At 42.7% G+C, this 124,557-nt stretch overlaps 4 protein-coding genes across 13 annotated transcripts; 2 read left to right on the top strand and 2 right to left on the bottom strand.

Annotated features, from left to right (window-relative positions):
- Nucleotides 1–558: 558 nt before the first annotated feature.
- On the top strand, nt 559–18,241 carry AQP11 (aquaporin 11). The gene is made up of 4 exons (XM_008495201.2): nt 559–994; nt 1,083–1,731; nt 7,374–7,490; nt 16,617–18,241. The coding sequence occupies exons 2-4, from the start codon at nt 1,137–1,139 to the stop codon at nt 16,667–16,669; spliced, it is 765 nt and encodes a 254-aa protein (XP_008493423.1). The 5' UTR covers nt 559–994; nt 1,083–1,136; the 3' UTR covers nt 16,670–18,241.
- Nucleotides 18,242–20,929: 2,688 nt separating this feature from the next.
- CLNS1A (chloride nucleotide-sensitive channel 1A) lies at nt 20,930–34,131 on the bottom strand. Its single transcript, XM_030455434.1, has 7 exons — nt 33,964–34,131; nt 31,318–31,454; nt 29,038–29,151; nt 27,031–27,141; nt 26,090–26,263; nt 23,740–23,824; nt 20,930–21,562 (listed from the first exon to the last, which is right to left on the bottom strand). Exons 1-6 carry the CDS (start codon nt 34,116–34,118, stop codon nt 23,757–23,759), a joined length of 759 nt encoding a protein of 252 aa, XP_030311294.1. The 5' UTR covers nt 34,119–34,131; the 3' UTR covers nt 20,930–21,562; nt 23,740–23,756.
- Nucleotides 34,132–40,197: 6,066 nt separating this feature from the next.
- Nucleotides 40,198–108,682, bottom strand: RSF1 (remodeling and spacing factor 1). The gene is made up of 17 exons (XM_030469526.1): nt 108,613–108,682; nt 107,303–107,508; nt 82,372–82,463; nt 77,430–77,522; nt 76,597–76,802; nt 74,445–74,602; nt 68,228–70,413; nt 65,656–65,853; nt 64,431–64,535; nt 62,650–62,729; nt 57,219–57,273; nt 55,814–55,923; nt 52,080–52,147; nt 50,835–51,042; nt 49,326–49,549; nt 47,522–47,713; nt 40,198–44,725 (listed from the first exon to the last, which is right to left on the bottom strand). Exons 2-17 carry the CDS (start codon nt 107,499–107,501, stop codon nt 44,142–44,144), a joined length of 4,758 nt encoding a protein of 1,585 aa, XP_030325386.1. The 5' UTR covers nt 107,502–107,508; nt 108,613–108,682; the 3' UTR covers nt 40,198–44,141.
- On the top strand, nt 107,832–118,392 carry AAMDC (adipogenesis associated Mth938 domain containing). Of its 10 annotated transcripts, none has more exons than XM_030469533.1 (5): nt 107,843–107,944; nt 109,567–109,626; nt 112,974–113,124; nt 116,955–117,050; nt 117,746–118,392. In XM_030469533.1, exons 3-5 carry the CDS (start codon nt 112,993–112,995, stop codon nt 117,884–117,886), a joined length of 369 nt encoding a protein of 122 aa, XP_030325393.1. In that variant the 5' UTR covers nt 107,843–107,944; nt 109,567–109,626; nt 112,974–112,992; the 3' UTR covers nt 117,887–118,392. The 10 variants fall into 10 exon arrangements, with proteins under 10 accessions (XP_030325394.1, XP_030325392.1, XP_030325390.1 ...); XM_030469531.1 differs by having other exon boundaries at nt 107,844–107,944; nt 109,527–109,626; XM_030469528.1 differs by having other exon boundaries at nt 107,844–107,949; nt 109,527–109,626.
- Nucleotides 118,393–124,557: the final 6,165 nt, after the last annotated feature.

The following is a 124,557-nucleotide window of genomic DNA, read 5'->3' as shown; positions in this document are numbered from 1 at the left end:
TTCCCTTATCTTTCTTCTCTCCCTTTTCCCTCTCCTGCACCTTTTCCCTCTCCTCTCCCCTCCCCTCCCCTCCCTTTTCCCTCTCCTCTCCTTTTTCCTTCTCCTCTCCCTTTCCCTTCTCCTCTCCCTTTTCCTTCTCCTCTCCTCTCCTCTCTCCCTTTTCTTTCTCCTCACCCTTTTCCCTCTCCTCTCTTTTCCCTTTTCCCTCTCCTCTCCCTTTCCCTTCTCCTCTCCCTTTTCCTTCTCCTCTCCTCTCTCCCTTTTCTTTCTCCTCACCCTTTTCCCTCTCCTCTTTTCCCTCTCCTCTCTCTTTTCCCTTTTCCCTCCCCCCTCCCTTTTCCTTCTCCTCTCCCTTTTCCTTCTCCTCTCCCTTTTCCCTCCTCTCTCCCTTTTCCCTTTCCCTTTTCCCTCTCCTTCTCCTCTCCTCACCTCACCCTTTTCCCTCTCTTCTCTCCCTTTTCCCTCTCCTCTCCTCCCTATTCCCCCCGCACCACGCGCATGCGCTCTCCCTCACCCCTCTCGCTGTGCCCGCGGCCGCCCCGGGACGCGCTGAGGCTGGGGAGGCGGTGCTGGTCCCGGTGCCGGGGGGGGGGTAACACCACCTCAGCCCAGCGCGGGGGCACCGCTTGTTCTGGTTTTGGTTTTGGTTCTGGTTCCGCTCGCTCTCCCCGGCCTGCGGAGGGGCTGCGCTACCGACCCGACTCAGAAATTGGCTCTCGGCTCCCGCTCCTCTGTGGGCGGGAGCGGGGCGGGGGCCTCCCCCCCCCTTCCCCTCCTCCGTCTCCACCGCGGGCTGAGGGGAAGCTCCGTCCGCCCCGGCGCGGCGGGGCTGAGGGAAGGCAGAGCGTCTTCTTCGGGAGAGACCTTCCTTCTCCTAACGCCTTCCGAGGAGGGGAGAGGAAGGAAGAGAAGGGGAGAAGAGGGGAGAAGGATCCCGCTGCCCTCAGCCCTGTCCGGCTGGGCTCCCCTGCCCTTTGCTCCCGTGCAGCGCAGGGTGAGTCCGGCTGCAGGTGGGGACTGAAGCAGCCTCCAAGGGGAAAGGGTGGACATTTCCCCTCTCCCGCTTTTCTTTTTCCCTTTAGGTCGGTGTCTCTGGACCAAAAGGTGAACTCCTTTCGGCCTGTGGAACTCTCGCCATGGCTGTCGGTGGTGTCGGGACCTCGCTGCTGCTGATGGGCGGCATCGTGGTGGCCGTGGGGCTGTGCCGGAGGTTCACCCGCCGCCGGCTGCGCTCCCACCACCGCCTTTACACTTTCCTCTTGGAGATGTTCAGCACCTTCCAGATCTGCGCCTGCACGAACGAGCTCTGCCTGCTGGGCAATGTGGAACCCAAGCCTCACACCGCCCTCACCTTCACCTACGGTTTCACCGTCCTGCACGGCCTGAGCCTGCCCGGCAGCACATGCAACCCCTGCGGCACCTTGCAGCCCATGTGGGGCGGTGGGGTACCCGTCAGGATGGGTGGACTGAAGATCGGAGCTCAGTTCCTGGCTGCGGTGCTGGCCAGGATCTTTATGCACTTTATCTGGAGCCTGGGGATGGCGGAGCCACATTTTGGAGCGCTCTCGCAGGGCTGCAGCAACCCCATGCAGACTACGGAGGTGCAGGCGTTCTGCATAGAACTGCTCTTTTCTGTCGTTTTCCAGCTGACCATCCTGCGAATGGAGAGAGTTAATCCCAAATATAAAGTCCACTTGATTGCTCTTCTCATCACCATGCTCGTGTATGCAGGTGAGTCTGTTCTTTTTTTTCTCTCTTCCTGCTATAAAGTTGTAATGGAAGGTTGGGGTTTTTTTTTATTATTTCTATAATCTTAAAAATGTTAAGATGCAAATATTTTAATTTTTTTAGAGTACAAAAAAATCGCATCAGGGGAAGTCTTTGGTCCTACATTTATAGATCTCATTTGCAGTGTATGTAGAGTTTGCCAGGTCAGATCCCAGGCAGGTGTGGGGCTAAGGATGAAATCAGGTATTTAAAATTATGTCGTATCTATAAGTAAATTGCATTAAGAGTTTCACAGAACGCTGTTCAAATGTCTCGCTGAAGGACTGTTTCTAATCTGACTGTCGAGCGTGAGAGATTCCATACAATGTGCTCTGATTTCCAAGTGGCATTGGGAGGGAGCACCACGGGCTGCATCAGAGGAAAACTGCTGATTGTGCAACACCAGGGTACAGGCTAGAAATATGGAAATTCTGCATTTAAATAAAGCATAATTCATACCAGTGCAGTTCACTGAGCTACCTTAAATCCTTATATCAGAAGCAGGAATGAGTTTTTTTGCAGGATCCGTGCAGAAGTGATTAAATAATACCTTAAAAAACAACAAACTAGGTGTTTGTTGTGTCATTTACAAGAGTCTTCTGTCTCTGTAATGCCCTGCAGGGCTGTGCCCCTTGTCCCTGCTGGACTGTCACCTCATGGGTGACCAGAGCTGGGTCAATGTCACCTGCACAGCCTCTCTGGAGTAGTGGGAAGGCAGAGGTGAGGGGAGTCAGCCTGAACTTCTTTATGCTGAGTGTTGATGCTCCCTCTTGACCCCAGTGGAGGGCCACAGTTATATCACTTGGGGACTGCCCTGCAGGGAGTGGGTTGTACTGGGAAGGTGAGTCTGTAGTTTGGGATACAGGGAGGTGGAAGAGAGATGGTGGTGGAACTCCTTGCTTGTGCTACAGCCCCCACCAAAGAGAGAATCATCTAGGAAATGATCAAATCCATGTATGAGAGAGCAAAATCACTTATTTGCAAACATCTGGGATGTCCTTGACATCTCATCCAAAAGGTGAAACTATTATACTATCTAATAGCATTTAGTAGAATAAAGTACAGTTGAAATTTCAGATGAATTCATGAAAAAAAACCCTTCACTCACTATGTTTAGCTGAAATTAGCTAATGCCTGGAAGATTAAAGGAAATCCATAGGGAATTTTGAGAATTAAATTAGCAATTTGAACTACTTTCTAAAATTAATTTTTAAAGGCTGAGGTGTCAGTGCATTTTAGCACGTGAAATATATTTCTGAATTGCTTAGTAAAAAATTGGCCAAAGATTATCCTCCCCCTTCTACAAGCATAGAAAGCTGGATTCCTGATTTTTAGCATTTCTCTCCTGAGTGGCAAATAGTCATATTAATGTGTGCCACATTGCCTTTCTCTTTGTTGCTTCACAGAAAGAATTAAGGCTGGTCTCATACCTTTTTCTAGCAGGAAAAGGGTTTTTACCAAGTCCCCTTCCTTGTCCTAAACTTGAAATTTTTTTCTCTATCCAGTGCAATGGATCTGCAGGTACTTACAGGAAACACCAGACCTGCAGCACCCAGGTCCTTTCCACATGCACAGCTTTTGCTGTGTTGTGTGCAGAACACCTGGATATTTCTTTTAATGTCTGTAAAAATACATCTGCATTCCTGAGAACAGATCCTGAACCTCGTTTTTTCCCCTACTTGGTGGAAAATGCAGTTCTTTTGTGTTCACTTTACTCAGGTTTGCATCTGCTGTGCACTCAGCTTTGAAAGCAAAGGTGAGAAGTGCCATCCTCTCCCCTGAAGCAGTCATGAGCCGGGTGTTAATGTGCACTCCTAAGATGTGGATTGAAGCCTCTTGAAGTAGAGGAGGGTGTAAAACCCAAGTTGAGTGTGGGAGCAGGCTGCAGCTATCCATTTCTTTCTGTGATGAAGGCACAGGCTTACTCTGTAAAGGATTTCAGTGGAGGGTTAGGTAGATAGATGTAGGACACCTCAGAGGTTCTCAGACCATCCTTGCTGACTCCCTTTGCCCACATTTCTACCCAAACCTTCTCCAGGATATCATCCTTTCTCCTGCCCTCTCCATTTTTGAGGGCTGCTGATCAGGACCCTCCTCCCACAGCTCCCTGACAGCATTCCAAGTAGCTGAGGCAACACCAAAGGACCTGGTAGGAGGCCACAACTTGTCTGGTTCACAGAAACATCTGCATCTTGTGTCCACACCTCCAGTCTGAGCAACAGTCCTTGATACACACTGTAGGAAGAGTGACTTCCAGATTCAGTGTTATGGGTGCTGGCCTGCAGCAAAAGTTAATAAAATCATAGAGTGGTTAAGGTTGGAAGGGACCTTAAAAATCAAGATCCAAGGGCAGGGACACCTCCCACGGGAGTTCTGCAGTTCTGGAGGTTTGACAGACTGAAGCCAGGCAGGTGCTTAACTTGGATGGATCATTCTGAGGAAACCTGAAATGTTTTAGAAAGAACTGGAGTGCTTCTTCAATGGGACTTTCTTCCTTACCCAGCACCAAAGGGCTGGACAACCAGCCCAAATTTAGGCAAAGCAATGCTGATTTAGACAAACAGGCAACACTCTTTTTTTTTCTACAAAAATAGCAAATAGTTTAGAATATTGTATGAATGATGGTTTTTTTTCAAGCTTTGACAGATAAAATGTTCAAGCTAGGGGTTAAGCAAAGTGCATTCAATTCACAAAACAGAATTCATGCTAATGGTTTTTCACAGCCTGATTTTAAAAACCAGCTCAAATGTGCCTTCAGAATCCAAGATTATTACAGTTTTGGATGGACCAGAAATTTTAGAAAATACAACTCCTACCTAGTATATCATATTTCATTCCAGTCATTGTCTTTTAAGAGGAGTGATTGCAGTTTTAAAAAGACTGTAAGAAACTGTAAGGAATCTCTCTTAATCCACATCAGCTTTGGTTTGGGTAGAAGGCCAGCCCATGGCTTACACCTGTCTAAATGTATTGATACACATGTAGTGCTCAAAAACTTTAAATTGTATGTAGTATAATTAGTACTCAGAAGTACTAAGGAGTACTTGAGTAACCCATGCAACTTACTGCAATAAATAACATAAGATTATACTGTAAGTATTTTCAAAATTACAGCCTTTAGTTTTTCTTCTACATTTGCATAGTTAAAAACTTTTATTTTTTACAGGTAGATTTGCATAGACCAAATTTTTATAATAGTGCATACTATACACAAAAGCTCCAATACTGCATTCACTGTTTCTTCTACTGAATAGAAGGAAAAAGAGAATATGATGTCTTTGAATAGTAAGGGAATGTTTCAGAAGCTAAGAATGCAGACCAGACACATGTTGGTACAGACTATTTTTGGATGTTTCCTTTGGGAAAAATATTTATTTAGGGGAGGAAAAAAATACACCTTTTGAGGGCTTTTTCATTTGCAGGCAATTTAAGTCGGAGTTCCATGAAATCTGCTTAGATGTTTCTGAGCCTAACATATCAAGGTAAAAAATGACAGGCATAGTTTTAATTCCAATTTCTTTCTAATTTGGTTTTGCCTTTAAAGTTAAAATCTCTTTCTCCCACATGGTGTAGAGCAGACATTAACTTCACCTTTTTATTTGTACAACAGCAGACGTTAAACTTCTTTTGCCATGACATCATTTATCTTTTCTGGTCCACAGACACAGTTGTTTAATAAATATTTTTAAGTGTGACTGTACCAGTGGCCTTGGCCCATGGCTGATAGTTTTTAGTAATGAATACTGAAGAAATACAGCAGTTACAACTCTGTCTAATGCTTAACATCCAGAAACATCAACAGCATCACAAAAGCAAACTTCTGCTCTCAGATGTGTGTTTGTGACTATAAAAGCAGAAACAGTGAAATAATAAACAGATCAAAGCAAAGTGAATGAGTGTAGAGGGCCCTCCTGGCAACAGGAGTTGTTGTTAATGTGTTTGTGCAGAGTTACAGACTGCACAGTGACTCTGAGTTGCTGTGGAGAAAAAAATACAAAATCAGAGTAAATTGAGTAGGTCTACAAAGATTAAAACCTCTCCACACTGTAACAACAGTGTGAAAGGGCAACTAAGCTGGTGAAGGGACTTAAGCACATATCCTGTGAGGAGAGGCTGAGGGAGCTGGGGGTGTTGAGGCTGGAGAAGAGGAGGCTCAGGGGAGACCTCATCACTCTCTCCAACTCCCTGAAAGGAGGTTGGAGCCAGGGGGGGGGTTGGTCTCTTTTCCCAGGCAACTCTCAGCAAGACAAGAGGCCATGGTCTTAAGTTGTGCCAGGGGAGGTTTAGGTTGGAGATTTTAGAAAGATTTTCTTTCTGGAGAGGGTGATCAGACACTGGAATGGGCTGCCCAGGGAAGGGGTGGATTCTCCATCCCTGGAGATATTTAAAAAGAGACTGGATGTGGCACTGAGTGCCATGGGCTGGGAACTGCAGCAGTAGTGGTTCAAGGGTTGGACTTGATGATCTCTGAGGTCCCTTCCAACCCAGCCAATTCTATGATTCTATGAAAGAAATAATAAGTGCACAGAAAGAGGAATACAGGAGAAGGACAGAGACCTCCCTGAAAGTTTGGGTGAATGATTGCATGCTTATAACAAATGAGGGTTACAGCACTGTGGAATTTGTACAAAGGATGAGGGCAAAGCTCATGCTAGCTTACTTGGGAAACTCAGGAATAACCTTTCATCAACTAATTAGGCACAATTATATAATATTGGATGGCAACACATTAATAGGTAAAGCAGATATGGGTAGTTGCTGACTCAGCACAGAAATACAGATAATTCTGTTGTAATGCTTTTTCTGCAGGATTGCAGTGAGAGGAACAGCACATGTCAGAATTAAGACCACTTACCTCCAAGTCTATCTGCAGTTTAATTTCAGTTTAGTCTCCACAATGTAATATGTTCAGATCAAGCTGCTTAGAGAGTGTTTAAAGAACTTCACTGATATCTGAAGTCAAAGACAAGGAAAGATGCTTGGCTTCTAAAGAAGTTTCCTTTTTCAAGACAGTGTTTGCTTTTATTTTCTTCAAACAAGGTATAGAATGATAGTGAAGCCTTTTCCCTCAGTTACTACCATATTGTAATCTTAATGTTGTATAACTTGGTAATAGTGTTCTAACAAGAAAGTGCAGAGGTGAGTGGTAACAAGAACAGTGTGTGGCAGTTTTTCCATTATCTTGCAAATGTGCAACATGTGACATGGGGATGTAATAAAAGCTCAGTATTTTTTTTACTGGTGTTTGTGTAATTTCTGTCTCTTCTAGAAGTTGATACAGACTGTTAGTAGAAAAACTTAAGAGTTTTATCAGCAGAAACATTCAACATTAGCCAAACTCATCTCCTCAAATAGTATTTGCTAGAAAGAGATAAAGGAAGTTGCAGCCTACACTTCATATTTTAAAGCATTTTATGAAACAGTTAAACTGTTTAACACATCACTGGATAACTTGTGAAGAGTTTATCTGTTAAAAATGTTTTTGCTCATTCATTTTATTGCAGGGTGTGCATGTTTGTAGCATTGTACAAATGCATTTCAGTATGAATTTAAAATAAATATTAGGAAAGATGGTTTGATTTCATATTGTTTATATTTTATTGCAGGTGGTAATCTCACAGGAGCAATATTTAACCCAGCACTGGCTTTTTCATTACATGCAAATTGTTTCTATGACAATTTCTTAAGTTATGCACTAGTATATTGGATAGCACCATCCTTGGGTAAGTTCCTAATATTTTATGTATTTGAGAAACTGTTATTTGGAAAATGGTTCAAAAACCAGGAAATAGGTGTTCTTTATTTGATAGTCTGCCTGGTTTTTGCTTTAAATAAAATGCAGGAAATAGTCAATTACAACTTATGTTTAGAAGTCATGGAGAATCACCATTTTGGTTTGGAAATGTAGGCTGTCCATATTAAACTGGTTTAATGCTTTTTGCAGAGCACCTGTAACACTCTGCTGTGAATCAAGCATCTAATACTGAGCTCTGAACATCAGTTTTATTCACAAAACAGTATTTACTGGTTTGATCAGTTTATTTTAATAAACAACCACGTTAGGTTATATAATTGTTTCATTTAGATGTTTACATTCAAAATCTAAGTATTTTGGGGATAATTTAAGCAAGAAAATGTACCTACTAAAAAACCACATCAGCCCAGTTCTAAATGGAAAAATTTAGGTTAGAGTTAACCAGTTAGTTACAAACCAACAGCTCTTTGCTCTGGAGCATGATCCCTTCAAAGCTGTTTGGGATTTTTTGCCATGGTATTAAAATCCAGCCTGTTTCAGGTATGGAGCAAATTCTCACACTGAAGAAAGTCCCAGCTGGAGATTTTAGCAGAATATTAAAAACAAGATGAGGCTCCCCAGTTAAATTAAAAAAGAGACAAATATTATTATTATTATATCTTTTTTATCTTCATAGTGTCTAAACTTCAAAGCTCCCATGCCGTGTTTTTTCCCCCCAGTGACTGTTGGAAACTATTTGTTCTTAGTTTAAGAATAATGAATACTAGTAACTATTCTTTTTTTCTAACTTAAATTATGGTTTTAGTTTGGAAGCTATGGATTTTAACTTCTAGTTATGTGCAGATGAAAATGCTCCACATTGTACTTCGTGCTGTTGGTTGTTTACAGTCAGTCCCCACAAATCTTGAGCTTTCTGCTTAGAGGGTATATAAAGCAGCACTCTGCTAATCCTGAGTTCTTTCCTCGCTGTTAATCCTATTAGTAGGTACAAGAGTGATGAAGGTGCAACAGCATGTGTAATGTACACAGGAAACATCTCAGAGGGCTCCAGTTCTAACATGTTCTGCTGGCATTGGCTCTCAGTCAAAAATGGAGTCAGAATGTTCAGTGTAACTAAAATTCACTTTAATACAATTTTGTTAAATTTGATATCCAAACAGGATGACTAACAATGATCTTTATCATAGCCCTTGCACTGTTCCAGTTAGCAGACAATGAAATATTTTAGACAGTTGGACTTGGTGATCTTAGAGGTCTTTTCCAGCCTTTATGATTCTTGGGCAAAGCTGATGAAATACCAGTGATGTTTCTCAGAATTTGTCAGCCCGCAGCTTGGACAGGAGCACCCTGTGCTGGGTTAGGAACTGGCTGGAGGGCCGGGCCCAGAGAGTGGTGCTGAACGGGGCTGCATCAAAATGGCGGCCGGTCACTAGTGGTGTCCCCCAGGGATCAGTGTTGGGCCCAGTTCTGTTCAATATCTTCATTGATGATTTAGATGAGGGGATTGAGTCCATCATCAGCAAATTCACAGATGACACTAAGCTGGGGGGAGTGTGGATCAGCTGGAAGGCAGGAGGGCTCTGCAGAGGGACCTGGACAGACTGGAGAGCTGGGCTGATCCCAATGGGATGAGGTTTAACACGGCCAAGTGCCGGGTCCTGCACTTTGGCCACAACAACCCCATGGGGAGCTCCAGGCTGGGCACAGAGTGGTTGGAGAGCAGCCAGGCAGAAAGGGACCTGGGAGTCTGGATTGACAGGAAGCTGAACATGAGCCAGCAGTGTGCCCAGGTGGCCAAGAAGGCCAATGGCATCCTGGCCTGGATCAGGAACAGCGTGGCCAGCAGGTCCAGGGAAGGGATTCTGCCCCTGTACTCAGTGCTGGTGAGGCCACACCTCGAGTCCTGTGTCCAGTTCTGGGCCCCTCAGCTCAGGAAGGAGATTGAGGTGCTGCAGCAGGTCCAAAGGAGGGCAACCAGGCTGGTTAAAGGACTCAAGCACAGACCCTATGAGGAGAGGCTGAGGGAGCTGGGGGTGTTGAGGCTGGAGAAGAGGAGGCTCAGGGGAGAGCTCATCACTCTCTGCAACTCCCTGAAAGGAGGTTGGAGCCAGGGGGGGGTTGGTCTCTTTTCCCAGGCAACTCTCAGCAAGACAAGAGGCCATGGTCTCAAGTTGTGCCAGGGGAGGTTTAGGTTGGAGATTAGAAAGAATTTCTTTCTGGAGAGGGTGATCAGACATTGGAATGGGCTGCCCAGGGAAGGGGTGGATTCTCCATGTCTGGAGCTATTTCCAAAGAGCCTGGATGTGGCACTCAGTGCCATGGGCTGGGAACTGCAGCAGTAGTGGTTCAAGGGTTGGACTTGATGATCTCTGAGGTCCCTTCCAACCCAGCCAATTCTATGATTCTATGGTTTAACTTTCTGGTAAATTAACTGATTTAAACCTGATAACTGTTTTGAGATTTTTCCAGGTTGCAGCTACTTGGGGTTTAATATTTTGGCAAGTGATCTAAAGAAACAGGAGGCATTCTGAAACATTATGTCCTCCTTATTTATCAAGATGCATCCTTTAGAACTGCTTTGCCTTCAGGTGATTTCAGCTTGAGGAAAAAAATCAGCAGATGTTAAGAAACATGGAGCCATGACTTGAGCAATTTTGAATGTGATTAGGGAGTACCATTCCATCTCTGTGACAATTCAGGAGCAGCTGGTTATTGTTAGTTAACATATAGGGAAGGCACACAGAATGCTGTCTCTTAATTCATGAGGGAAAGAAACTCCAGACAAAGCAGTTGTAAAGATGTGAGTAGTCAGGACACCTCACTTGCTGTGCAGTTTCTCTAATGTAGCCAAATATTTTGTTACAGATCTCAGGTCTGTGGATCACCTGAAGGGCTGAGTAGTCTGTTGCTAATAAAAATATCCCATTACAAGGCCAAGGAGCTTCACAGATACTCATAGACCTTATCTTATAAACCAAAAGTTGTGAAAATGTCAGCAGTCTGAGATGGGAGTATTGAGGAGGAGATATTGGAAAACCAATCTGATGAATTCAGGAGTGCAGATTTATATATCTAACAGGAAATTAATTTTTTCTGAAACTTTTCAAAAATAAGAAAGTAATAGGAGTAGAATTTTTTTGTTCCAACATTGGAACAAAGGATGAGGCATCTAGGAAAACAGCCTGGTTTGATGATAATAAAATTAATGTGAAATGAACCTCCAAGCAGAATTATAAAAGTAGATGATGAGAGAAAGGATATATTAAATTTAGTTGTAAAAATTACTTTTAGAATCCACATGTCAGCAGAAAAACTGTTTCAGACTTCCTAGAAACTGTCAGAGCCATAGCAAGAAGCTAATTTGATGTCTCACTTTCCCAGGATCAGCATCTTAGGTGGTTCAACTACTTCCCTCTTATTTGAGGAATACTTTAGTGATTTAAAAACCCTAAACTAAGTGGGGTTATGTTATGATTTGCTGTAATAACTACCACATGCATAACCATGGACTCACATACCATAAAGCTCCAAATTGCCAGTGCAAAGTGCAATATGATCTCATTTATGGGCATTGCACACACCCATGAGGAACCTGAGACCATTCAGTATGTCACAGCTACCCTGATCTAGCCATAAGCCATTTAACTGTGAACTTTAAATCATTTTTATTTGAGAGAACAAGAAAAAGATTGATTATCCCCCTTCACAGGAGGAGCAGGAAGTGGCAGTTTTCTTTTAGGATAAATTCATCTCCTGGTGGTCTATGGTCTTTCCTGAGCATAATCTTAGAAATGGCTCCACTGATGTCTTGGTGAAGGTGATAGAAATAGAAATAGAGATGTCAGGAAATGTTTGTGACTTGGGATAAGGATGCCTAAATTCTGCACCCTGAACACAGAAGCAGTAACAGTGGAACAAAGATCCTGTTGTACTGCCAGAGGAATTCATGTTGCTTGTCCAGTAATGATGGGGACTGAGCTAATGCTTCTTTTTTAGTACCAGATAGATGAGAGCTATGAATGGAAGAGTTGGTGACAAGATCCTGGATGTGAGGGCAATACAAGGGGATGCTCTTTCCTGGACAGGTGCCAGCATTCTGCTAGATTTCTAAGACAGTGTTAAAAGAATCAATGCCCACTTCTTTGGATCAGTTTTACCAGAAAGACTCTAACACTGTTCACAGAATGGTTTGGGTTGGAAGGGGCCTTAAAGATCATCAAGATCCAACCCTCTTGCATGAGCAGGGACATCTCCCACAGCCCAGGTTTCATAAGGCCTCAAAGAAGAGGCCTTCTTCCTTAGAAGACAATGTTTTTTCACCATCAGGATAGAAGTAAGTGAAACTTTCACCTTTCTGCTCACAGGAGAGGATATTCAGAGGTTTCCATCACACTTAAGCATGGAGCTTAGCAAAGAAACATGAACTGCAAGTGAATTGCTATGAGCAACATCTCAGGGACTTGGCAGCATGGAAAAGCTTCAGCAACTAGCAGAAATCCTCTGCTCCCAGATCCTGGTCCTCCTAGGGGGTTTTAACTCTGCAGACATCATCTGACAGGGCAAACCTCTTATGCAGTGAGTGCAATCCAAGAGGTTCCCAGAAAACTGTCACTAATCCAATCTAATTCAAACACTAAAGAACCAGTGAGTGGTAATCCTGCACTTAACCTGCTCACCAGCAGGGAAGAACTGGAGATGAACACGGCCCCTTGGGTTGGAATCCTCACAAGAGTTCAGGGTCCAGAGGAAGACTGGGAAAGTAAATAAATAGCAGAGCTGTTCAGACTTTGGACTTCAGAAGAAGAAAATTCTGATTATTTAGGCAATTGCTAGGTCAGTAGTCATTCTCTTGGAAGCTGCCACACATGGTACAAGTGTCCCATGTTTCCATGTCCCTGTTTTAATTTTTCAAATACTGAGAGCTCAGTAACATTGCAGGAACAACGTGTCAAGTAGTCAGACAGAGAATTTTGACAGAAAGCCTTTCCCTGCTGGCTAGACAAGAAGCTTCCCTATGAAGAAAGAAGAGGACATAAGAGACAGAACCAGTGGCAGGCAGCAAAGAAGGAATAAAAGCTTTCCACATGTATTTAGGAGCAAATCAGGAATGTCAAAGCTCAGCTGGAACCAAGACAGGTTTACAAATATACAAATCACCAAAAAAGTCCAGATCCAAGTCCACTGGTGGATGGGGGAGACACCCTAGTGATGGGTGCCATGGAAAAGGCTGAGGTACTTCTTTTTACTTTTTTTTTTCCTTTCAGTGTTCTCAAGTGTTTGCTCCTCAAACCTCTGTGTAAAACAGTAGAGTTTGTAAAAGAGGCAACAGTGAGGGCACAACAGGGCAGGAACCACAGAGAACCTGGCTAAATGTAAATGTGTTGGCTCTACTGGGATTCATCTAAAAAATCAGGCAGAGTTGACCAGGTATTGTTGTCTATTACTAATGGAAAGTTACAGCTTTTACTGTTTACAGAAAGTTACAGTTGGAAGAGCTTCCTCACAAATGTAATTGTGCTAATACTATGCTTGCTTTTAAGGAAGAGAAGACAAGAACTATGAGCTAGTTGGTCTTACATCAGTCAGTGTGAAGATGGGGGGAATATCTCCTCTTGGAATCCATTTTCATACACTTAAAAACCATTGAGGTGATGTCAGGGTTTAACACTGTCCCAGCAATTAAACCAATTAACAGATGCTCTCTATTAATTCCCCTCCCAGATAAGGAAAGGAGAGAGAATAAGGGCGAGAGACTGATGGGTTGGAAACTAAACTACACAACTTTAATGAAACAGTAATGATAAAAAGGAAAAAAAAATTACTAAATCTATACAAATAGACAGGAAAATTGATCCCAGGTTCCTCTTCCCTTTCCCCCAGTAACTCTCACATCACCACCCAGGCTGCAGGGCAGCCCTGGGAAAATCCAGGCTGGAATCCTGGAGTCAGCAGCAGTTGGGAGCTGGAGGCAGGAACACACAGATTCAGGCTGGGATGGATCAGGAGCAGAGGCAGAGGAATGGATGGGATCCTCCCAGGATGCCTAAGCAAAGAGGGACAGGGGAAGAAGGGGAAGCAGGAAGGGGTTTGACCGTGGGGATCCCTCCAATTTATCCTGAGGATGAGGTGGATGGGATGGAATCCTCTGTTTGGTCAAGTCTGGCATCTATCTCGTCCATTCCTCCCCAAAGGAGGGCTGCAGGTGGGATCTCTTTACTCCTTCTGGAGGGTAAAATGTTCCTCAGAGCTGAGCAGTGTCCCTGGTTCTGCACACCAGGCTCTGGCTGTAACTATAAACATCAAGTGTTATCAGTCCCAGCAGCAGCCACTGCCTGAGAAACTTGCTGTTCATTTCAGCAGTGCAGCTGCTTACAAGAGACTGAGCTGAAAGCAGAAGTCCAAGACAGAAAATCACCTTTATCCTGCCCCAAACCAGGGCAGGTGATCAGGAACAGTCAGCAGAGATTTATTGAGGGCAATCCATGCCTGACCAGCTGATGAAAGGAGTAGTGATGGGAATGAGGGAGGGGATGTAGTGTACCCACAGCCCTCTTGGTTCAAAGTCAAAGAAGTAGGGCTCACACAAAAAGACTGTTAAATGGGAAACTGGCCAAACCACTGACCTGAAAAATTACTGATCAATGGGTTGACCTCTGGTTGATGGCCCAGAACATGCAGAGTATTCTGGTGCCAGTATTTGTGTTGATATTTTTCAGTATATTCACCAGTGACCTGAATGTGAGTTTGTTCACAAGTTTTTTTTTTCTCTCTGCACACAATACAAGCCACATAATTTGAAGAATTAGGGGGCAGCAGAAGTGGGGACATTATTTTGTCTTCCTCTACTCAATACTTGTGAGGTGGCATCAGGAACATGTCTGGTCTGGAGTCCTCCAGTTCAAGAGGAACATGAAAAAAACTGAAGGGTCCCTTCATTAGAAGGCCACCAAGCTGGTGGCACCTGATCTGTGAGGGAACTGGACTTGTTTAGGCTGGCAAAGATGAGGTGAAAGGGTGTTTTAAGAGCTGTGAGTAGTTACTTGAAGAGTAGTAACAAGGATCAGGTTATTCTCATGGGCAGACAGTGTCACAACAGCAAATTGTGGCAGGAGAGTTCAGATTGGACTCCAGGTGAACCTTCTGCAGGGTGCAGTAACACTGACACAAGTTACCTGGAGAAGTACTACAGGCTCCATCCCTGGGAGTTTTTAGAACACTCGTGGGCAATAGTCCTGCACTGAGTGGGATGCTGGGCTGGAGACAATCCCCCTCTAGTAAGGACTTTTTGTGATCTAAGGAGCTTCCTAAAATACACGCTGTGTGTGAGGAACAGTCAAACCAGAACCCTCTTCATTTCTCTAACAGAATATACTAACTTTTTCCATGTGGAAAAAAACCCCAAAAAACCACAAGTGATCTTAATGTACTGTATTTAGGTACCTTTCTCATGAAGAGCCTACAATCTACCATTTTTCAGCTGCAGAATAAACTCCAAGCTAGAATCATAGAATCACAGAATCACAGAATTGGCTGGGTTGGAAGGGACCTCAGAGATCATCAAGTCCAACCCTTGATCCACTACTGCTGCAGTTCCCAGCCCATGGCACTCAGTGCCACATCCAGTCTCTTTTGAAATATCTCCAGACACGGAGAATCCACCCCTTCCCTGGGCAGCCCATTCCAATGCCTGATCACTCTCTGTAAAGAAATTCTTTCTAATATCCAACCTAAACCTCCCCTGGCACAACTTGAGACCATGGCCTCTTGTCTTGCTGAGAGTTGCCTGGGAAAAGAGACCAACCCCCCCCTGGCTCCAACCTCCTTTCAGGGAGTTGTAGAGAGTGATGAGGTCTCCCCTGAGCCTCCTCTTCTCCAGGCTGAACAACCCCAGCTCTCTCGGCCTCTCCTCATAGGGTCTGTGCTTGAGTCCCTTCACCAGCCCAGTTGCCCTCCTTTGGACCTGCTCCAGCATCTCAAGCTCCTTCCTGAACTGAGGGGCCCAGAACTGGACACAGGACTCGAGGTGTGGCCTCACCAGGGCTGAGTATAGGGGCAGAATCACTTCCTTGGACCTGCTGGCCACGCTGTTCCTGATACAGGCCAGGATGCCATTGGCTTTCTTGGCCACCTGGGCACTGCTGGCTCATGTTCAGCTTCCTGGCAATCCAGACTCCCAGGTCCCTTTCTGCCTGGCTGCTCTCCAACCACTCTGTGCCCAGCCTGGAGCTCCCCATGGGGTTGTTGTGGCCAAAGTGCAGGACCCAGCACTTGGCCGTGTTAAACCTCATCCCATTGGGATCATCCCAACTCTCCAGTCTGTCCAGGTCCTTCTGCAGAGCCCTCCTGCCTTCCAGTTGATCGACACTTCCCCCCAGCTTAGTGTCGTCTGCTGTGAGTGATGATGGACTCAATCCCCTCATCTAAATCATCAATGAAGATATTGAACAGAACCAAGCCCAACACTGATCCCTGGGGGACACCACTAGTGACCGGCTGCCAACTGGATGATCTTAAACCCAACAAAACAAACAGCTCAGGATCCTATTCCCCCACTTGCAGCACCCAAACTCAATGCAGTTACAAAAATAAAGCATTGCTGGCAGTCCCACCTCATGCTGCTGACTGAGGAGCAGGGGTTCAGCTGCTGGTTCAGGGATTTTTGCATCCAGCTACAAAGCAAGGAGGTCCCTACAGCAACAGGAATGTTGGGATTCACTTGGTCAAACTGCTCTGCTGTTGGGCTTGGCTTACACCAAACAGAATGAAAACATTAAATATCCAAAGAAAACCAGGATTGTTAACTCATAAGAATCACTTGCATGATCTGTTGAAGCATTCTTTGTGAAAAAGATTGTGTTTGTGAAAAAAGTAATGACAAAGGTTGTACTGTATGGTCTTGAAGGTCTCTTCCAACCAAAGACATCCTGTGATTCTGTGATCTTTCAACAGAAAATTCCAGTTTTCTGCAATCCCTGCTGTATTGCATGTTAGACACTCAGATACTTCAATGTGATGTTTATTTTCACTACCAGAGCTGTGTCCTTCTCAAAGACTGTTGAAATGAAAAGTCCTTTCTCCAATTCCTTTTTTTCAGGCACAATACTTGTGGCTTTTATATGGGATGCAATCCTTCCTCGAATATCCTGAGACCACCCATCCTGAACTCTAGCACTACTACATCACAGAATATTCCCACCCTCTGCAGACAGGAAGCTTTCAGAAAACTCTGGACATTGACTTCCAAGTCACCTTTCAGTTGTATTTTTCAGATTTCATGTTTGAAATATCAGACTCACCACTTTGTATTCAAATCCTTCTTTTGTAATAGCCCACTGGGATTTCGTGCCAACATTTTCAGTTAAGACACATGAATGTGAAGGACTGTTAAAAACACTGAAACTTTTGTCACTTTAGCCATAAGTGCCATTTCCTGACCTTTCTTACAGCAGCATCTCAAACTAATTTTAGAGAAACACCCAATCCTCTCAAGGTTTGACTTTATTGGATTTCTTCCCATACAAGGCACCTGCAAAAAAAAAAAAAAAGCTGAAGATTTCATTCTTGTCAGTCACCTCATCATATTCCTACTCACAGTAAATGTTTCTCAGAGAAGAAGAAAAGGCCACACTACTCCCTACAAAAGCCTCTAATCTAGAGGTTCCCTACACCAAAAGTAAAAAGTCTGTAGGACCAAGATTGTTTTAATAATAGCCAAGTGCAGGTAAGTAACCCCTTGCTTCCTTTCAGGAAGGCTGTGCCACATCCTGTCCCTCTTACTCTGCTGAATGTTTATCTTGGTTGGAAAGAGTGGTAGTAAAATACCATAAAATTCTGTTGATGCAGACATAAAGGGGCATTTTAGGCAAAAAAACCCCAAACAACCTACTTCATCTGAGATTACTACTACCTCTTCATATAATCAAGTAATACAGTGTATATAGGGATGAACTGTATGGAACCTGACTTGTCCTCAATGTGATGTAACTCTTATCAGATTCTTTGCTTCAGATAAGTGAATTTGCAAAATAAGTGAATAAATAAAAGGGCTAAAACCACAGGACAGTGACCTACCCAAACTGGCACAGCCTTTACAGCCTCAGCTGAGGGGGACAGCACCAACAGGTAACATCCTCTGAAGTCCTGTTTCTAGAGTGAGGTTTCATCTTCTGGATTTTTATTTATGCCTAAATGTATTTATCAAATTTAAGACTGAATTCAGTTTTTCACTTCATAGTTAACAGCTTTGAAAGAGGAGATGGTTCACAAGGTCCCTCATTACCCAAGCCACCTTGCAGACCATTTTCTAAGAGGGAGAGAATGAGACACTTTGGGTATTTTTTCACAGTAAAATTATGAATCAAATCTTAAACAGCCACTTCTGCCACTTTGAAAGACTTTGGGGAGTAAAGATTTTCACCTGATTTTGTACTTGTTGCAATAAAAGCTTCTCCTTTTAATTTTTCATGCTATATTTAAGATTATACCGCAGAGTTAAATCAGCTGTTCAGACACACTTTTCATAGGGGAGAATCTTAATCCATGACCCTGTAATTCACTCATTAAAATAAAATTTTTAGAAAAAACAGCTTGGTAATGTACTGAAGAGAAGAACAACTGCTTTGTCTTGCAGCAGCACTTGGATACTTGTGTGTAGCCCTACTAAAGGAAACTGATCTTCAGTAAAACTCTTCATGGCAAGGACCATGCATCCCCACCCTGGGAGCCTGATGAGAGATCCCATCCCTGAGCTCTGCATCCTCCACTGATTTATAAATATCATCCAGAGGGGACTGCTAGAGCAGCAACTTCTGAAAAACAGGTACTGTAATCCCATGTACTGCTCAAACCCAAATATTTTGGAACCCTTCTCCCTGTCATGTTCTTGCTTTACAGTTTTTTATCCCTTTTACTTATTTTTAAAGTGATCCATATCTTATAGATCTATTTTATTTTCTCCCTGGGACTTGGCTTTTACTGCTGCACTCAAGCCCAGTTTTTAGCCTCAATTCCTATGGAATGGGCCTTACATAATGAATTTATTTGCATGTCTCCATCCATGGGGGTGGATGGAAACCAACCACAGGGAAAAGGACTCAAAAATAAAGAGCATCAAAACAGGTGACCAGGGAAAAGAGAAAGCAGATACAAACCTACAAGGTTCCTAAGATTAGAGGCCCTATTTCCATGTCATTTTTGACAGCCTGCAAAAGCAAAGTCCATAAAGCAAAGAGGTCAGATCTGACTTCTCTGTGTCTGCAGTCATAGAGAAGAATATATAGGTTTTTAAATACCTGTACAAAGCTGGGTGATTAATAAGTAGTTGCTCTATTTTAGGGCCACTAGAATATAACAAAGTAAAAATAACTAAGAAATAGACAAACCTTTAATTGACTAAATTAGGGCCCCAAAAAAGAAAAAAAAAACCACAAGAAGTAGAAGGAAGAATGAAATATAAAGCTAAGCTAGGAACTAAGAGTTTAACTACTCTTGGTAGTACAGAAAAAATTAATATTTTACATTCAAAGTAATGAATGCTTATCAAGTGCATCCAGAGCATTTTCACACAGCTTAAATACAAAGTTTTATTGAGAACAAAACTTGTCAGCCCCCACAAGACACTTCTCAGTGCTGCCTTCAGGGCTCATCCAGGTTTGTTTCCACCTGGCAGGAATTAATCTTGCTCTAGTGATTAGAAGGGAAAAGGACTCAAAAATAAACTTTAAAGAACATCAAAACAGGTGACCAGGGAAAAGAGAAAGCACAGATACAAACCTACAGACAACCAAGGTTCCTAGATTAGAGGCCCTATTTCCATGTCATTTTTGACAGCCTGCAAAAGCAAAGTCCATAAAGCAAAGAGGTCAGATCTGACTTCTCTATGTCTACAGTCATAGAGAAGAATATATAGGTTTTTAAATACCTGTACAAAGCTGGGTGATTAATAAGTAGTTGCTCTATTTTAGGGCCACTAGAATATAACAAAGTAAAAATAACTAAGAAATAGACAAACCTTAAATTGACTAAATTAGGGCCCCAAAAAAAGAAAAAAACCAAGAAGTAGAGGAAAGAATGAAATATAAAGCTAAGCTAGGAACTAAGAGTTTAACTACTCTTGGTAGTACAGAAAAAAATGAAGATTTTACATTCAAACTAATGAAAGCTTATCAGGTGCATCCAGAGCATTTTCACACAGCTTAAATACAAAGTTTTATTGAGAACAAAACTTGTCAGCCCCCACAAGACACTTCTCAGTGCTGCCTTCAGGGCTCATCCAGGTTTGTTTCCACCTAGCAGGAATTAATCTTGCTCTAGTGATTAGAAGCATGTTAAGATGTCTGCTCCTGGAGCTCTGCATCCTTCCAACACTAATTCTCCTTTCTGGAGCTTCCTACTTCTCAGCCATTTGTGAGGAGACTGAGAGGAGCTGTGTTTAATCCAGCTCCCTCTAAGGTAACTGTGCCCAGCTGCCAGGACAGGGCACAGCCTGCAGTTTGATGTGAAAACCAAACAGACAGCACTCCAACAAGTGAGATACACACCAGCACATCAAAATGAAAACCCAAGGGCTGTTTTAACCACTAATTTGGAATTATATGAGCTTTGTTTTCTAAACTACAGTATTGGTGGGAGTTTTAGTGCATCTGTGCTATCCTGAAACCTCAGACAGTGAAGATTCTCCAAATCCCAGTGCAAAAACAAAGCATCCCTCTGTACCTTCCTTTTTCACTCTGTATCCCTAACAAAACCATGTATTTACATAAATAATTATACATTTCTCTACAGAGGGGCTAGGAAAGACCTCTTCTAGTAGAATGTCTTGTTGCTTAACATCCTCAATATTTCATTTATTCAGGAGTTCACAAGAGTCCTAAATCCTCACTAATTTGACTGGAATTCCTAATGAATATTCAACAGAGTGCTTATAATTTTACATACCTTGAAGCCAAACTCTATCCCAGCAGGGCAGGACCACTCAGTAACAACTCCAAGAGTGTAGGGCTGGTAAAGAAAGCTCTTCATATCCCCACATAATTATATTGAAAGAATGCAAATGGTAACTTCAAATGAAATATTTTAGTATCAGACTTTCATTTGAATAGTAGAGGAAAATAAAAAAATAAAACCAAACCCAAACAACTTGGATTTGCTGACACTGCCCCAGACCACCATGCAGAGAAATTAAACAGTAAAAGCTCCAGCAGGACCCAAACCTGAAGTTTGGTTCCTAAATTTGAGACAGATGCACTCTGCAAATGCTCTGCCCTTTTGTTCTCACATCAAAGTAAATAATGAAAGTGGCTCCACTGGATTTTTTTGTTAGAGAAGAGAGTGCTAAAACTCCAGGGACATCAGCTCAGAGTTGTCATAGGCTTGCTGAAGGAAAGGACTGAGAACTGCAACACAGAGTTGGTTGTGAGATACAAAAAAAAAAATCTTAGTTTATTTAACAATGTTGTTAACATTTAATACAAAGACAAAAGCCAGTTCTCCTTTAAGGACTGTACAGACCTTATTCCATCTCCTGTACCACCCAAGCTCTCCTCTCAGAGATATGAAAGGGACAGCACTGAACTAATAAAGCCACTTATACTTGAGAGGCATGAAATTTAGCTTTGATTTTAATTCTTGGCCAACCTGATTTCCTTTTAGTCAAACTCTGTAACATTTCTATTTCCATTTTACTCCTCCAACACAATGAACAGGTACAAAAATATGGAAAATTCTAGGACAATCTAAAATTCTGTTCTACTTACAGGTTTATTTCTGATAGTCCCAGAATTCCTACAAAGGCTTCTTTGAAATGACCCCTGATTACCCCCATTCAAGTGTTAGATGCAAGAGGTTTTATTGGTTTTTTTGTTTTGCTTTTTTAGATAACCTCATCGTGGTCACAAATGTCAAATCCTGTTTTAAACATCTATAAAAGCATTTATAGACCTAGATGGCTAAGCTTAGGTCATGAAAAGAAATGTTAAGTCCCGATAGTCACTGCAATGCCTTCAGTTTTACAGCTTATTCTGGAAGTGCCACAAGTGGAATCTGAAAGACACAAGTTTACATCATTGGCATTAAAATTAAAGCTTATTTACAGGCTAGCAGCTCCCCACTGCCTGCAAACCTGGTTTTCAGAAGGGCTGAACATCTTTTGCCTTTGACAGCAGCTGTAAACTCGGGTCAGCCCAGGACAGGGTGTGCTGACAGCCCCATAGTTACACCCTGCACAGACACACCAGTTGCTTCAGAACAATCACTGCAGCCTCGTGATGTGACACAAAACACTGCCTGTTACAAGACCAGTGGAAATGTCCCACGTGGGCTGCCAGGAAATCTTCCAGGAGCTTCAGCAGGAAACTGTCACATCTCGTTTGGGTAACGAGCAGTGATGAGCAACACCAGCAACCCACAAGGGCAAAGCTTCAGAGGCAGGGCAGCACCTTGCTCTTTAAAAGATCACCCACAAAATAGTCCTGGAGATTATTTTTTGCATTCCAGAAGGTCTAAGGAGGAGGGGGAATGGTTTTCAAGCTGCTCCACAGAGTACAGAGGAAATCCCAGTGTGCTCCCTCTCTGCCCCTATTTTTGAGAGTCCCACAAAGCCACCCTCAAATTTAAATTTCTTGGCAGGGTGATGAGCACAGACCTGCAAGTGCTCATTTTGTCAGGTCACACCTTCATCTGTGTCTCCCACAGCCACTTGCTGTTCTGTGGAGAACACAGGGTAAGCAGAGGGAAGAATTCTCCTGACCAAAACTACTTCTTACAGTAGGGTGTATTTTGTGCTTGGCTAGAAGAACAGGCAACACCACTCCCACCAGCATGTTCAGGTTAGAGATCACCTACCAGCCACCAACTTTCATTAATCCTGCTGAACATCAAAGCAGGACAATAAGCTTTCAAATCTGAATTTTCAACAGCATCATTTATTTTTTTTTTAATAAACCATGGAATGAAATAATCTTGGAGACAGAGTCACCAGAACCAAGCTCTCCATTCACTAGGAGGCAATTCACCTACAGCTCAGTTTTCCTCAATTTTAAAATGTCTCCTTGATCAAAGAAGGTAACTGACCACTGGCAAGGCAACCAGTACCTTGTTTTGGTTTTTTTTGGAAGGACTCCTCTCTGAAACTGCAACTGAAAAAAACTTTGAGCTCTGACACCAAGCAGTAAATACTAATTCAGGATGAGCAGCAGTGGTTTGGATCAGTAAGTGAACACAGGGCTACTCAAGAGACTTTCTGCAGGAGTATTGGCAGAAAACAAGAAAAAAAAACAATGGAGGAAGAGGAGGAAGGGCTCCACAACAGCCCTTCTCAGGGACTGCATCTTTCTCAGTGACACCATGATCCCTACCCAACCACTTCTGACCCATTTCCAAACTTTTTTAAGCATTTCCTCACCTGCTCCCTCTATTCACCCACAAACTTTTGGCTGTCTGCCCCAGACTTTTGGGCAGGAGTCCTCCTGCTCTTGCTCTAAGGGTTAGGTTGGCAGCCTCAATCCTGAGTGAAGCAGAACTGGGACAACACCAGAGCTCAAGCAGCATGAGCAAACTGGGCACAAGCAAGCACTGCTGGAGCAAGGGGGGGGAATCCCAGTGCAACACCACAAACACAGCCCCAGCAGAGGCTGCTGCTCCCCTTCCCCCCCGCAAGGGCCAGCAAGGAGAAGTTGGAACACCTTGAAATGCCACTGAGTGGGGAGAAGCAGTGTAGGTGGTGTAGTTACAACCACCTCAGCAGGGTGTTGTCTCCAAACTGTGCACTTCTGACAGAATCCCACCCAGAATGCTTGGTAATTTTTCCAGGAACTGTTCCTGTGAAGGCAGAGCTGGAGCTGCTCTGCCCCTTTGAGAGACCTGGGAAATCTTCCACACTAAGGGTGAAATAATGGATCCTAAGGACAGGAACTTCCCAGTAATGGCTCCAGCATTCATCTATCAGCATTTAGGAGCCTTTGAGATGGGACAATTCTGAAATCTACTACAGGGCTGACCTGTCTTCCAGACAGGCACATCCACACAGAGCAGGATGGTTGACACCTTCAGGGAATTTTGGATGGATAATTGAACTGCCTGCTCCTTCCCTACATCACCATCATCCTGCTCCCACAAGGAACTTCCCAGAGGAGATCTGGGATCATCTGTATTATACAAATGACAGAGCTGGGAAGGCTCTGCAAGCTGGCAAAGCATGGGTGCTGGGAGGCAGAACTTACAGCAGCAGATGTCCTCCTCAGTGATCAACTTCTGCATCTTCAAACTGCCCTGCAACTACTGGTGCTATGTCCACTTCCATCCCATCTGAAAAACAACAGCCAGTGCTATGTCACATGGTGGGCTGGCAGGCAGGTGACATCACAGGAACAACAGGGAGTGTCCCCTGAGATGGCCAGAGCAGAAAACTTCTCTGCTGAGCTTCTAAAAGCAGCCTAAGGGAACACTGATGTGCTCACACCTTTGTGGTTTTGTTCCAGCTCTGTCATCACTGACAGACATCACTGCTTCCTACAACCTTGTCTCACCCTACCTTAAAAAAAAAACTTAAAAAGAAGATTTAAACTACTTCATTTTTAAAATGAAGTTTTGGTCTTAGAAATGGTGTGATTCCTTTTTAGCATGATGGCTTTAATGATGCTCCAAAAGAAGGAGGCTGGTCCTGCTCTGAAACTGCATTCAGCCATCAAGTTGGAAAAAAGGGACAATTGCTCAGTGCTGAAATGTAAAAAAATAAATCCTGAAACTGGGATTAGGAGGGGGACATTAATAATTGTAGTAGACTAAGATTAGGGTGGCAAATAAAAGTGATGAAGACAGCTTTGAGATACATGACATACTTGCTGTTCAAATAATTTTAATTTTCAAACCTCTGGGGTTCCGAAACCTCAAAAAAATTTCAAATGGAGAGCTCTGCTGAAAAATGAGGCTATCACCTCAGATTCTCTTTACATTACATAGTTTTTTTCAAAACTGTGGAACAAAGAGAACATGTAAACAACTAAAAAAATAAAGATTAGAAAATCACCCATGTGTATAAGAACAGATTAGTTATTATTCTGTTGACTCTCCTAGATAAGCTGATAAAAACACAACAGCTGCATCATGGTTTTTCTGGGACCTGTGCAAACTGCATGAAGATCAACAAGGCCAAATGCAAGGTCCTGCACATGGGCCAGGGCAATCCCAAGCACAAAAACAGAGATTGGACAAAGAATGGATTGAGAGCAGCCATGAGGAGAAGGACTTGGGGGTGTTGGTTGATGAAAAGCTCACCCAAGCCAGAAATGTGAGTGAGCAGCCCAGAAACCAACCATGTCCTGAGCTGCTTCAGCAGCAGCATGGCCAGAGGGCAAGGGAGGGGATTCTCCCCCTCTGCTCTGCTGAGACCCCACCTGGAGTCCTGGGTTCAGTTCTGGAGTTCCCAACACAAGAAGGACATGGAGCTGTTTTAGGGAGCTCACAAAGATACTCAGAGGGTTGGAGCAGCTCTGGAGCCAGGCTGAGAGAGTTGGGGTTGTTCAGGCTGGTGAAGGAAAAACTCTGGGGGTGACCTTAGAGCAACCTCAAGAAGCTGGGGAGGGACTTGGAGTGACAGGGGGAGGGGGAATGGTTTCAAGCTGCAAGAGGGGAGACTGAGCTTGGATATTCAGAAGAAATTCTCTGCTGTGAGGGTGCTGAGCCCCTGTCCCAGGTTGCCCAAGGAAGCTGTGGCTGCCCCATCCCTGGCAGTGTCTCAGCCCAGGTTGGATGGGGCTTGGAGCAACCTGGGCTGTGGGAGGGGTCCCTGCCCATGCAGGGGGGTGGAACTGGATGATGTTTCAGGTCCTTTTCAACCCAAACCATTCTGTGATTCTATGGTTCTTCATCCTTCAAAAATGTCAAATGGCACTGAAACACCATGAAAAAGAAAAAAAAGGTAAAAACCCCACAATGCTACTAAACTACTTCCCTGTTCTTCTCCCAGGTAACATACTGTAACAAACATACAATCTGAGATTGTTCTCTTTTCTTCAGGGAAAAAAAAAATCAAAACACCACCAAAAACCCCTTACTTATTGAATATGTTCGAACAATCACTAAGATTAAGGGACTACATCTTTCAAAAAGCAAGTTTTTTTCAGTGTATGTCAACTATTCTGAATTCACAATGCACTCTGCAGAGAGAATTACTAACCTATGATTTAGAGCATTTTAAGGAAAAAAATACTATTACCCATTTAGAGTGAAAATTGCTTCCTGATCCCAGCGTAGACTGACAAGTTTAATTTTCTTTTTTTTCCCAAATCCTAAATCAACTTCACCCTACCACTCTTCCAACAAATCATACCAGTAAGGGTCAAGACCTCTTAACACCCTTAACTCATTATTTAACTCATTAATCAATGCAAAGCAGACAACATGATGCCCAGGACCACAAGCATGTTGATAATCTGCAGCTGTGAACCAGGATAAACCCACTGATAATGCTCACAGTGCAGGAAAACATCACCGTCATTGTGGATTAGCCTGGCTGGAGAAATAATACCAAATATTCTTTAGTAAGGATTAAAAAAAAACAGCTTTTCTTACCTTCATACTCTCTTATAGAGTCCTCTGTTCTCACTCCAGCCATGTTGTACTGGCTGCTGACAGACTGGGCTAACATGCCTTCTAACCTCTCCAGGGTGGCCTGGCCCTCTGCAGTTAAATGTGACAATCCTTCTTCATAAGTGTAAAAAGTGGGGATGTCACCTTGTCCCAGCTCTGCAAAGACAGATTTGTGTTGATCAGACCTAAGTTTAAGAGCTGGCATCAAGCAGCAAGGTGGAGGAGCAGGACAATAGCTACAGAAATTATACCTAAAGGGAACCTACAGGAAGGCTGGAGAGAGACTTTTCCTAAGTGTTCAGTGACAGGAAAAGGGGAAATGGTTTTAAAGTGAAGGAGAACAGGTTTAGACTTGATCTTAGGAAGCTCTTCAGGACAAGGGTGGTGAGACTGGAACAGATTGCCCAGAGAAGTTGTGGCTGCCCCCTCCCTAGAGGTGTTTAAGGAATGGATGAATGAGGTTTTAAGCAGCCTTGCCTATTTTAGAGGCATCCCTGCCCAGAGCAGGCAGGTTGATGATCTCTGAGGTCCCTCCTAACCCAAACCTTTCTATGATTGCATGGAATTATGCTCCAATTAACTGACTGAGACAAAAAGAGTGCTTAGATCAGTCACAGAACACAACTAGGGATGTGAGCTGACCATGCCACAGTGTGACTTAGGAAAAGGAAAGGCTGATGTTTGTGTCTTCAGGCTTTTGAGAACAGTGTTTTTGCTGAACTCCAGTGACTTGTGGCAGCTTAGCTACAGATTTTCTACAGACTTCTGAGTTTCTACACTCTGCCTGTGGCAAAAAGAATGCTTTGGTGAGATGAGTAATAAACAAGCTTAGCAGTCCAAACCATTTTAAGGCAGATAGCTTAGGAGAAGTTCCAGGTATCCAAGTGAAGAAGAAGAGAAACAAAGAAACAAGAGCTACAAACCATGGGCCTCAACATCGTACTCGTCCCCCTCGTAATCGTTGTCTGAATCCTCATCATCTGGGTCAGGGTGCAGAGCTTGGCATTCACACATGGCTGAAAACATGGCTTCCACTGCAGGAACACAAATGAACACAAAACTCCCTTGTTTCTCCATCAAAACCCCACAAGAGCAGGCAAGAAATCTTGGGCTGAACAATCAAAGAGACTGAGGGTATTGCTTGAACAGATCCATGTTTGAAAATGTCACATTAGGAAGAAATTCTTTCTTGTGAGAGTTGGTGAGACACTGGAACAGATTACCCAAGGAAAAGTTGAGCAACCTGATCTAGTGGGAGATGACAAGGGGATGTGTGTCCAGTTCTGGAGTCCCCAGCATCAGAAGGACACAGAGCTCCTAGAAGGTGTCCAGAGGAGCCACTGAAATGCTCAGAGGGCTGAGCACCTCCCTGGGAAGCCAGGCTGAGGGATTGGGGTTGTTCAGCCTGGAGAAGAGGAGGCTCCCAGGGGAGCTCTGAGCAACCTTCCAATATCTGAAGGGGCTCCAAGAAAGCTGGGGGAGAGCTTTTTGCCTGAGTGTGGAATGAGAGGAAAAGGAGAAGTGGCTTAAAACTTAAAAATTTGAGATTTAGGTTAGATAATAGGAAGAAATCCTCTCCTGTGAGGGTGCTGAGCCCCTGTCCCAGGTTGCCCAAGGAAGCTGTGGCTGCCCCATCCCTGGCAGTGTCTCAGCCCAGGTTGGATGGGGCTTGGAGCAACCTGGGCTGTGGGAGGGGTCCCTGCCCATGCAGGGGGGTTGGAACTGGGTGATCTTTAAGGTCCTTTTCAACCCAAACCATTCTGTGGTTCTATGGTTCTTCATCCTTCAAAAATGTCAGATGGCACTGAAACACCATGAAAAAAAAAAAGGCAAAAAACCACAACGCTACTGAACTACTTCCCTGTTCTTCTCCCAGGTAACACTGTTCAGAGAAGCAGCATGCAGAAAGGGTAAAACTGGAGCTTGTTTTTTTTATCCTCAGGAAAAAAAAAAAATCAAAACACCACCAAAAATCCCTTACTTATTAAATATGTTTGAACAATCACTAAGATTAAGGGACTACATCTTTCAAAAAGCAAGTTTTTTTCCAGTGTATGTCAATTATTCTGAATTCACAATGAACTCTGCAGAGAGAATTACTAACCTATAATTTAGAGTATTTTAAGGAAAAAAATACTATTACCCATTTAGAGTGGAAATTGCTTCCTGATCCCAGTGTAGACTGACCAGTTTAATTTTCTTTTTTTTTTTCCCAAATCCTAAATCAACTTCACCCTACCACTCTTCCAACAATTCATACCAGGAAGAATCAAGACCTCCAAACCATTCTGTGATTCTCTGATTCAACAAGCCAGCAGCCGTGCAAGAAACAAAGCAGATTTCCTACATCCAGCCTGCTGCTTTGTCTCCTTAAAAAGCACTTTTCCAGTATTTTCCAGGTTTATCTCTGGACAGTTCAGTCTGTGGTCACTCACTACAGGATTCCTTGCAGCAGATAAACACAAGATTCTTAAACCTTGGATCCAACTCTAAGCTCCACACTGGAAAGGGTTCAACTGCTTTCCATCAGCATTGTCTGGAAATCAGCACGTTCCAAATGAAATTATCATTGACTCAAATGTAATTTATAATTAAAAAGATGTTTCCCATACAAGTTCTCTGCAAATGTACATAGATAAGATTATGTGTCATCCTTTTATACTTACAAGTCTCTACTTTAAAGCATTGGAATCTACCAATTGGATTATCCCCCCACAAGTTTGCATGCTGTCTCCAGGCACCTGACTGAATAATTCAAGCAGCTGCTTGGAATATTCCAGTTTCCAGCAAGATAAAATAATTTGCTTTCTTCTTTTCAGCACAAAGTAAACCAAGCAATTAGAGGAGGACACTGAGGGATCATGTCCCTGACATCTCTACACCCCAGTGCCAGGACCTGAAGCTAGGACAGGATTTCCCTCTTCACTCACAGGCTGATTTGTCACTGGGTACAAATCTGAATTCTGCAATTGGTTCAGCATCATCATCACTGTCCTCCTCCTCTTCCTCCCCTTCAGCCACAGGAGCCTCTTTTGTCTCCTCTCCTGTAAGAAAAAATGAAAGATTTAAGAGAAACACATCCTAAAAAGCAGTATTTTTGTTTATTCTTTCAGAAAGACACGTGTCATCAAATCAGAAACCTGGACACAACCTGTCAGAGGCACAAACCAACCCATTCCCATCCACTTCATGGATGTGTGAGGCCCTCTCATGGTCTCTAAAACATCTGCAGCCCAGACAAAAACCTCCCTATTTATAATTTTAGGATTTCAGGTTTCTGCAGTGGTCACATGGTGAATCCACACACCTCAAAATTGTTATTAAAAGATTGAAAATTGATTGTTATTAAACCCCCCAGTTCACAGACATCACAATTCAGTTGCTTTATATATGTATTTCTTTAAATTACATTGATTTTACACATTCCTAACACTACTGTCCTGAAATCCCCTCACTTCCAGTGTGGCCCCTCACTTTCTGTGAGTTAAAGAAATTCTCTACTCCATTTCCCACATTCCCAGCCAGCCAGCAAGATGTCAGAGGTAGAACCTGCACCCCAGGAGCAATGACAACCAGGAGCAAAGCTCTGCTTCCCAAGTTCCCAATTTTACTTTTTCTGAACACAAAACGCACACAGAAGATGGCTGCAGCTCATCACTTGGTGGCTGGGAAAGCTGCACTGACAGCTTCAAAAGTGCACAATTATCTTCCAGAATAAAAAGCAGGATACAGTGAAAGCTGTTCCACTGAGAGAGGCTTTTATCACACACACAAAAGTGGCACCACCAAGAAGATGAAGAAGCCAAGAAGCTGCCAGGCAGCTGCTCCAAAAAAACCTGATGTCCAAGGGAACTTCCCAATCCTTTTCCAACTGACACCCCAGGGGCACAGCTTGACACTGCTGAGACATTGAGTTGCAATGAAGGAAACCTCTGACATTTTTCTGGATAAAAGGGTGAGGATAAGGCACATGCACACACAGGGAGAGCAAGAAAAACATTCAGAGGAAGAACAAAATGTTCCCTGCCCAAATGAAGACTCCTGCAGGCAGAGAAGTGGAGAGGTTTGGGTTTGATGCTACTCAGTGATTAAAATCCCTGGCAAAGGGGAGATTTGAAAATGAAACAACTCTACTTGCTGTAGGAGATTAACTGTAGCCAGAGTTCAGACATGAAAGAAAACAAATAAACAAACAAAAAATCCCCAAGCAAAACTCCCCAAAATCAGTCTATGAATTTATAGGTAAGAAACATCCCAGGATATCTGGGTTTTCAAACACCATGATCAGAACAGATTAAAAGCTGAAAAGAAGATTTTTCTTCAGACAAGGCTCAGTTGTTACTTCAGAATAAACACAGTAAAAGGAAAATGAGGAAGAGCAACTAAGAGGTAAAATACACATCCTCTTATTATTTGTAGTGAGACTGGCAGAGAACATGTTAGAGAAGGAAAAAAAGAGGAGTATTAAGAGCTCCAAAACACCTCCTCAAAGGTTTGTCAGTACTTTCAGTAAATAGACCATTTGAGGAAAAATTAAATGCCAGTTTTTAACCTTTATACACAGTAAGCATGGAGGGGAAAGGAAACCTGCTCAAGCCTTAAGACTCCCAGCTCTTAAATAGAGGTGGCAGTTTATGACACAAAATATCAAAAGATCTGACAGAAGAGATGAATTAATACAAATATATAGAAAATATTCATGCAACAATGAAAAAAACTTTTTTTTCCTCAAGGTGAAAGCAGGAATGTCACAAGATTTGCTTCTGTGGGAAATCTACAAAGATCCATTAAGCCTGAAAATATCAGAAATTGTCTCTTTTTTAAGCAAAAGCTGTGGTAGAAGGAAAGGGAAAGCTTCCAGGCTCCTGTGAAACAAGAGGAATTCACAGAGCCTGGAAAGGGCAGTGCCAGTACCATAAATTCAATAAAGAAAAGCAATACCTAAGCTGGAAAGACAGGGAGACTGCAGAGGAACTAAAATGAGTGTAAGAGAGCAGAGAACTGATCCTCAGCAGCTCCAGCTGTGTGCAGCCAGACACTAAGAGCAGAACAGCACAGAAGTGACTCTGAACTCTACTTCTGGAGCTCCAGAGAAAGAAAAATAAATAAATTTTTAAAAAAAGCACCTGTTTGACTGAAACAGATAATTTTTAAAAGTAAAATTTCCTGCACTTTAAGCAGCAGCAGCAATGTTGTCATTCCAGGCATACCTTCAAATTTGGCATTGACCATGACATAGAGGTGCTCACAGGGGTAGGCAGTCAGGTCCCTGGAGACTGCATGCAGACTGATGGTGGGATAATCCAAGGAGAAGCCAACTCCAGAGTTTTCCAGCCAAGACAGACGACTAACAGGGAAGAGAGGGGAAAAAAAAATTAAAAAAAAAAATGGAGAGATGGGTTAGAAACTACCAGAGGAATTTAAGGGACCTAAGGAAAGGGAAAGCAACCCTCAGAAAATACTAGTTCTGGATAAGGTGTACACCAGGTGTAGCAGCTGGTGCTGGTTCTGCCCCAACAGGTCCTTGTGACAGAGTAACTGATGGCTGAGGTAAGAGAAACCTTTACTTAAAGAAAAAAAAAATGAAGCTGAGCACCCTAAACCATATTTCAGCTTTATTACATGTGCATAAAACCATTCATTTCTCCCCCTAACTTTTAATTTTCTTCTCTCTGTAGATACCAACCACCCCAAAGATAACTGCAGAGGTTCCAGATCCATAATTCTGTTGATTGTCTGTGGTTTCTAAAGACAAAGAAAGTCACTACTGTCATTTCTAGAGGACTGCAGAGCTGGTGTGGGTATAACCTGCATGCAGACAAACAACCAGTCCTGCGAGCAGCAGAGCTGACACTGCCAGGTTCTGGTTGTTCTGGTTTCCTACTCCTCACAACTTCTCTGCCACAACCTCTCCTTTCCCCCAACATTTCCACCTTCATTCCTCAGCACCAGAGGCAGCTGCTGAGCTGTCACCTCCTTCATATCAGAAGGGTCAATGTCTTTCTAGCAGCCAAGAAATCAAATTCCTGCAAGTTTTGGCTGTTCCTGATCAATGAATTCACAAAGGGAACAGAAACACTGAGGGGCTGAGAGAGAGGAACCTCCATGATGCTTGAAACTCAGCATCAAATCAACCCTGTCCTGGAGGCATCAGAAGGAGCCCAGAGGAGAAGTCAAGGGAGAGGATTCTCCCCCTCTGCTCTGCTCCCACCTGGAGTCCTGTGTCCAGTTCTGGAGTCCCCAGCATCAGAAGGACACAGAGCTCCTGGAAGGTGCCCAGAGGAGCCACTGAAATGCTCAGAGGGCTGAGCACCTCCCTGGGAAGCCAGGCTGAGGGATTGGGGTTGTTCAGCCTGGAGAAGAGGAGGCTCCCAGGGGAGCTCAGAGCAACCTTCCAATATCTGAAGGGGTTCCAAGAAAGCTGGGGGAGGGCTTTGGACACAGGGGGGTAGGGAGAGGAGAAGGGAAATGGGTTAAAACTTGGAGAGAAAGGGGAGATTGAGGTTGGAGATGGGGAAGAAATTCTGGAATTTGAGGGTGGGGAGAGCCTGGCACAGGTTGAGAGAGTTGGGGGTGTTCAGTCTGGAGGAGAGAGGAGAGGAAGAGAGGAGAAAAGAGAGAAGAGGAAAGAAGGAGAAGGAGAAGGAGAAGGAGAAGGAGAAGGAGAAGGAGAAGGAGAAGGAGAAGGAGAAGGAGAAGGAGAAGGAGAAGGAGAAGGAGAAGGAGAAGGAGAAGGAGAAGGAGAAGGAGAAGGAGAAGGAGAAGGAGAAGGAGAAGGAGAAGGTTCTGGGGAGACCTTGGAGCAGCTTCCAGTGCCTGAAGGGGCTCCAGGAAAGCTGGGGAGGGACTTTGGACAAGGGCCTGGAGGAATGGGATGAGGGAGAATATTTTCAAGCTTCAGAAGGGAAGATTTAGATGAAATATTAGGAAGAAAGTGTTTGCTGTGAGGGTGCTGAGCCCCTGTCCCAGGTTGCCCAAGGAAGCTGTGGCTGCCCCATCCCTGGCAGTGTCTCAGCCCAGGTTGGATGGGGCTTGGAGCAACCTGGGCTGTGGGAGGGGTCCCTGCACATGCAGGGGGGTTGGAACTGGATGATGTTTCAGGTCCGTTCCAACCCAAACCATTCTGTGATTCTCTGACTCAACGACCCAGCAGCCATGCAAGAAACAAAGCAGATTTCCTACATCCAGCCTGCTGCTCTTTTTGTTCTCAGAACATTGTCCTACTACAGAAATACATCATATTGAATACACTTTTCCACAGTTCAAGAAAATCATGTTTCCTGAATCAAGGAGCTGCCTTCTGCAACTGCACGGTACAGGGAGAATTTAAAAGACATTATAAAGAGCTAAGATAACACCCACCAGAACAACCAAACTGACTGCTGCCCTGAGAAAACACAGCGTCCAGGTGACACATGACATAAGAGATTCGAACCACCACGGGAGTTCCTAACAACAAAACCCAACAGCCCCTCCCACTCCCCTGACGATGGCAGAGAGTTGCCGGGTGTTCAGCGCTCTGCCGTTCCCTCTTGAGCTCTTTAGAAGACCATTCCAAGTAAAAACAGCAGCAAACCCCCCCTCACAGCCATCTTTGAGGACCACCCCTCCATTCAGCTCCTTCCATTCCAGCCCCACTCCCCTCAGGGGAGATCCCCACCAGAGAAGGGACCCTCAAAGCCTGGTCTCCCTCAGATACCATCAGCGAGTCCTCTCACGTCGGTATCCCCGATCCCCACCGGGCAGCCTCCCCCTCATCCCCTCAGAGCATCCCCCACACCCTGAGGCCTACGCGAGTCCCGACACCACCACCCCCCCCCCCTACACACCCACACCTCGGTTCCGACTTCCCTCACCTCTCAGCGATGTAAAGCGTGCCCGAACCCAAGGTACGCCCCGCCAGCACCGCTTCGGTGTCGGGCTGCTGGTGGCGAACGCCTTCGGCCGGCGGCGGGAACCGCTTGAGGAAACTCATGGCGCCGACGCCGCCACCGCCGCCTTCTTCCACCATCGCCCCGACACCGGAAGCGGAAGTGGCCGAGCTGCCGGGCCGCTCTAGCCGCTCGTCTCGATGGTGCGGGCGGGTAGCCTGTGCTCACCCCGCCGCCATCTTGGGTCCCTTCCCGCCCTTGGGGCGCGGCGCTCGGCGGACCCTGCGGGGCCTGAGGGAAGGGAGAGAGGGGGGGGAACGGAGCTGTGAGGTACCACAAGGCATTAAAAGTGATTTTTCACCTCATCACCGACCCGCGGGGGCAGGGGACAGCGTCTCATCCCTACGGGTGAGTTGTGGTGCAGCCTTCATAGAATCATAGAATCGACTGGGTTGGAAGGGACCTCAGAGATCATCAAGGCTCTTGCCAGACGACTTTCAACAAGACGAGAGGGCATGGTCTCAAGTTGTGCCAGGGGAAGTTTAGGTTGGATATTAGAAAGAATTTCTTTATGGAGAGAGTGATCAGGCATTGGAATGGGCTGCCCAGGGAAGGGGTGGATTCTCCGTGTCTGGAGATATTTCCAAAGAGACTGGATGTGGCACTGAGTGCCATGGGCTGGGAACTGCAGCAGTAGTGGATCAAGGGTTGGACTTGATGATCTCTGAGGTCCCTTCCAACCCAGCCAATTCTATGATTCTGTGATTCTATGAAGTCCAACCCTTGATCCACTACTGCTGCAGTTCCCAGCCCATGGCACTCAGTGCCACATCCAGTCTCTTTTGAAATATCTCCAGACACGGAGAATCCACCCCTTCCCTGGGCAGCCCATTCCAATGCCTGATCACTCTCTCCATAAAGAAATTCTTTCTAATATCCAACCTAAACTTCCCCTGGCACAACTTGAGACCATGGCCTCTTGTCTTGCTGAGAGTTGCCTGGGAAAAGAGACCAACCCCCCCCGGCTCCAACCTCCTTTCAGGGAGTTGTAGAGAGTGATGAGGTCTCCCCTGAGCCTCCTCTTCTCCAGCCTCAACACCCCCAGCTCCCTCAGCCTCTCCTCACAGCATCTGTGCTTAAGTCCCTTCACCAGCCCAGTTGCCTCCTTTGGACCTGCTCCAGGACCTCAAGCTCCTTCCTGAGCTGAGGGGCCCAGAACTGGACACAGGACTCAAGCTGTGGCCTCACCAGAGCTGAGTACAGGGGCAGAATCCCTTCCCTGGACCTGCTGGCCACGCTGTTCGTTCCTGATCCAGGCCAGGATGCCATTGGCCTTCTTGGCCACCTGGGCACACTGCTGGCTCCTGTTCCGCTTCCTGTCAATCCAGACTCCCAGGTCCCTTTCTGCCACTCTCTGCCCAGCCTGGAGCTCCCCATGGGGTTCTTGTGTTGAACCTCATTCCCTTGGGATCATCTCAACTCTCCAGTCTGTCCAGGTCCCTCTGCAGAGCCCTCCTGCCTTCCAGCTGATCCACACTCCCCCCAGCTTAGTGTCATCTGTGAATTTGCTGATGATGGACTCAATCCCCTCATCTAAATCATCAATGAAGATATTGATATTGATAAGATACTTCATCCCCCAGTGCTGAGGGTTGTATCTACCAAGTTCAGGGAGGGCAGGCAGACATTTCCTGCAAGTTCCCAAAGGAAGCAGAGTGGCTCTGTGGGAAAACCCTTTTCCTCTGCTGAAAGAGCTCAAAGAAGTCAGTCAGGATCCAACCCCACCCCAAGGGTGACAAACAGAACTGTGACAAACACTGTTGAGGGGCAAGGGAGAGGAGCAGCTGCCTCCACAGGCTCAAGAGCCATTTTGGGACACAAGGTTAAGACCCACCACCAGAAAGAAACTGTTTCTGCTGTGAGGTGGGCAGCTCAGACCTGAACACCTGAGGTCTGCCAAAAATGTAAAGTTTTGGTCTTTCATTTGGGTGGATTTCACAGCATCTCCTCATCGCTGCAGGAGCTCAACTGCAACCACAGCTGCAGGCAGAGAAAGCACAGTAAGACTTGAGTGATGCCCATGGGGAGAAGCCACCCTCTTCTTCAGTTTATTTCTGACATTTTTTTCCTGTAAAAGCCCAAAAACGTTACAGATGCCACTGCCATAGCCACGTGTCAGTTCATCTCCATCTTCAGGGTTTCTCTGCAGGCTTCCATCTCATGGTTTTACACATCTCAGCCTAAATTAATGACCCTTGCTCCTCTCCCATTAGCACCAGCAGGAAACCACAGGGCTGTCTGCTGGAACAGCCTGGCTGGGTGTGCTGCCAGCTGCAAGAATGACTCTTGCAAAGAAATACAGGTGAGAACCAGGCAGATTTTCTGCCTACCTGTAAGAACTCACCACTAATTCAGCAATCCCTCAACTCCAGCAGCAAATGAAATGGGTGTTGTAGCACTGGGCAAGCCCTGAACCCTGTTGAAGCTGCTGGTTTCTGTCAAGTGACTGCAACATCACTATGAAAATAGAAAAGTTATGTGGAAGATGGAATGTAGGCAGAAAATCATCACAACTAAAAAATTCAATCCATCATTATGGATTTAATTAAATTTATGGATTTAATTAAATCCATGGTGTTCCCCACCATCAGCCAGAGCTGGTCTAAGAAAGAAAAACTTTGTTGATTGAGCTGCCACCAGAAAATCAACATAAAACAAGAGTTCTCCATTCCTCTGGCAGGCAGTGGAACTGTCACAGGCTGGAACTATGCACAGCAGCCACTACTCAGTGCTTATTTAAAAATAAAAAAAAGTGAAATACATGTGCATATCTGGTGACTATTAAAAAGCACTCGTTTTCTTCAATACATATTATACTTTGTACATCAAGTTATTTAAATTTTTTGTTTTATTATGACAATTTACATGTCATATTTATATGAAAGAAATGACAGTATTTATTATAACAAAAACATTATGAAAGAAAAGTTACACAATTAGGCCTGCAAGCTATAAAATGGCTTCAGGCCCAGCTTATACACAAAAAGTTCTGACCAGACTGTAGTGAGAGACAACGCTGAACAATTCATTAACAAAAATATTGGCACCAGCCTTAACATTATTTTTTTTTTTTTACTTCATTTACAAGGAATACAGTATTTAAACAGTTGTGTACTGCAAATCTAAAAACATTAGCTGTTAATAAACTGCAGTTAACCCTTTGAGCACTGAGGCCACCGTGACTTCCATTTAAAAGAGTCTGAATGCATCATGTTTTACATGCACATGATATTCCTGGTGGGAGGGGGAAACGACAGGATAAGTACCACCCAATTTATGTGCAACAAGAACAAAACTTCCAGTTTTTTCAGCTTATCTCCCACCCCCTCCCTCCCCCCCACACACACAGTGTGTCCCCTCAGTCCTTTCCCTTTGATATTGTAGCAAGTCATGAGCCAAGAGACTGAAAAACCAAGGTTGAGGACTCAAGAAACACAAGGGTTAAACTCTATGTGGAGAGCCCAGCTTGTGGAACTTTACTGTGTTAACTCCTTAGGAAATCAAACCAAACCAAACAGAAATGAGGCCAGCTGGGAACCAGCCTCTTTTTAAGGAACTCAAGGTTTCTTTGCAAATATAAAAACAGCACAGGGGAGTAAAGACAAAACTGTTTCGTGTCAGTAAAACCTCAGGTTTAAGAAATCCATCTGGCAGGTTTGGTCTCATTCTCAGAGTACTTGGAGGATAAACCACTCTGCTAGTGAGGAACCTCTTGTGTTACACTGAATATTCCCCATTTTGTCTCATGTACAGGACCTGTGCCTGTGTGAGAGCCCTCGTGCACACTCAGAACAGCTTTGGCACCAGTCCCAGACCAGCTCCTGGCTGCTGCAGGAGGAACCCAGGTAGGAACTGGCAACCACCTGTGAAACCCAGGTAGGAACTGGGAACCCCATCACTATCAGCAACACATCATTTCAGTGTGAGCCAGGGGGAGGAGTACCACTGCAGTGAATACAGCATAGGAATAAAATACTGTACAAGATTTTAGAGTCCATGTAATGAGTTATGAGATGGAGAACTAAACAAGGCTTCTAGCTTTATGACTGGATCTCCTTTTCCACCACTAACTTGAGTAGCAGGTTAGTATCTATTAAGGACTTTCAACTGCTCTAACTAACAGATGGTGCACTGGAAACTGGGGCTATCATATGTTTTAGTAGAAGGATTTTATCCCCATAGAATCATTTAAGTCAAGTTCTGACAGACTGAGGTGTGTGGGACACAGGAACAAACAACAAAGCAAACTGTGTGGGTTCCAACCCACCTTCCCAGAGGCAAACATTGTGATACAATATGCTATGGACTGATCCTGATTTTCTCCACATCCACGTGTACTGATGGAATATGGTAAGGCAGGAGACTTCAGGTAGATTTTCCTGTTCCTTTGAAGGTCAGGAGAAAAAAAAAAAAAGATATGGGGATGATTCTCCTTAATGGAGACCTTCCACTGGAAATACTCATTAAAGAGTGAGTCAGAAGTTGTTTTTAGACCTCTTACAAATGGGATGGGCTTGCATACACATTTTTCCATTCCACTTCCCTCTGTCCATTCCCCATCTCCTGCTGTTACCTGACCGAGCGTTCAAACAGCAAGAGAAACCAACTCTGTCTGCACCTGGGGAACCAGTGAGACTGACTGTACACAAAGTGCTGCAAAGTGCACAAAGTAACCACCCGAGCAAACAGAGCAACTCCACCCTTTGGTTCTCCTTAGTAACCTTTGGGGTTCCATGTAGCAACAGCAGGCAGATGTGCAGACACCCCCCTTCATGAGGCATATGTGCCCACTAAGTGCTGTGTCCTCCCCTCTCCTGCTCCTCAGCTCAGGTGTGGGGTGCCAGCATTTACAAAATGATAGTCAAAAATCCAAGTTGTAGGACTTCCTTTTAATTGCAAGTTAAATCTGGAGTCTTTACACCACATAATCAATTATAAAAAACTTATCTACTTTAGAGTGTTCTATTCTTTCCCCCAGAAGCTGTACACAATCCTTTTTTAAGTGTCATACTAAGCAATATACATCTTTTGCAATATACAAAATAAGTTAAATTACTCTGAAGTGTTGAGGCAACCAATTCCCAAGCACACGTTCTTGCTGTTTGGAACTCTCTCAGTTAGTTAAACCTAAGCCAAAGTAAGAGCCTGGTAAGTGATGCAGGTTTTTCAGAAGTGACAAGTTAATCTTCAATAGCCCAATTTTTCAACAGATAAATATTTCTGAAGCTAGAACTCTCTGCTAGGTCTCAGATTGGGCACCCAACTCTAAAGCACCAAAAATTAAGTCATATACAACGTTTCTAACATGATTATATACTGGGAAAAAAAAAAAGATATAAGTTCTGTTGGACATTTTATTTTCTGCCTTCCAACATTTTAAGTGAGATTTACTCCCTACCCCAACTCTTATGGAAGAAAAGACTCCCAGGAAACGTGGGCTTGATCCTGCAAATCCTTACTCCAGATAATATCCTGAAATACTTGAGGAATTGCAGAATTGTGCTACTTCAAGTGAATTGCTGGTTTCCCCTACCATACTGAACACATTGGTTTTTTTCAGAATGTTCCTATTTTGGCTGAAGATATTTGATCTTATAAATATACATATATTTAAGGATTTTATATACCAGTGAATCAGAAGCATACATTAAACATAAATACATATCTAGGGGGTGTGCTGCACATTACATCCATAACATAAGCCTGTGAATAGTAGTCACTGCACATGGAGCAGAACCAAGTTCCTTTATATTGCCATTTTGGTGTAGATGATACAAATCTCTTTGTCAGACCAGTTCTGGGGGCTAGAATTACTGCCACGATTTATTTAAATTACTGTGTACAAAGTGAATTAAAAAAAGCAGATGCCATAAAAATTCCTCATTTACTTATCACAAAAGATGTCTGTGAAAATATGGAACTTGAGACAATTATCTGAAAGATTAGACCAGGCTTTTCTATTGAAGAGCATTGAAAACCAAGTTGTAAGTGCAGGAAAACAGAGGTATCAAATGGACACCCTGACAATGAGCTATTAAAATCATTAAACAGCTGAAGCATCTGGATACCAATGTAGTTCAAATGATAGATATGAAGACAAATCAGAGCAAGTCTACCCCTACCATACAATTTTAGTTTTGTGAACATGCTTTTTTTTTCCCCTTGGGGCTCCTCAAGGTCTTTCACCAAGAGTTCAGATACAGCAATCAGAAAACAGAAGGGAACAGAAAACAGCCCCAAGTCATTAGCTCCTGCTGTATGAAGAGTAACTGAGACACTTGAATCCAAGGTGATCCACTTCATAAATGAGAAACTTAGGAAAAAAAAGCATCTCTTTCTCTCAAGTGGTGTTAGAACAGAGCAATCTTTTCATTAAAAAAAAAATCTGGAAGATGCAGTAATTTTATAATGTAATTCAACATGTACAAACTATCAAAGACTTGATTGTTCAGCACTAATCTTCCTACAAGATTTCAACACTAAGGGATTTTTTTTTTTTTTTGGTAGTTTGGTGATGTCACTTTCCATTTTAAAATCAAGAATATACCCCAGTTTACCAGGCTCAATTACTAGCAGGCAGCAGCTGTGATGAATCTGAGTTCTTAATTCTACCACCCTCCTAATTAAGATTAGTGCACCACGTTTATTAATTACAGAGCAGACCTCCTGTGCTCTTTGTGTTGCCAACAGTCACATGAGCCACGTGCAAGAACAGCAAAAAGCCATCCTTTATCTTGGTGACACAAAACACAAAATCTTGGTCCACTTCTCCACTCAATTTACAGGTTCTTCCCCTTACCAATGCTACTGAAATTGCACACAGAAATCACTTTGCATGGTTCTTAATCAGTTACACTCTGAAGAGTTTGCAGTTAAAAAAGGCAAACAACCTGTGTGGAATAAACAAGAGTTTGTTGGATAAATATTACTGTCAGCCAGCAGCTGCTTGCTCTTGATACTTTTAAATCCATTATGATTTAAAAAAAAAAAATCCCTGCCCTATTTTCAGTCTGTTTTCCATCATTTTGAGCATTCTGTTAGCTCAAATCCACACCTGAAATCACTCTTCAAAGACATTTAACTTCTGATCTCACAATGAATACAGAAGAGTCAGGACATTTCCACACTGGAATCACATGAACCCTGTGCAGCAGTCAGCTGGCCTCACATCAGAAAGTGGCATCATTCCAAACAGGAGACTGTGTATTTTCCACCAAGCAGGGAGCCTTAGAAAGGAGAGAAATACAGATTTGAAAATGTTAAGGCTTCCATTTTATGCCTTTTCCTCTTGCACAGCATTCTTACTGCTCTACTGGGGGACTCAGGATCTTGGGGGATGAAGCTGTGTCAGATACTAGAGGTGGCTTCTTAACAAGACACAGAAGTTGTTGTACAGAAGTGATGTATAAAGAGTAAAACTTGGTAACAAGTTCTCACTCTGCATTCCTACAACTCAACATTTCTGAGTGAGCTTCAATGGTCCAGTTCTGCTTCCTGGTCACTCCTGCTTTCACATCACTCACTAACTCAGCACTCATTTTTCCTGGTTGGTATTTTCAGTATTGTAACTCCTTTTTTATTTTCCTACATTCACAACTCCATGCCCATGAAGCATTTAACATCTGGGGTTGACTCTATGTCCTGGTTTCAGCCACCACACTCCACAAGCAAGAATGTTTGCTACAGCACTGATACAAAAAGGCTCCATCAGGCAGCAAAAAAGATTATGGCACAGCCAAAACAAGAAAGAAACCATTTGTTGCACAATGTTGCTGTACTTTAATCAGACAGTTTGCACTGCAAATATTGAAAATGCTCAGTAATTATGAACATAGGAAAGTGGAAGCCTTATGTTCTTGTTTGCAAACACCAGTGTATTAGAAATGTAGAGGCACTACATTTATGCATCTCCTAGGCAAAGAAAAAACACCAGAGTAGCTTAAAATGGTACAGGTGCCTTTTAAGAACTCATTCTACATTCCTGTGGCTTTTCACTTTTTGTTATCTATTAAGGTTGATAAGGAGGAAAAATATTTCTTTAATGAAATTAAGCTCTCATTAAGAAGGAGAATGATTTCTCATTTCTTTAAAAACCCCAAGCTTGCTTAGCACAGCAGATAATGAGTGAGTTCCATCTTTTTGTGGCTCTGATGATTCTAGTTTTTGGTAGCAGGGAATGTGCACTGCTAGAACCCACATGAGCAGGAGCAGAGAGATAGAACTCGTGGAGAAAGAGGTGGGGAAACAAAACCAAGACTCTCAAGGCCAGAAGGTAGATAATTTTTTTATCTGGGTTTTCTAGAGAGGTATTTGGTAATGGCCTAATGCCAGTTTTATTACAAGGAAACAGAAGTGCTTAATGACTGATTAGTAAATACAATATAATGGAAGGGAACTGGGTGGGGCAGGAAAGGAGAACTCACTCCTCAGTGGCAGCAGCAGTTTTGGTGCAGCCATTGCCGGCAATGGACATAAACACCAGTCAAAAATCCAAATCTCAGAGCAAAAGGATTCATAGATGTGACCTTTTTGTATTTCAATGTCTGGCAGATCTGTTTGAGCTCTCTGTGTGCTACAACACATGGAAATGCTACGGCCTGCATCTTAATTCAGAGTGAAGAGAAAACTGTATGCTACCCAAACCAAATTTCAGCTCTATTTATGTGCCCCACGTTATGGGTTGTTGGGTTGGTTTTTTTTTTTCAACTTTTGTTGGCTTTTTTTTCCTTTAATAAAAGCACATATCACTTCATGCTCACTCTAAAGTTGATGAGATGTCTTGGAGTCAAGCATTTTCTCTCAGAAATACTGCCTTCTTGAAACCAGTTGGTCACATGATAATTATTAAAATGTATTTTAAGAAAATCCTAACGGCCAAAGGCCAACACTACATTCAAAACCTGCTAATACATCCAGGCAGATAAGTAAAATCAAAACAAAAACACACACAAACCCCAAACAGAAAAACCTCCAAAAGGAAAACTGTTCCATTTGTTTACTTCAATTTGAAGTAGATATTAAGGACACGAATGGACCAGTCACGGTTTACTTGAAAATGCCTCAATCCTCTGATGCACTGTCATTCTGTGGTCAATGCTGTTTGCACCAACACATTTCACTCAGAAATACTCCAAAAGGTGGTGAAACTCGAGTGGCCGGGCAGCTACTGCAGGGTTCTTTTGTCTGTAAAAGTTTGCAGCACATCAGGATGCCATCCAGCTCACAGACTGAACTTCACAGCCATACGTCCTCCCACTAGACACTGTGCATCAAAGACCATCTGGTGAGCCAGGCAGGAGATAGCTTTACAAATTCATGGCTATCGTATTTCAGCTGTCAAAAACTTCATTACAGTACACTTTACTGTACAAACACTTTAAAGGATGTTTATTAGGAAAGTCTGCAAGTCATAATGGATAGTAGAGTTCTTGTTTATGGTACCTTCTTGGCCTCTATTAATTCTGTTTGCCTCCAGTATTAAAATCAAACTGCTTCCATGAAGGTGATTACTAAAATGAGCTATGGTATGTTAACCTACAACTCACAAAATGCGACAGTACAGACATTAATTTCTCTTTTTTTTTTTTTTTTTTACCTGTCTGTTAAGTTGTAATCTAAGTTGTGAACATTTAAATAGAATATATATCTCATATGAAAAAGCTAAAGCACAAGTGCTTCTGCACGCCTCCCCCCCCAACCCCTTGAGCCAAACCCACCCCAGTTCTGGTTTGGGCCCCGACCGATTTGGAATGCATTCTTAGGCCACCCATTTCCACAAATTTGTATGCACTCAGGAAATATAAAGTCAAAAATATACAAATCTCTTGTTGTTATAAGGTTTTTGTGAGTGAAATTACCCAGGACCATGGACTTGGAAGGAGAAAGGGGGGGGGGGGAAAAGGGGGTAAGAGGGAATTTACAGCAATTCATCTTCAAAGTTCAAAACTGGTCACTTCACAGAAAGACTGCGGGGACTGGTGAAATTCTTGCTTCTAAAAAGTGATACTGTAGTGGAGAATTTTCTAGGAAAAATAAAACAGCTTTTAATAACTGGCCCGCTGGTATGAGCTACCGTGGAATAAATTAGCACAAAAATGGAAGTCTTATAACTGTTCACTGTTACAGACGTAATCAACAAGGTCAGTCACTCTCAAGAGTTCATCTTCATCTTCCTCCGGCCCCACCGCCTCCTGCCCGCTCCCCGTCCCGTTGGGCGCCAGGCCGGCGCTGGCCGTGCTGTCCTTGGGGGCCTGGCTCTTCTCGCTGGGTTTGCCAATCAAGTTCTCAATGGTTTTACCTGGGCTCTGTCCATTGGTGGAAGGCAAATCCACCAGGCTGTAGTCCAAAGGGCTCTCCACTTTCCCTACGTTATCAAAGTCATCTTCCTCGTCGCTCTCTATCCGGTAGCAGTGCTTCTTGCTGTTGTCTGCAGGAGGTGGTGGTGGTGGTGCTGGCAGTTTCTCCGCCGGGTTCTCCGCCGCGGCGGCGCCGGCGTTTTCGCCGTTGTCTTCTTCGTCCGTCTCGATCCGGTTCAGGCGTTTGCGGACAGGTCTGCCTTCCTCCTCCTCCTCTTCCTCCTCTCCTTCCTCCTCCGAGTAGTCGTCCGTGCTTCGCCGACGCTTGCGAATCAATCGCTTCGACTCCTTTGTGGATTCCTCATCTTCGGAGTTCTTCGAGGTGTAGCTCTCTGCAACAAGCAGCAGACTTAAAGCCATTAGCAAATCCAAGAGCAACCACAGTCACCACACGGTTTTCTTTTTCACTTTTCACACCCATTAAAAAAAACACCCCTCACACACATTGTCATCTCCTTCCCCAGGATCCCCGACCATGCCTCTATGAGGAGAGGCTGAGGGAGCTGGGGCTGTTCAGCCTAAAGAAGAGGCGGCTCAGGGGAGACCTCATCACTCTCTACAACTCCCTGAAAGGAGGTTGGAGCCAGGGGGGGGGGTTGCTCTCTTTTCCCAGGCAACTCTCAGCAAGACAAGAGGCCATGGTCTCAAGTTGTGCCAGGGGAGGTTTAGGTTGGAGATTAGAAAGAATTTCTTTCTGGAGAGGGTGATCAGGCATTGAATGGGCTGCCCAGGGAAGGGGTGGATTCTCCGTGTCTGGAGATATTTCAAAAGAGACTGGATGTGGCACTGAGTGCCATGGTCTAGCAACTGCAACGGTGGATCAAGGGTTGGACTTGATGATCTCTGAGGTCCCTTCCAACCCAGCCAATTCTATGATTCTATGATTCTATACCAAAGCACTTGCTTTCTTTTAGCTTTTTAAATAAACTGCTCAAATAGAGAAAACCAAGTTTATTGATACTCTTGTTTCCAATCTGAGGCTGCAGAGTCTGATGAGTTCCTTCCTAAGAGAACTCCATGCCAGGAAGAACACAGAACTGTATCTCTAACCTCACAGCTCCTGCTTTACACCACTCCAGAAACTAAGAGCCCAAATAATGGCTGCCCTATTATTAAAAGATACACACACACAAGTGTACTACTCCTTCAGTACTCCCAAATTATATACAACTTCTTCCAAAGTATATGAAAACAGCTTAAACAGCTTAGACTTTCAACAAGACAAGAGGGCATGGTCTCAAGTTGTGCCAGGGGAGGTTTAGGTTGGATATCAGAAAGAATTTCCTTATGGAGAGGGTGATCAGGCATTGGAATGGGCTGCCCAGGGAAGGGGTGGATTCTCCATCCCTGGAGATATTTAAAAAGAGACTGGATGTGGCACTCAGTGCCATGGGCTGGGAACTGCAGTGGTAGTGGATCAAGGGTTGGACTTGATGATCTCTGAGGTCCCTTCCAACCCAGCCAATTCTATGATTATATGAAATGTCACCTGAAGTTTGTTGCCCTTTATTGAGAGGCTTTTGTTTTTTAGTAACTAGAATATTGCCTGCAGTCTGACAGCCTTTACACTGACACTTGATGGCTCAGGTGAGAAGACAGACACTGAAAAATCAAATGTCAAACAGAGTTCTCTATCTCCTTGTGATTTCCATTAAAAAATGCATGTGAATTGTCATTTTAAAGGGGACTTTTTAATGTAGATTCAAGTTGTCAGAGTTCCTGTATTTTCAACATTTTTTACATTTCCCATAAGGCTGTTACAGATTTTATAACACACCATGGGAACTATACCAGGGCACTGGAACAGTACTAAGTGGTGCTGATTTTAATATGCAAAAAGCCAGTATCAGGAACACCTGAGGAAAATGTTTTTTATGGAGAAAAGAAACCATCACCCAGTCACTATTTAAAGTCACAGTAAAAAACTGCCACCACATAGGAGACTGTCAGCAGAGAGCCCATGCATGGTACTTCTGGGAACAGACTGCACAGAAAGGTGAAGGTTTATAGGTGCTACACAGCTGCTTTACACATTTGCTTCCCTTTATCCAAGAGGATCCTCTAACACTCTGTAATCTCAGGCCAGCTCTTCCAAAACTTACCTACAAGCCAGAGGCACACGGCTGTTTTTCTGAGGCAGCCTGGCATCCATTGCAACCCAAACTGCTCAGTGTCTCCAAAAGCCAAACCTATGGCCTCATAAATTGGGTGCCCAAGAATGCAAAGCACCCAGAGCCACTGGTGGCTTTTGTAAAAAACTGATTTTCCATCAAACACACACCAGTTGTTGTGGTGTGACTGATGCTACTGAGATTCCTCTGCACTTATCACAACTCCTTCAAACAGAGATGGAATGAGTTGTTCTGGAATGTGTCCAGAGAAGGGCCAGGAGGATGATCAGAGGGCTGCAGCACCTCTGCTATGAAGACAGACTGAGAGAGTTGGGGTTGTTCACTCTGGAGAAGAAAAGGCTCTGAGGAGACCTTATTGTGGCCTTCCAGTATCTGAAGGGGGCTACAAGAAATCTGGGGAGGGACTTTTCAGGATGTCAGGGAGTGATAGGACCTGGGGGAATAGATTCAAACTAGAGAAGGAGAGATTTAGATTAGATGTTAGGAAGAAGTTCTTCACCATGAGGGTGGTGAGACCCTGGCACAGGTTGCCCAGAGAGGTGGTGGCAGCCCCATCCCTGGAAGTTTTTAAGGCCAGGCAGAAGGGTTGGAACCAGATGATCTTACAAGGTCCCTTCCAACCCTGAAAATCCTATGATTCAGTGAGCCTTAACCACCAGCACCAATACAATCAGGGCTCCAGAAGCAATACCCTTTCTCTTTAAAGACTCATGGTGGAACATGTGGAACAGTTACATCAGTGGCTATTTTGGAATCCCAACACTCCATGCCAGCCACAATAAATTCAGACCTGGAAATCAGGATTAGGGACACCAATGACTTTGACTGCATCATGAAGTACCAGGCAGGCTGTATCAGAAGGAAACAATTTCTGAGAAAGATCAAGAAACTCTAGAAAGAATCCTCTTTGAAATCTTTGAATTATTTATAGTTTCTCTTTCTCTAATGAATGCTGACATGCACCAGCCCCAGCAAATTGTAGAGTGTTTATTTTACCTTCACTATCTGAAGTGGAGAGCCTGCGTTTATGAACTCTTCTCAACTCCTTCCCATATCGGACACTTTTCTGGGAGCCATCACTTTCTGAATCTTCCTTGTAATTAACTTGTCTCTTCTGATTCCTTCTTGATCTTCTCCTCCTCGTTTCCAGGTAATCATCATCACTGTAATCTGAGTAATCACCACTCTCTGTACAGAAAAAAGAGTCACATGTGTTATTCCACTAAAGCAAAATTGCACAATTCAGAAAAGCTTTAGACCAGCACCAATCAAACCATGTGCTTTGTCATCACAGGAGAGTCTTGACCACCACACTTCATCACCCTGACCCATTCCAGACTCATGCATCTCTTCCCCCATTCATCACAAGTGTAGAATTGCTTGATTTTTTTATAACTTCTCACAAACCCTTTTCCTGTCTCTCTCAAACTTCTCCAGAAGGTTTCCTTCCAAGGCTTTTGTTCCCTCATCTCAAGTGGTGCCCAAGATTCCTCCTCAGCAATTCCTGACAGTTGAAAAAACCTTATTGAATGGAGTTGATGATGCAACTTTATCACTGACATTGGAAAATACTCTGGTTTTTAAATTTAAATAGAATCATATCAAAGAATTGCTCAGGCTGGAAAAGACCTTTAAGATCACTGAGTCCAACCTTGTCCTAACCCTGTTACCCTATTTCTGATGACCCAAAGGGTTGGACTCGATCTCTGAGGTCCCTTCCAACCCAGCCTATTCTATGATTCTATGAAATGAATTGTATTCTAATACTTTTAAAATAGGTGAAAAAAGTCACTGACAAGATGAAACTCCAGGTTAAGTCTCACCTGATCATAAATTTACTTAAAACATGAACTGCATAGAAGAAACTTACCATCACTCACAGATCTTCCTGCACCATTCTATAGTGCCTGGTGTCTTTAAGAATTAGATTTATTTACACCAGCTGAAAACAGCCTTGAATCAACCTTAGCTGCTTTTTCACTAAGCTGTGCCAGATCAATTATCCCAAGGTACATTTCTGTATGTGTCACATACTGGTCCTAAGTTAGTGATTGCCATGAGTCACAGATCAAAGTGACCTCCTCTTTACTTGCTAAAATAACAGAGAAAGAATCAGAGCAAGTTAACAAGAACAACCATCTTCAGAAACTCCATCTCTGGAGACTCAAAACAAAGCCACTCACAGGGTACCTTATTTCCTTAGCTCAAAATAGGCTCAAAGCAGGATCCTGAGGGACAATAGTGGGGGTAAAAGAGAAAAACACAGTTAAGGCTTTGCTCTCAGATATCTATGAAATCAGCTAATTTTATCACAGATTTGTGTCCACCAGGAAACAAACAGTTGCTCCTGTGCATTAGAGAACAGATGAGCAATCTCAGACTTCTGCCAGTGTCTTCATTGATACCAGCATACAAAATTAGTGCAATGATGCATTCAGGAGATGGAGGCAACTAATTTAAGTGCACAGAGCTATCTTCACCTGTCCTTCTGCAAACCAATACTTCAAAGCAACTCACTCCAACACGTTCATCATCTACATTCTAGAGAGACAGACATAACACTGGAAAGGTAACACACCCTGCAAGAAGTTAACGCTCCAGTGTGCTTCAAATGCCACGAACCCACTACTCAATACCAGTTTCCTGCAGAATATCCACAGGTAGCAAACTTTACAGCAAAGATGACACCTGACTCCACCAAAACTAGTAAATAAATTAGTGTATAGGCATGACAGCAAGCTGAGACTTCCACTCTTGCTCTCCCCAGGTATTGAATATTTCGAAGGCTTCCTACACTCACCAGACTCTCTGCTTGAATTGTCCTCAGAATCTTCATCTTCATCATCTTCAGAATATTTTTTCTTGACAGTTTTCCTTCGTAACCGTCTGCTTTGCCTCATGGGCCTGGCGAGGTGTCTCCTGGATATGCGGGCACAGAACTCTGAGTCACTGTCTTCATTGGATGGTGGATCATCTTCACTTTCATCCAGATTTTCCTCTGATATAACAAACTCATCCTGAGATCTGTTCACAGAGAGAGACCATACATAACAGAGGCAGATGTTGGAAACAAAGGACTGAAGACTTGTATTCTGAGACACTGAGCACTGGGGGTACCTGATCACTTCCATTTGGCTGCCAGCTGGATGTAAATTCCAGTGGAACATCCAGAAGGAGTTCAGCAGAGGATGAAAATGCATGAGGACACTTTAACAGATCAATGTACTATTGATTCTGTGAGATTTCTGCAAGCTACACTCATTGATTGGAAATTTCCAGCAGATTTAGCCCAACTCTTCAAGGTGCCACTGAAATGTCCTCAGCATGGTTAGAGGTGAAAAACAAAGCTCCAAACCTGTAGCTATGCTGTATAGATTATCTATACACTTAGTAAATTGACTCAATGGCTGATGTAAAGCTTTAAACACTGATGGTAAAAAGCCTAAACCTCATGCTCCATTATGTTTCTTCACTAAGGCATAAAGAATGTCTAAAATTACTATTACATTTTTTAACATTAGGAATTCCCCAGACTGAATTAAATGAAATTGCATGGAAGGTGTTTCAGTTAGCCAGAGCCACTCATTTAGCATGTAAAGCTCCACATGACACATATTTTCTGCAGTATAAACCACTTCTCTGGCATTTCTCAAACTCTCTCCCAGAGAGCAGAAATCAGGAATTTCAGAACCTGCATTTAAAGCTCACAGAATGATAAAATCACATAAAGAGAATGGTTTGGGTTGGAAGGAGGATCATCTACTTCCAACCACCATCCCCCATCCCCCATCCACCCTGGCCCAGAATACTCCCAAGGATGGGGCAGCCATGATCGTGCTGGGCAAAGTGGTGTGAGACTGACTGGTCTGTAGCTCTGCATGACCAACATGGGGACATTTGACTCTTCCAATTTCTAAATGACAATCAGGCCCAATAAAAATCCCTCAAAACAGGACTTATTTTCAAAAGGGAACAACCACCCTCATTTTAACTTCATCACTGTTAAGGATTTCTGCTGGACACTCACACCATTCAGAGAACTGAGCCTGTCTGGCTCCTTCACTAAAAGAAAACTCCACAGTGTGCCCTCCAACATACCACTAACACTTCAGAACAGATTTTGCTTAAAATACACAGATTTCAACTCACAGACCCTTGCACACTTTTTTTCAGTACAACATCATCCCCCTGGGCCTTGAGGACTTTCTCTGGCACTGCACAGCCCTAACAATCATTTCATGGGCAGGGTAGAGTCACAGAAGTCTGCAGCAGTCTGTGACATGTGGAGGGAGTTAAATTGCAGACTTACCCATCACTGATCTTGAACTCATCCTCACTCTCTTCTTCATCCAGGTTGCTGTCACTATCCAAGTCGTTCAGTCGCCGTCGTTTCTTGCGCCGTGCTGCAGCAGCCCTTTGTGGCCGCTTGTTTTCTTTCCTTTCTTCTTCTAGGATTGTAGAAATGTCTTTGCCACGGTGACCTGTGATATTAGACATGTCTTTGCCTCTGCCAATGCCTGAATTCAGTGAGAGAAAGGGAAAAAAAGAGCAAGTCTATTTTTTGTTTAACTTTAGACGTATTTCTCTTCCATCGCTCAAGCTTCAGTTTATTTTCTCTAAAGCAGAAGATTTTTTTGACTCTCTGGAGTCTTCTTCCTGACACACAAGCTGTGGTCATCTGGAAATACTGAGGTCCAAGCAGAAAACAACATCCTTCTTGATACTCAACCCATATGATTACCAACACCTTTGAGTAGGGCAGCTACCAGAAAACACATCTGCTTCATAATGCTGAATATCCTTCTTGGGAGGTGAAGTATTTAAATTGCTATTTGGACAAGAACTGAAGTTTCTGAAAAGGTGCTTTTACTGATGAGACTGAGCTATGTTTACCATACAGGTCTTGTCACACAGACAAAACACCACCACTAACTCCTGAAAACAGGTGACTTTATGGACAACTGAGGGAGAACTTTTTGCCATTTCATGGCAAGTTAAGGTGATGCAGAAGCACAAATCCATCCATATCTCTCAGATAATGTTAAAGAACTCTCTTTTAGTCCCCTATGGTGCCTTAACAGGCAAGAAGGAACATTATTACACTTTATCTACATTCAGTTGAGAAGTGTTTCTAGATCTGGATTGATATTCTTAAGGTGACTCTGTAGATCCAGTCTTTAGAGGGTCCAACTGCAGGCCAACTGATGTGCCAGATACTTTAGGTGACAAATGACAACAGAGCTGGCTGTCATTCCAGTCTCAAACCCTAAACTTAGCAAATTAATTTTAAGAGTTTTCTTGTCAAGCTTGATTCATTGCATTCATATATCAGAACATGTAGAAACAGAATTGAACTATCAAGAATAAACACTTCTTGGCATTTTCTGTCATTCCCAAGGGAAGTTATTACTTTGGTTCCAAAATCACAGAAGTGAAAACTGTAGATGACAAAGTTGAAGTGAGAGGATTGTATTTGTTGTGTCTCAGATCAAGATAAATTTAGCTTCAATCTCATCACCATTGCAATGAAGAACAAATAACATCAGTAACATACCTCCTCCATCAGCCTCCTTGATATCATCTTCAATTGCCTCATCAATTGCTTCATCAAATTCATCAAACCTAAAAGTAAAAGCTTTCATTTACCACTTGGAAGTGAACTCTAATTACAATTATATACAATTATATATATGAAAAACATATTTTTATATATATATGAAAACATACTTTGAAATCTAAAACTGGTCTAGAAATCCCACTGCACAGACAATGGCCTGGATGTGTAATAAAATAAGAAAGACAACAGCCTGGATTGATGATAAAATAGTCATTTTTTTAACAGTGTTTCTTTTTTTCTACCTGCTAGCAGATAATTTATTATTTGCCTGTCTGTCTTACTACAGATTTATGTGAACAGAAATCCACATTCCTTTCACATGGCATACCACTGATTTTAACAACATACTCTGAAAATTCTTTAAGATGGTATCAGTGGCATTTTTCACTCAAAGTATTAATCATTTTTCCACAGCTTTTATTAGCTGACATACATACTCCCAATCTGCAAAACAGACTTTCTGAAAAGCACCTACTGAACTCAAAGTAAAATGATTCATCCTGTCTAGATTTCCCTTGAAAACTTATTTCAGATAAGATTTCTCCTCTTAAAGCTCCTTAATTATATTTGTATTATCTACATCATAAGCTGAACAGATAAAACTGGTTTTTGTAATTATACACATATAAAGTATAATGTAATGCTACATAGCTAACAGGACAAAAAAACCCAAAATATCTGAGTATGTTTGTCCTGCAGCAGCTTTTATAAAACTGCAGAAATCTCTGCATAGTGAGTAATTCACTTAAAGGGAAGAGCAAACTAGAGAAAAGGATCCAGTCCTATTACACAGATAACTTTATTTCTTCAGCTTTGAATTTAAATTCCATAAAAACACAGTGTTACCTGTATCCTCAAGGAGCTGACTTGATCTACAACATGCAAAAGTACAAATTTCATTCAATATATAAACCCTTTTTTGTTTACATGCAAGCTTTTCTTCTCATTTTTAGAAAAACAGTATTTTGTTTGGGTTTAGATACAAACAACTACTGGACTCTACTTTGATTAGAGCCAGTTTCCCAGTCATAAAAGTAAAAAACTTGTATTTATCTTTGTCTACCATAGTAACCTCCAGCAGAACAAGGGGAGAACAGATATAATATTACTTTGTATTCCAATAATAACCATAAAAACACTTTCTCCTCTATGGATTTCTGGTCTCTATGCCCTAAGAGCAAGTGCATGCCACCTTCAAGGCAGCTTTGCATAGCAAGGAAGTAACCAATTATTCCATCAGTGAGATTAGTTCCATGTTACTCAGACACCATTTTCCTTCCCCACTGCTCAAAGAAAAATAAACCAACTTCTTTAAAATGTGAGAAATCATTTATTGCTTTCAAATCCCTGCTAATGAATCACCTGAGCTCCAACATGACCTGGCAGCTGCTCATCCCCTGGCTGTAACAACAAAATTTCTTCTGCTGCTGTTTTATTCATAAGGCAGATTCTTGCTCACCTCCTCAGGAGAGGACTCGAGATGACTTGGGTGATACAAAGGGATTACAGATCTTTGGAGATTTGGAATCACAGAATCATAGAATTGGCTGGGTTGGAAGGGACCTCAGAGATCATCAAGTCCAACCCTTGATCCACTACTGCTGCAGTTCCCAGCCCATGGCACTGAGTGCCACATCCAGTCTCTTTGGAAATAGCTCCAGGGACGGAGAATCCACCCCTTCCCTGGGCAGCCCATTCCAATGTCTGATCACCCTCTCCAGAAAGAAATTCTTTCTAATCTCCAACCTAAACCTCCCCTGGCACAACTTGAGACCATGGCCTCTTGTCTTGCTGAGAGTTGCCTGGGAAAAGAGACCAACACCCCCCTGGCTCCAACCTCCTTTCAGGGAGTTGCAGAGAGTGATGAGGTCTCCCCTGAGCCTCCTCTTCTCCAGCCTCAACACCCCCAGCTCCCTCAGCCTCTCCTCACAGCATCTCTGCTGGATCCCTTCACCAGCCCAGTTGCCTCCTTTGGACCTGCTCCAGCACCTCAAGCTCCTTCCTGAGCTGAGGGGCCCAGAACTGGACACAGGACTCAAGCTGTGGCCTCACCAGGGCTGAGCACAGGGGCAGAATCCCTTCCCTGGACCTGCTGGCCACGCTGTTCCTGAGCCAGCCCAGGATGCCATTGGCCTTCTTGGCCACCTGGGCACACTGCTGGCTCCTGTTCAGCTTCCTGGCAATCCAAACTCCCAGGTCCCTTTCTGCCTGGCTGCTCTCAGGCACTCTGTGCCCAGCCTGGAGCTCCCCATGGGGTTGTTGTGGAATGCTATGCAATACAGGTTTGTCTGTAAGTGGATGAGGCATTTAGCATCCTTCCCCTCCCTCCCAGTTCTCACTCTCACTAACAGGACCTGCCTCACTGCACACTGACACATCATGGTTTAACCAGCTCAAGGTTCTGTATATGATGGAATCCATAAGAAAGACTATTGTTCTGCATCAGAAGATGGATTTTTCCAGAGTAGCATCATATGGAACATGATTTCCAATTAAATTTATTATCTTTTCACATGTCCTTCTGAAGTCATGCCAGATAACCTACAGGCAAGGGTTTTTCCCCCTGGTCAGATGCTGCCTGACCTGTCACAAACAGCAGATCTATATAATCTTGCCTGTAGCATAATGTTTCTTACAGAAACAATTTCCCAAAGCAGCAGTGGCATTTTTTATTAGCGTGGCTTCTGCTGTTCATTAAAAAAGTTACCAAAAATCAACAGCTAAGTAAGGTCAGACTGAGTTTTCTGAACAGACTGGAAAACTCTGCATACAGAGATGCCTCTGCTCAACAGCAAAACCAAACTGACTGTGAATTCAACTATGGTTATTCCTGGGAGGCTTTGGAAGTTGTAATGTTCTAATTTCTTGTAACAAATTCTACAAAGATCAAGTACAGGAAAGGTAACACTTTGTTTTTATTGTTTATATTCCTAATGCAGCTGGGACAAAACCCCACAAGTTCTCGGGTAATTATATTCTTTTCTGATCCCAAAAAGCAGCCTAATTGTCTGGTAGATAGAAGAGGACACAGAGCACCTCAAGGTATGATGTAGAAAATAATTTATAAACCACCTTGTTAACACACAGAGAACAAAGTATATTAAGATCATGCTGAATTCTGGAAGCTTTAGTGACCTGCTTTGCTTTCAAAATGCAGAGTCTACATATCCTTGGAATTCTCATTTACTAATTACATTTTTACCACAATTTCTCTGAAGAGTTCCAGACACTTTTTAGATGTACTGTCTTGGAAGTTCATTTTAAGTTTTGTTTCCTTTCATATAAAGAGGCTGTAAGGGGAGGCAGGGGGTGAGAGAGAGAGGAATATTAAGGCCTTTAGACACAAGTATTAAGTGTCCCTTTGAACAGAAAGGAAAGGTGTGAATCACCTGCTTTAACTTACTCCAGAAACTGTTACAGCACTAAAACTCTCTCCAGCATTCCAAAACAGAATACCATACACATTTTATTTTTTTTAATGCATCATCCCTTTGCTTTATCACCTCATATGCTCCTAAAACCACCATTATTCAGAGGAAAGAGCAAAGACTCTTCAGTTGAGCCTCTCTTTTAAATTTAACAGAGTGCACGAGCAGCAGTGGCTCACTTGAGAAAGAAACTGCCAGTTTTGTAAATTTACAGTTTACAAACTATTTAAACAAACTGCCAACCTGTAGCTTATGCATTTTCGGGTTCTGGTGGACCTCCTTTCAAGCAGCTTTGATTTTGGCTTTTTGGAATCTTTCTTCTTTTCTTCCTGACCTTCAGGTATTTCTGGCTCCTGTTCACATAAGACAGAAATGTCAAAAAGCTTCATCACCCCCCACCCTTGTTAGGGCTGAGCTCAGATAATACAGATACTCACCTGATCTAGAAAACTCATCTAACCAACACAAGACATTTTGGCTTCTAATATAATGACTTTTAGAGCTGAGTTCATGTGAACACCTGCACGTGTTGCCTTTAACTGGCTACAAAGGACTACTTAATTTTACAAATTCAGAGTTTAAGGGTTTAGGCTATTGTATCCTTGTGATTATTCTACAAACACTGAGATCCTTCCTCAAGGGATACTCCTAGCAGGAGTACATGCAGCAGGTGAACAAACTGTTGCTAACATCTCTGCATACTAAGCACAAGGACACCTCCACATGGTGCAGATTCAATGAAGTGTCAAGCAGATTAATTTTATGACACTGCTTCCAAGTTATGAATCTAAAAAAACCACAGACCCACACCAAGAACCTGCTCCAGGCTGAATTTTTCAAGTATTTGCTCCCAGCCAGAGACTCTTTTGTAAAAGCTGTTATCATTTCTCTGCTCTCCAGAGACAGGGAGAAAGTTGGCTGCATTACAGCCAGGTAGAATGGAAAGTCCATGTTTATTTTAAACAAAAGCTTCATTTTAAACTCTTATGGAAGGACCAGATTATAATTTCAGACAAAGGAATGTGGCTAAGGTTTCAAAGGAATCACTTTAAAATGTAATTAAGAGATGAGGCCATTCTCCCATGAGTAAAAATACTTTTCCTCTTCTGTAAATGGTAACCATATAAAGGCATTTGTTAATAAATCACTATAAGTTTATAGTTTGTAACCACACGTGACTTCAATATATATTTTGAGGTAAATTTCATACTTTTAATAGATACTACATATTCCTCTCAGAATCATAAGCCAAAAAACATTTGTTTCCATCAGTTCCAAAAGAAAGCTATGACAATTAGCTCAGACCTACATAACTACACAGCAGACCCAGAGTTAAATAAACTAAATCTCACCTTTATAAACTACAGAATGGTAAAAGTGCTCTACTCAAAATCCAACTGTAATGAGTAGAAAGTGATTCTGCAACCTTCACTGACACAGGACCTTGAGAGGCACCAGCAGACTCTGATAAACATGATAAAGCTCCCTTGGTTTCTCTGCTAAATTCAATCTCAGTCCAAAGCAGAGAGTCTGGAATTATTTCTGACCTGCATATAGGCTGTTTTTTTCCCAACACACAACTGAGAAACTTCCTCCCTGCAGAATTTAGAAAATAAAATGCTAACACAGCCTTGCAGCACTAACTTACCTGAGGTGGAATGATGTTCTCAATGCTGATACCCACATACACCAGTCGCTCTTTTCTTTAAGAGAGAAAAAAGAAAATAAACTTACAGAAAGACTGCAGACATCTACAATAAAATTAGCAACATTTGAAGCTCTTTCCATGGCTAGGGAAAAGCATCTCAAGAGGATGAAAAGAGGTATTTTAGTTGGAATAATGTGCCAAGTCTCACATGATTCCATTTTCCTGCATGAATCATGTAAGATATTTCCAAAGAGTTCTGACAAAAAGGTTGGGGGCACCACACAAATAATGAAATTGGGGTGTAAAATGCAATTAAAAACCAACTGACAATAACAGTGTTGTGATCAAGATGATGCTGTCAGATCCATAACTGCCACCATCCTCACAGGGACTAAAGATAAAAAAGAATTCAAAATCCCACTGAACTGGAAAAATTACAGGAAGATGGGATGTACTCCAAAAGGTGCCAGGATTTAGACCTGGGTAGGAGCAATCAGCTCTAGAAACACCAAGGAACAAATAACCACCTATGCAGCAATCCTTTGCCAGAGGAGAACAGCACCAACAAAGCTCAGCAGTGTTGTGGAAACTGCTGTTGTGGAAACAACTGTTATTCCAGGTGTATGTGTGAACAGGAGAACTGGAGGCAGCCTGTCATGGTAGTTAGCCCTGTTCACACCAAGCTGGAGTACACTTGGTGCTATCTGGGCATCACATATATTTTCAGGAAGATGTGATCCAGCTGAAGAGTTCAGAGCAAGTCAGTGGGAGTTACTGGAGGGCAGGACATGCCCTGTTGAGAAAGGCTGAAAAAATAGGGGAGAATGGTCTAGAGAACATCAGACTGAAAAGGAGAGAAAACAATACTCAGAGGAAAGACTCTTGTAAGAAGTAAGCTGTCATCCTCCTTGTAAGCAAACAGGATTACATCAAAGTCTGTAAAAATGAGTTTAGATGGTACTGGCAAGCTCATCTTGCCTCACCACAACCATCCTGTGCCAGCTGAACTGCCATGGGCACAACGTTGCCTCCTGGCCTCTACTTGCAGCTCTCAGAAGAAACAAGTCCCTGGTAGATCTTGTCAGATGTGTCAGTGGAGAGGGCTTGGATATCCTGGCACCTGACAAACAGGACTGCACGCTGACCTTCAGGCACTGAGCTTTCTGAACAGCCAGGGACTAAACCAGACTGAGGGGAGTAAGCAAAGTGTCATCACCAGGTGTCTCTACAAGGCTTTTTCCAGGAAAACAAGATAATCTAAACAGATGAAGATATCATAGGAATTAGTGGCATTTATTGGGCTCTGTAAGGGGCAAGTCATATCTCTAAAGAATTTTAAATTGTTTTGAATAACAGTATTTTAGACCATACACTCTGAAGAACAATCCCTTTGGGGGGGGAGTCACTGTACAAAACAGACATCTGGCAGCAGAGCTCCAACTTCCATGATCCAGTGAAGCATCACAAGAGCTGAAATGAAATCATGCAAGCAGCAGTGCTAATCTCTTCAGGGCTCCTGAGCTCAACCAACCAGGATCAGACCTCTGAAGTTCCAGTGAGTGGTTGTATGAGCACAAACCTCATCACACTTGGGCTACAACAGGCTGCATCATCTACTCAAGATACCAAGACCTGTACACAAGTGCCTGAGGTGCATATTAATTTTAGGTACTTCTACTTCACATGTGCATTATTTATTGCAAATAGAGGCATCTATGTGGACAAATCTTGTTTCCAATACTTTCATTAATTTGTAAAGAATTTAGATTTTAAGTTTTATGACTAGACATCTGCACTGCACATTTTACCTAAATAAGCTCCTGGAGAACTGAAAGAATCTTGCATAATATTTTTAAACTAAATAACATGAATAAACACGATTCCTAAGGTAATACTGACAGACTACAAATGAATTTTAGAGCCAAAAGACCATGAACTTTAACAACTAGAATCAATATATCCAGACTGAAATTTCTGGCTGTGTATTAGAGTGATTGGTTTCGTCTCCTGATGTCAGTTCTCCAGTCTGATGGATTAAAAGAAATCTTCATCCATCTAAGCACCACAGGACTGGTTGCATGATGAAGAATTTTGTCATATGCTGGGCAAGATCACTATGCTCTTGAAAATGAACTGAAATAGCCTCTTAAGGCAAGGAATACAACTGCCAAAATGAGAAAGGAACTATTAATATAAACAAATTTAGTATTTTTTGACAGTTTCTTCTACTTTTCGTGTCTTGTGATGCAAAATGTATCTAGAGACAAGGGAATAAAATTCAGTTGTTTTAAAGCATGCTCAGGAAGGCTTTCAAGATCTGCTTTTCTTCTCCCTGGTTTAAGTTCCCACTGCTTAAGAAATCAGCAAATAAAACAAGCCAGTCCTGCTGAGGGGAAGCTCTTGAAAACATTTTTTCTCATGCAATAAGCTGCAGAAATGGCTGTGGGAAGTTGTGGAAATGTGCATGAGAGGAAGAGCTCCACCTGATTCGGCCTGGGAAAAGCAGACAAGTCCCCAGAGGGATTTTTTCTCAAGAAGTTTGATAGTCTGTAAGATGAGCCAAGAATGCATCCATAAAAGTTTTAATGCCCACTCCCTCCTAGCTGGTGGTAGGACATGATAACAGAGGTTAGGATGTACATGAGAAACCTGAAATTCAGTGAGGTTCTTGCAACAGCACCTTTAGCTCATGAACAGGGAAAAAAAGAAAAGGATAACTTTGATCTGTGGATTTGTCAGTCAATGTGGAACCTACATTTTCATAAAGAAAAAAGCTGTGACATGAGGCTTTGGAGATGTGTCAGAATACAGCTGAGCAGCTGAATCCCTTTCCATCAGAGCATGACAGTATCAAAAAACCTACAAAGTGTTTGTGTCCATGATGAGACAGTTGGTTAACTTCTCTTTGCTGAAAAAACAGACAATATGCACTGAGTTTAAAAAAAAAAATATTTCTGTGCCCCAACCAACAAAGCTCATTTCTCTTTTTTAAGAGACTTAGATTTTTTTTTTTAAATATATGCAAAAATATATCAGTCTTATTATACAATAGAAAACAGGAGGTTCATTTGGTATGAGGATCAGACTGCAAAATGGTTGTTAAACATCTGCTTCAGACACTGAAAAGTACCATTTATCAACTATATGCTCCCCTGTAACCCTTAGAAGAAGGCATTTTTATGTAGCACTTAACACTTGAGGCATTTTTATGCAACACTTGTGATTTCCAGAAGGCAACACAAGCTGGAAAAAGCTTGCATTCCATGTAATATTTGCCAGCAGAGTATTTACTGAGGTAAGTCCAAACTCACTGTTCAGTAGTAATGAGCTTTCCCACCTTAAAGCAGAGCACCTGACACATTCCTTAGTGTCCCACATTCCTTTACAGATGGGTGAATTTGTGGCTTTGGGAATAAGAGTTTTGGCTGTTTTTATGAGTGTGCTCAGCTTACATTATCATTGTTGCTGTTTCAAGAGCAATAAGAAACAGGAGATTTGAAGGAAGCTGACAGCAGGCATGGACTGTGCCCTGCTCTTCCCAGTGCCAAATGATTCCACCCCATATAATATTACAGTACCTGCTACAAATATAAACCTGCTCAATTGCTTTCTTTTTTCAGCTTCTGGTGAAGTTTGCCTTTTAAGATACAATCCATGCAAAGCTTTGTTTTATGTTGCATAGAGATATTAGTAAATCTTGCCAGGTACTCAATGTATGTCCTAAAAAGGTATAAATTATGAAGAGTGTGTTTAATGCTCCTCATTTTCAGGTCTGAAACCTGCAGATGGGATGTTCCTGATATTAAGGATGTTTGTTCATGGATACAGCAGACCCATTTGCATTCAGCCTTCATTAACAGAAAGGATGGAGACAAAATTTCATTCCCAGCTGTAATTTAGCTGATCCATTGCATGACAAAAATTGCCTGACCTTGTAAATTTGGCAAAGTTTGACAGAATCTAAAGCAGCAAGACTCAAACACCACATTAATCTGGATGACCTTTGCAACAAAGTCAAGACTGAACCCTGCTGACAGCAGGAACTCTACATGCAGCTGACAGTCTGATTAACAAAGCAGCTGAACCAGTGCTGAAAACTATTTCACTGTGACCAGACTTCTCAGTGGTGCCCAGTGACAGGACAAGGGGCAATGCTCACAAACTGGAGCACAGGAGGTTCAGCTTTTTTGTTGAAAAAGAGGAAAAACTTCTTGCCTGTGAGTTTAACAGAGAACTGGCCCAGGCTGGCCAGAGGGGTGGTGGAGTCTCCATCTCAGGAGACATTCAAAACCTGCCTGGATCCCATCCTCTGCAACCTGATCTAGGTAAGCCTGCCCTGGCAGGGGGGTTGGACTGGATGATCTCCATGATCCTTCCCAACTCCTGCTGTTCCATGATTCTATAACTACTTGTCCTGGTTTGGGCCAGGATAAAGGTGATTCTCTGTCTTGTACTTTTGCTTTCAGCTGAGCCTCTTTAAGTAGTTGCTGAAATTAACAGCAAGTCCCTCAGACAGTGTCTGCTTTTAGAACTGATAACACTTGATGTTTATAGAGCCAAGGACACTGCTCAGCTCTGAGGAAAGCATTTTACCATCCAGGAGCCCTCCTTTGGGAAGGAACAGACAAGAAAGATGCTAGAATTGACCAAACAGAGTATTCCATCCCATACACGTCACACTCAGTATAAATTTGAGGGATTTTCTGGATTTCCCTCTCTTCCTTCTTCTCTTCTTGCTTCTCTAGCTACCTCTCTTCCTACTTCTCTTCCTTCACCCAGCATCCTGGAAGGCTTCCATCTGTTCCTCTGCCTGTGCTCCTCATCTGTGCCAGCCCATATCTGTCTGTTCCTGCCTCCAGCTCCCAACTGCTGCTGACTCCAGGATTCCAGCCTGGACTTTCCCAGGGCTGCCCTGCAGCCTCGGTGGTGGCGTGAGAGTTATTGGGGGAAAAGGTGGGAGGAATGTGGTTCTCATTTTCCTGTATATCTGTATATATTTACTAATTTGTCCTATCATTACTGTTTCATTAAAGTTGTGTAGTTTAGTCTCCAACCTATAAGTCTCTCTCCCTTATTCTCTCTCCTTTCTTCATCAAGGAGGAGAGAGAGAGAGAGATTAATAGAGAGCGCCTGTTTCGGTTTAATTGCCGGGCCAGTGTTAAACCGTGACACTACTGGTACAGGAAAGTCAAACTTGTGTTCAGGCACTTTAACCAAAATTTAATACAAATGTATTTGCTCATCTTTTTCAACTACTGGACTTTTTCTCCCTTCTTGCAAGCTTCTCCCAGCATGGTGCCACCAATCATCAGTGGGAAGTCAAAACTGCTCCTACCAATTCCCAGTTTTGCCTCTACTTTTCTCCCCAGTCCTGATATTTAATGCTTATTCAATTATTACCACCCCTCTTTCCACAAGCAAACAGTGGTACCTGCGTTCTGCACGCTCCTTTTTCTTTAAGACAACATCCAGATCTTGTAATTGTTCTTCTAATTTCTCACAGAGTAATTTCTAAGGGAATGAAACACAATATTAGTTTTTATTCATAACCAACAGTTATTCATAACTAACATTCACACACTTCATTCGCTATTTCTGCATTTGTCTGGAAGAAGGGCAAGTGCCATGCACCACTGAAACCTCCTCTGCAATGAACCAAGCTTTACAACAAAAAACTTGTCTGCCAGAAAAAACACATCCTTCCCTGGGAACTGCTGTAGAAATGCACCCTCCCAGTAACTGCCAGGTACTGTGGGAAGCAAGATGCCTAAAACAAGTGTAAAAGATCTTTAGAATTAACATACTTCTAAATTTAAGATCATGTTTTTGTTGGTATTTACAACTTTGCCTCAGAAACTTGAAGATTTCACAGACTGCAGCAAGCTGAGTGCTTACACACACAGTGGTACCTCCTAGTCCCTTATCTTCATTTTTGGAGAACAAAGGGGTCTGTGGACACCATCATAAAAAGCAGGGACACGTTCCAGGATCTTACCAAACGTTCCATACCTTAAAACATTAATTAATACTCAAAGAACCATATGCTCCTGTCGTGCTATTTCCAAGGATTATCTTCATTCCTTTACCATTTTTCCTGTTTAAAATTACTGAACACCAAGAGTGGCACAGGGAAGCTCTGACTGCAACCTGCCATCCCAAATTGTGTAGACAAAATCTGCTTGCATATTTAGGATCATCACTATTAAAAAACACTTCTGAGAAGAAAACTAAAAATCAATGCTCTGTCCAGCACTATTATGCCCTGCCCAGTGTAGCTCTTCAAGGGGCAGCAGCCCTTTTGGCAAAGAATTTTTCTAAAAGCAAGGAGTGGGGTTGGGATCAAGCAGATTATTCTGCAAAGAGGCATAAATAGTTCCCCTTAATTTAATAAAAACAGCTTCAGTCATTCTGAGGTTTATCTTCCCAAGCACAATCCCTGAAAATCTTGCTATTTTAAATGTACATTAAATGAACTGGACACAGGCACTATGTTTTCTTTTGGCAGAAGCAGCTTCTAACCTTCAGAAAAGTGTTCATGCTTCTTTGACAAGAACAATGCTGGCATTTCCCAGCAGAGGCAAACCTCCATGGGACTCCTTAGAAACAGCAGCTTTCTCCAACAAGCTGCTGAGCAAATCTCTGAAGAAGGAACAGAAATCTCTGAAGAAGGAACAGCATTTCAGAAACAGCTGCCTGCTTTGCTGTCATCCCTCACTGCCTGCTGCTCCCCTTTGGGATGATAAGATGGTTTTTCTTTGGGGAAAAAATTAAGACTTTGTACTTTTAATTCTTTGTTAGTCTTGAGGCAATTTAAGCAAAGATGGGTGAAGAGCAGTGTGGCTGAAGATTCCCATCTACACTTCAGCACCACAGTCACTCAGCACTAGCAGAAAAAAAAGGGGGGGAAAGAAAATCACCTCCCTGCTGCTGCCTTCCTTGGGGCTGGCAGAGTGTTCTGACTTATTATTTTGTATGACACTTGGGGTTATTTTTTCACAGGTAACCTCTCCATTTACTAGCACCTTCCCATCAGGGCATAAAAAAATCTCAGTTTTACTAATGGAAAAGAGGGAAGAGCACATCCCTACCATTCCTCACAGCCTGTTCAACAGCCAGAAAAAATAATAAAAGAACTTGTTAAATTCCCAACAAATCTCCCCAACCCCAAAGCAAGCTGGAAAGCAGAACAGTGAAGCTGAAGAGGAACCATACATGCTGGCAAGGTGGGCAGAACCACTCTCCATCAGGGATTATCATCAAGGGAGGGCGAAGGCAGGCTGTGTGGTATCCACTGTCACAGGAGTCACACAACAAAATCTGTGCAAATAAAATGAATCATTAATATCTGCTGGCATCCACAGCATGTAACAAGCTCCAGAACTATTTCCCAAGCCAACATTGAAGCAGCTTTACAAACACTCTGGACTGTGCCAAACCCAAACAAAACCCTGTATCACTCATCACTAGATGTCTCCAGGGCCAGGGGTGGTTTTTATGAGGAGGTTTAAGTGTCAGTTTTCTGCTTTAACACCAGATTTCCTTTTATTATGAGTTCTCAGGCACTTAGTGCTATTGGACTATGTACCCACAGTGTGGAGTCTGGGAATGCTTTCCAGGTCACAGACTAAGAGGAAAACTGCATCTGGACAAGATATGGTGTGAACATGTCCAAATTAAGGAAACCTGGCAGTTTCTTCAGTCAGGATGATTTTATGTCCCAGATGTTAGAGACGAAGCCTTGAAAACTCCTAGGGCTAAAAACAACTGGGCAACTACTAGAATTCATACTTGGCTGAGTAAAACTTGAGATATCTCTTTCCATTAAACCTGAGGAGCAAAGCTGTGTGAGTATCTACTGGAATATTCATCTCTGACATTCTAAAGGTACATTTGTCTCAACTGTTAGGATATCTGTCCCACACCTGAGAAAATGCTTGTTTTGTGGATTCATAGCAGGCCTGCATGTTATGATCTCCCAGATAAAGAGGAATTTGTGATTCACCAGTGGTGAATGTGAACAAAAAAACCCCAGAAATAGCAAAAATCCCACTGAGCATGGGACTGTGCTACCTCAGGGTAATGTGCAGCTCTATCCAGTGGGGATGCCCATGTAGCTGTGACCACCTCACAAGCCACACAAGCAGCACACACTGCACTGCTGTTTGGTTTTTGTTTGTTTGTTTGTTTGTTTGAATGTTGTCTGTATATACATTGACACTGCAAGCACAAAGCTTTACCCAGATCAATTCTCAACAGGCTAAGGTGTGTTATACCTCATTAAAATGACATTTCAGAGGTGCTCAAGAGAAGTATCTTCATTTTCTCCTTATTAAAGGCAAACTCAGCTCCTACAAAGAGCTGTGGCAGAGGCTGATGTGCCTTCATCTGCCCACCAGGGCCACCCCTGATCCAACAGGAGCTTTCCCCAGAAACCCACCAGCTCAGGGTGATTGGGAAGGCCACACTTCTTGCATGGCTCATCATCATCAGCAGGTGCAGCTTCTTCTTCCTCCTCTTCTTCCTCCTCCTCTTCCTCATCAGAGTTTTTTTCACTCTCTGAATCCTCACTCTCTTCATTACTTGAGTATTTCCACCTCCCACGTGTTCGTGTACCCGTCCACCGGACTTTGCTTCTCTGAGACATAAAATTACACAGAGAAAAAACATTTAGTTTTTTCCTAAACCTTAAAAAAAAAAAAAATCTCTATACAGGGAAGTGATTAATTTCAATCAGTACAGTACCAGCATTTACAACAGAGCATTTCAATTAATAATCTGTCCCTTAAAGAGCTTTGAAATGCAAGAAGAAAATAGCCAGAGGAAAAAAACATATTTACCTGCAGAAAAAGGTTTTCAAGTAAGATTTAGAAGTAAGCAGACAACTTTGTCTCTCAGCCCCTTTTTTCTGACCAGGTAAACTTGCTTGTGAACACAGTAAAGTCCACATTTAAACTTTCTGACTTTTTGTTGACACCTTTGTAAAGAAAATATTTTCTTTTTCTTCCCAGGTATAGTTCCTGTCTTTTATGTTGCTTTAGGAAACACATCTGCACTCTAACAAGTATGTTAAGTGTTTCCTCTCAACACTGGGAATGCTATTCTGAAATAAAATGACTGTACCTTTTAAATGTGTAACTTACACCTAGGTTTTCCTTCACATTCATACTTCTCCATTACTTAAGTGAAAACTGATTCCATTCATGGTTTTTTTTTTGCTACTCAAAGGGATATCTATCCCTTCTGCCCATGTTTACTATCACACTATGACTGAAAAACAGATTTTGATTGAAACTCAGAATATAATTTTGTCATAGCTAAAACTTACCTCCCCAGCTAGGACATTTTATATTAAAGCATCATAACAAACAGAATAAACTTCTCTTCCCATTAACTGACTTGCTTCTCATTGATATCAGGATCTCCAAACTCCTCCTGCCCCCCTGCCCATCCCACAGCACTAAAAAGGGAAATAACTTTTTGAGCTTTTTCAACTCAAAAACATTTTTTTTCAGTTGTGACTGAGCAACTCACTGGCCTGAATGAGATGAATAAACTAAAATGAATAAAATATTTATTTCTTTATATTTATGGACTTGTACCAGAGCAGGATTTGTCATACTGATAAAATTTTGTTTCAGGTTAACAATAATTTCCAGCTTTTTACAGATTTTACTGTTCACTAAAGTTTAGTACCAAAGGTACTTTAGATTCATGACAGTGTTTAAGTTGAGGCTTCAACATATAATTTCAAATTGCTTTTTAAAAAACCTTCTTTAAAATAAAACCTATTAAAAATAGCTTATTTCTTTGTGATGAAAGCTTCCCAGATCTTTAGTGACAGATGTTTACTGGTTTCAAACATCTTCCTCTACCATATTTATTTTACAAGCTCTATAGGAAATTAAATACCTTCAGATATCTTCCAGAAAAAAAGATCAAGGCAAAGTGCCTATAACAGTATTCCAAAATTAAAATTCTTCTAGGACTCACAATTCCTATTACTTTATTTACTTTTTTTAAAAATTAAAATCTTTATATGAAAAAATTACTTTCCAATTCCTTATGTATATGAAAGAATTCTTCAGTACAGTTTTTACTGTTCACTGAAAAAAAAATCAACTGTTCATTTTATGAAACTTATTCAATGTAGCAGTATGTGAAAAACTTGCAAAACAAGTGAATGTCTTGGTAGAAATACCAAATAACTAAGAAAATGTCCAAAATTAACAGGATTTCAAGTTGATATAAAAGGGTGCACTTGCCTCATTTCTCATTTGCACTCCACATCCAGATAAAACAAAAGGCAAATTAGTGAAGGTGTTTTTAATTACACAGACTCTGAAGCACACTGCATGTGTACATACAACTTTTTGTGTTCTATTTACCTGACAATACTTTTAAGATCTGTGCTGCACAAGGGAAAGTTTATCATGAAAAAAAGACACCTCCCCCCAAAGTAAAATGTCTATCCCACGTGTAAGAAAAGCTAAATTATATCAAACTCACCAAAACAATAACTTCAGCTTCACCTAGCACCAGAAGTCACTGTATTTTTATTTTTCACCATTTTTGGTTCCTTTGTGCCTTATGATCATCCTCAAACTGACCAACCAGACACCAACAAGCATCCATCTAGTAAATCCACAAGAGCTAAAAGTCACCATTCAGAGACTCAGCCAGACTGACCCAGGTCTGATAATTTAATTTAATTTAATTTAATTTAATTTCATTTCATTTCATTTCATTTCTTAGAAGAATTCACTCTTGGTCTGCTTATTCTAGGTCTAGTAGACTTGGTCTACTTGTTCTAGGCCAAATGGCAGGATTTATAAACTCTAAAGTCAACACTCTCTTATGGGGTGTTTTTTAGATTTGTTGAGTGCACTAACTGGATTGCAAAGCCAGTTCCAAAGGAACAAAATCCTCAATATTCCTATGTAAGTATAAAGATTCTCCTCACACACAAGACTGCGGGGACTCGTTATTCCAGGTTAATAAAACTGCATTACCTTGTTAACCTTAGAATTTGACTCCTTCTCTTGTTTTTTTGCATCTTCTTTTCGTTCTGGTTTTTGTGCTGCTGCAGGTTTCTCCTCTTCCTCTTCAGGTCGTTTTTTGTCAGGTTTCTGATCCCGAGTCTCCACAACTTTGGGAGTAGGCTTGGATATTCTTGGAGATCGCCTTAAGGTGCGGCCAACGCTGACCTCTTCTGGTGGAGTTTCTGTCTTCCTCTTCCGACTGGAGATCCTGATTGTTAATTTAATTCCTTCTTTCTGTCTTTCAGAAGTTATTTCTTTATTATCTGTTGCACAGTTTTCTTCTTCAGAAACTAACTTATATTTAAATTTGCTTTTAGGCGGTGGAGTTTCCTTTTTACTCTCTGATGAGTCCTCTAGATTAGAAGCTTGAGCATCATCCAATCTATCTGACTCTGTCTTGGTAGCTTTTGGCTCTTCCTCTTGTTTTTCAGAGCTGGGTATTTCTTCTGCTTTGCTCTCCTCAGGCAGAGCTGTTTGACTATCAGAGCTCTCCTTTTCTGTTCGACCACCAGAGCTCTCCTTTTCCATTTGAATACCAGAGCTCTCCTTTTCTGCTTGATTACCAGAGCTCTCCTTTTCTGCTTGATTACCAGAGCTCTCCTTTTCTGTTTGACTACCAGAGCTCTCCTTTTCTGCTTCAATACCAGAGCTCTCTTTTTCTGTTTGAGTATCAGAGCTCTCCTTTTCTGTCTGAATACCAGAGCTCTCTTTTTCTGTTTGAATATCAGAGGTCTCCTTTTCTATTTGACTACCAGAGTCCTTTTCCATTTGACTGTCAGAGTCCTTTTCCATTTGACTGTCAGAGGTCTCCTTTTCCATTTGACTGCCAGAGCTCTCCTTTTCTGTCTCACTACCAGATTTCTCTTTTTCCGCTTGACTATCAGAGTCCTCCTTTTCTGTTTGGCTACCAGAGCCCTCCTTTTCTGCTTGAGTATCAGAGCTCTCCTTTTCCAAAGCAGGATTTTCTAAAATAACAGAAGCAGCTGAAGGAGGTGTCTGAGCAGCTTTGGGAGAACCAGGTTTCTCCTCAGACTCACCTTTACTTGTCAGAGTCTCTTCACCAGACGGTGCAAGCCTGGGCAGTTCTGCAGGAGCAGATGCACTTGGAGACTTCTCTGCTTTCTCCGAACATTCTTTGGGTGGCTGGATTATGTCCATTTTGATTTTCATGGCTGGTTTCTCTTCAGTTGTTTTGGCACAGTCCTCAGAGTTTGAAGACCCTTCCACTACCATTTCAGTAGTTGTGTTGTCAAAGGACTCTTTTTCCACAGGACTAGATTCCTCATTTAAAGGCACTTTTTGATTAGAAGCCTCAGAGACCACAGCCCCAGTTTCTTTCACCACAGTCACTGAATTTTTCTCAACTTCACACACTTTTATAATTTTACTAACAGAGTCTGACACTTTTAGGGAGTCTGACACCTTGTCCCCACTTTTTCCATTTCTCTCTTTTAATGAGCTGCTGCCTTCCTTGGGGCTGGCAGAGTGTTCTGACTTATTATTTTGTATGACACTTGGGGTTATTTTTTCACAGGTAACCTCTCCATTTACTAGCACCTTCCCATCAGGGCATAAAGCAGTAATTGTAGGGACTCTCTTAAAAGCTTCTTCTTCAGGTTTCCCTTCTTCCTTCAAGACATCCTTCGTTGGAGTAACACATTTACAGAGGGGCCCCTTAATTGGACTGTCATAGTCATCCGTCAGCTTGATCTCTCGTTTTTTAAGTGGTATTTTTGCCTGCTGATCATTTTTAAGTTTCTCACTTTCTTCCACAGATTTCTCCACAATTTCTTGGGGAGTTTTAACATTAACACAAAACTCTAACCTCTCTGGCTCATGAACAGCTATTTTGTCCGTACAACTTTTTACTTCCTTTAAGTCTTTTGATTCTGTTTTGTTTTCCTTTGCCTCTACTTTAACAGGCTTGACATTTTCTTTAAAGGAGTCACTTTCTTCCTTGACAGTTTGCTTTTCTTCATTGTATTCTGAAGGTTTCTCTAACTTTACTATTACTGGTAATTTTACAATTTCTTTTTCTTCCACTTTCTCAATTTTCATATTTTCATCTTCTTTAACCACAGGAAGAGGAAGGCTTTCCATTTCCACTGGCTGTTCCTCCACATCCTCTTTTTCTTCTTTGATTTTCAATTGATTTTCTGTTGACAAAGAAAAACAACTATGAAACAACCAGGGGACCTACAGGATTACCAAGAGCATCCATCAAAACAAAGGTTTATCTGAAAAACCCAGCAACCCAACGTCCCCTACAAAATAATCTCTCATGGAATTATTAGGATTTATTAGGAATTATGAGGAGTCTAACAAGTGGGTTGCCAATTTCCCCCTATAGAATCACAGTTCAGTTTAAGTACATATCAATACACTGAGTTTCAGGAGCTGGTAGCAGAATTCTAGATTTATACAGACAACTCAGCCCCTTCTTTAGCAGTACCACAATACTTTGAGAGGATACTTAAATAGTTTATGATGTAGTTTAAGATGCATGAAGCATCAACCTGAAGTTTCCCTTGAGTTTCTGAATTCCCTTGTGAACAGAATTCTGAATTCTGTTCACAAACACACAAAAATATTTCATGAACAGTGTAAGATTCCACGGTCTTCAAGTGAAATTCCACACAGAAATCAGCATGGTTTTTACTTCAAGAAATATTTAACTACCATATTTCAATAATTCAGAGAAACAAGGACACACTCAACATTCCAGCTTAGTGCAAAAATCACCTTGTTTCTCTGGATAATGACTGCATACCCTGTGTACTATCAGAACACAAGTAACAGACAATACTCTACATTCACTTCATCTGCCATTTCTAAATGAGCACAGTACACACCAGAAAAATCTGCAGAGCCTGAAGGATCAGGTTCTGCCTACTTTGCAAAGTCAGTTACAGATTATTAAAGCTTAAAGCAGTTCCAGCATTCAGAAGCAATGATACATTTATTCTGTTACTATCTACTTAAGCCTATATTTACCATTACCACAACCTCTTAATGTCTCTCTCATTTTTTTTATGATTTTACCATACTTTGAGTCAGCTAGGGCTACAACTAATTAGAAAAAAAGTAAATACAATAGCACTACACATACCATAACAGCATCTTCTACTATCAGGAATATGGCAAATGTGCCATAACTCCAAACAAGATTTTTCTCCTACTCTCCCCTACCCCTCTGCCTCCACACCAGTGTAGTGAGAGCTTCCCAAAGTGGTTAGAAATATAGAGGGGAAAGCATTAAAGAATGACAAAAGTTCATTATCATAGAATCATAGAATTGGCTGGGTTGGAAGGGACCTCAGAGATCATCAAGTCCAACCCTTGAACCACCGTTGCGGTTCCCAGCCCATGGCACTGAGTGCCACATCCAGGCTCTTTGGAAATATCTCCAGACACGGAGAATCCACCCCTTCCCTGGGCAGCCCATTCCAATGCCTGATCACCCTCTCCAGAAAGAAATTCTTTCTAATCTCCAACCTAAACCTCCCCTGGCACAACTTGAGACCATGGCCTCTTGTCTTGTTGAGAGTTGCCTGGAAGAGCCCAACCCCCGCCTGGCTCCAACCTCCTATCAGGGAGTTGTAGAGAGTGATGAGGTCTCCCCTGAGCCTCCTCTTCTCCAGCCTGAACACCCCCAGCTTCCTCAGCCTATCCTCACAGGATCTCTGCTGGATCCGTTCACCAGCCCAGTTGCCTCCTTTGGACCTGCTCCAGCACCTCAAGCTCCTTCCTGAGCTGAGGGGCCCAGAACTGGACACAGGACTCAAGCTGTGGCCTCACCAGAGCTGAGCACAGGGGCAAATAATATTTGCTTTATGTTAAAGCAAATAAGCATTTTAGAAACTAAGAGTGGTGAGGAAGAATTTATAGATTTTATGTTTTCAAGTACAAAGTCCATAACCAAATAAACAGTGAGAGCTGCCCCTCTAAGGCACCACAATAAAATTTGGAAGGCTGAAGGATGTTTTTTATCCCTTCACAGAAGTGCTCCCCACTCTGAGCCTACATAACACAAAAGCTGCCTCTCCAAGACATTTCTCTGTGCAGTGGTAATGAAGTATTTCTTCTGTGTCCATTTTCTTCCACCCTCCCTTCATTCCTTTCTGTCTCAACTTTGTTCAATCATTTCCTTCCACCAGCCACAGCTTTCTCCCAAACTTCTAACACTGAGGATCACGAGAATCCCCAAACTTCTCTATATGAACAGCAAAAGTTCTACAGTTTAACCCCCAAAACTGCTCATAACATGTTTCACATCTACAAAATGCCTCAGCTGACACCCAAGTTGTCTTTTTGATTCAGTCAGTTGCACCAGTGAAAAAAAACATAGAATCATAGAATCATAGAATGGACTGGAGTGGAAGGGACCTCAGAGACCATCAAGTCCAACCCTTGATCCACTACTCCCATGGCACTGAGTGCCACATCCAGTCTCTTTTTAAACATCTCCAGGGATGGAGAATCCACTACTTCTCTGGGCAGCCCATTCCAATGTCTGATCACCCTCTCCGTAAAGAAATTCTTTCTAATGTCCAATATATATATATATATATATATTTTATATATACTGTATATATGAACTCATTGAACCCTGTTTGGGAAGTGGCCAAAGCAAACAGGTAGCAGGTCCAAGGTGTTTTCACTGTACCTTAGAAGGGCTCTGCCTGCAGTCCTTGTACCAACAGGCAGAAATGTTAAAGCTCCTCACCTGAAAGGCTCCAAGCAGTGCTCTGTGAATGCACTGACTGCACTGCAGTCACTGCACAGGTAAATTGTGTCATTATCCATCACACACATGAACTAGAGGTTAGGAGTGGTTCTGCCCAATCCAAGGGCTGGCCCAGGTGAGTGTGCCACAGGATCTGATAATTTATCTGCAGTGGGGACACTGATTAAAGTGTCTTCAAATGGCTGCTCCTGATTTCAATATCTAAGTAAAATCATATCTCAAGGAGAGATATGAATTAAATGATTTAAGCTGGGATGGCCAATTTTTAGTGAGACAAAGGCAAGATCAGTGCTTTGGATTAATTCTGCAGTGTTGGCAACCACACAGGTTGTGCTGTCACTTACATGGACAGTTAGAGACTGGAAATGCCTCTGACTGAAAGACAATTCTGCTGCTGTTCATCACAGTTTACTTCTATGGAAGTCTCAGTGATTCCACAGCAGCTCACATTGTATCTAAATGTGTTATTTATTTCTTCTGTTCTACACTGTTTGTTGCAAAGAAGGAGAATAAAACAGCAAATCTTTCTCTGGGATACTCAGAGCCAAGACAGGTCTTGGCTAATCCCAGATATCCAATTAACTTAAGCAGATTTGAAGAAAAACACACTAACACCGTGGAATCCTTAAACCTTGTTTCTCATTGTGAAAAACTTTTCCTGTATTTTAACAGAAAGATAATATCAAATAGTAATTGGGGAAAAATCACTCAGGATAACAAGGTTTTTTAGCTCTTCATAACCTAAAAAATATCATATTCTTATAACAAAGTATTTCAAGCTAACTGATACCAATACTCAGTAAAACCAGTGCACAATCCAACAGGACAAGTGGGTTGTTAATTATGTGCAATGACATGATAATAAGGAAGGAAAAAAGGTTCTTTCTTAGTAAGAACAACAGAGACAGCTAAGGATCACTTCACTTGTAAAACACTTCAGTATTTTAAATTGTTTTAACTCTAGCTCATGTCTCCCTTAAAGAAAAATCACATAGATTAGACATTTGAGAAAGAAACCTGTAGTTTCTGAATCAAACTCAAAAGCCAAAATAAACAACACACCCAATACTGTATTGATTTCAATCATGGCACTGCACAGAATTTTGTCCTTTCCAGAACTATAATGTTGCTAGAACAACAGAAGTTTGGCAACAATTTAATGCTCCACAAAAACATTAAACATAGAATGATGAATACTTAAAATATAATAGAAAATGTACAGCAGAAATAAAATTACTCAGAAAACAATCTGTACACATTTCATAGAAACTCCTGAGCCTAAATACAGTCTAAAAACCTCCAACTGGTATTTCTAATTTCAAACTACTCAAAAAATGTTTCTGTTCAAAGTCCTGTTGGACACAGCAGCTTCTCCTGAAGCTGAAAACACTAACACTGCCATACATAACATTTAAAACTTGAGAAAAGAAGGCAGAGAACCTTGTGTAGATGCTTCTTCCCCCTTTTTCGTGTCTTCATCTTCTAAGCTCGGGCTTTCCCTTGATGAAGTCTCCTGCTGAGGATTGTTACTTTTCAGCAGGGCAGGATCAATTTGTGCTTTCAAGAGCTCCAGGGTCTCAGCAAGCTCATTGCGGTTCCTACGTGATTAGAAGGGAAAACAGATTCATAAAAAATAAACAAACACCATCTGCCTAAGGGAACACTGCCCTGAAAGCCTCACACCCAACCCCTGTCCCACCAAAGTGCCTGCAGACTTCACAATCAAAAACCTTCCAACTTATCTATAGCAAAATGAGGACCTTATCTATGTCGACTCAAGTCCTGTTGGATCTGGATCCAAGCTGCTACTGTTATTCTTTTATTTATCATCCTCTTACTAATCCTCACTGGGGGTTTTTTTGCCCATTTGTTTTTTCTCTCAGCAGAGGGGAAGTTGCAGTTTTCGGCTCATGCACCAAAGGAGCAACCACATCATTCAAGTGAAATGTTCAAAAGCAATTAAGTAGTTTTGATGCTTTTGGCAAGTACTCATCCTAAACACATTTAGCAGACAGCACAAAGAAGTCTAGAAAACTCCAGCTACTTGAGTTATGTGAGAAATTACTTGAGAAAGAAAACATTTGTGCATCTCTGTGGGTGCAAAACTCAGGGTGCTGTAACTCTTTATTGTAAACTTGGAAAACACCACCTTAATAATAATAATAATAATATAATTTATAATTAACTTGTTCAATGATTAAGAGTCATTGTTTTCATATAAACTACATAAGGCTCTCACATTTCTTCCTTCAAAGCAAATGTTCAGCAACTTGTTTTGCTCAAGTTCACATACCAAAAGGAACCTTGGAAGTGCAACAACCCTGAGATGTGGAACCTCGTGGGTTTAAAACCATTTCAGATTTTACAGTGCATTACTGTGTTTTTCTGCTGTGAGTGTGAAGGGGCAGAACTTTCCTCAGCAGAAGCCTGATTTCTTCTGCTTTTGGCACTGATCTCAGGAGTCTGTGATGCACTGAGAGAAAGAAACACTGCTCAGCTCTTTATTTCCTCATTGGTTTGTTCAGATACATTCACTTTCCTCACCCACAACAGCTGTCTAAATTTCACTGGTAGGAATGCTTATAATTTTATGGCCTGCTATAGTGGTTTAAACAGTTCTGCATCTGTGACTCCCTTGGTTACTAAACTTATGGATATGTAAATCAGTGGCAAATATAAACAATTTAAATTTACAAACAAAACTGCCACCGTTTGGCTTCTTTTTTTTTAGATCTATTTTTACATCTCTATGTAAACACTGCTTTTTAAGTTAGAGTTGATTGTGATGAATCCAGTTTTAAATCCACTTGGAACTAACCAAAAATAAAAAAAAAAGTTTACATGGAGATAAACTAAAACAGATAACTGGTAGATAAGAAAAAAATTTCAAACTAGTTATTTTTCTAGTAAGAAAGACACCATATACAGCAGGGAAGTGAAAAACAGAATCTGACAAGAATCACAAAAAACCATAATTCTGAAGCTCAAGTATGATTAAAATATTATCAGACCAACCTGCAGCAACTGAGACCCAAGACACTGAGTCATGTTAAGTGTCATCAGTGTCATGCAGCTCATCTTTGGTGATCTATGAGCTGAATTCTACTCCAGATTTTTTTTTTGTGTGTGTGTGTTGTGTGTGTGTGTTTGTGTGTGTGCCTATTTGTATGGTCAACAGTTTTGCAGTTCCATGAAGTTGAAATTGCCATATAATTCCCCCAAGAAGAACACTGCCCACTTATAACTGTCCTGACAGAGCAGAAGTTCAAGAAGCAGGAGTCCTCCCTCCATTTTCTAAAGCAAATGTGAGCAATATCGAGCCACTGTCCTCAAGAGTCCTCTCTTGGTACCCTTTCCTTATACCCACTGGAGCTTGATTAAGCAGAATGCTTAATAAGACAGAATGCTTAATAGACACATTGGCTGTTACCAGCAAACCAGTGAGTTCTTTCTTTAAGTGGGTTTTCAATAAAACAACAAAATGAAGGCAGAAAATCCCATTGCTGTCAATCCCTGTGAGAAACGGGGGTTTACTGAAATAAATTTGAAGAAAATAGGAATAATTAATAATTAAATACATAAAAAGGAATACCTAACAATGCACTTCCAGGTGGATCCATCCTGGTCATCCTGTTCTTCTATGTACATCCTGACATTATGCTCTTGATCCAGTTGATACCAATACATCAGCCCATCCTTGTCTCGCCCGATGGGCTGCAGGCGCATGGCATCAGCATCCTCCTCGTTAATGATGTTCTTAAACTTTAGATTGTCATCAAACTGACATTCACAGAGATACTGAAAAAATGGAAAAGGCAGACAGACTGTTAAAACATCAAAATATAAACAGAAATACAGAAATCAACTCTTAGTGCAATTTGGAACTCCCTTTCAGAAGTGTTTCTATTGGACCCGTGACTCAGCTACAGCTACTGGCTTTTTTTTCCAGACTGTTTTGTTTTTAAATAAGAGCCTTTTTTTTCCCCTGGCCAATTTAGAAAGATTATTTTTATTTATTTATTTTTTACATATTACAAGAGATCTCATTCTCTACAATAACACAGATGCAAAACTTGGAACCAACCCTGGCAGTTTTCTCAAGCCTTGAAAAGATGAAGTCTTTGGAATTCAGATAAGCTTTATGTAATTGCAAGATAATGAACATTTTTTAAAAGTGCACTACAAGGGCAAAAATAGCTTGTATTTTTGTGCAGAAAATCGTTTTCCTATAAAGTTTCACAGTATTAATTCAGTTTGGGCTCAACCCACCACCATGAATATCCTGCCTGAGATCAGCACCACATGCAATGCACCCATCAATGGGCTTCAGTCAAGCTAAAGTTGCAAGATATTTGAGTGAGAAAGTCAAACCTCCAAGATACTTAAGGAAAAAGTAATTTTAAATCTTAGTTAATGGCTGTTTACCTTCAGAATCCCCAGCTTGCATTCAACACTCATTTCTAGGTATCCTTTTTTTTCCATCTCCCAAGCCCAAGTGCTGTTGAATTCTTGGCATATCTGTCACAAACAAAACAGTAAGATGGCTTGAGTTAGTGGATAACAGCAACTTACAACTTTTAGATTAATAGCAGCTTACTGCAGTAAAAATTACACATAATCCCTTCAGGACTGCAAGTTAGGAAGCCTCAAACAAAAAATAAAACTGGAGAAGGTTGGAAGCCCTGGAAAATCTCTGTGGACGACCACATCATCAAGGTCCTGATCATCACCAGCTCCTCTAAACCTCTTAAATTAAACAGCACAGTCTGAACTGGAAAGGTCTTCTTCTCTTTGCTGTGTAAAATCTCCCATTTTTCTATTTCTGACTTGTCTATTTAGAAACTAAATTCTCCTGAGTAGATGTGATTCCTTGTTAAATGTCCTTACAGCTGCCAAGCTTTCTTGGGACCCCCTTTAAGTCCTAAAACTGTACTGCAGATAACAAGCAACTGATATTCACCCCACACTGTGGAATTACTGCTCTTCACAAGGTATCTTGGGCCTCCAGCTGTTTGATAAATATTTTAAAATATTGTAATAAGTAAAATATTGTAGGAAGTGTAAAATACTAACCATAAAATTCAATTTACTTAAAGCAAATAAATTCAATTACATCGAAATGGGGGAAAAAAACAGAACAGGAAAAAAAAAACTGTGGCAGTAGAGGCAAAACAGATTGAATCAGCAGGAGCTCCAATAATGATGGTGCAGAAGGAATTCCCTCTCCTGAACAACTCAGGCATGCTGAAGGAAATCTCATGAAGAGAGAAGAGATGCTCATCAACACACAGTGGGATCTCCAGTTGGTGAGGCTGTTCCCGTGGAAATACCCATTAGGAGGTGAAAGCTACAGGTGAAATCACAGCTACACCTTCAGCTGAGATTATTTTGTGGTGCCAGTGTTGAATCACAACTCTCCAAATGAGCACACCAGGTACAGCCAACCCTGCAGTCTGCAAGGAAGCAAAGCACTGCTGAATTAACTCCACCACAATGGTGTAGCTTCCCAGTCATCAAATTACTGTTAAACACAAGGTGTAGGAAACAGCAACAAAAATAACCCTAAATCTCACTCATCAGAGGTCAACTATCCATGTTGTACAACTCCACGTGTGCTACTACCAAGAGAGCTGCCACTTCCCCTCCTTATTCCCCATGTCTCTGCTACCTGCTCTCCACTATTCCTACCACTGGCTCTGAGGTGACCAGAGGAATTGCAATCAGTCCACACCACAAATCATCCTCTGGCTTTACAATAAAAGCTACAGGGAGCACTCTGGTGCCAGTGAATCCTGATGGATTTGTCCTGCTCTGAGGTTAAGGAATGGTACACAGGCACTTCCCTGACACAAAGCCAAGGCTCGCAGTGGCTGCTCCCCCTCAGAACACGATTACTCTGCTTTCTTTCTCTTTTTCCATGATAAAGCATGGAGAGCAGTCTTAAGTTGTGCCAGGGGAGGTTTAGGTTGGACATTAGAAAGAATTTCTTTATGGAGAGGGTGATCAGACATTGGAATGGGCTGCCCAGGGAAGTAGTGGATTCTCTGTCCACTGACTTCAGTGTCAGTGCTGTTGAACAGGTCCAAGGAAGTGATTCTGCCCCTGTGCTCAGCCCTGGTGAGGCCACAGCTTGAGTCCTGTGTCCAGTTCTGGGCCCCTCAGCTCAGGAAGGAGCTTGAGGTGCTGGAGCAGGTCCAAAGGAGGCAACTGGGCTGGGGAAGGGATCCAGCAGAGATCCTGTGAGGAGAGGCTGAGGGAGCTGGAGGTGTTGAGGCTGGAGAAGAGGAGGCTCAGGGGAGAGCTCATCACTCTCTGCAACTCCCTGATAGGAGGTTGGAGCCAGGGTGGGGGTTGGTCTCTTTTCCCAGGCAACTCTCAGCAAGACAAGAGGCCATGGTCTCAAGTTGTGCCAGGGGAGGTTTAAGTTGGAGATTAGAAAGAATTTCTTTATGGAGAGGGTGATCAGGCATTGGAATGGGCTGCCCAGGGAAGGGGTGGATTCTCCGTGTCTGGAGCTATTTCAAAAGAGACTGGATGTGGCACTGAGTGCCATGGGCTGGGAACTGCAGCAGTAGTGGATCAAGGGTTGGACTTGATGATCTCTGAGGTCCCTTCCAACCCAGCCAATTCTATAATTCTATGATTCTATGAAATTGTACATCAAACCCCTTGCTCAGGGCATGTGCCAGTCGCTGCTCATTACTCACTCATTAAGTATCAAAGCAATAATGAGAAGTTTCATGCGCTGAAGTGCCTTGATTGTCAAAGCAACAGCTCAGAGACATCAGAGGTGCTGAAGCATCTGTTCAAACTGAAATGCCTACATTTTGACAACTGAAACCCAGATGATCCTGCTTTCTCCTGACAAGGACTGTCACAACCCTCAACTACAGATCTCCTTGATTTGGGCTGTGCTGAAACATTACTCTGCCTTCACAGAGGGGACATTTCACACCAAACCAAACCCTGCAGCCTGCACAGGCTTCTGCACGCTTCCCACCCTGCAAAGAGACACTGAAATGTCTCTCAAATATTTCCAAAGCAGCTACAATGGCTCCCAACACTTCCTATTACCATGCTCCAGATGTTTACTTCAAAGAATGAAAACTGGAAGGTGAAAGGCACAACAAGAGGAGTCTGCTTGGGTGGGATTACAGACATTTGAATTTTAATAATTAGGGCAGACTGTGTGCAGAACGTGCTGATTTGGGGACTGAAGCTTCCAGACAGATCAGCCCAGAGAAATCTCATCTGTATAAAAATTCAAAATATGTTTAACAACAGTCAAGTAAAGCATTCTGTCAGGAGAGAGTGCTGAATGAATCAACTCAACTGCTTCTCTTAAAAAAGAGCTTTGAGGGCAGTTCCTCTTGGTTGTTAAAACATTTAGGACCAGCCTTTAACTTTGGTCATAACATGACCACAGACATTTCTTGCACAGAGGAGAAATGTCAAGATTCCTGAAGCTCTAAAGACATTTTCATCCCAAAAAACAACTTTTTGTATGCTGGTGAGCCAACTTGGGGGGTTCCCTATTAGAAGAGGGAAGGAACTCTCAAACTGCCATGATCACTTCCTATTCCAAAATAAATTCATCTGCCAAAACACCAGCCACAATTGGGAGATGATTTTTTTATAATGCTCTTTACAAGTGTGGCAGTCAAGTAAAGCAAAATTTATGAACAGCTGTTATATAACCAGAACATATGAGCAATGTCTACATCCATAAATATTAAGAGCATGTAAGTCAGAATGTCTTCCACTTAGCTTCCTCCTAAAGAAGAAAATGGTCACATCTGGACTGCAGCAACCCCTGTTTTATTGGAGCCCCACATTAGTAGTTTCTAACTAAGGGAAAGCAGGTGAATGTTGTCCCTTAGAGTAAGAGATGCAAGAATGCTCTCAGTGGTTCCACACCTTTTCAGATTTTCCTGGTTTTTTGGTGGCAATTCCCAATACTCTGTGTTTTTCTACATTTATTATAACCCTTCAAAATGCTGACAATATTAGCACACCTCACTAATTAATTATATTTAAATTCCTTTGTTCTTCAAGGTTCCTTGGAACCACTGGCTGGAATAAGCTTCACATTAGCTCCACACATGTTGAATGAAAGTTGAATTTATTCTTTGCTTACTTGGTCTTAAGAGGACTTTGTGGGAAGGCTTCCTTACCACGTTCCCATCCTTTCAATGCCTGCTGAAGGAAGATTTTCCAAACTACTCCTTCATAAGCTTGCTTTTCTCTCTGCTTTCTCAGCTTGCTGCAATGGCTTTTTGGTATACTAAGGAATTTGACAAAATTCAGTAACCACAGAACACTGCATGAAGTCCTGTACATTATTAACATTCTTGGTTTTAAGCAGCACCATAAATACTTGGCAATTATTAAAGAAGTCAGATTTAACTTTAGGCCTTTCAGCAGGTTATTTCCTGACACACTGCCAGTTCTAAAAATAAAATTAAAAAAACATCTTACAACTACACAAGCCCCAAGACAAATCTCACAGACAGCTTTTAGGAGGCAAACTGCAACTGGATTTGCCAAGTGTCATTACTGGTATCATTGCTCTTACCAAAACAGTGTATTTCTGAGCAAGAGGCAATCCTGGCTGCACAGATAACAGCAAGACTACATTTTTTGTGGATTAAAAGGTATGGAACACATCCAGAGGGGAAATGGGAACCTCTTAATTTTGAGTATCTGTGGTTTGTTTTTTTTCTGGGTCAGTGTAAATTCTTTAAACTGAAAACTAAGGTGCCAACAGTGGCACAGGCACCATTAGAAGATCAAAACAGAATTATCTAAGCCAGTGGGATGCTGAATTTTTGCTGAGCCATAACTACACTTCTGACTCAGCTGTGCCATTCTGAGGCTGCTGGTACAGATCACTGCAATACCTTCATTTATTGCTAACACATGCTTCAAGAACTCCATATGGTTAATCCCTGTATGAACAGCAACCAAATCACAATAACTAAATTATATCCAGACAACTGATATACAAATGAACTGTTACTGTGTAAATCTGCTCTCAATTTAGCCTGTCTGCAGGCTACTACATCCCCTTCTTTATCTATGGTCTTAATGCTCAATAAAGTGTTTTCTTACCAGGTCTGAGGGTGTACACTCTTTTACTTGCAGAAGTCTGTTGGTTTTCTTGGTTTTATTTTTTTGATTTATTTTTTTAACACAAGTTTATAGAGGACTGAAAGTTAAGCTGGGCTCTTATGCAACATGAGTCTGGGCACACACATTGCTGTTGGCCACAACACAGCCCAAGGCTCTCCATAATTCATACCAGGGGTTGCTGACACAACAGCTCATCATTGCCATATTCCAGAAGAATACAATGTGCATATTGTACCTTGATCAAATATTTTTCCCATCTGTCTGCTGTGACAGACTTCCCAATCTTTCTCATCAGTTTCAAGTGGAGCTCCACCAATTCTTTAGGAACTGCAGTATTGAGAGAGAAAAAAAAAAAAAAGAAAAGTTAGAGGCCTGGTGCAAATATACTTCAATGCTAAACACTGATAACACAGAAACACTGTGACAAATTGAGAATTTGTAATAAAACACAGTAATTTAAAGACTGATAAGAGCAGTAACTGAAAGATGGAGGAAGGTTTAGTCCCATGAGGTTGGGTTTTTTTGTTTAGATTTACATTTACAATGATCATTGCCTTTCCTGAGCTCTTCCTTCAAGATGGAGGAAGGTTTAGTCCCATGAGGTTTCTTTTTGTTTAGATTTACATTTACAATGATCATTGCCTTTCCTAAGCTCTTCCTTCAACACAAGGAAAGAGACAGCAGTAATAAATATGTAAAACTTTTGGCAGTATTAAAACAACTGGACAGGAACTATGCCAACCAAACACCTACAAAAACACTCCTGCAAGCAGCACACCTGCAGCTGCCTCCAGAAACTCCAAAGTCATCCTGAAATATCACTGCATCCAAGCTATTTTTGGCTGCCTGTGTGGTATGGAAGAAATGTTCCAGAAATTTTGTCCTCACAGATGTAGCTCTGCTATCTATTACTCTCTTTTGTACTGATGGACAGAGAGGAAAACTCAAGATCTGAGGCTTGAGGGGTGGAGATGAGAACTGCTGCTGAGCAGAGCTGCACCAGGGCCAACACAAAATCTAAGTTTTTCAGCCAAATTTTATTATCTCTTACTGTACAGTCCTCAGGTAAAAATCTCATCTGGGATTTATAAATCATTCTGGCACCACCAAGTGGCAAATTTGCAGAACATCAGTTTTATAAGCTGCAGAGGAGAATGACATTTTTAAAACCCTGTAACTGATAATGAATGAGGCAGCTCCACGTGCTCAGTGATGTCAATTGTAACTTGTTGAGAAAAACTCAAATGAATTAAGTAATTTATTTCCCTCTCTTTGCACACAATTTTACTTTCTGAAGTACTGTTCATTACTCTATGCCCACATGCTTTAGAAGTTTTAAACCCAGTAACTTCTATGATAATTTATGATTATAGTTTTTCTGCTGGTACAGTAACATTACATGAAAGAAGATAAACAGGGACACCAAATTAGTTCTCAGCTAGGTATTAGAGATGATATTTCTCTGTATGATGTGAATATCTGTGTGAATCTTTCAGCATTTAACTTCATTTCACCTCACTGGTATTTGCCTTTCTATCAAATGCCTCTGTTTTCTGGTGAAGATGGCAAGTTTGATTAAAATGCTTGTGTTGCTTCAGCAGTAGAACATTGGCTCTTAAATAGAAATGTTAATACTCAATGTAGAAATTTAATACACCAACTCATTTCTTCAAGAAATACATGAAGCAGCAGCCATGTACCCAAAAAGAGACTTCTTTTAAATGTAAAAATGTAGTAAGCAAATCTAAACTAGCCCTGACTTTTTCTTTTACTCCACTAATGGTTTCCAATGCCACTGTAGACTGAGGAAAAAAAAAAAAGCAACTAACACATCTCCTTGTTTTTCCTGACAACTGATGCAGTTAAACATTTTAAGCTACCACATATAAAACATTAAAAGGAACAAGATCAAAGGTCTTCACCCTGATAAGTTCTGAGCATTTGGCACTACCAAAATCAAGCACAAAGCACTTTATACACATGAGCAATTCTATCTAACTTATACAATTAAGCCTCAGCTTGTGTTTGTGTGACATGGAACTGAGCCAGAGCATTCACAAACTTGCTGGATCAAAGGTTTTGTTCTGCATCTTTGTTTGGTTTTAATCAGATCTATTTTTAATGGGTATATACTGATTGGAATCCTTATTTATGTGTCTCGAGTAACCAAATCCCCAGTGACTACAAAACCCTTTGCTAGAGGGTTAGACTTAGAAGAAATGGAGAATGTTAAAATTAAAAATATTGGAAAGTAATTTGTCACCTGTGGTCAGCATTTATTGTGATTTTTCTTAGCACCTATGGAAACCTTGCTTGTTTGAGTTGCCAGCATTTCCCCTCTTGCACTTCTAGGATCTCCAAGATGAATCAATGTGATTATTTTCACAAATAAACTTCACAAAGCATTTCAAGTAAATTCTTGACCTACTTGTTACCCTTTTAAGATGTTTTTAGTGTATCAGGACAACACCAATGACTGGATCTCTAGGCTGGCTTTTCACCAGTTCCCTGGTAATGCTTAAGGAATCCCACACCATGCTCCCTGTTCTGAGGAACAGGGCAGGAGTTTCAAAGAAAACCAATGCTGAGTTTGCAGGGAGAAACCAGGGAGGGAATGAACACAGCCTGACCAACCAGAGTGCCTCAACTACTGCAGAAGCACAGCCTGAGGGACTGAGAATCTAACTCATTATTCAAACTAAAGTAACTTTAAAACACATTCACTTCACATGCAGCAGTGCAACCCTGACTTGCCCAGAACCAGCAGCTCAAGGAAGAGGTGGTAGGAAGGTTCAAGTGGCAGAAAAACCATCCCTTCCCAGAACACTTCCCTGGCAAGGAGTAGAAGGACACAACTAAATGAGACTGATGTTCCAGTCCTCTCAGAAACAGACTGAACCTCCACAACCTTAAATTAAATTTTGTTCAGAAAAGGGAGAGCATTCTTGACAAGTTTGTTGAAGAAGAACATCAAAAAACGGGATGAGGTTTAACACGGCCAAGTGCCGGGTCCTGCACTTTGGCCACAACAACCCCATGCAGCGCTACAGGCTGGGGACAGAGTGGCTGGAGAGCAGCCAGGCAGAAAGGGACCTGGGAGTCTGGATTGACAGGAAGCTGAACATGAGCCAGCAGTGTGCCCAGGTGGCCAAGAAGGCCAATGGCATCCTGGCTGGATCAGGAACAGCGTGGCCAGCAGGTCCAGGGAAGTGATTCTGCCCCTGTACTCAGCCCTGGTGAGGCCACAGCTTGAGTCCTGTGTCCAGTTCTGGGCCCCTCAGCTCAGGAAGGAGCTTGAGATGCTGGAGCAGGTCCAAAGGAGGCAACTGGGCTGGTGAAGGGATCCAGCAGAGATCCTGTGAGGAGAGACTGAGGGAGCTGGGGGTGTTCAGCCTAGAGAAGAGAAGGCTCAGGGGAGACCTCATCACTCTCTACAACTCCCTGAAAGGAGGTTGGAGCCAGGGGGGGGTTGGTCTCTTTTCCCAGGCAACTCTCAGCAAGACAAGAGGCCATGGTCTCAAGTTGTGCCAGGGGAGGTTTAGGTTGGAGATTAGAAAGAATTTCTTTACGGAGAGGGTGATCAGGCATTGGAATGGGCTGCCCAGGGAAGGGGTGGATTCTCCGTGTCTGGAGATATTTCAAAAGAGACTGGATGTGGCACTGAGTGCCATGGGCTGGGAACCGCAATGGTGGTTCAAGGGTTGGACTTGATGATCTCTGAGGTCCCTTCCAACCCAGCCAATTCTATGATTCTATGAAAGATCATTTTTACAAGGCATTTCTAATCCTTCTTGTAACATACCAAAGACAATGAACATGAGATGTAATTACTTTTGGGCTTGGGTGGTGTTTGGTTTTTTTAAGTACCAGTAAACTATAATCCACTTTCTAAAATATCATTTTCATTCAAGTGAGACCTGCATCACTCATTTCAGCAACTCCTATAATCTAATCATGATTTTGCATTTTTAAAAATTTCACAGAAGGGAAGGAACAACACAGAGCAACTTTCCTGCATAAGAGCCAGTCTGCATATGATGGAACATAAACAAAAATGAAAACCCCAACCTAATTTGGAATTATATTCCCCAACTTCATAAAGCTTTGCTTTCTCTGGAAAGTAAGAGAGTAGCTCTCTAAAACCTCTAAAGCAGAATAGTCTTACATGGTAGAGAAAATGCCAGGACTGTGCACAGCACTATTTTAAAAGAAAAATTGCTTCAAAGAATCAAGTATAATTAAACCACAGTGCCATCTGCTTGATATTCAAAAATACTGACTTTTCATAGGAAGAAGCTGTGAGTCAGAAAGAATGAATCACCATATACACAATTATAGGGCTTCTGGTGGAGTTTAGCCAATTAATTAAGTCCTGAACTTTCCTGGAGGGCAGGCTCTTGCCTGAGCCTCACCCAATCAATATCCTTTGAACACTATTTTATCTACTCCAGCTCTTCATGGAACATCCCATACATCACTCACATTATTTCTACTAAATCTGGGAAAGACTGAAAATGGCAAAAAAAAAAAAGTAGGAACACGTGGAAACTCCATCATCTGGTTAGAAAAGCTGTAACTTCAAACACCTGCACAACCACGGATTAAATCCCTGGTTGTGGGTAACCAATAACACATTCCCATGGAGCCATAACCCCATTTAACCTCTGCTTCTTTTCCCTGCTAAAATGAATACACTCATAGCTGAACACTCACCTAAATAAAACTGAAATAAAGGAATAAAACAGAAAACGTAGATGATGGGCAAAGCCCTGGGTCTGGAGGGAGGGGGGAATTTGTTAATTGGAAAATTATTGCAAATAAAAAAAAAGCTTTGGATCTGATCTGGAGTGCAGGACAAGGAGAACATCAGAATCACAGTGTGTGCAGAGTCTCTGGTAATGCAATGGGATGATGTCTGCCTCCTCTTTCTCCAGGGAAAAGGGAAAGGCCACCCCCTCAAGCTGTGGAGGTTTGGGGGAAGGGAACAAGTGGAAGCATTTGGGAATGCAAAGGCTGCTGGCAGTTTTCATGGTTCACAAACACAAAGAGGTCTTCCCAGCTACATGAGGAAAACCTTTTTTCCATCCTAACTTGTTTTGGCAAGTGGAAGAAAAAAAGTGACACAGGGCAAATACTACCATTAACAGTTTGCTTTTTCTCTCCTTTGACCAAAATACCCCTGCATGCTATGACTTTGCTGACAAATAAAATCACCCTAACAAGGGGACAGCAGAGACCAAGGGTATCATAAATAAACCCCCACCTTCCCTTTTCTACTAAGGGAAGGTGGCTCACAGTACAAAACTGATATGTAGGAGCTATGGTACCCTGTGCTGGAGTTTAATGGCAAGCAAATAGAAGGCAGCAGTGTGCCCAGGTGGCTAAGAAGGCCAATGGCATCCTGGCCTGGATCAGGAACAGCGTGGCCAGCAGGTCCAGGGAAGGGATTCTGCCCCTGTACTCAGCACTGGTGAGGCCACAGCTTGAGTCCTGTGTCCAGTTCTGGGCCCCTCAGCTCAGGAAGGAGATTGAGGTGCTGGAGCAGGTCCAAAGGAGGCAACTGGGCTGGGGAAGGGATCCAGCAGAGATCCTGTGAAGAGAGGCTGAGGGAGCTGAGGGTGTTCAGCCTAGAGAAGAGAAGGCTCAGGGGAGACCTCATCACTCTCTACAACTCCCTGAAAGGAGGTTGGAGCCAGGGGGGGGTTGGTCTCTCCCAGGCAACTCTCAGCAAGACAAGAGGCCATGGTCTCAAGTTGTGCCAGGGGAGGTTTAGGTTGGAGATTAGAAAGAATTTCTTTCTGGAGAGGGTGATCAGACATTGGAATGGGCTGCCCAGGGAAGGGGTGGATTCTCCATCCCTGGAGATATTTCAAAAGAGACTGGATGTGGCACTCAGTGCCATGGGCTGGGAACTGCAGTGGTAGTGGATCAAGGGTTGGACTTGATGATCTCTGAGGTCCCTTCCAACCCAGCCAATTCTATGATACTATGATTCCACCATGGTCAGGTTTCTCCTCCGTCAGTGCTGGAGGGAGTTCAAGTAGAAGCACACACACAAAGGGAAGATCCCCACCCAGGCACCTGATGAGAAGAAGTTGCAAACTACATGGTAAAACAGCCCCCTAGCCCACCACACACTGACCATGCACTTCATTCCCTTCACAAACAAGCCTTGATGCATAAATTTGCTTAAAACCCAGCAGCTGCATCCCTTATGAAATGCACAAGAGTGTCCAAGAGTGACCACAGTTCACCTTTAATATTCTCCTCCCTTTTTATGTGCAAGTCTGAAGTCCCTTGAGCAGTTTGAAGCAGCAAACACTTGGTCTTCTACGTGAGTTACAACCACAGCTTTGTTCCTCATCTGCTTCATAAATGTCCCTGCCCATGCAGGGGGTTGGAATTAGATGATCCTTAAGGTCCCTTCCAACCCAAACCATTCTGATTCTATGATTCTATGAAACAGCAAAACACCTGGGAAAAGAAAGGGGACAAGATCTCCTTCAGCAGCAGTGCTGGTTTGTGCCAACATAAATCATCTTCCTCAGGAACTATCTCAATGGTTTCTTATCTCAACTCTTAGCATAAAGAAAATGGGAAATCCCTATAGCTGGGATATCTTAATAAGTTTATAGACCACAGAGAAAAACTATGGACTTGGTAAAAGTTGACAGGAAAAATAAATGCATGGACAAAACCTCTAGGCAAGAAGTTCCACTGAACCTCTAACAAGTAACTGTGATAATAATGAGCCCCATATTCACACAGCAAGCTTGGCATTAAAAATAAAACAAAAAATAAGAGGCTTTTGGCCTCTGTAACATTTCCCCAAATGAAAAAGCAATAGCTGCTGTTCCAAAGGACAACTTAAAGATCTTATTTGCACACAAGTCACTTGATGAGTATTATCATCCTACCATGTTGTGTGCCCATTAAAAATGACACAGAGGAAAGGGGAAAAACCTTAAGTGCTCTGCCTCCTGAGTGAACAAAAAGAGCAATCAAACATGCTGTAATTAAACACAGGATCAAAACAGAAAGAACAACTCACCAAGTAGTAGCTTTATATCCTGTTCCTAGAAAGATTTTGGCAGGCACTGAGAACAAACAAGCCACGCTCACATTTAAATGACATTGTTATCCTCAGAAAAGACTTTGAAATCTGGATGCTCAGCAGTTACATCATTTTCATGCAAATATCTGAGATCAGATGTCTCTGATCTGCACACATATTTGAAGATGCTCCCCTTGCCTGCCTTATGCAGGGCACATGCTACTCTAGCATTACTCAGCAAATTTAAGGTTTTTATCTTGCTGATAAGCCCCCTCCCACACATCCCCATGCAAGGATCCCAGCACATCACCTCTTTCACTGCTGCCCACAGGTGAATTGCACCCAGCTTGGAGACTGCTTTAAACTGGGACCAAAAAGCCTTTTGCAACTCCAGTTCTTTGAGGAAGTTGTATAACCAACCCAACAGACCTTGTTATCAGAGATTACAGATTCACAGACTAACATGGCTTGGAAAGGACTTAAAAAATCAACTGGTTCCAAGCCCTGCCCAAGTTGCTCCAAGCCCCATCCAACCTGACCTTCAACACTTTCAGGGATGGGGCAGCCACAGGTTCTTTGGGCAGTCTGGCCCAGTCTCTCACCATCCTCACACTAAAGAATTTCTTCCTAATGTAACTTCTTCCTAACTCTAGGTTGCATACTGACTTCACTGCATTAGAATCATAGAATCATAGAACTGGCTGGGTTGGAAGGGACCTCAGAGATCATCCAGTCCAACCCTTGAACCACCGTTACGGTTGCTAGACCATGGCACTCAGTGCCACATCCAGTCTCTTTTGAAATATCTCCAGGGATGGAGAATCCACCCCTTCCCTGGGCAGCCCATTCCAATGCCTGATCACCCTCTCCGTAAAGAAATTCTTTCTAATATCTAACCTAAACTTCCCCTGGCACAACTTAAGACCATGGCCTCTTGTCTTGTTGAAAGTCGTTTGGCAAAAGAGACCAACCCCCCCCTGGCTCCAACCTCCTTTCAGGAGTTGTAGAGAGCGATGAGGTCTCCCCTGAGCCTCCTCTTCTTTAGGCTGAACAGCCCCAGATCCCTCAGTCTCTCCTCATAGGGTCTGTGCTCAAGTCCCTTCACCAGCCTGGTTGCCCTCCTTTGGACCTGCTCCAGGACCTCAATATCCTTCCTAAACTGAGGGGCCCAGAACTGGACACAGGACTCGAGGTGTGGCCTCACCAGGGCTAAACTCCTCACTGCAACCTGAAAGAGACCTTAAAATTCAGCTGTAGTATTAGCTATGAGATTATTTTAAAATACTTGGAATTTATCACCTGTTCTTCAAAATTGTTATTAAGCACTCTTCTCCCTTTCTGTTTTTATTCTACCCTCTTCCATAGCCCACAAATTAATGCTTGTGCTCTCTCATGCCCACACTACCAACAGTCATCTTCTCACTATACCAGAAACTGAGAATTAAAAACTGTACAAGTTCATGACTGATTTAACCAAGATCCCTACACAGCTCTTTTTCAGCAGTCCTTTAGCAATTAAAGATGGTCTTGGGCTATTAAGATCCTAGCAATGTTGTGTTTTTTTTTTTAAATGTCTCAAGCAACAGCAGAAAGATTTAGAAAGCAAGATCGATGTTAAAGCATAAAATTCAGGAAGAAAAGCACCATGCAAAGAGAGAGAAATGGAGGTAGAAAAAGAAAAAAAGGAAAATTACTTTGAAAGGAATGCAGGAAAAAATAGCACCTGTTCTATATTGGAAACTGGAAATAGCCTAGGAAAGACAGCCAATAAAAGTCCTCTTGACTGCCTCAAAAAATGTACTGAATAAAAAATGGGCTCCAGTCAAAACCTTTGGACATGAGAAGAGTGAGTGAGAAAAATCAGGCTGTGTGGCACAAGTGTGGAAACAAGCAGAGTGCACTGATAAACAGGTACTGAAAACAGCTGAAATTGTAACAGATTGCCACTGTTCACAGTTCAGCCACTTGCAATGACCACACCATGCATGTCAACTACTGAAAATCCAGAGCACCTGACTTGCTGGGGCTTCCTTCATGCACAGGCAAGCACTTGGCTCTCTGAAACTCCTGTGACCACAGCCTCTAAAAGCAAAGACACAGCACAAATGTAGAATCCCAGACTGGTTTGGATTGGACAAGACCTTAGAGACCATCTAGTGCCACCTCCCCTGCCATGGGCAGGAACACCTCCCACTAGATCAGGCTGCTCCAAGCCCCATCCAACCTGGGCTGAGACACTTCCAGGGAAGTGCCCAGCTTCTCTGGGCATCCTGTCTCATCATTCTCAGAGGAAAGAATTTCTTCCAAAAATATCATCTGTCTCCCCTTTTTCAGGCTGAAGCTGTTCCCCCTTGCCCTGTGCTATTGTAAAAAGTTCCTCTCCATCTTTCTTGTACCCCCTTCAGGTACTGGAAGGTGCTCTAGGGTCTTCCTGGAGCCTTCTCCAGGCTGAACAACCCCAACTCTCTCAGTCTGTCTCCATAGCAGAGGTGCTCCAGCCCTTGGACCATCTTTGTGGCCTTCTCTGGACTCAGTCCAATACAGCACCTTTCTTTCTGGCTAGGAAAAATCAGGAAAGAAGATCTAAGATGACTCTGGAATTTTCTTGCCTGCTGAAACATCTCAATTCTCCAATATAATCAAGATTTCTAGACTCTGAGCAGAAAATCCTCCTCATTTCCCTCCACTGCACTGAACTGTGTCATTATAATTCTCAAATAAAGAGTAGATATGACAGAAGTGAGAACTAATCATGAAGATTACACTTCAGTAGTGGACTAAGAGAGTGCTTCACAGCTCCTCAGTGCAATTATGCCCAACAGCTTCACAATACACTGGGCTAAATCCACTTCAGACAGGTTTTTAGTAGGTTTTTTTCACTGCAAGAAGAGACAGGGGAAGAGCTGCCAGGGATGGCTTCAGCCTGCCCAGTTCTGGCAGTAGGAACAAGCTTTGAAATATATTTCAGAACATCCTTACCCACACAGCAGAGATGTAAAATGATGTAAGGTGCCCTGTTCTGCCTCTGTGAGGCACCAGGGTGTCTTACAGAAAGCAGAAGCAAAGTTAGGAGCCCTTATTTAAAAAAAATAAATAAATCAGTGGGTTGATGAGATGGGATTCTTCAGCTCTTCAATAGGAAATGCTCAAGAGGCACAGCTGGAAACGCAACCCCTGTCTGGAGAACACCTTCACCTGGTCTCGTGGGAGGTGACCCTGCCCATGGCAGTGGGGTTGGAACTACAAATGATCTCTAAGGTCCCTTCCAACACAAACCATTCTAAGGGTCTGAGAAAAAGAATTACATCCAGATCTCAGTCTGGGCTGAGGCATTTGCTGGGCATTATACTCATCAAAGTTCATGCTCACCAGAAAGGATGTAAGCAAAACATGTCAAGATGGCCATGTTTCCCTTTTGATCTAACACTAAGTAGTCATGGAGCTTTCAGAACATGGTAAAATTAAATTCAATGCTTTTGTCCACTTTCTGAAGGTTCAAAATTACAACTCCCATTATTAGGAGGGTGGCCCAGCCAGAAGGCAAGCACCTAGAAAAGTAGATTCAAAAGCCCAAAGAAAGAGAAGGAAGCAGGAGTCTCTAATTCTGGTGAAGGAGGCTGAGTTTTTAGCTTTAGGGTTTTTTAGCTCCCAGAATTCTGAGGTACTTAAAATCTTAGAAAGAGCAACAGTGAAACAGTAGGATTCACCCAAGCAAATGCACGTTTTCACCTGAGCTAGTTCCATATAACCTAAACCTTCTTTCTAAATCTGATCTTCCCAACAAACACTTTTAGGAAGAGTCAGCTCATTCTAAAGTAAACATCTGAGCTCTGTTGAACACATTTGGTGAGTTTAATTCTGTTGCAGAGTGTCCAACAAGTTTTTCCAGTGAAAATCAATGTCTCAAAGGTCTCAAGGATACAAGATACTGGGGGGTAACTCTTGGTCTTAGGTTGTTACCTAAACTTCTGTGTTCCCCTTTAGACACAGTTGATGTGACCTTAGTTGATAAGGTTTATCCATGCACACACATGTCTAGGAGACAAGATCAATCCTTTACAACTTCAAGAGCATTTATCCTGTTAAAGTGAAATAAAATATCCTCAGTGCAGTGAAATAAGTGAAAATCAAGATTTAACATATGAATATACAGTTGCATACATCAGTAGTTATGAAGGCTTCAGCTTCATTTAGCTTTACTCATGGTACAAACATAGCAAGTTTCTATTACTGTGTTCTGTCAAAGGACATGAACTGAAAAAGGACATTCAATATTATATAAAACAAAGAAAAATTTAAACAATTTTTAGTTCCATACTTTTTTAGTTGCTACAACCACCACTTTAGTGTCTATTTTTCTAAATTTCTCAGGTACTGTTGAAGAGTTTTCTTCTTAACAGAAGATGAATGCTGATTATAAATCACATTTTCCCACATCTCTCCCTCGAATAAAAAGACAGTGTTAAAAAATTCAGAGCAGGCTGAATAAAAATCTAAGCAACTTTCATTACCAAGGTCAGGTTATCATTCCTGCCTTCAGTGGAAAAAAACCCAACACAAAAATAGTTACCCTTTTTCACAGATTAAAACAAAAATCTAGACATTTATTTTTGCCCCTTTTCAGGTTCAACTTTAAAATCAGCATATTTTTTTCTCTGATCACTGGTGATTCAACCTGCAACTCAAAGCAGTCTCACTTTTACTCTGGCATTCACAATTTCAGCTTTCATTTACAAAAATGTACTGAGCAATAATCAACAGGTGAATTTTTCTTGGCCATTTCCCTGCAAATGTCAAACACTGCAGACACCTTTTCTTGCAAATTTAAGTCTTGCAAACTTAGGTCTCCCAATTAAATAATTGTAGTTTACTGGACCCTACAGAAGAATGAAAATGTAGTGATGCTGTAAAGCTGTATAATTCATATTTTGAAAAACATTCAGCAGTGATTAACTTGTGAAGAAAAATTGAGTTTTACTCAGTAAGCATTTGGTATTTTACAAACAGCAGCATTGATGTGAGCACAAGTTTTCTTTGAGGATCAGCATAAGCAAACTTTGAAGGTGAAGCCAACGTGAGTCATCCAGCAATGCAAAATCCACTTCCCCATCAGTTGCAAATAACTGCAAGTTTATTCTGCTCTAAGGTGATCTCAGTTCATTATTATGTGCAAGAGAAAATACCAAATGTTTTGTTAAAAACCCAGATACACAGAGACACTCCACGTTTCAATGACTTGGGCAAAACAGTCCCAAGAGAGCAACATTTCCAGCAGCAGACAAAGATTTCTGTGATAGGCAGCAGTCACACAGCTGGATGAAAGTCATTCTGCAGATGAATTCATGATCCCCAACCAAATATTTTACAAGTTTAATCCAATTAGCAGAGAATTTGAGGCTTGTTCATAATGGTTTCACAGCTAGTAGAAATTTTTTCCTCCATTATTTTTGCAGAAACCCAGGGAGCAAGTGAGAACAGAAATCTGAGAAGCAGAAGTGTCCAAGACAATTGCCTGACAAAGAGTTAGTAGTACATAAAAACACAGTGGGGTTTCTGACCACCGTTCTTCAGCTTAGGTTTAAAACAAAGATTTAAAGAGAAAGCAAACCACTTACATCCTGACACGAGATGGCATTTGAATTCATACTAAGTGAGGATTCAGGGAAGTTTTATTCCTTGAAACACTCAAGTACAAACCTCTCTGAGCAAACTCATGTTTTAACCTGTAATACTATCAAAATATCTGCCCTTGTTAACTTTAGTCCTGGAAATGCAAGCAACTTTGGGGCTGTTGCAGCTTCACAGGGGTAGCCAAGACTGTTAGCTTTGGGGTCAACAATATCTGTCATCTCTCTATCTTGTGTTGGAGATCCAAAGGCTCCAACCAAAACAACCACAGGTAGATGCTATCTCCAGATGCTCTCTGGCAGCTGGATGGGCAGAAGGGAAGTGCCACAACACAACACACACCTGAACCTTCCCACCAAACCAGCTTCCTGAAAATGCAACAGTATCTGAAAAGCAGAAAACTTGTGACAGAAGATCCTTCCCTTCCTGCAAGGCACAAAATAAGTAGAAAGAAAGGAGAACAAACCTTGGCAGCAGAAAATGTGCTTAAGCACAGCGTTTGGAAAAGAAAAATCAGGAGCCAACCTGGTTTGACAGTGACCATTATTATTATTATTATTCATTATTATTATTATTACATTCATTATTATTATTCACTAGTATCTAAATCTTTGTGAGCTCTGGCCTCAGTAACAATCTGCAGCAATCAATTGCTATTAGAGAACACATGAAAGGTATTTAAATCTGAATTACTTTTAAATTTCATTCAATATACCATTTTTTATTATAGAAAATGAATAAAAATCTCCAAGAATCTTGCTTCATATACTTTAAAATCTCCTCAGAAGTTACTAGTACTCTTTTTAAAAACTTCTTTTGTGTGAGTGTGGAAACTTTCAAAGCCCTCCTTAGTCTACTCCTGCCTGCAGTATTTTTCAAGATGGAGCAGCCACAGCTGAGCACTAGAATCAAGATGAAGGCAAGCAAACAGCTGACAAAATGGGATGTACACACACACCCAAAATAAAAACATCCTCTAAGTTTTATATATTATTTTCAGCTCATTTTTCATGTTATCCAGTACCTTGTTAATTTTTAAACATCATCTCCATGGTAACATCAATGCTTTCCTCTGACCTATCACAATACTACCTAGACCATTTTGCTGAGCTAACCTGGGATGTATTTGTCATAAAGCTTCCCTTTTAATGCATGCTGACAACTGTTTCGTTTGCAGTTTCATTGCCCATTCACAAGTGTTTTATCCCCAGCAGTTTCCCCTTAGTTCCCATCAGCCACCTTCCACCTTGATATTTTTTTTAACAACTCATCTCCTTCCTCTTTTCCTGGCAAATAAGATTAATTGCTCATGCTACAAAGAAAAATTGAAGAATTCTTCTTTACTTATACCACAGTGACTAAAAACCAAACCAAAAACTTATTTCTAACCATCTTCCTGTTGGTTAATCACTTTAAGGTTTATGATGATGCTTTCCCTCTCAACCCATGACCACTTTGGATGCCAATTCATGGTCAGTGGTTGACTTACCTGGAATGGTCAAGTGATGCACTCCCCCCAAGTCCCTCTAACCTTCTGCCAGGGTGGGTTATCAAGGATGAACATAAAGTGAATCCACTTCTCAGATTATTTTAACTTAAAATAGCATGAAAACAGAACACTGGGGATATCAGCTTGATTCCAAAGGCTCAAAACATACTCTATGGCTCACCCGATTCCTCCTGCCACAAAAAATGGTGTCAAAGAAAGGGCTGGGCACGAGGATTACTATTTTTGGCTCTATCAGATAAAATCAGATGGCTGTGGAAAAGAAGCCAACCACTTCAATCAGTGACCTCCTTCGAAGACTTTGCATCTCTATGTAAGCATTTGTCAAGCATGATCCATCTATCCAGGCTTCAAAAGAACCATCCATGCATTCAAAAGGGATCAGCAGAATATTTTTCTTTGGAGAACAACTAATACTGCTACCAGAACTATGGAATTCCTGTTTCATCAAGTTTATCAGCTCCAGATGTAAAAGGTCCTTGCTTTTGAATCCCTACATCTTTGTTAAGATCCTTTAAAACGCACAAGTCACTGTTTTTCACTTCTGTACTCTTAATATAAGTTTGTATATTTTTACTAGCTGTATTTCTAAACTTTTTCAGACAGCCTTGCAGTTCAGCATCCTTTCACATTATTAGCATGTTCATTTCCTAACAGTTTTGTCATAATTCATCTTTATTGCCAGAATGGCAGAATAAAGATGTCCCAGATTAGCCTAATAATGACACCTTATGCAAGGAATTTAAGTTCTCAATAATGTATTTACTTCAGTTACTGTATTGTAGTTACTGATTTTAGACACCCATCTTTCCTGGATTTTCTTTTTTTTACATAAGACTCCACTCTTTCCACATGCTCTCCAAATCCACCTTGGACTTCCTAGCTTCCTTCTTTCTAGTGCCAGCTATGAGTACAATCTCCTGGATTTCACCAGGCTTAAATGTCCACCTTTCAAATAACTTCTGCTTGGCATAAGTGTAAGGGCCAGATGCCCAAGTTTTTATGTTCACCATCCTGGTCCTGTTTGTAAGACAACCATGCATTCAGAGACCTCAAGTAGCTCTGCAAGCAGGCTGCATCTAGGACACAGACTGTTTTTATTCTTTATGATTAGCCCTTCTGGTCTCCCTTCCTATAAAGCCTTCCAAAAGCTCCATTGTTACTGTGTTGGTTTTTCTTACCTGCTGTTAACCTTTCTTAACCTTAATGCAGGTTGCTAACCTGTTACTTAGGAGGTTAGCTAATATTGTGTGCTACAGAATTCACCTAAGGTTAAATACACATTTTAAGGGAGAGTTTTGCCACTTATCTTTTGCAGAGAACATTCACATGGCCACATCAGGCCAGCTTAACCTACTTCCCTTTCAACTACCACCTCCAGGTAATACTGGGCTTTTTTGGGGGTGTTTTTTTTCCTTGTTGCATCTTGCCATGCAGCTCTCTACCTTTGACACCTTCTTGCAATGTATCCTTGGTAACTACAAGAAGGCCACACTGCAGTTTCTGGGATCAAGCTAAAACTTCCACACTTTTATCATCCCCTAATTAATATGGCTTTTGTGAACCACTGCAGTTTGTTCTCAGGAGGAAACCATCATAATCCTGGTAGTCATTAATACTAAAAGGCAATGAACGTGCCTTGGCACTTGTGCTACTAGATAGCTGCAGATGAGTTGGAAACCAGCCAGGGCAGTACTAAAGGGACAGAGAGGAGGAAATCAAGTGATGACTCCCACAAAACCTCAAACAACTGCAGTCAGCATGCTACTGGTCCAGGACTTTGCTCATCACCACTGACCATTAAGACTGAAAAACTGTAAAGCCTAAGACGACCAAAAAGCTGCAGAGCTTCACACTGATAACCACCATTTTCCTGGAAAAGAGGAACTGCAAGGCTGGAACTGCTGAGGTACAACTTGGTTGTTATCTGTTCTTCAAGTATCGATCAATTCTGGGAGTTTGAGGGCAGTGCTTTTCACCAAGGTACTACAAGACCTAAATGATCATAATGGAAAAGAATTGAATACTGAAGCACATGTGCTGAAACACAGGAATCTTTAGAAATGGGCCTTCTCTCACTCCAGGAAATTGTTTGTTTTCTCCAGAACATTACAGACTCTACCAGGGCCACAATTTCTACTGTAGTTCTGAGAAATTCTCCACCACTTGAGCCTTAAGAGCTTTGTTTGGCTCTTGGGGAAGAGGAAAAAAAAACGTGCCAGGCTGATGGCAAACTGCATGTTTGAGAGACTGACAAATGCTAGAGGCTACCATGAAATACCTGTTAATGCAAAAATGCTCGTGAAGCTTTGAAGAACAATTGTAGCAGAGGAGAGTTCACTGATTCAAGGAGAAGGAAGGGAAAAGGGTAATGAAATAGGGTGGAAAGATCATCCCAGGGTTATGAACAAAGACCTTGCTATTCCACAAAACAAACTATGGGCTTTCGGCAAGGCTAGAGGAAAAAAAATATATACATCCAGTTGTATGAGTTTCATTATTTCACCATGATTAACACCTGGAACCAACCAGATGATTTTACCTAAGTCCAGAGTTCCAATGCATTATTCTGCCCCAACATCCGTGACCATGGAGGGAAAAATGAAGAGAAAGAACAGCACAAGAGGAGGGTGCTCTGCAATGCTGCAGAGCAGATGTTTCCCCACCACAGGCTAGGTGGGCTCTGCAGCCCCACTGCAGCCTTTCTGCACTCCTGGAATGCTACTTCAGCTCTGCATATCCTCCCCAAGGAGCACAAGCCAAGGTTGTTCCATGAGGATACCAGAGGGTATTTGTCCCAAAGATGGCAGGCACATGAACTCTCCAATATCTCAGCTCTGGTGAGGCCACAGCTTGAGTCCTGTGTCCAGTTCTGGGCCCCTCAGCCCCTCAGGAAGGAGATTGAGGTGCTGGAGCAGGTCCAAAGGAGGCAACTGGGCTGGTGAAGGGATCCAGCAGAGATCCTGTGAGGAGAGGCTGAGGAAGCTGGGGGTGTTCAGGCTGGAGAAGAGGAGGCTCAGGGGAGACCTCATCACTCTCTACAACTCCCTGAAAGGAGGTTGGAGCCAGGGGGGGTTTGGTCTCTTTTCCCAGGCAACTCTCAGCAAGACAAGAGGCCATGGTCTCAAGTTGTGCCAGGGGAGGTTTAGGTTGGAGATTAGAAAGAATTTCTTTCTGGAGAGGGTGATCAGGCATTGGAATGGGCTGCCCAGGGAAGGGGTGGATTCTCCGTGTCTGGTGATATTTCCAAAGAGCCTGGATGTGGCACTCAGTGCCATGGGCTGGGAACTGCAGCAGTAGTGGATCAAGGGTTGGACTTGATGATCTCTGAGGTCCCTTCCAACCCAGCCAGTTCTATGATTCTGTGATTCTGTGAATATCTCCAACTTCCAAAAAGCAGGAGGAACACAGCTGGGCTGCTAAGTGTTATATGGTCCAGAGAGGCTTTTCTGTTGGAATTCAGACTCCAGAGAACTGCAAGGCTTTGAGGCAGCAGTGAGCAGCAGTGAGCACAAAGCCACAGAATTCTTCGGCAGGATGTTTGTTTATTCATCATCTTCCCATCACCTGCACCTTCTTGCCAGTTCAGTCTTTCAGTAGCTCCTGTCCTCTCCTTCTCACCACACAGAGGAAACATTTCTGTCACTGTCTTCTGCCTCCAGCAGGCAACCATTACCAAGTCACTAAGTAGGTCCTCTTTATCCCCTCCAAATCTACCAGGTTTCTGCCTGAGGGATACAGTCTACCAGCTAGTGAAGAGCACAGACACACCACAAATTGTTATTGTGTTTTAATTTACATCTCAACAATATTAACAAGTTTTCCAGAAGTTCCCATAAGCTTCCCAGTTTAGTACAGGCCATAAGTAAACAAATCTAAATGTGAATTTTGGGATGGGCTCAGAAGTGTGGATACCATGCAGGGTACTAATTGCACACAGGATCTGCTAGCTGTTCTTACACTAGACAATATTAGCTTGAAGTAATCTGAAATAAAGAGAAAAAAGTTGCACTCTCAGAAGATGCAGAAAGCTCTGGAATTCCCTAAGCTACAAACACGGATGTAGGAAGAGTATTCTGAGAAACTCTTAAAATTTATGTAGGCTACCACAGTTGGCTGGGGCCAAGGACAAGTTACAGAGCCAACAGATTGCTGGACAAAACTTAACTTCCAGCTTAGGTGTAATGATGGTGTCACAAGCAAACAACTCACTGTGATATTTATACAGTTCTCTGATGCAGATACCCCACAGCACAGCTTCTTTCAGTGAACACCATCATGCACTGGCCAGACAAACGTCCACGGGCATTCTCAGAACTTACACAGCCTTAAGACTGTGACTAGGAAGTAATGTAAGAAGTTTTTCCTACAGTTCTGTACCATCCAAAGTGTGCTGGAATCCAAAAGTGTTCCACACTTCCTCCAAGGAGGCACATGGTCCAATAGAACCCAGATAATCCCTGGTGGGGGCTGAGCTTTGGCAGCAGAAGGCCTTGGATGTCCTGCAACACTGGTCTGTGTCTGGAGAGCAGCATCCTGAGTTCCTTTTTGTTTTTTTCCATTCCTCATGGCATTTTGTCATCTCTTTCAGATGGGCAGTGTTACTGGTAAGCAACTGAACTGCTTGTCTCCCCAGAGGAACACTGCTTTGCTGTCTTCTGCACAGGGCCATAAGATAATGTGGAGCTTAGTTAAAAACTGGCATTGCCAGCCCAAATCCAAGAGCACACTCAGGTGAGCTGACAGGTCTGTGCACATAAAGATATGAAATCTTGCCACGGAAATAAAATAAATAAAACATAAAGAAACCAGAAATTGTTTAAACAAGGATATGCAGTTATACTCTGAGGTAATTCCAAGGTACTTTTAATCCATTTCTTAAACAAATTACTGAGAAGCCTACGTGGATGGGAATCCTGACCTTAGTGTCATATTAATCTAAAGTGACTGAAGTGTAGACATGAGGAGTTTATTTTGTATTTGAGGCTTATTTACCATTAAGCCAGCACAGGAATGAATACTCTTGCTACTAACTTTCTCTGAATTTAACCCTCTTACACTGAGACATTCCACTCCAAACTGCCTCAAAAAATCAGTTAAAGTTGATGGCTAAAAACATGGAGTTTCTTAAATTTAAAGCAATCAGAAGTGTAGAACCTCCATCACACTCAAAAGTCAAACAAGCACAGAAGCAACACACCACATGCAAAAATTCACTGGATACACTTTTATTATTCCATAGTTCATTGCTAAGTTAAAAAGACTGCTTTTTACTAACAGGTGGATTAATGGCTTTGACAAAAACCTCTCAAAATTTGGTTCAGTCCCTAGGAGCAGCAGGAAAGCAATGATCTGCTTGTATTCCACATGCAAAGTCAGCCTGCATTCAGGTGATAACTTGACTGCTTCAGACCAGCAGTCACATCTCACTCATACAGGAAAGGCTGTGATAAGATGTGAGCACTCAGCCCCCCAGATGAGCTGTGTTACCTCTCACTGGCTGATACAGCTTGTGACAAGCTTGTGACATAGGCACAGCCACACACTTCATAGGTTCAGTGAAGAAGATTCAGCAATACCTAGTGTGTGAGTTACCTCCTGTAATGTCAGCATTACAGACACTGCCAGAATCAGACAGCAGAACTTGTTCATTTACATGAGGACACCACAGGATTTAATCTTTCTGCATTGAAGTCAGTGAATGTATCTCAAGCACAGTATCAATTATTAAATTTTAAGTGCAACAGTGTTGGAAAGTACTTCCAAATCACATTTATTGCCTAATTTTAACACTAACCATTCTACTGGGGATGTAACATGTTACTGTAACATATCATGACCTCACCTAAGAGTCACATCAAACCTTGAAACTTCTGATACACAAAGATGGTTTATATAAAATATTAAACATTAGGAAAATCAATCTCATTAGCAGAATACTCTGCTTCACCACCCTCTTCCTTAGGAACACACCTAATCCTGACCTTGATGGTCTCTCAGACTCCTCGTCATAAGGTATGATTGGCTTTTGCTTGCTGTATATAACAGCTACAAAGCTTTTGGTACATTTCTCCTATACAAATATTCAACAGCAGTTTAAGTCAACCCTAAATTTCTTCAGAAAATGGTAAGAACCCTTAAACTTAATGCTGCAAAGCTTTCCAGAAATTACAATAAAAAAAACAACAACAACAACAAAACACAACTTCCATAACCCACAGGAACTAATGACTTCAGCACCCAAATTCATTTAAAAAGATGTTAGGTGTCTAGAAGAGTTAGGAGAAAATAAAGCAACTTATAAAGCTCAGTTTATTGCTTTGAAGCATGGTAGCTCCAAAGATTACATGGGTTGGGTTGCTGGGTGGTTTTTTTTGGTTTTACAATGTAGTATCAGATATTCCCCACTGAAAAAAAAAAAAAAAAAAAAAAGAAACTAAATGGCTTGCACAAGTTTCTCTCAAGCTACCTGCTGTTAACTTCAGTTCCTGCTATAAAGGGGAGAGAAGATTTACAAAACTGGGCCTACTACCAGACATCTGCATCTCATCATGTCTTCCTTCACACCACTTAAACCAGAGTGACACAGGAAGAGTGGTTTTACTATCTAACACCAAACAATCCCAACACATTTGTGTTGCAATCAAGTGACAAACTTCTAGGCTGGGTCAATCCCTGAGGAGCCCAAGGAGATAAAGAAGTTTGAGCTGTGGTGAGGATACAGGAGAGTGTCTGAGACTGCAAACCCATTTACCAAAACACACTGGCTGTTTGGCAAGATTTTGGTGGAAGTTCATTATTTTGCAGTGAAGAACAAATGAAACCCCATCCTGCTAAGAAAAACAAACACTGAGGAGCTAACTCAGCCTCACCCACTTTGGAAGATGCCCTTCACCTCTGGGAGAGGATCTCCCCTTCTCAGCACTGGGAAACCTGGCAAACCAGCAAGTGTTTTGTGTAGTCATGTGTAAAATTAGATCTCTGTTGTGCATGCTAACGTTCTACTAATATTTTCTTTCACAGGAGAGCAAGTGCTTAATTAACATTTATACTGATTCTCAAGCTATTTACCAACACAAAGGAGGTGGTGATTTGATATCCTTCCTTAAACACAGCCCTAAACACAGACATCATTCTTGCTTCCCTCTCTCACTTACATTTACTACTGAAATTTGCAAATGCTCTTTTCTTGCAAGTAAAACTCTTAGCTGAAAAAAAAAATCACATTTGTTAGAAAAAGTACTGGTTTCCTGGGATGATTTGTTCCAGTTTGCACGGTATCACCTTTGGAAGCAAGGAGAGGCAAAGAAATCTGGTACTGCAGCACCCTGCAGGATGATCTGTATTATTACCTCAGTTTTGCATCTAAAAGAGCAGAATTACAGAGGTAATGACATCTCCCAAGGTTCAGAAGTTCCACTTAAAAAAAATCATATATTAGATTGTCTTTCAATAAGTCCCACAAGAAACCACTAACTTATGAACATACCAGCCAGCCAACTCTGTGAGTTCACACTCTCACCATTTTGACAGACACACAACTTCATTCCTTCTAGAGATGTGCAAGACTGTCAGAACTGCAAGCCAAGTCACAACATTGTATGTAAAGCAAGGAAAACCAGTCTTACATCCAATATAATTATTATTCATACAATAAAATCTTCAGCAGAAAACCACAGGTCTCATTACTCTGTTTGAATAGTTGCAAATTTCAAATGAAGCACCAGCTGCAGAAGTGAAGCTGTGTCAGTACAGACTTCCTAAGAGGCAGACTATTTCCACAGCTACCAGTTCACCCTGCCAGTCAGTAGTGATGAGCAAAATCAACACCTTACATTCTTATTTTCCTATTCATGCATGATTTGCATTACCCATCAAATCCCAAAGAACATTTCAAATGGTTTATTTTCACTTTTTAAGTCTGCACATTTTAAGACAACACCTGTGTGCACACAGTAAACCATCTAAATCCACTACTAATACAGGTTAATTTAATACCTAAATTAACCTAAAGTTAGACTACTAAGGAAAACTCTTCATACTTGTGCACTTCTCTCACTACTATTTGCCTTGAAGTTCTTGGATAGGAGAGGTAATATGGCAAACTCAAGAACAGCTAAAAAACTACTAACAAATATTTGAAAGCTTCCCAGCTGTCAACATTTACTCATCATCCCTTCTTGTAAGAGAAAATCATACCTTCTTTCCTTAATAATGAGCTCTTTGTGCCAATTATTAGCAGGAAAGAAAACATGACTGCTCTACAACTTACTGAAGAACATTCAAACTTGAGCTCTTAGTTCTCCTTGAGGTTCCTGATATAAATTTATAACTTTTATTAGCATCCAATTAGCTTTTATTAGCATTCCAATAGTAATGCTCAGACAAGGAAACACAGGCCATGTTTAAAAAAACCCCACAACAAACAAACACCAGAAAAAAGCAAGAAAACTACTTTTGAAACTACTGAGTATCAAAGCATGAAGGTAATCAACCAAACCCCCAAACTATTGATTCCCTTTCCCTGGCTGGAAAATAAATATGGAGATGAGTTTCAACCAGACACTACCTGGCAGCTGAAATCTGACTTGGTCCAGAGTCTAAGAAGTTAAAAAAACAAAACAAAACCAACCAAACTACTTCAAGGTTTTGTAGTTATTTGCTTAGAATTTATGTCACACAAGTTATCACACAAAGCATCAAGGACTACCCAGGTTTGTTTTTCAAACCTCCACACTTAGAGATGAGAAAATGCAAGCAAATACATCATCCTCACCAGACATAAGTAAAAAACTCCCAGGAATTTAGAGCTTGCATTCTCAGAAGCTCTCATGTTGGGGGACTTTTCTAAAGCAGTGACAATAACCAAACAGGAAGGGCAATAGAGAGAAAAGTGTAATAATCTGGCAAGCATCAATTCAATGCATAATGCAGACTCCCTAACACATGTAATTTGAAAGCTTTTTAGAAAAGGGTTATGCAGTAATCATTGTCCTATTAATTAATCCCCCTCTCATGCAATTAAAGATATCTGAATGGTTTTTCTGGTTGTTTTTCTTTTTTTTTTTTAATCAAATGCATGTACTTAAACCACAGGACACTATCTCATCCTTTAATTTTAATTTCTTCTGCAGTTCACACAATCAAATTATTCTTACACACCCACTTACATTGTGTCACACAGCAAAAGCACTACTTTTCTTTACAGATACCACTTACAAAGGAAGATTTGCATTAAAAATTCAAACTTTTCAGCACTTCAGTGTATTTTATGAATAAGTTTTGCAACAGCTTAACAAAACAACGCTTTTCCTAAGGAGTCCTTTTTTTAACATTAAAAGTACAGGAGTGCTGGGGAACTCAATATAAATCCCTATTTTCCCAAAAGTTAACCCTGTTTTTAGAAACCAGCAGATCTCACCTGTCTTTTTTTTTACATAATGATTCGACACTGGGCAACACGAGGAGACAGGATATTAATCTCATTACATTTTGGCACCCTCTTTTGTGAACTCCCTGACAACATCCCTGCACTTCCTTTACATGAAGAGGCCCCTACACGCCCATTTCATCCCACACCCCCACACAGAGGGTGGGTTTGGTGGGGAAGGAAATGAGAATGGGTGCATTTGGGGGGGAAAAGGGGGTAAAACAGAGGCTGTTAGACCAACAGCAACCCCGAGCTGGGCTTCTCCAGCAGCAGGAAGTTTCTATGGGGCCTTGCCGAGCATGCGCCCTGAGCTCCACGGTCTCCCTATGTGGCAAGAGTGCAGAGAGGCAACAACCAAACCAATAATAGAGACAAGAGACCAAAAGCAACAAGCACCTTCTCCTCTCTCTCTCTTTCTCTATTGCTACCACCGCCTCCACACAGCCCTCCCCAGGGCTGCTCTCTTGGCCCGGGCCCTCCCACATCCATGGCAGGGAGAAGGAATTAGTGAGTCTGGCAAGAAAATCTGCTACTGGAGAGAGAGAGAGGAGAGAGGAGGAGCAGCTTGAAAGGAAAGAGTAGAGTGCATAACCCAGCCCTCCACCTCGCACAGCTCAGGTGGTGGAAGGGCAGGAGCAAGCAGAGAGGTTTTTATTCCATACCCCCCCCTCCTCCCCTCCACACACACCCAACTATAAGAGACGGGGGGGGTGGAGGAGAAGAAAGGGATGGAGATGGCACACAATGGCTGGCTGTGTTTGTGGGGAGGAGATGGCCAACAGCAGCAGCTTTGGGAGGGGTGGGGGGGGGTGTCAGGGCTTCTCTGTGCCCCCTCCCCCTCCGTTCCTCACCCCCCCCCCCTATACAGAAAGGGTGTGAAAGAGGATGGGGATATTTCCTTGCGTGTTTGGGGCCTTCTGGTTGAAGTAAAAACATGCGGCGAGGAGGAGGGGGGTGGGGGGAGGCAGCGAAGAGACCCTCAAACTGGAGAGGGGGGGGTAAGAAGGGGGAGGAGGTGGAAGAGAGCCAGCTTGAATAAAAATAGTTATTTTAGCTTAACCTCCCGTCCGCAGAGGGCTCGGGAGCAAACCCTGAAAAGGGAGGAGGGGAGGCCGAGAAAGCACGGAGAGGGGAGAGGCCGGAGGGGAGAGGGGGGGGGTGGTGGTGATGTCCCCCTCCTCCTTCCTCGGGGTGGGGAGGAAGCAGAAACACACAAACAGCTGCTCCCCCACCCTTCCCCACGAAATAAATGAAAAAAAAACAAACCCAAAAGGGTTTGTGCAGAGGGAGGGGGAAAGGGTTACCACCAGCACCCCCCCCACACCCCCCCGGAGCGTCGCTCCGGGAATCCCAGGCCCCTCCTCTCCCTCAACGCGCTCCACCCCCGGGGCCGGGAGGAGGCGGGGGGGGAATAGCCCTGGCCTCCCCCCCCTCCCCCCTTCCCCCCCGAATCGTGCCCGTGCCCCCCCCCCCTCCTCAGCCAGGCGTAGGAATTGGGGAAGAGGGGGGGGGGGATTGAGAAGAAGAGAGGTAACCGGGCCGCTCACCCTGATCTCCGGGTTCCTGAGGCGGCTGCAGGACGCGCTCCAGCTCGGGGAAGGGCAGTTCGGGCAAGTCCAGCAAAGCCCCGTAACGCTCAAGGAAAGAACAGACGACGGCGAAGTTAGGCCAGGAGCCCGGGCAGCAGGGGCCTGCCGGAGGAGGGGGAGGCGGAGATGGAGCCGGAGGAGCCGCCGCCGCCGCCATCTTGGACCTGAGGATGGAGAAGGAGCTTGGGGGGGGGGGTGAAGAGGGGGGGGGGTGAGAAGGGGGCGGCGGAGGGAGGGGGCGCTGCCGAGCCGCGCCGCCACGATCCCACAATGCACCGCGGGGAGCGGAGGGGAGGAGGCGGCGGCGAGAGCGGCGCAAAGGAGGAGCCGCCCCTCGGCCGCGTGCGGAGCGGGTAATGAAAACAAGGCGGGGCGAAAAAAGGGGGGCGGGGCTACGCCTGGAGGCGGAGATGGACGGCGGGGACGACCAATGGGAGCTAGGAGAGGGGAGGGGCCGGCGGGGAGCGCTGGCCAATGGAAAGGCGCGGGGGGCGTTGCCTTTCGCCTCTTCACGGGGAAGGTGGAGGTCGGCGGGGAGCGCGAGCGGGTAACGGCTGTAACGGATCCGGGTCCTGTCAGCGGCACGGGAGGCACGGCCCGGTTCGGTTCCCTTCCCTTCTCTCCCCTCCCCTCCGTCTCGCTTCGGCTGCCTTCCCTCCCCTCCGTCCCAGTTCGGCTGCCTTCCTTTCCCTCCGTCCCGCTTCGGTTCCCTTCTCTCCTCTCTGGCCCGCTTCGGCTGCGCTCCCTTCGGCCCGTCCCGGTTCGGCCATCCCTCTTGGGTTCCCTCCCCTCCGTCCGGGTTCGGCTGCCTTCCCTTTCCTCCGTCCCGGTTCGGTTCCCTTCTCTTCCCTCTAGCCCGCTTCGGCTGCGCTCCCTTCGGCCCATCCCGGTTCGGCTGCCTTCCCTCCCCTCCGTCCCGCTTCGATTCCCTTCTCTCCGGCCCAGCCCGGTTCGGCTGCCTTTCCTTCCCTCCGGCCCGCTTGGGTTCCCTTCCCTCCGGCTCGCTTCGGCTGCACTCCCTTCGGCTCAGCCCGGTTCGGCTGCCTTCCCTTCCCTCCGGCTCGGTTCGGTTCCCTTCCCTCCGGCCCGATTCCCGCCTTCACCCCTGCCCCGGGCGCTTCCCTCCCTCCCGGCAGCAGGGGAGGGGTTCGGGGCGGCGGGGCCATGGGGCGCCTCAGGCAAGGTCGCGTTTTGGGGTGGGGGGCGGTTCAGGAGCGGTGCCCCCGGCCCTACCCACGCGTGTTGGAGGTTGTGGACCCCCCTCCCACCTTTCGGTTCTCTGTCCTTTCCTCCTTGTTTTCAAAATGCTTTCCTCTTCCCCTCTTACAAGCACACACTCTCCATAACCTCGCTTTCGTCACCTCCCTAGCAAAACCACCGAGTTCCCAAACACTGTTTCCTTACTTTGACTCCTGCCTCTTCCCTTCTCGCTTCATTTAAGCTTAACCTGTGCTTTCTGCTTGTACTGCCAGTTATTGAATCCTGACCCGCTCTCCTGGCTGCTCTAACACTCCTGACATTGCAAGGGCTGCAGGCATCGGCCACCTTCACCCACAGACCCCGCTCCCAGGCAGTGCTGGAGAACTGCATCACCTTTTCATAGAATTGGCTGGGTTGGAAGGGACCTCAGAGATCATCGAGTCCAACCCTTGAACCACCGTTGCGGTTGCTAGACCATGGCACTGAGTGCCACATCCAGTCTCTTTTGAAATAGCTCCAGACACGGAGAATCCACCCCTTCCCTGGGCAGCCCATTCCAATGTCTGATCACTCTCTCCGTAAAGAATTCTTTCTAATATCCAACCTAAGCCTCCCCTGGCACAACTTAAGACCATGGCCTCTTGTCTTGTTGAAAGTCATCTGGCAAAAGAGCCCAACCCCCCCTGGCTCCAACCTCCTTTCAGGTAGTTGGAGAGAGTGATGAAGTCTCCCCTGAGCCTCCTCTTCTCTAGGCTGAACACTCCCAGCTCCCTCAGCCTCTCCTCTTAGGATCTGTGCTGGATCCCTTCACCAGCCTGGTTGCCCTCCTTTGGACCTGCTCCAGGATCTCGATATCCTTCCTAAACTGAGGGGCCCAGAACTGGACACAGTACTTGAGGTGTGGCCTCACCAGGAACCTTGAGGAGTTGTTCTGCCTGAAACTTGACATGCGCCGATTCTTTCTTTTCCCCTTTGACCTCAGGTTACGCCTTGGTTTTTATGAAATTTACTTGTGTCCACAGCCTCTCAATAAAATAGTCTGTGGTGCACTGTTCCCACTCACCTTTTTTACTCTGTTTCTGGTGAGTGCTACTCTGAAACCACATTTACCTTTGATAGATATGCTGGAAACTTTAAAGTTCATCTACTTGTTCTACAGCACTTCAGTCTCCAATTTTTTTCTTTTAATTCTCAGCTATTTTTTACCTCTGCCACCCTTAGCCACTACTTAGGTTCTTTCAGTACCATATCCTTGTGTAAAATTCTGTTTTGTTTCCTTTTTAAGCTCTTCTGCTTCCTTTATTTCCTATGGTTTTTAATTCATAGCTTTGCTTATAAATTTCTGCACCATTTCTCTTCCTCACCTCATTGTGTTTGGACTGCTGTGATTTACAGAAATTGCTATTTTAGGTCATACTTGTGAGTTGTATAATTTATGGTCTCTTCTGATCTGAAGTACTGTATATTTTGGTACTGTACATTTGTCACAGAGAATAATTAAAACAACAACTAATTCATTGGGGAAGTATTTTCCTGCTGATTGATGACTGGACCCCACCCTCCATCAAGAATGTCCAAAGTTCCTGTTGAAAAGTTCATTCTTACTTCAATTTAAGAGTTAATTCAAATAACCTGACCTCACTGATATGCTCTGGCAGTATGATTGGGAAATGTCTTTAGATTAGGAATTGTTTTTAAGGCTTTTAAGATTTGTTTCTTTGTTTCTTTGCTGGTGCCTTCTTTGTTTTGGGCTGTTTGGAGAAGACCCTATGGAACCCTCAGCCTGAATTTGCTTTCCTTTTTTGCAGTTTTTGCCAGTTTGATTGCACAGTCCCAGCCTTGTGATAATATTTGGACTGGGAAATCTGATATTCCTAATCATTTTATTGTTCATTCACCTCTCTTTAACCTCCAGATCTAATTCTGATGTTTCCTCTCCAAACTAGAGCAGTCAATTATTTTTGTCCTTCAGAGCCAGGTTCTGGGTGGTTTATTCACCCTTTACTCTTCTGTTGATGGGTGAATTCTTTCTGCTGCTTATTTCTTCTGCTTTTATCTCCTTTCATGCAGACATTTGGAAAAATAATCCTATAAACCTTTGTTTGAATCCATTGCATCATGGATGGGTAACAAATGAACCTTGAATAGATGAATCCAGGTTTCACTCCCCTGTAGCTGCTTGCCTGGCTTCCAGTTTGGCTGTGTGTGTGTGTGTGTGTGTTTCACCTAGGAGCAAGGAAGAAAAGAATTTCCCTGTGGAAGTAGCAGCTCTGGCAGCCTCAGTTTTGTGTCAGATCCAAAGTAACTCAGTTTTTACTTCATGGGATATTTGAAGCAGGATATTTAGATCTGTTCCTGGCAATTGAAGAGCACGTCCTGTCTGGCTGTGCTGTGGTTTGCTGCAGCATGTGTGAGACAGGAAGGGAAAAAGCCTGGAAGATTTCTCTTTTGTGAGTGTTTCCTTCTTTAATTCATGCCACCAATGTTCCCGGGATCAATTTCTCCTGCTGAATTTGAACAATTAAAAAGCAAAGGATGAGAAACTGCATATCTGGAAGCATCTGCCACTGAGGTTTTCTGGATCAGCCAGCAGCACAGCTCTGCAGAAATCATAGAATCATAGAATTGGCTGGGTTGGAAGGGACCTCAGAGATCATCGAGTCCAACCCTTGATCCACTATTGCAGTTCCCAGCCCATGGCACTGAGTGCCACATCCAGTCTCTTTTGAAATATCTCTAGGGATGGAAAATCCACCCCTTCCCTGGGCAGCCCATTCCAATGGCTGATCACCCTCTCCATAAAGAAATTCGTTCTAATATCCAACCTAAACCTCCCCTGGCACAACTTGAGACCATGGCCTCTTGTCTTGCTGAGAGTTGCCTGGGAAAAGAGACCAACCCCCCCCTGGCTCCAACCTCCTTTCAGGGAGTTGCAGAGAGTGATGAGGTCTCCCTGAGCCTCCTCTTCTCCAGCCTCAACACCCCCAGCTCCCTCAGCCTCTCCTCACAGGATCTCTGCTGGATCCCTTCACCAGCCCAGTTGCCTCCTTTGGACCTGCTCCAGCACCTCAAGCTCCTTCCTAAACTGAGGGGCCCAGACCTGGACACAGGACTCAAGCTGTGGCCTCACCAGGGCTGAGCACAGGGGCAGAATCCCTTCCCTGGGCCTGCTGGCCATGCTGTTCCTGATACAGGCCAGGATGCCATTGGCCTTCCTGGCTACCTGGGCACACTGCTGGCTCCTGTTCAGCTTCCTGGCAATCCAAACTCCCAGGTCCCTCTCTTCCCTCTAAACTGGAAGAACAAAAAAGAGACCACCCTTGCAACACACCAGTGAGCTGCCAGGCTATTCCAACACGTTCCCTGTGCCATTCCTTTCTTCCCTGCTGCCAGAACCACACCAGCAGCCAGACTGCATTGAGGTTGAGGGACTCTGGAGCAGGGTGTAGGAGGGGTGTGAAGTGATGTGAGTCACTGCCCTGTTAATGCCCAGCTCTGACTGTTGCAGCAGATCTAAAATTTATTGCTGTTAATACCAAAAAAACAGCTGGCCTATAGCAGTTCTGCTAAGGCCTTAGCTGGAGCACTCTGTATAGTTTTAGGCAAAAGACATCAAAGAAAGATGCTTGGCAATTGTTGGCTGCTAGGAGAAAAAAGGAGAAGCTGAGCAGAAATGTAGAAAAAGTGACTGAAGGGGAGGTGAGTTTACCTAGTCTAAAAGAAAGGAAAAAAGATTAAGTCCTCAGGAAAATAAAAAATGGTGAAAAAGATAAAGATTAAACTTCTTGTCCACAGCACAAAAGGATTAGAAATAATGGGTTTAAGCTGAAACAATGAAGACTGAGGCCAAATATTGGAAACAATATTATTTGGGTGTTTAACTGTGCTGCAATATTACACAGGGAGACTTGGCCTCTGGAAGGTGTAACTAGGGAGAGAAAGCTTGACCCCTTTAGGTCTCTGAAAACCTTGATTGCTCTAGCAACATGGGAATGCCATTGTTTTATTCATAGCTTTTCTCTTGGAATTTTTTTTTTGGGTGTTTTTTTTTAACCTTATTTACTGCTTTTAATTGATAAAGGGGCCAGAGAAGCAGTGTCTTAGTTATTTTAAGAAAATGCCATCATCTTCATTGTACATTTTAGGGAGAAGATTAAAACACAGATGTGAGAGGATATTCTGGGACCTGATCCCAGATGATAGTTTTGAAAGTTGAGCACCCAGTACTTGCTTAGATTTAGCACATAAAATGCTTTGCCCAAAATCCTGTGCAAAATCCCCAAGAAGTCTGATAATTCTGCTGATCACAAACTCCCATGGATGGAGTCTGTAATAGTGTTTCCTTCCCAGCTCCTTGGGGAATTTTCTGGTTTTCTTAGTATGCTGCATATGTTAGCCTGATGTTATGTATTTAATATCTTTTTTCTAGACTTTGATACAACTTTGTGATGTCTTCCCCTGAAATTGCTTCCCTTTCTTGGGGTCACATGAAGGTCAAAGGCTGCTCTACAACTTACAAGGACTGCAAAGTATGGCCAGGAGGAAGCCGAACCTGGGATTGGAGAGAAACTGGCACTAATGTGAGTTTGCTCTTTATTATCCATCCTGATTATAAAGGGGACTCTGAGAATGGTCCAGAGAGCAGTTGTTAATTTCTCCAGCCAGAAATTCAGTGAGCTGCCTTGCACTCATCTCCCCATTAAGAGTTTTCTTGGGGAGAACTGAGTGTTTCAGAAGTGACTGCAGAGAGTTTGGAGGATTTCAGACAGACAACTTCCTCCAGGTGACATGTTTAGTGACTGCTGCCACCAGTGCCCCACAGCTACCCTGACAGGAACACTCTCACACACCTTGCATCTCTCAAACACCACTCTCTGTTTGATGAAAAGTGCAGTTGTCATAACCTGCTGGTACCAACCTTTTGGTCAGACTGTAAAGCAAAGCTGTCTTGAGCAAGAGAGGTAAAAAATTTATAGGAAGTTGGCAGTGAGTGACATTATGTGACTGAAAGACAGCAATGCATGTGGTTTGGTTTCCAGCCTTTTCCTTGGGGTCCCTCAAACTTATTTCAAAGGAAAAACATGCAGATAGTGTCAGATGTGCTGGTTTCTCCATGAAAAGCTGATCACACAATGGCTTCTCTTGGTAGCCATGTCCTAAAAGTGCTTGCCCTCATTATTTTTAAACTTTATCTATAAATGCTATCAGAATTATATTAAAATAGATGGAATAGTATTGACATTCCAGACTTAGAAGCAGAATAATGTCATCAGCATTAGGAAGCTGATGATGATTTTTTCCATATTGAGGCTTGCTCTAACACACCCATATTGGCTAGAAAAAAAAAAATCAATCCATACTTTCTCAGCAAAAGTTAAAGCAGAAAAGAATTATGTGCTGATCAAGTCTTAGCAGGTCTTAGACCCAACACCTGCAGCTGTAACCCAGGGGGTATATCTCTGTTAAATTCATTTTGACACAACTGAAGGGGAGAATGTTTGGTTCTGGAACTTCTTTGGGAGAGCAGAACTTTTTTAGGATGACAGAGTTCAGTTTAACACCAAGAGAAAGGTAGTGCTGTCATGCAAAGATACCTGTACCACACAAAGATAGCTGTGGATGTAGCCTTTGCCAAAGTATTTTATTTATGGAGTAAGCATAAAAAATGAAGTTTTTGCTGTTCAGCTGTTTGGAGAGGTGGGTTGCATGGTGTGGGATGTCACTTTGGTTTGCTTGACTGTATTGTTTTCCTGGGTTATATGCATGTATCACCAGAGAAGCAGAACACATACAATATCTGAGAAACTCCCAATTGGTTCCCAACTCTATCACATCTTGATACTCATTCTGACCACTTTGGTTTCAAATTATAACCACTCAGTAGCATTTAGGAGGTTGTGAGTTCAAAGTTTCAAACAAGGGATGTCTTCAAGGTGGAAACTTCAAGTCCATAAAATCCCTTAGAGAAAAATCCCCCAACTGAATCAAAATAAACAAGTTATGTTAAATCAAAATCAGTGGAGGAAAAATAAAAAGTTGGGTTCTTTGGAGAGGTAGGTTTTTGGCATCCTTTTTATATCATAAGGAAGTACAAAATACCTATTTAAATACCTATTTAATATAAATACCTATAAATATAATAAATACCTATTAAAATACCTATTTAATACCTATTTAAGTTTTGCCTTATACAGGTCACCTGTAATGTTCCTCTCCCCCTTGCAGCTGTAAGGAGTTAGGTGACTTGGTTTAAATAGCAGTAGCAAGCAACAAACGTGAGAAGAGATCTAAGCTTTCCTGGACTGCATCTCCAGCTCCAGAAGAATGGTAAAAAGTTCCTCTGATCAGCACTGGAAATAGCAGAATTAATCAGATGTATTTTCGGGACATTTCTTTGTTAGACCACAGTGTGCTTTTTGGGCTTGTTTTTCCTGGGTGCAGGTTGAGCTGAAGTTTGGGAAAGAAGCAGTGATGGTCTTGTCCCATGCTCAATACAAATTGTTTCCTTTCCTTCTCTTCCTCCTGTCTTGCATGTTATTCTTTCACCAGGAAAAATGTGTAACTGGCTCAGCAAGGTTCTGTAACTGAGCACAGATAATTCTTATGGCCTTAACCCTTGGGGATGGAAGACAGCCTCTTCCTGGCTGTATTTCAGTGCCATCTGTTAACTGGTGAAAAGAACAAGGAATCATGAAAGGAAAAAGCAGAGAATTAAATAAACAATCAAGAAATTCTGCTGCCCTTCCTCTGTCCCTCCAGCTGTCAAATCAGCAGTCAGACACTTACTCCACCATGTTACATTTCCTTTTTTACACTGGTTTCCTATGAAACTCGTGGAAGCCCCTGCACCAGTGTTGTGTGTAACCAAAGAAAATCCTTTTGTTCGTGGCTTTCATGTCCCAGGAGTACTCATCATGTGACAGCAAACCTTCTCCTGCAAGCTAATTATTCTAATTGCAGTAAACCATACCAGTTGTTTTTGTCAAAGTTCTGAGTCTACTTTAACCCCCCCCAGAGGAAAAAACATTACCTCTTCTGTTATAAACATTCTTGTGATGTTTTTGTCTGAGAAATCTGCATGTTGAAGTTACCTCTGAATATCACATGGAAATGGATTAAAGCAAACACAACTTGGAGAACCATAAAGGTGAAATTCCAGATACCAGCCAGGCTAAAGAGGCTGTGATTTAGGATATTTCTGGTGGGATAAATTGATTCCACATGGTTGAAGTCACCCTCTACCATGGAAGCTTTCCCTCACCTGTGACTTCAGGAGCTCCTGTGGTCATTTCAGCTTGAGAAGTCTTGCCCTGTCCAGCAAGCTGGAGCACTGACAGGGCTGTGAGAGGGAGCAGCATCAGCTGCTGGTGACCTGAGCAGGGGAAAAAGAACAGCAGAGGATCCAGGGACATCAAAGAATAAAGCTGAATCAGTCATTGTCAGACTGTAGCATTTTCTGGAAGTTTAGGGAGTGAACCATAAAAGTAACATTCTCCAGAAGTCCACCATGCTGTTACCTACTGCAAGAGAGAAACTCACTGCAGTCCTCTGAAACAACTTAAGAATTCCCCTTCCCCCTGTCGTGTCCTCCCACCCCCCCCTAAAAAAAACCAAAAAAGGTATTAATCCTTAAAAAAAAAAAACAAAAAAACCCTCACACCAAATTCTAGCAACAGGTTGTACAGTTTGTTACTCTTGGCCACACAGAGATACATAGAAAGTGAATCCAGGAATTGAATAATGTTTTATATTAACACTACAGGTGTGTTTGTTGTGTATTCATATGTTTAAAATGTCCTGGTAGTAAATGGATGTCATTCCTTAAAACTCAATTAGCAATGGTAAAGCTCTTTTCCTTTAAGGAGTTTGGTTTCCACTACTTCTTTCTTAAAATTTAGAATAGTGAAGAAACTGAAGCTGTTAACTAACATGAAACTAACCAGTGTGCTTCAGACCTTTTCAGTAAATGAGATTTACAAAGTAAATAAGAAAAGAATTTAATCATTTGAATTTGTTGAGGTCTTTGTAATTAAACTGGGTAAACTTTGGCTTTCCATGATCTTCATTACAAAAAGATTTTGTTCATTTGAAAACAAATGGCAATATGTTAAAATTTATTGTTTTCACTTTTAATATTTATAAAAGGCTAGCTGTTAGATGGTTTAGAAATGTGTAATTTTATTTTTAACTTTATTAATAAATAATATCACCATCAACTAACTAACTGTCATCCCTCATCTGCATATAAAATACCTTTTATAATTACCAACATTATCTACTGTGTGTATGCAGAAGAGAGGGTTGTGTTACATTTTGCTACTGCTAATTTACCCTGCTGGGTGTCAAAACACCTTGGTGAAGCTTTCCTGGTTGATGCTGTCAGTACAAACTTATTTTCCTCTCTTGACAGCATTCTCCAGGAGTGCAACCAGCTGACCTTGAAGAAGTTGTCAAGAAGGGTGTTAAAACCATGGTGATTGGTCGTGGCATGAGTGAGGCTTTGCAGGTAAGTTTTTCTTCCATAATAAACATAAACTGCAACTCTTTGTTTTCCTTATTCGTCTCATCAGAGAGGAAAAAAAATCCATGATGCTTTACTAAGAGGGGAAAAAAATCTGGGATGCTGAATTAATCTGACTGAACTGTTGCCAGGAGTTCCTCTCTTCCTAAAGGAAACATCACTTGAGCTCCTCTGTGTTAGCATCAGTGTCAAACAACAAACAGGTTTATGTGCTGCAATTAAATTTAAACGTGGACAATTTTTTACATTGTTATTCTTTTCCTCCCTTAGAATAAGTTATGATCTAGGCCTTTACCTGCTGTAATTACTTTGATAATTAGACATTTCTGTTACTAATCTTGGGGGGGTGTCATTTCAGCAGCTAAACTAGCTACAGAAAGTTGGGAAATGCTTTGTGAGAAGCAATTCTTTAGATTTTTGTAGTGTGGATAACACCTGATTTAAATTAATTCCCTTCAATTAATTACCTTTAGCTCCAGTTCTTTTTACAAGAAATGGCTGTATTTTAAATAGTGTTAAAGAGAGATGGGAGGTGTGTAAAAAAAATTCTATCCATCTCAGAAAAACCTAAGCACATCATCTACTAACAAATGACACCACTACCTGTTTTTGCTTCAAGCCTTTCAGTGTGTGGAGGAAAAGACTCTTTAATACTTGCTCTTTCCATTTCCTTTTCCGAGGTTCCAGCATCCACTGTGGACTATCTGAAGAAAAACGGGATCGAGGTGTTGGTCCTGCAGACAGAGAAGGCGGTGGCAGAGTACAACGCGCTGGCTGCTCAGGGTGTTAAAGTCGGGGGAGTCTTTCATTCCACCTGCTGAAGCCTTTACAGATCCCTTCGGTCCCGGCCAAGTCACCGACACCTCTGCTGGATCAGGTTACACCCAACAGAGAGTGGGTTTACACCTCTCTGCTGGGTCAGGTTACACCCAACCCAGTGTGGATTTACGTGCCAAAACACTTGTGCCCTGGCAATCTAAAATGCAAGGACAGTTTATTAGCTGAGTGCTAATTGAGTGCTCACAAAAAAGTGCTGTAAATGGAATAATTTCACTACAGAACCATTTCCATACTTTCTGGAGACTGAGCTAATTTTCCTCTGAAGACTGTCTGTGTTTTGGGTACTTTCCACCTCTTGGCTAAATTAAAATTCTAGGCTGGGAAAGTTTTTGTTAGGAATGGGCCTGAAATGACATGATTGGCCATGGGAATGCAGCCATAAAATAACCAATGAGTGCAATCAAGTGGTAGATGTGAAGCAGTGGTAAAGAAGGACTTTACCACTACTGTATAAATCAGTTAAAAATAAAATAAATTAAAAAGTGAACCCAAAACATGGAAGCTTGCCTCCTGCTGATGACTTCAGGCAAGATATTGGCTGTGCTGATCTGTTTGTGCTGTTCAAGAACATAATTCAGCACTTCTAAATTTTTCAATGAATGTGGAAAAGTGAAAAAACAAACCAATACAAGAAATAAATATAAAAGAGAAGCCTTAAAGAGTTTTCCCTTTAATAGTGAATTTTGAAGACTGAGTTGTGCAATAGGTGTCTATTCAGAAGTCTGTGTGCTTGAAGTCATCAAATTTGTCACAAAACTCAAGTTTGCAACATAAAATGTTGCTGTTAGGCAATGAGTCTAAATTGCTGCTAGCAGGCTCTGGGGATGGATGTGAGAATTCTTCCTGGGTTTCATTCTTTATCTGATGTTTTCAGCATTGTGCTAAGAAGCATATTATGACACTGAAAATGTAAGAAGTTCTGGCTGCTGCTCTTGGTGGGCTTCTGTTAATATCACCAGTCCAAACCAGGCTCACTGCTGCTGGAGCTGTGCACATTTAGTCTGTGCCTCTTAATGCAAATACAAAGATGTCACTACAAAAGCCCTGAGGCACACAGAGCAATCCAAGTAGTAGCAGAAGGGCTTAAATTTGTCTGAGAATGCAAAGTCTTTCCCAAGAATAACCCTTCACAAAATACTCCATTCCTTTCCTGTTGATTTGAGCTGATAAAATACAATGTGGTGTAAGAGCAAAGGGAAAGTGAATGCTTGAAAGTTTTATCTTGCAATCTCCTAATTACAGCAGTGTTTTCTAGGAGTGTAGCTCTGTTTGAGGCAACATCTGATCTACACCAGCAAGAGCTGCCTTTCCAGCTGCCTCCCTCTGCCCTGACACAGCAGCTGGAACAATGCTCCTCAGAACTGCTCCTCAGAACATTATTCCCAGGGACTTGCATGGTGAGAAGCAGAAGGTGAACCACTGACCCAGAAGGCTGTCATCATCCCCAAGGCATGCCAGCAGAACCAGTTCCTCCCAATCCACTCAGCATGAAGGCTTTTTGCATTGAATGTTGGTACCTGGTGGTTGGACTCCTTTGATCAGAGTTTTATATTTGCATTATTTCGTGAGCTTTTTGACCTGAAGGCAGCCTTACACAGAAAGAGGCTTTGCAAGGTTTTTACAGAGGACAATTCTGGTTTCCTCAGTACTGCAGTGTGTGCCTTACCCTCTTAGGAGAACTTGAGCAAACACCTTATCTTTCAACTCCAGATATTTGTTTGTTTGGTTTTTATATTTTCATATTAATGATGAAGCCACAAGCAACAAAACTGCTCAGCCCAGGTCCTGCATTTGAGAAGAATTCAGTGATCTCCTCACACTGCTGCAAAATGTTTTGTCCTCCCAAAAAGCAGGAGAGGAATGGAGCTCGTTCAGCTTTGCCAGGTGACTTCCAGAGGTGCATCCTACCTGGCTTTGTGCTGCAGCCTCCTGATTGTTCCTTTCATTTGGCAACTGGTAGGATACAGAAAAGATTCCACTTTCAAAATGGGGAGCAAAGAAAGGGATTTCCCTTTTTAAAGGTAAACTGCTAAGTTTTCCTGCTGTCACTACAACATTTTGGTGTCAACAAGGTGACAGTCTGTGCTTCCAGGTCCTTCCCATCCCTGTCTGCTGTCACTGCCAGCTCTGTCTGATCCCACAAAACGTGGCTGCTCCACTTGGGCTGCTCCAGTTTCCCTCTTGGTGCCTGAAATTGCTTTGCTACATGGTGGAAACAGCTGGGACTGATTCATCCAAAAAAAATCCAACCAGCTTAAAAAACCCCACCACTCTCTTTACTAAATTGCAGCTTTCAGATAGAGCCTTAAATAATTTGTTAAAATTCCAGGCTCATCACCCAGCTCAGGGAAAGGAGCTTTTACACAGCCAGATCACTCATGTTCTTTGCTTCTCTGCCTCCCACCAGGAACAGCATCTCCCAGTGGGCAGTGAACTCCCACCCCACAGACTCTGATGAAAGCAGAGCTGGAGCTGGGCTGGCTGCCAGGAGGATTCCACCCAGCTGGGCCTGTCCCCAGCCCTTATCTTTCTGCAGCAGCACACCCGAGCTGGCAGCCAGGAGGAACAAGTCACAGAATGGTTCCCAAATGCACCACAGCAGCACGAGCACCATTTTTAAGGGACCTCAGACAGCATTTGTGCAAAAACCTTGTGTCTGTGAGCTTTCAGACTTTGAGGATCTGAAGTTTAAAAAGTTCCCTCACTCCTGGTGCCTATTCCTAAAAATAGACTGGAGTGAAATAAGATGTAGTGAATGTATTGCTGACTTGGTAAAAAAAAAACCTGAGAAATTACAGAGAAAGGTGTGTTTTGCCCAGAGAAACTATTATAAATATCTACAGGTGGGTATCAGGAGAATGGGTTCAGACTCTTTACTGGTGTCCAGTGACACAAGAGGCAATGATCACAAACTGGGATGCAAGAGGTTCAACTGAAACAAAAGGAAAAACTTCTTGTGAGGGTAACAGCACTGGAACAGGCTGCCCAGATTGCTCATGGAGTCTCTTCAGAGACATCAAAACCTGGACATGCTCCTGTGTGACCCTGCTCCAGCAGGGGGGTTCTTCTGGATGATCTTCAGAGGTTGCTTCCCACCCCTACTATTCTGTGATCCTCTGTGTCAGACAAGCAAGACAGGAACCCCATCTCTGGGAGCTGGAACCCAAGGTGATGTCATCTGGTCCTGATTTAAATGCACACCCTGTTCTCTTGTCTTCCTCAGAAATTCTCTGTACTTTTTTTGCAGGGAGTGCACCCACCCACTTCATTTTTCTGTACTTTTAAAAATCCATGAAAGCCACCCCAGGTTTGAGTTAGCACCTCATAAGCTTCAGCTTGGTTCCACAGAAGTTGATGCATTGTTTAAAGTGTTCTCAACTCAATAAATGCATTTTTTACTGGCAAAATTCTAAGAATTGGCCTGATGAATTTCATTAGGCCTCAGCTAGCCAGTGATGAATTTCCCAGTGAAAGCATTCAGGGCTAGGATTCCTCCAGACATAGATGCCCTGTGGAATTAAATCTGTAAAGTTAACAGTAAATAGGACAACACATTTTCAAATGTCATTGAAAATGTCATTTTTGACCCTTTTCCCCTGTGCCTAACTGGGAGGTAACCACACAGAGAGCTGTCTGACCACGGGTGGGTTTTAGCAAATTATTTGCCCTTGCTTCTTGTTCCATCCCCCTGTGGCTGCAGCTCTGAGCTGGCATCTTGGCCCTACACCTGCAAACACCTGAGAGAACACAACTCCCTGGATTCAGGTGTGATCTGAAGGCCTCAGTTCCCTCTTCAAGAGAAACTTAAGATGTAAATGATCTTTGTGCACAAGTGCAGCCCTTGGTTTGGTTTTCATTTCAAGCTCAATCCTCTTTGAGGCTGTTGCAGTGGTGACATCCAAGACTAAGCCAAAGAAAGGACAAGTCCTGAATGAGATTACTCAAAAATCCTGGAGCTCCACAGAAAGCATGAACTCACAGTAGTTGTAAAAGCAGAAAAACCTCTGTCTCAAACCTGGGAGTGGGAGGAAAAAGTCAACATCTAGATTTAAACAACTCCAACAAAATTCTGGATTATTTACATTTCTTAGGCATTTCCTTCCCTCTGTTGGAACACGGTGTGAAAATGCAATGAAAAGACAAAATAAGCTAAAATAAATTGGAGATCAAGGTAAGTGGTTAAAGAAAAAAAACCCAGCATTTTACTAAGGCAGGTAATGACAAGGGACAATGTTTATAAACTGAAAAAGGGTGGATTTTGATTGGATGTAAGAAATAAATTCTTCAGAGAGCAGTGAGACCCTGGCCCAGGTTGCCCAGAGCAGCTGTGGATGCCCCATGCCTGGAACCATCCCAGGTCAGGCTGGAGAGGGCTCTGAGCAACCTGGTCTGGTGTAAGATGTCCCTGCCCACTTCAGGGGGGTTGGACCATCCAACTTTCAAACCCAAATCACTTCATAGTTCTATGTTTACCCAAATAGGGAAATCAAAAGAAATTTGAACCTTAAAGAGTACAGCATTAAGGAAACAGCATTTGGCAATGGATTTTAAGATTATCAGTTACAGAACACTGCTTTCAGTTCAGCTAAAATGATGAATGTGACCCCCTTGAATAGATAAAACCAAAGATGGAAAAAAACCAAAGATGATTGAAACTAGGAATCAGACAAAAAAACCCAAAATGGGGTATCAAGAGGAGCCAATAAAGGAATGCTCTAATTAGGAGACTGAAAATGCCCATAGCAGTCTTAAAACATGATTTGAGGCATCTGAAATTGCAGAATAACTTTTTGGCAGCAGCATTTGATTCTCAGTTGGTGGTAGCAGATGAGGGATCTTTGCTCAGTATGAAAGGAGCTCAAGCACAGCATGAGGGGAGCAGAGACCTTTAAATCCACCAGTTCCAACCCCCCTGCCATGGGCACCTCCCACAGCCCAGGCTGCTCCAAGCCCCATCCAACCTGGCCCTGAACACTTCCAGAGATGGGGAACCCACAAGTTCCCTGGACAACCTCTTCCAGTGTCCCACCACCCTCACAGGAATTAATTTCTTCCTAATGTCCAATCTAAATCTCCTTTCAGTTTAAAGCCATTTCCCCTTGTCCCATCACTTCAGGCCCTTGTCCAAAGTCTCTCCCCAGCTTTCCTGGAGCCCCTTCAGGCACTGGAAGCTGCTCAAGGTTTCCCTGGAGCCTTCTCCAGGCTGAACAACTCAGGCTGGCTCCAGAGAAGAGCACTCAGGAGGAGCATAGGAGAGGCCCAGATTTTGATACAGAAAAAAATTAAAGAAATCACGTCCAGAATGGAAGAGCTGTTTGGTCACCTGTGACCAGAGAACAGATGAGAAATCATCATCCAAAATGAGGTAACTCCAGAGCAGCCAAACCACCTCTAGGAAAGGCAGAGTTTATGCCAGACATTGAATTAATGCCAGGACTCTGAGGATTTCTCTGCAGGCTCAGGAGGAACATGAACACTTCCCCTCTGTGCCAGTGCAGAAAGGTGGCACCCAGGGCATCCCCTCAGCCCCTGCTCTGCTACCAAAGCATCAGCTGAATCAGTCACTGGCAGACTGTAGGATTTTCTGGAAGTTTAAGGAGTGAACCAGAAAAGTAACATTCTCCAGAAGTCCACCATGCTGTTACCTGCTGCAAGAGAGAAACTCACTGCAGTCCTCTGAAAGAAGGACTCAAAGAAAAAAGGGTATTAATCCTAAAAAAAAAAAAATCCACACACCAAATTCTAGCAACAGGTTGTACAGTTTGTTACTCTTGGCCACACAGAGATACATAGAAAGTGAATCCAGGAATTGGATAATGTTTTATATTATAATTACAGGTGTGTTTGTGTAGTAAATTTACTGGTAGTAAATGGATGTCATTCCTTAAAACTCAATTAGCAATGGTAAAGCTCTTTTTCCTTTAAGGAGTTTGGTTTCTACTACTTCTTTCTTAAAATTTAGAATAGTGAAGAAGTTGAAAGTGTTAACTAAAATGAAACTAACCAGTTGTGCTTCAGACCTTTTCAGTAAATGAGATTTACAAAGTAAATAAGAATTTAATCATTTTAATTTGTTGAGGAAGGTTTTGTAATTAAACTGGGTAAACTTGGGCTTCCTCATGTGTAGAAAGGTGGCATCCAGGACTGAACAGGCATCCCCTCAGCCATGGACACTGATCAAAAATCTGTGCTGAGATGCCAAGCTGCAGAAATCCTGGTGAAATGTAACACTGAGAGAGAGGGAAAAAGAAAAACCTGTAACAAGCTACAGCTCATCAAGTACCTGCCCAGCCACAGCTTCATAACAGAGAGACATCCCCTGGAACTGAGCTGAGGGTGCCAGAGAGATGTCAGATGGTACCAACTCAGCTCTTACACCTACAGGAGGTTTTCAAAGCTGTGCCCTAGCGGTGAAATACCAGGGAGCAGTTTGCCAGAGCAGCAGCACTAAGGAAGGAATTTTAATTCAAGAATACCTAAAGCAGCCAAAGAGTTTTACAGCTGGGAGTCTGCAGAGCACAGCATGGCAGTGCTAAAACATCAAAAAACTTGCAGTAATCTCTTATTAGCCTAGGACCACACAGGCATGTGAATTCACTCAGATAATAAAGAAGAAGCAGATTGGCAGTTTTTCAGTTTTATTGTAGGAAAG

This window comes from Calypte anna, chromosome 1 (assembly GCF_003957555.1).
Source record: "Calypte anna isolate BGI_N300 chromosome 1, bCalAnn1_v1.p, whole genome shotgun sequence".
In the NCBI taxonomy this organism is placed as follows: domain Eukaryota; kingdom Metazoa; phylum Chordata; class Aves; order Apodiformes; family Trochilidae; genus Calypte; species Calypte anna.
The sequence above is the reverse complement of the archived record's forward strand: the minus strand, read 5'-3'. Positions and strand labels throughout refer to the sequence as shown.

Coding starts and splice junctions, on each gene's coding strand:
- AQP11 (XM_008495201.2), top strand. CDS start 1,137: ATGGCTGTCGGTGGTGTCGGGACCTCGCTGCTGCTGATGGGCGGCATC. Junction 1,732..7,373: donor CACCATGCTCGTGTATGCAG/GTGAGTCTGTTC, acceptor ATTTTATTGCAG/GTGGTAATCTCACAGGAGCA. Junction 7,491..16,616: donor TTGGATAGCACCATCCTTGG/GTAAGTTCCTAA, acceptor CCTTTTTTTCAG/GCACAATACTTGTGGCTTTT.
- CLNS1A (XM_030455434.1), bottom strand. CDS start 34,118: ATGGTGGAAGAAGGCGGCGGTGGCGGCGTCGGCGCCATGAGTTTCCTC. Junction 26,264..27,030: donor GTACGATGTTGAGGCCCATG/GTTTGTAGCTCT, acceptor CTGTCTTTGCAG/AGCTGGGACAAGGTGACATC. Junction 23,825..26,089: donor CTCTATAAGAGAGTATGAAG/GTAAGAAAAGCT, acceptor GTTGTTTTTCAG/ATGGGATGGAAGTGGACATA.
- RSF1 (XM_030469526.1), bottom strand. CDS start 107,501: ATGGCGGCGGCGGCGGCTCCTCCGGCTCCATCTCCGCCTCCCCCTCCT. Junction 74,603..76,596: donor ACCTGGAAGTGCATTGTTAG/GTATTCCTTTTT, acceptor CTAATCACGTAG/GAACCGCAATGAGCTTGCTG. Junction 55,924..57,218: donor AGAACATCATTCCACCTCAG/GTAAGTTAGTGC, acceptor TTATGTGAACAG/GAGCCAGAAATACCTGAAGG.
- AAMDC (XM_030469534.1), top strand. CDS start 112,993: ATGTCTTCCCCTGAAATTGCTTCCCTTTCTTGGGGTCACATGAAGGTC. Junction 113,125..116,954: donor GGAGAGAAACTGGCACTAAT/GTGAGTTTGCTC, acceptor CTCTCTTGACAG/CATTCTCCAGGAGTGCAACC. Junction 117,051..117,745: donor GCATGAGTGAGGCTTTGCAG/GTAAGTTTTTCT, acceptor TCCTTTTCCGAG/GTTCCAGCATCCACTGTGGA.